We start from the raw sequence: 143655 nt of genomic DNA, 5'->3' as shown, positions 1-143655 counted from the left end.
AGGACTTTTAAAACTTGCTAACTTTATTCAAAAGTGGGTGGACTTTGCAGGAATTCCCGGAGGTCAGAGTGGAATTCCGTTTGCTGATGCTTGATGTTTGTTTAATGTGTTACAGCAACGTGCTGCATTTCAAGACTGTCCAGACAGGAGCAGAGCACTTGGAAATTGTCTGGTGGAGAGGAAAAAAAACTATTAAGACATTTTATTTTTAATTGTGAACTCTAATTTACTATGATTATTTGTTTCTTAATAAATTGTGTAGTTCATCTCAACATCAAAAGCCATTAAGCCTGTTGTTCTGATGCCTGTTGTATAGAATAATTTAATTCATCTTTGGAAGGGAGTTTATGACCAGATGCATGAGATCCGGCTCAAAAGTGTCTCAGCTTGTTCTTACTGTCTCGACGTAGCCGGAAGGTCAAACTCTGCTCGTTTGTGTCTCCCCAATTTCACTGAGGTCGAGAGCTCTGTAGGTGTAAATGAGAGGATACTTGACCTCATGAGCATATGCTTGGCTGTCAAACAGCTTAAAGATCAAGTAAAGGTGGGTAGATAAGATGTTATTTTATTTTATTTTTTTTAGTAATTTGCAGAAATCTGGGACGGAAGCTCAGTCTGATAGTTTTGTTTTCTTAAATACAATCTAAAACAGTTGGCAACATCTCATGTAGTGAAAGAAACCACACAAGCTCCTATTGAAGCCAATATGAAACATGCAACTGATGCTAGTTGAAATGTAAATCTTGACTTCATTGCCAAATAACTTCATAATTATTGTTTTCCAAAGACAACGTGTTTGTTAATGCTCTCCTTGCTGTGGATTTTGTGCTGTGACAGAAGTGCTCCTTCAAGCTCTAAACGGTAACTTCTGTTCCTTGCTTCCCACTAATGGTGATTTAGTTGCCTACATAAAAATTGTAACTTGAGACAAAGTGAATGCATCCAGTTTCCAAGATAAAATGAAACATGCGATTAAGCAGTAGTCTAACATGGTACAAAACGATTATTTTTAGAAAATTGTGTTTCAAATTAAACCGTCACCTCCACGAAGATTTATTATTTAATTAAAAAAGATGCACAGAAATGAGATGTTGGAGATGCTAACCCGCTTCCTTATATAAATAATACAGTGCACACGCAGCTTCCCGCTGCCTGCAAAAAGCCCTTGAGTGATGTGAGTGCTGGTGTGCAGATAGGCCGGCCCCAGCGCGTCGTGCCAGGGCTGCAGAGCTTCAGCTGGAGTGGCCATGCCTTAGCTAATGGAATTAAAATAGTCATTGAAATTGAAATAGCATTAAAGTACAGAGTAGTGACTGCTGACACTGTTTAACTGGGGATATTAATAACATGAATGCTTATTAATTAGTGAATGAACAAAGCTTATTAGCAAGCGGCAGCGTGACGTTGTTCTGGGGACGGGTGTGTGCTTTGTCATCGGAACCGCTTGGAAAGCAGAGCCGTAGCCTGTAGCCGAACGCGACTCCGGGTCACGCTCCCACAGTTGGTCTCCGTGTCCTTCTGTCTCTTTTTGCTCATCTTTTCCAGTTGCAGTAGGACAGTTTGCCTGGCCCGGGGTTGGTGGTGGCCGTGGGGCAGGACAGTGTCCTGCGTGTCCGGTGCCAGCACGGCCCTCTCTGCGCGTTGGGCGCTCCCGCGGGCACCGTTTGCCGCGGGGCCGTCACCGTCGCGGCTGTGGCGGGGGCAGAGCGGCGCCGTGGGGCTGTCGCGGGCCGTGCGGTGTCACTGCCGTGTGCCCGGGGACCCGCTGCCCGCCGGGGCGTCCCGCGGCGCGTGGGAAAGGCCACGGCCTTCCCGTGATCAACTTTGGAATGTTTTGGTGTCATAGGTACTTGCAATGATGTATTTGTCCCAGATCAGCCAAAGCCGTGCTTATCTGTAGTGGTGTGGAGTGCTGCTGTAGGGATGTGTCTGTGCTGAAGTGTCACAGAGCCAGCTCTGCCCTGGCTTGTGGCATTATATGGGGGTCAGGCAGATGGGCGAAATAGCTTCTACAGACCCCGTACTGCATGGGGTGTTACTGACTAGTTTATTCCTGCATCCTGTACTTGGCCTTGCTGCATTCAGTGCACTGAAGGGTTGCGAGCCCTTGCGTTTACCTGCCCTTTCCCTAGCGTAAAGCCCATTAGTTCTCTGGAATCACTGCTCAACTGCTGCTGTGTGATCCATGGCAAAGCAAGGCATATGGGGACACATTGCCATTGCTCTAGGTGCACAGAGTACTCGGCTGTCTGCTTGAGGTTTGCATAGATTCGTTTGTTGATGCTACGCTTACAGAAGAGATCTAAAAGCTTCGTAATTGGAGTTTTGTGATCTCTAAATAACACCAGTTCTCTCATGCACAACATAAGGATCAGCGCTGATCAAATGTAATGATCACATGCAGGTAGTAAAACGTCTTCAAGCACTTCAGTGGGGCCTGCTGCTGCTCCGGTGCGACGTGCTCGGTCCATCGCTCGTGTTTGCGTGTGGCTTCAGAAATGGATTTGCTTGGCTGCTGCTGCTGCATACCCAGGCTTTTGCAGAGGAAAGAATACCCTGAGATCTTTAGGGATATTAAAGATATTTTCAGCTGTCATCCTGAACTCCAAAGCTGCAGGCTGTGCTTTCTGTGCGCCCAGCAGTGTGCTGGAGCAGCGTGTGCATCACGGGGCCAGACGTGGTTTTGCTGTGCTCCTTCTGTGCCCAGGCGGTCTAAGAGCACAGGCAGAGCTCTGTGAACAGGCAGCTTTGCAGCAGTTGTGCAAAAAGAGAACAATTTGCTCCTCACTTCACAGCGGATACAGCAATAGTTGTGAGACTCACCTTGTAGCAAGGAAAACTCAGCAAGTTAGGCATGAGAAACACGTCCTTGGTAAGGGCAGAAAATCACCGGGGAATATTGCCTTGCAGATACCCCATGGCCTGAGGTCTCTGCTGGGCTGGCTTTTGTTGGAGATGTGGCATACGAATGTGTGTTAAGACACGGGGCAGGCTACAGGACACCTTTTTATTCCTCTTTGTTGTGGTCTGTGAAGCGCAGTTTGGCTTTTTCCAGTCTCCTTGCAGAATGGTCAGTGACTGATAGCGCCGCGGCTGGAGAAATGGGGCTGGGAAAGGCAGTCCCTGGCCTGGACAGACGCGCTGCAGGAGCGCAGCCTTTATTTGATTTTACTGCAGTGTGCTGGTTGCAGCTCTGCATCAGGAATAATTGACTGGTGCTGCTGTGTCAGGTGGAACCGTAAAAGAATTTGCATTCGGACTGCTTGTTTTCTTAACTTACAACCTGCAATACTCACTCTTGGAAATGATGTCTTCTATCATATGCCTGAAGGTGAATTTGTTTTGTTTCAGTAAAGTATCTTAAAGTTGTTTTTTATTATTATTGTGAGAGGGACAATCATTGTAACTATATCTTTTGCCAGAAGATTTGCAGCAACAGCGTCTGAGTTAGATGCCTCAGTCAGGATATTAGCTTTAATAAAATGGTCCCACTGGTCCTGGTTAGCTGTGCTCAGCCTCACAGCCCGAGGTTCTCTCTCTGAAACTTCAAAGTCAATGTAAAAAAATCTTGTAATTTTCTTTTTATGAAAGTAAAAATGTAAAACAAAAAAAGACTCGAATGCAATTAACATTTGCAGGCCAAACAAAAATAACATTAGAGTTAATTTTAGCACTGCACACTCTAATTAGACTCTTGCAGGGTGACCCATGCTGCGTTCTGGAATTAGAGGCAACAGTCTTGTGCTGCCTTGTAGCACGGCCCAGCCTACCAGAAACCTGTGCTGGGAAAACAGAGCAGGTATAGGGCACACTTGCCATCATGAAGAATGGTCTTAATTAAAACACACACAAGTTGAAAAGCCTTATTTCAGGTAAAAGTTCATATAAGTTGGTAGTTTGCTCGCATAATTTTAGTGCATGGCAAATTGTAAGTGCCCGTTTATAAGGGAATGTCTCGATGAGACCCTGCGAAACGCCGCTGCCCTGCGGAGACAACAACCGCTCGTGGCCATGAGCCTGTCTCCATAAGGTGACCCGTCTCTGTCTCTGCATTTCAGTGCTAATTATGAGCCAAATTGTTCACTGAGGATTCCAGCCAGTTCCCTCTTCAGGCCTAATAAGAGCCAGACACTTAGGGAGGTTCATGCTGCTCTAATTTGCGGCTTCATTTCATCTGGGATGGTGCCGAGATCAACCGGAGGCTGCTTCCCAGGGCAGCGGAGACTGAGAGAGGAGGGAGTCAGTTACTTATGGGAATAATTAAATAAAAGCGGCAGGCCTAGGCCAAGAGAGCAGCGTTATCATGTGATAATGACAAATTTTTCTTCTTCCATGTGGGCAAATACTGATTTTACAATTTCCATCACTCATGATGTCATCGCTAGTGCCTCCCGAGCCCTCCGGTGTTGCACCCTCAGCTTGCTATTTGCTGCTTTTTACTGTGCGAATAAAACTGCTTTGGGATTTCTTCTGAAACACTGGCAAATTAAGGATAACATTAGTTTAGACACCAGTGACATTTAAGAAAATAAGGGCCCTTGCCTTGGTATTTCCCTATGGGTAGCAGCAGCATTAAAACACGAAGTGAACCCCAGAGCCCAAGTTCAGCTCTATGGGCAAGTCCCCTTCCTGCGAAACGGGCCAGGGTGATTTGGGGTGCTAATCGCTGGGCTGGCTGGTTTTTTAAATGTTTTTGGTGCGTGTCTGTGCTCAGAGTGGGCAATGCCTGGTCTTGTTTCCTTTGAGGAAGAGAGAGATAGGAAAAACTAGCAGGGTGCCTGGAAAGACTGTCAGCTCTTATGGAATAAAGCTGTGAAGTGACAGTTATCATCTCAGCTCTGGAGTTGAGCCATGGTATTCATTTCCTTGACCTTTTATTTCTACCTTCTTTAAGAGTAAAGTGCTTTTAGCCACAAGAAAACCTATAGTTTGGGAAAACACTTGAAGCTTTTCCGTGGAATTGTAGGAGGGGATAGCTGTATGTTTTTAAATATTGCATTTGCTTCTTGATTAGTGATTGAGAGCTGTACTCCAGGGTCGCTCATCCTGATACATCCTCATTTACGTGGTTTCTAGATGAGCTCTCTTGTCCGTGGCATCAGAGTTGCTTGTGCAGAAACCTAGGACACGTTTTCAAAAGTGTCTGGAGCTGCTGTTTGGGTAAGAGCTTGTTAGAAAGCGGGGAGGGCAGCGACGGGACGTCGGGCGCGCGAGCCCGTCCCTGGCAGCCGAGCAGCTCCGCCGGCTCCCGTTGGCAACGGCGGGTGCTTTCCAGGGCAGTTCCTCTGGATTCCTTCCTTCAGCTGGAACCCTTCCGGCTTAGTGTAAGAGGCGCTTTTGGATCAAGAAGAGGATGGGAGTTCTGTAGCAGATGTCTCAAGCTCAGCCATCCCCTGTGGGAATGGTGAGAGGAGGTCACTCCTGTGCTGACCTTCCCAGGAGAGGCCGTGCCACGAGGCTGCATCCAAATGGTGTTTGCCTGAACCGAGGGTTGGGTGTAATTCCACAGCAGGAAGAGCCAGGTGGGTCATTCCGGACGGAGGAGGTTCGGGACCATCCTTTGTGCAGAAACCTCCCCTTGAAGCTCCAGCGCAGTGGGCACGGCGCTGCCGGCCGCGGCTCTGTCAGCACCCGCATGGGAAGGGTCTCTCCCGTCCCCTGCGAGCGAGGGGATAGACTCGGGGTTGGCCGGGATGCTTCCCAGGCTGGCCCGTCTCCCGTTACTGAGTTTGGCAGCCAGCTGCAGTTGGAAGAGCTGCCCTTCCCGGCCATTGCTGAAAGTGAGAAAATTACCTGGCCTGTTGGGCATTTTTATGCCACAGGATGCAACTTCTTACAGCAGTTTACCAAATCTGAGGCCTTTCACCTGTTACACTTAGAGCAGCTGTGCCAGCAATTAAACTTTCCGTTCACACAGACAGGGCTTGTTTTAGCTAATGAATCTCTAAGACAGAAGTTGGAGATGTGTCAGTATCTCCTCTGGCTCTGTGAAAGAAAACAACATATAGTTAAAGACTTGCAGAAGGGAGGACATTAAAAGCTGTGTTCTTTATCCTTCTGGAGAATAAAAAAGCATATTAAAAAGGAAACTGTTCTTTAGGGACAGGGCTGTGATAATCAGCCCGGGGATGATCTTTAAGCTTCCTTGAATGTTCATGTTCACCCTCCTCTCAAGCTAAGTGGATGTGTCTTATCTGCCATATAGTCGCATTTAATGAAAAATCTGTGCCCTGTTCTACACATCTGAGCATTCTTCATTGCTTTTAATTGACTTATCCAGCATATAGTGTGACTCGATGGACTTGGATGGTTTTCCTTTAGTCTCTGCCTTTTGAACATTTCTTTTCCTGCTAATGTCTCTCATTTGAGGTTTAATCTTTTGGAGCTTTACTTGGAAGAAATGAGCTCCTACAAGGACTGAGCCATGGCAGGCGGGTGTTTGCGCCTTGGCCTGATTCCAGGGCTGGTGCGACGCTGCTTTGGAGCGTGGGGTGTTTTGCACAGCGTGGGCAGTCCGGCTCACCAGAGCCTCCAGGGACGCATTGCAGGAACGCAGGCGCATGGGCTGATGGCTCGGCTCTTGTTTTCACTCTATCCTTACTCCAGGGTTCTAATGCCCCACATGTCAGTGTTGCTACGTGCCGTCCCGGGGTCGTGCTGCAGCCCCAGGCCTCCCTCTGGTACCCGTTACCTTGAGGTACCTCAGCCATGGTGACCTGGCAGCTTCCCCGGCCTCCAGCATCGCCGCCTCCAGCTCCACAGGCCTAATCCCTTTACTCACTGTTTCACCCGTGGCTGCTGAATAGACAGAAGAGCCTTTTACTACTGATCTTCAGTTGCATATAAAATTTGATCAAGTCTCTCCAGACTTCTTGTTGATAAGATAAAGATTGATCTTTGTTAATAGGAAGATTATTTTCCAGTCCCTTGATTAGTCTCCTTTCACCTCTCCGACCTGTGTTCATCTTTTCCCGATGCTTTTCTTCAGCTGTGGACGTGGCAGCTGTGCCCAGCGCTCGGACGCGGGGTCGAGAGCCCCTCTCCCTGCCCCCAGGCCCGCGCGGGGCTTTCTGCAGCTCTCCCCAGCAATCCCCGAGGGTTTTGCAGGCCCTGCCGCTCCGCGTGCCGGGCGCCGTTGCTCTGAAGGCCACCTTCATGCCAGCGTTTTTCTTCCCACTGAGCGGACAGTGTTTGGCCACGCTGTCACAGGCACCGTTTGCTTGTTCCCTCCATTTCCAGGAGGGTGGCCGCCCATTCTCTTCGTTATTTTCGACTCGGCTATGGTTTAATTCCTTTGCACAATAATGATTTCGTGCAATCTTACCCGCCATTGGTGAAGATCTGAAGTAGCAAAAGGCCAAAGGCTGGGACCTGGATTACAACCTGTCCTCCTGGGGTGCTCTCTGTTCAGAGGGCTCTTTTAGGCTTCTCCCTGGGAGTCTCAAGTCTATTCACTGTTAAGTTATTGATTTTTATTATGTTCCAATTGCTCAGTCAAAAGTGGTGCAGTAGTAGATGAAATGCCTGTTCAATTCTGTTGCATCGACACTGCTACTTTTATTGGCTGTATCCTTCATCTCATCAAAAATGTACTAGGCTAGTTTGTCGTTGTGTTTTTCATAAACATACGCACTAGGGTTTATTTTAGTAAACTCTTTTAATTCTTTGTAAGGGACTGTGTGTGTCTCTGCTCATGGCAGCGTGCAGGCTCGGTGCCGGTGATGGGCGAGCTGTTACTCGTGTCACCTCCTGCCCCCTACCAAGTGTCTGATTTAGCAGCAGCTGCCTGGCGCAGGCTATTCTCATCATCAGATCACTGTGTGTCACAAATATTACTATTATAATGACACTGGCGACCTGCCTGTTGGTGGTCTTAGGGCAGAAGTCAAAGACACCACGTACACGTGCAGAGATGACGTCTCTGAGGATATGGCCATTAGAAAAGGAGGGCAAGGCACGAGGCAAGGCGGATGTGTGCCAAGATCCCTCTGCTCTATCCTGCTGGTCACGGTGAGATAACTCGGAGGGTTGTGCCCAGTGGCCTGCGGAGCTGTCGCTGTACTCGCTGTCCTGGTGATGACTGCGTTGCACTTTTACACTCCTTCCTCACACACTGACAGTGAGAATAAGGGCAGCTGCTTGGCCTGAGCGCTTTGGAATCCTATTTGGAGCACAAGCTGTTTTTTGGCGGGGATGGAGAAATGCAGGTATCCAGGCGTGCCAGCGTGGCAGGATATCTCCTGTCGGAGGTGCTGGAAGCAGGTCCAGGCTTGAGCTGTCTGCTCCGTGCAGCCTGGCCATCATTCACTGCTGCAGCTGAAATTTCACTGCACAAGGTTGCTTCTCTTAGAATGATTTAACACACCACGGATCGCTTGCAATATATCCCTATCAGCAATAGAAGGGGACAGTATCTCATGGGAACATATAAAAAATGTAATTTTATTTATAAATTTAGAGCGGCAATGTCATTCTGCTTGCAAGAGAAGTGATTCATCAGAACTCAGCAGCAAAGGAGGGGATAATAGGTATTGAGCTACCCTCTCTTCAAATGCCCTGCTCCTGCAGACGGAGCCGCGGAAGGTGGCAGGCGCTGGCGGGACTGGGAATACAGCTGGGAAAGGGGATGTGGGGAAATGCCTTGCAGAATCCCAGATTCCCCTCCCCTCCGAATTCCGGAGCTGCGGATCACCGGGGCCATCTCTTTGAAGGACTGGAGATTAAGAGTTTATTAAACTGCCTCTCAGTAGCTTCTTCTCATGGCATATTATTTCTGTAGTGCTCTGAGAGTCATGAAGTGCTGAGGGGGGCAAAAAGACCATTTAAGCCATGACAAAAATGCTAATTAAACAGTGTGATAGGAACACAATCTCGGAGAAGCCCTAGGGAAAGGGAAAAGTGTTCTTTGTTACCTTTGTGTTTTCCAGCTGTACCGAGAGCAAGGGAAGGGGAGGGAAGGAACTCAATCTCAGGCAGTACACAGGAGACAAACAGTTATTAGCATGATGTTTGCAGTGAGGCTCATTGCTGCCATTTCGGCAAGATAAAAACAGAGGAGATTTCTAGGGGAAGCAAAGTAAGAGCAAAAGGAAAGATATTTCCCTGTACAAAAAGATGTGTAACCTTGGAATGCCCCTCCAAGTTAGAATCCCCTAGGAAGTGACTGGGCCTTGGTGTCTAGGCCCCCAGTGGGTAACTGATAAATGGTAATAATAAAGAAAATTATTTTGATTAAGTATATCTACATGAACACTTTGCTTAGCCTGTTTTTATCCTTTTATGCTTTGTTTCAAGTTTTGCTGTAGAAATTTGTTCCAATAAACACTGTTCAACCTTCACATGTGGACTACATCTAAAATGAAATTCTGATGTAGCAAAGAAATCCACGGTATTTCTTCTCCTGGATGCTGAAAGTTCAGGTGAAATGCCATTGCTGTATCCTGAATCCCTACTTGTTTTCTTAAGGAGTAGAGGAAAGGAGGCTTTAGCAAACGTTTCCAGTTTTGCTAAGGACAGTGACTTGTTTTTTTTTCTTCATTTTGTGTGCCATGTAAGGGAACCGTGTCTTTTCCATGGATAAAATAGGGCTTGGCTGTACGCCTTATTGGAGCTGGTTACTCAGGACAGCCCTGGGAGTCTAAGGAGCTGAGATCCGTTTATCACCAAGCCAAACAAGTCTATTAGTAAGACTATTGGTATTAGAGAATATTAGCAAGTCCAAGGGAGAAATGTGGCAAAGGCAGGTGAGCCCAGCAGGACGGGGACAGTGACAGGGAGGTGGCCTGTGGCCTCCTGCTGCCCCCAGTGGGACTGGGGCAATTTGCACCAGCGTCTTGGTCAGTTAAGGACTGTCAGCGCGTCCTTGCTGCCAGCATTTGTCCTGCAGTGGGTAGGATGCTTGTTCTCAGATAGGCCTGAGAAATATCTCAAGCTACCTTAGCAGTTTTCTTGTTTTGAAATACGCAGGTTTGTACATATTTCTGTGTATCTTAATGTGGGAATGTTGTCCAGGCTATCATCCGATGAGAGAAATTAATCAGAAGCTGTTAACAATTTGGGGTTTTAAGCATGAGAAAACCAACATGTTTTCTATGAAGAAACAGTAGCAATCAATGACTAGTTAAGAGTACAATTCTCAGTGGGGACCTAAAGGATAAAGGATAGAGAAATGTAATTTTGTAGCATAAAGCTTTAAAATTTATTGCTGGCTGTTAAAATAAGGCCAGTCTGTTTCTTTCTGTGCCCGTATTTACAGTGTAGTAATGACAAACAGAAGTTGCCACACTTGTTTGTGCACGTGAAGAATCGTCATCCTCGTGCAGCGGGTCGGGGCGGGCGGCCCGACGCGACGCGTGACCATCGGTTCCGTTCCGCAGCTCCTGCCCCACGTGCCCACCGGAGCCAGAGCCCCTGTTTGTACTCACTTGTGCTAGCGGGAGACGGTTAATAATTTTTTTCTATAGGCAGGATGTATCAATGTTGGTTTTTCAACTAGAAGACCAGTTTTTGAATAGGCCTAAATGCCTTTAGTTGCATGTTCTGTGTATGATTGTCCTGTGACAAGATGAGCTGTGTTTTTTTTTCCCCTAGTATTTCAGCCATCTCCTGTCTTAGCAATATTTGTTGTAGAAATCATCTGTTACTAAGTAGCCTAACACTTTTTTTATCCAGAAGGAAAAATACTTTTTCCTTGGACATTAACAGAATCGGCAAGTTGTAGGCACATTTCTATTATGTTTATGGCAGTGTGCTATGTACTTTGGAACTTAATTTATTGTCTCTTTTTTATTTTTGATTTTGCTGTTTGGGCAATAACTTCCTTTACCTCAGTTGGTGCTGATGAGTTCAAGGCTCTTTGAATGGCATACTAAATCACGTAGGGGGTGTTTCATCTTTGAATTGCTTATGAATTGAAGCATACGTCTGATGAAATTATACTTGTTTTAAGCTAAAAATGTACGTCTGGACAGGTAATATTTTCTGCTGCACCACTGATCAGTTACGAGGAGCAAAGAGCATCGTCCATCGGCTGCAGTGCCCATGATCCGGGTGTGGGCTGGAAGGAGGGAGTTTGTTTTGTTTTTTCCTTCAATCCTAGTGGTGTAAGCCTCAAACTTCAAAAGTCCAGTAGCTGCCACGTCCGCACTGGTATTTACCTGGGTATTAGCCAGCAAAAAATGAGCTCCCAAAAGTCAGCGTGTATGTTACAGTGTAGAAATGCTTTCACGCTGCAGAGAAGGCCCAGGGTAGCCCAGGGAGGAGGATAATTTGGATGCGGTGTCCAAAGCGCACCCGTGCGACGCCGGCACGGCAGCAGCGCCCGGGCAGCACGGCCCGCGCCAGCGCCACGCGGGCGCTCTGCTCTCCAGGAAACGCAGACGAGGCCGGCGCGGAGCGCTTTCCAAGGATTCCTGCTTTCCAAGGATTCCTGCTTTCCAAGGATTCCTGCTTCCCGAGGCTGGCCGAGGACAGCCAGCCCCAGCTGCTCGCCTGCGCCATTCCCCTCTCTCTTCATGCCCTTCCTCCTCCTGCAGCACGGAAACATCCTTCACTGAAGCACCCAGGGTTTAATTGCTGCCAGGCCTGCTGAAAAACCTTAGAAAGCCTGTGTGTACGAGACCTCACAAACCTGAATGCCAAAGTAATTTTGTTTTCTTTGGATCGGACCCAAAAATTCTAGTTGGTGCCATGTAATGTACAGGAATACAAAAATGTTGGAGCAAAATCACTTGTGACAGATCCACATGCATAGTCACAGCCTTAGCATATTTAAAATTATAGATGGCTTAGAGTTTTGTACTGCTGCTTTTTAGCTGTCTGTAGCAGACACAAAATGCATCATTAATACTAAGCATACCCCCAACCTTTCTTTCATTTTTTATCGTCTGCTGGAATTAAAAAAAATCCAGTTACATTTTTATAGCCAGTTGGGGAATACTGGATAGTGCTTCTGTAATAAAGAAAGAATAATTGCAATTGTTAATTCAGTTTTATAAACTGCTGTTGGGATGGAAGAAGAAAAGATTCTAAGCTGAACAATTGTAACATAAACTTGTCCTTGTTTCCTATCTGACAGTGGAGCAGGGATGGAGTGAAACCGCTGGACAGCAGCAGGGAGGTAGATGTGTGTAGCCATAGGCGGCTGTTGATGTTTGGTTGGTATTTTGTGTCACTGTGTAAAAGCGGACTGAGCAGATTTAATATAATAGTAACTATCATTAGAAATATGGAGTATATGAAAGTATGCATAAAATATACATACTGCATGGTGGCTTGGGAATAACATTTGTTGAGGGCGACTCCCTGTTCAGTAAGTTGAATTGATTAACCATGCATCTTGCTCATGTAAAAGCTTGCTATAAATAGAGTGAAGGAAAGAAAATAAGAGCTGACAGTGCCACTCATTAGAGGGAAGCTGAGGACGTGCTTCATCATTCCGAGGACCAAAGCTACAGCGATGAGTGCTGATCAGGGCATACACTCATAATGCAATTTAAATAGGTGACAAGTAAATTGCATACTGAATTGGTTCAGTGTTGCTCATGTTGCCTGTGATGTAACGATTAAAAGGTAGTTAAGTTAAAGTCAGTATTATGTTATCAGAATTTTTCCGGGTTTTCTGTAAGCATACAAGAAAGTCAATATCCTGCAAACAGACTAAAAGAAAAAGGTAGCACTGTACAGATTTTTGGTAATAATCTGTGTGTGATAAACTGGAGTGCTATCAGGCTGCCTTATTTATTTTGCGTTGATTCTAACTGATATACCAAAAACGTACAGCTTTAATGTTGAAGGGAGAGTGATAAAACCTGATGGAAGTAGCCTAATGTAAAGCAGCTGCTATGACTCAGAGTAGCGGTACAAGTTGAAGGAGTAACCTCACGCAACTAAAGATAATTTTTTGACCTTTAACATGAAAGATTGTCTCCTGTGACATCAAACTTTGCTTTCTCTGCATTTTGCAAAATATAGGTCTCCTTTTTACTGTGAGAGCAATTGTCCTCAGGTATGACCAGGGGCTAAAACCCACTGAGTAACCCTGTGCAGAAAATCTCGCTGTCAGGAACTGAATGTCCAAAAAGGAGACAGACTAAAACTTTACTCAAATAAAGGGACAGTCCTCCGGGCATATCCCTGCAGGATATGCTCTCAAATGGCTGGAGGACGCAGCCCCCTTTTATCCTAATTTCCCAACCGAGGAAATTTTCCCCATTAGCCAAGGGACGTGGGAGTTACAGCCTTCCTGGCCTGCCTGCCCTGAACTCCTGCCTTCTTCGTCTGCTCTCACCCGACTCCTTCGTCCCCTCTGCCAAAGGGGGGCAATTTCCTTCTCGGCATCTGCTCTCTCCTCCCGCTCGCTCCTGGCCCCGCTCAGTCTCCCCCCGCATGGATTCCTGTGTCCCGCTCCCCAGCCAAAGGATGTGCGGGAAGCCCCTTATGTGGAAAGGCACAAACTGGTGTGTCCCGCTCCACCCCAGGGGCTTCACAGCTGAAAGGTCCATTCTGCCCTTTTACAAAGGGCTTCTATAATTCCTATTACTGTTAGTTACAGCTATTTATAGAGCATGCCAAGGGAAAATATAAAGTAGTATTTTAAGTATAAAAATTAATACAAAATTATAATAATACTTCCTAAGGAACAAATACTGAATGTTTTGAGTTACAAAACCCACTATTTTTACCAAATGTTTCACTAATTACATTCCTTTATATGCATATTCCTGTAAACATATTTTATATATAAATGATTTTTTAAGATAAATTTTGGTGTATCCTGCAATTTCTCATATTTGACCTCTGCCCTTATAAAGGGCTTATAAAAGTACACAATGAACTGTTTTCCTCACAGTATTTCTGAACTGTGTAATTCTTGCCTTAGAAGATCCATACACAAATATATACACATGCATGATAGGCACAGTTGCAGTACAAAGCGTGTCTTTTGCTTGTGTTCTGTATTTGCTTGTATTCTCTTTTTGAGTACATATCATAGAATCACAGAATGGTGAAGGTTGGAAGGGGCCTCTAGGGATCATCCAGTCCAACCCCTCCACACGCAGGGTCACCTGGAGCACGTGGCACAGGGCTGCGTCCAAGTGAGTTTGGAAGATCTCCAGAGAAGGAGACTCCACAACCTCTCTGGGCAGCCTGTTCCAGGGCTCTGGCACCCTCACTGGGAAGAAATTTTTCCTTAAGTTCCTGGGGAACTTTTTGGTGTTTCAGTTTCCGGCCGTTTCCTCTAGTTCTGTCAGCGGCCACCACTGAAAAGAGGCCAGCACCATCCTCCTCACTGCCTCCCTTGAGGTATTTATACACACCGATCAGGTCCCCTCTTGGCCTAGTACCTAGTTTCCGGTATTTTGATCCTAGTTTTTCTCTCTTCACACAGATACAATAGTTTAAAGCAGCCGCTGCCGTTGGCGGCGCAGAGCCCCTTTCCGCGGTGCCGCCCGCCCCCGGACAGCCGCGGCCCTGAGGTGCCCGAGGCGCCATGCCCGGTGCGACACGTGCGAGATGCCGCATCTCCCGCAGCCCCTTTAGCGAACCGGCGGGCTCTGAGCTGCACCGCGGGCTCTTCCCGGCCTCTCTGGCCAGCGCGGGCTTTCTGCTGGGCGCCTTGAAGTCGCTGGGTTTGATATTTAATTTTTCATGGTGTTTCCTGACGTCGCCAGCGCCTCCCGGCCGGCCGCGTTTGGGCGGGAAGGGGCGGCCGGCGCCGGCCGGAACCGGTTCCGAGCGGCGCGGGGCGGCCGCGGCGCCTGTGGCGAGGCGCTGCCGCCGCTGCTGGCGGTCAGAGCTCGGTGTCGTGGGACCGCAGCGCTGCAGCGCCAGCCCGAGTGTCGTCCTGGAGAGCAGCGGCTCTGCACGGGAGCCCTGCGGCGGCGGGATGGGCGCCGGCCGGCCGAGGTGAGGGAGCGGCGCGGCGGGAGCGCGGGGACCTTCCCCTTCCCCAGCCTGTCCCCTCGTGAGGCCACGCGGCAGCGCCTCGCCTGTGCTTCCTTGTGGGCATTCCCTGGCAGAGCAGCGCCTCTCCCGCCACGAGTGGGTGGAAATGTGGGAAATACCCGCGCCCGGGGTTGTAAGGTCAAGCTGCTGTATTTCCTTAAAGTAAATTTACAGTCTTTAGGAGTGAAAGGGAAGGCTTAGAATGATCCTTAAGGTCTCAAATGCCAAAATAGAATGAAAAGGAATGCAAAATTTATTTCTTCTATATATTTTTAACATATTTCTTAAATGTGTGTTTTGGAAATCTTTTTTTTTTTTGATTCATTTCCTTATCTTTCTTATCTTCCACTTTACCAGCTAGATTGACTGCCTAAAAATTATTATTTGGAGGTTATTAAAATCTAAGTCACTGTTAAGGTGAATAAGACTTCTATTTACTCTATGCTCTGATGGGTGAGCAGTGCTGCTAAAATACTGCAACTGTCGTGTGGTATTTAGGAACAGAGTTTGTCCTCCTCAGATTTCAAACCTGCAGGGTTTTTTTTTCAGTTATTTACAAGAGGTTTCTGTAAATCTAGGTAGGGTTAAGGATTGGTGAAGGAAGCTGTATTTTTGTGCAACTTACAAGTTATTTGCAATTTCGTATCTTGGTGTGGTTACAATTGCATATAACAACAAAAAAAACCTTTCAAAGCTAGATTACAGTTTTATTAAGAATACTTGTGTCTGATAGATTTTTCAGTCATACTGGTGTGTCTGGCTGCTATTTGCAGCACCAGAAATTAGTTCAAATTGTTTGGAATCTAGATGCTTCTGTGCAGAGTCTGAAAAGGGTATTTCCATTGCTCATAGAACGCTTTGCTCCGTCCTCTGTGGGAAGGATGAGTCCTGCAGGTCAGTGCTCGAGAGGTAACAGTTACCTTCAGGGTCCAACCAGTACCTCTCTCAAGACTTGCCTGGCTTGGAGTTTCTTGTTTTCTGTGCCCATTTATAATATTGCTCTAACATAGGAGTTATTCCTGCCTTCCGTGTGCAATGCCCAATTAATTTCAGCTAAATGAATTCACCTAATACATCTGCAAAACTCGCCACAAGGTTAGGGGGAATATTTAACTAGACTCTATGTTCAGTTTCATGTGCCTGCAGCGCAGCCACGGCAGTACAGTGAAGCTGCCCGTGTGTATTTATAGGAGAGGATAATTTACAGCCAGAGGGGTGAATGTGTAGCAGGTTTCCCCTAAAGCTGTGTGGAAGGTGGCAGCTTGCACATGGAGCTCTGTGTTGAGAGGAGTCTGTAGTCTGTGCCTAAGTAAAACTCAGCACAGCTGTTTGCAGCCCGGTTGTTAGGAGCGCGTGGTCTGCGACGCGCGTCCTCGCGCAGAGCTGCTGTGGGTGCCGGCGGGGAGGAGCGCCCGCTGTGTGCCGTGACTAAGGGACTGCTGAGTGTTGGGGACGTCCCTCATGGCTTGGATGTCTTCTTGAGTCTTTATGCGATCCCCAAAAGCAGTAAGAGATCAAAATGGCATCTTTCCAAATGCCACATACCACACAAAATACGAAATAAATACATATCAGATTAATTAGTGGTACAGTTGTAGTACAAGCAGTTGAATTTAATCATGGATGAGCCTGGCTCTCTGCTCCCATCCTTGTTGTTCTGATGTGAGCTAAAGGCAAAGGCTTGAGAATCAAACCCAGACTTATTTGCTTCACTAACTTTCTGTAGTCAGACTGTCATATGATCTTAGCCCAGCCAAGAACTAACGAGATTTTGAGTAATTAAGGCAATGATAGGGATCACATCAGATGCTGAACTGATACAGAAAGAGAGGCATTAGGAAAGAGAAGCTCTGTCTGGATAATGTGAACGAGGTGTCCCGGGAGGCCGGTTCTTAGGGGGAATTGGTTGCCCTGTGTAGCATGTGGCAGAGCCAAAAAATGATGCAGATCTCCACAGTCCTAGCTAGATGCTTTAGCCATGAGACAGCAACTCTTCTCCTAATCCAATATAAAACTATTCAGGTGTGTTTTGCTTCAATAAATAACCTCTTAATTTAAAAGGATTGCTATTTTGTTACTGTGCCAGAGAGGAAAAGGGCCAGAGGAAAATTCTATAAAATACTTCAGGGGAAGAAAAAAGAAAAAAGAATGCAAGGCTATTTACATGATTGTAAAGCTAGCTGGCTAACTTTGTGAAAAATGAAGTACTTCTGATAAAAACTAACATATTAAAAGATTATTTACTCAGTTACTAGCAGAAATTTAATCTGATAGCTCATCCTGCAGATAAACTACATTCATCTGCTGACATGCTGATATCAGCTGTCAGGCAGCCCACCCAAAACTTTAGGATGAATTTGCTGGTGTTCGGATGGATGAAACTGGGGAAGCTGGTGAGTGCTTTATGGCAGAAATCCTTTTACTGTGAAGGCACCACTGCTGCCAAGATACAGTGCTGAGGCAGCTGTGTAGCAGCAGCTTTTACAACCCCTTTCATCTTCTAGCATATTCGCGTCGATGAGGAAAGAGTGAGGTGCAGGAATGCAGCCCCGTAAGCATTGGTGTCTCAGGAAGTGTATTTGCGTAAAGAGAGATACCGCATAGAAGTATGAGCCTGTATTGTTGCAGAATGCTCGTGAATGAACTGGATTTACTCGTCAGTGAAGGCAGGAGGATGTGCACATTTTGGGGAGGAAAATACCGGAGTCAAAATCTAATGGGCAAATCTGGAAGAATAAATCTGTACTTGGTGTGCTTCTAGCACAAAAACCCACCGGACTTTGAATGTGTGAAAATGCCTGCCTGAACATGTCTGCTTGTGTGCCTGTATTTTTGTTCTAAAATGTTGTTGCATTTAAAGGAGAGAGAGAGGGAGCATCTGGTGGATCAGAAAGGGAGTGCTGTGGAGGGCTGTGGTGCTGTAGGCTGGGAAGGGGTGGACTGTGTGTTGAGAGAGTGGGTTGGGTGCCTTTCTGTAGGAGCCCACAGGTTCTCCCTCATGGCTGGGAACTCCGAGTTGCAGATCCATGATTGCATCTTCCTACCCGCCAGGACTAATGGTGGACGCTGGAATAAAAGTTAGAAGTGGTCTCAGAAGTAGCTTCTTTAAAGGAAAAAATTGTTTTTTTATTGTATTTTTAGGCAGTACTGTGCAAAGTTGAGGGTTAAAACAGGAATCCTTACTATTTTTGATGCACCTGAACCATTTATAAATCCCATTCAGCCTCGTAACTCTCATTTTTGGAGTGTGCTAGACACTCAGGTTTTATTAAATGTCTTTGTTTTGGACTTCTCTTTAAACTTAAGCTGCAAGTTTCAGCTATATACACAAATGGTTTCATAAGGTTTCATAATCACATAGGAGGGTTTGATGGCAGAAACTGTGAATGCAGAACTGTTAATCTCAGAGTGATGTATTGCCCTTGTCACTATGAACATCTGTACAGTGGGAAAAAATACATGCACTTTGGAAACGAAAGCTAATGAAATGAAATTACCAAGATGAAACATGAGGACTTCCCTTGAATTCCAGCAAGAGCCGTATGAAGCTGTGCAGTGCTGAATGCAGCCCCTGAGGTTAGAGCAGCGAACGTGGAGCAGCAGCAGCGTGTCGCTTGCTGCTGGCACCGAGGCGTGCGGCGCTGGAGAGCCGCCGAGCTGCTGCCTTTGGAGCAGCACGAATCCGGAACGAAGGAAACCTGCGTCCAGCAGGCGGGCGCGTTTCCTGGTTAGCTGTGTGCCTTCCCCTGCTTTCTAGAAACAGGGAAAAAAAGAAAAAGAGTAACTATCCAGTAATGCAGTCTTTATTTTTCCCTTTCTTTTACTTTGCAGTATTTGATAAGTTACGGTTTTATATGGTTTTCTTTTACATTTTTTCAAGTAAATTGCTTAACACAAAGTCCTAATCCCCTGAGAGTATCCTGAGGTGAAGATAAGAGAAATGTGACATTTAGACTTGCGATACTACAAGCTAGATGATACCAATACTTCTGCTCAAAACTTGGAGTAAAAGTAGACGACTTTTTCAAGAAAATCAAACTATGAAGTACAATGGATATAAGGAAGACTTAAATATTGTTAATTCTGTCAGTATCTTCTTTTTAATGCAGAGAGTCTCTCAGAGAGTTCAGCTTGGCCTTGTTAGTCCAGTTTTAGTCTAGTGACTTTGGTACATCTTTTGCTTTATTCTCCCAGAGTACAGTGGTTACTGTTTTGGTTTGCAGACTGCTATAGGAAGCACTTAGAATATTTTTGGAGTATTTCCTGTTATCACATTGTCTTTACATCATCGTCTTTTTCTTCCCATCATGAAATTAAAACATGTTTTCCAATTGTAGTGTGCCAAACAGTGCCTGGATATGTCCTTCTCAGTTCTTATAAAGCTTTATAGGAAAGGAGATTTCATCTTCTGCATTATTTCTTTTTGGAAAACATGCCAGTGTAACTTTCTGTGATTCCCCCAAGTTCTCAAATTTATTCATTAAAGTTTTGTGAATGTGACAAGATGACTTGATTATTTTTGGCAATAATCACAAAATGCTGTCTTTTGTTTTTGTGCCTTTTTGTTAATCAGCAGTCAGATTTGCAGTCATAACAAATTATGCCTTCATTCATGCTTCTTTCCTTTTTCTCATGCTTTTTTTTTTGTGTGTGTGTACATCTTTTATCATCATGCTATTAGGAATCATCTACCATTTAGAAAATTTTGCTGATTAATATTTCTCACATATATTTCTCTAAGTTCTGAAATTTCTCAGGATAAGAGTCTTTCTTAGAGAGTAGCTTGTTTTTGCCCCTGCATCTCTCCTCTTTCCATTTAATGTGGAATGGATCATTATTGCATATAATACTTTTCATCTCTCAGTAATTTTCTCTCACATTACACTTGTGCTGAACTGCTAATTTTTTGAGGAAGCTTTTTTCTTTTTTTTTTTCCCTTCCATCTCAGCTTTCCCTCATGACCACTGAAGGAAAACGTAATGTTCCATCTCACTTTTATCATTCTTGAGTTGCTTTCTCCCTTTCCTTTTATGTCCTCCATGAATATTTCTCAGCTCTTTCAGAGACAGCTTTTGCTACTGCTGTCTTTCTGCAAGCTGATGAGAAGTGAAGGAGAAAAAGCAAAGCCTTGGCTCTCTTGGTGCATTCAGTCCCGGCAGTGGAGGAGCTTGCACATGTATGCAGAACGGCGTTTGCACTGAATATATTTTGCAAAAAGTTTATTTCCTCCTCATATGAGCAAAGAGGCTGGAATAGATCCTGAGCTGTACCATTAAAGTCTCCACAGTTGGTTGCTTCAGAGGCAGCAGAGAAAGCTGCCTTCCCTTGGTGTCAATGCAAATAATTTATTTCATGACATCGCTGATCTCCATACTCTCCAGGTACTTAGCTCTCTCTCATTGCTTTCACCTGCATGGTAGGCAGTTGTTCTCACTGTCACTTTTAGCTGTGCTTTGCTGTCACATGCATTTCAGCTTTATTTCATAGAACTTTTTTTTTCTTTTTATAATCTTAAAAATTTGGGAAACTAGCACCCTTTTCCAGTTGAACTTCGTGTTTTCCTAATCAGTTAACTTTTGTAAGTAGATTTTTTTTTTTAACATTTGTATGCTAAGTCAGGAATAATTTGTCTTCTCTCATGTCTGATTTACCTTTGTCCTATCCATGCAGTACCACAAAGGAAATAAGATATTATTTTGTAGCTTATATAAGTATATATATTTTAAAGGGTATTTTACTAGCCTTGCTGTAGTACCGCTTTCTCTTCTTATTCATCTGTAGTCTCTGAGGATCTAAGGCTGGGTAAGTGTTACCTAGAGGCTGTTCTTTCGGCCATTTGCACTTTGCACTTTCGCTTTTGTACCTTTTTTGTGTGTTTGTTTCTTTTCAGATAGCCTGTAGAAGGTGTTTGGAGTTCTGGACTCTAGTCACTTAGTGCTAAAAGGAGCTTCTTGCACTTTTTATGAGCAGACCTCAGTACCTGCACAAAATTCCATTGGTTTCTGTGGAACTCCGGTATTTCTCATAAACAAGAAAACAACCTGTAGCTAAATTTAATGTTAGGCAAAGATCACTAGCTAAACCAGAACATCTTTTTTTGCAAGAGCATGCAGATATCAAATATAGGCAAATATGCATATGTCTGTTCTTGAACGGGGCTGCTACTGCTCCAATAAATGGCTGCATCTGTGGCCACCCAGATAGGAGACAGGGTGTTGTGAGCGCAGTGGAAGAACGTGCAGGGAAGGGAGCAGCACAAGGCTCTGTCAGCTCAGGTATTTTACCATGACTCTCAGGAAAGCTTTACTTGTCTGGGCTCACAAACAGTATCAGTACATCATAAATCATTTTTGTGCTGTGACTTTTCTTACAGGTTTACCCTTTCCTGTCCTCTGTGTGTGGATTTTTTTTTTTAAGATGTGTGATGTTTTTTCCCCTATTCTTCATGTTTCTCTTTTTCCTATATGTGTTTGAAGGCATTTTTTAATCTTTTTGTAGTTTCAACTTACTGTTCTCTACAACTACCATCCTGTTGCAAAGAGTTAATGGAAAATTACTCATCCCGGTTTCTTTGCCATGCAGCCCTTAAGCACAAGATAAAATCAGTGTTATCATTGTGTAATTTTTGAACACTTGGCATTTGCTATGCTGAAAAATTATTTTGGAACTAGTGTCCAAGTTACAGAAATTGCACTTGGTGACACTTGGACTAATACTTATTATTAAAGATGTAGCTACTGTAACCTTTAAATTTTATTATTAATCATATAACTAACTTTCTTAAAGCTCTGAAAGTAGTACATCATCCAGAATTGGTGGTTAAAATATAATTGAGTCTCATGGAGACATTCTCCGAATGTTCCAGCAAACATCCTTTGACTAACTATGCCAATGAACTATGTGATGTAAACATCCTTTTCCAGATTTCTTCTGGAAAGGTCCCCCCCCCCCCCCCCCCCCCCCACCCCCCCCCCCCCCCCCCCCCCCCACAAGTAATTAAGAATGTTGAAGAGTAGAGTTGCCTTTAGACTTATTAAAATCTTTCTGAATGAAATGGAAATAGTTTTGTTCTTACTTTACAATGTACATAAATTTGCCCTTGATACTAGTAGCCATTCCAGGATGTCATTAGCCCTGGTTGCTGTGGCGCAGTGCTCCTTGCCGTGCTCTGGCTGAACTGCCCGGGTGTGCTGGAGCTCCTGGCAGGTGCAGAGGTGTGAGGCACCTCGCTGCGCGCATCGTCTGGGGGAGTCTCTCGCATCGCGGAGGTAGGCAGGGTAGGTATGTATGTGCCCTTTCTCATTAGCACCTAGGTAGGTAGTGAATGGACACCTAGGGATATATTTCTAAGCTGGGCTTTAACCTTTGTCTATTAAATAAAACTTTACTTCTACTGAAAGACATTTTTGTGTGCAAGTTGGATAATTAGGAATTTAAGTACACTTTTCAAATGAAGATAGTGTTTTCTAGGCAGAAACAGAAGCAAAGTTTACAGGCTTGGTGTTAGAGAACTATTTGCAAGCTTGGCGTAGAGACATAGAAGTGAGTGCCTTAAAAATAACTAGATAGTAAATCCTATGAAAATTGCATTTTAGCAAATATTCAGAAAAGAATGAGCCAAGCCAGAGCAAACTATTGAGCTAGAGAGATGACCTTGTTTTGTCAAGTAGCATACAAAAGTGTCTAGCACTCAGTAGGCATGCTCCAGCTAATCCAACTGGGGAAATGATGAGCTCTTCTTAAGCTCCCAAAAGTGTTATTGACTGATGTATGTTTTTGGAAATATTGGAATAAAGTTTCTGTTTTCTAACCTTTTTAATGGAAGACTCATGCAGATTCCAGGACTTGGACAGCCGGGTAGGTTTCTTTACTAGAGAGCAACGTAGTTTCTCTGTGGTTGGTGCTGGAGTTACAGATGACACTGATTCATGTTGACTCATAATTCATTGCTTCCATTTGAGGGCATGTGGGACTTCAAAATTCTTGAAAGCTTTGGCTGAAAAGTGCCAGTATTTATTTGTTTATGTCTGTACACAGATTTCTACTGAGCTGGTACTCATACAAGAGCAGTCTAAATAAAAGCAGCTTTGTCTTAATCGTTGCAAGAAATGCATTGCTCTCAAGTGGAGAGTGGCAGAAAGATATCTAGCATAAGAAGTCAGAGGTACCAGCCTCTAAGAGGAAAGATTCCTCTTTCTGGTTCCCATTCATATTCCTTGCAAAGGTTTTTTTTGACAACCAAGGACAATGAGAGAGACTTTATTTTCATCTAAAATTTATTTCAGCCCTGGGATATATATTGATTCTACTTCTTTGTGCTCCTGGCAGTTTCCCTAGGCCATAAATGTGTCATTAAGCTCACCTGACCGATGATTTTACATCTAGCCTCTCTCAAAGAGAGTGACTCCTGCACATAAGGAAACCTTTCTTCTTTTGTCTCCATAATGCTAATGTTGGAAGCCAGATGAAATAATGGAACATGTGTTGCTAAGGGAGAAATATTTTCCGGGTAGTTTCCTCGTTGAAAATAAAGGCTGCAAGAGTCAGTTTAGTTGTCTTTAGAGCTGATGATCTGCAGTGTCGTGGATGACAGAATATAGCCAAGAACTATGAATGTATCATTCATGTTGCGTCCATTTTCTTTCAAACCAACTAACATGAATTCAAAAGATGATGGATATTAACATGAGCTTATATAACTCAGACTTCTGTGAGAATTAAATTGGTTATCACACACTGACATTGTAGACCGCTGGATGTTCGTGTTTATTTTAACTATGTTGGTGGCTGTATGTAAGTTGGCAAAACAGTGCTGTTAAATTTTATTCCATATATTTGCTAATGTTGCTAGTTATATCATTTGCTAAAATTAATAAGAATCCATCTTTTAATGAATTATCACATTTCTATGTTTGTTTTTTGTTTGTTTTATAAATACTACCATTGGATGACAAAAGCTGCCCAAAGCATGGCATAGGCAAGGTGTGTAACAGCTGGAAAATACGTGATGCTTTTTGTTAGGGTTGCTGTTTCGGTGAAGTGCACGGTGAGCGAATATTACACAAGTTTCTGTTCCAGTTTTTTCCTTAGGAAGATTAAATGAGACTGGCTAAATCTGTTGGATTCTTGCTTTCTCTTTTAAATATTCATGAAATTGGTTTTACTGATTTATTTGTTATTTGACTATTTTCAGGTAAGTTCCATTCTGGATTGTGGCATAATTGTTTCAAAGCTGAATTTTTACAGATTTTAAATAAAACTTCTGTTAATGGAAGCTAGCACTTTCCAGTTTTCAGAAATAAACTAGGTTTTCTACCCTGATTAGAGTTCTCAGTAGGATACTCTAGAGTAGAGAGTGCTTCTGATCTTTCATCTTTTGAGATTAAACGATACAACAAGCACATACCTTCTTGCCTGTACAGAATGATATTGTTTAGTACTATTTCATTCTGTATTTACATTTTCCATGATTATCAGAGATTTTAGTGCTTTGTTACAGTTCTTCAGATTTTCCCAGTAGATTTTGGTACTTTTGTGTCTGAAATGAAGTCTCATGCACCCGTTTTGGGAATAGCCAGTTTGTGTCTGGTGCACTACTAAACCCAAAGCTTAGCAGTATCAGACTGCTTTTTGAAATATATTGTGTAATTTTCAGTCTCCTGTTGGAATGTCGTGATACCTAAACTAGAACACATGTCTTACTGAAACTGGTTGGAATATTTTTCAGTTCCTCCTTCCTTGTGATGGACCACACTTTATAAAGTTTATTTCCTAAAACAAAAATGACTTAATGAAAAAAAAGCTACTTTCTAAAACAATATTCATCTTTCCTTTCTTTCTGAAAATGTAAGAAAAAGACAATATAATAGTTGTAATGTATTAGTAAATACGAATCCCAGATTCCAGGAGATAATTGTAAAAATTAAATTTTCTGTAACAGGAAATACGTTGGAGAAAGAGAAGAGCAGAGTCAATAGCAAAAAAGTCCAAGGAGAAAGAATATAGTATTATAAACTGTATGTGGAAGTCACATCCTCACCTAATTTAAGACGGCTGGAGTCCACAGAACTCCAGTATCTGAGCATAAGTGCATATTCAGATTTTCTAAAAGAGTATTTTGACAGTTATACCAATAATTAGAGGTAATACTGTTACAGTATGAATTGAATTCTCTTCTCTTGTACACAAGTGAGTTCCTAGCAGGTCGTTAGGTCCTAGGTACGGAAGTTAATCAGGACTCCTCCTCTTTGCTGCTTGCCCATTATGTGCTGGGCGTATATTGGAAAACAGGATTAGCTGAAGCTCTTCTGGTCAGTCTCCTCAGATCCTAGAGCTCATGAAAAGCTACATGCCACAGATAGTACAGTGGATACTTACTGCAACAGTCTTTACTTTTGTTTCTTACTGTGTCACTTTTTTGTGGGGAAGAAAGATCTACAGATTGTGATCTGTGCTATCAGGAGTCAAGAAAGATAGCTTCACAGTTATCCATAATACAATTTTGTAATGAATACTTGATTTCTGAAGAGCGAGACCAGGCCAATTAAAAAATCTTACGGAATTTATGATGCTATGAAGTGATAGGCGTCTTATTTACCAATTTCTATAGTAGCATCTCTTATTTTCAAAGCACAAATGGTTTTATAATCTGTATTTTCATTCTTGCCAGGAATGTACAAACAAGGATGTTCCTATTACATTCCCTTCAGAAAGGGCACAGCATCACAGGAAGATAATTACTGTCGTGCTCATAGCCTGGCTCTCTTCTCTGTTTTAAAGGCTCTAAATCAATGCTAGTCATTAAGAAGTAATCAATTAATTGTGGAGGAGAACTGATTTCAAGCGGTTGATAAGAATTTGACCCTTTGTAACTTCTATTAAAATATATTCATTTTGCAAGAAATTGATTGTAGAAGAACAGTAGTTAGGCACACTTCTGGGTTGTATAAGTCTTCAGATATTACATTTTCTAAAGCAAAAAAAAAAAATATTATGATAGCATTTGGATTATTTTCCCTAAATGTTATGCAATTAGGATTCCCAGTGCCTGGACTCTATCTAAATAAGAGAGGACTAGATCAGCTTAATACCAAGTTTTTAACTGGAAATCAGTAGATTGTTTTTGTTAGTCACAGAATGGACTGGAAAAGAAGAATAAAAAACACATATTTAGAAATGAGCACTGATGTGTCGTGGACATACTCATGCATATTTTTAGCTGAGTCTAGTTACAAATCAGCCTTTAGTATTTTAAAATATTGTTGCTACATACAGAAACAGGTTTGAACATTATCCAAGGGTATTATGCTATACCGAATAGGTGGGCAAATCTGCATATTTTTTAGATTTACCATCCTTTTCTCATTTAAAATTTAAACCAAGAAAAAGTGAAAGCAATCTACCGTTATATTGGAACCAGAATGTACTTGTCTGAGGCTGAACTTCCAAAGCTGTATCTGACTTACAGGCAGAACATTATCAATATGTATAATTAATCAGGCTGAATAATTCTTACGATAGGTGTCTAGTTTTAGTTATTGATAATTTAGTCAAATGTTTAATCGATAATTTCCAGACTTAGTTTTTGGCTAAAATTTTTCTTGACGTCTTTTTTTGTTGTTGTTGTTAAATTTTAATAATCATCCCAGCTGCTTTCAAAGGAACACTGAAAAATAAGTTATTAATATTGTAAAAAGTTATGCTAGTTCTTAACATTCTGGTTCTTCAGGTATCTGGTGCAGAATGTAGAAATCTGGCAATCGAAATTTCTGAAATGAAAGCTGTTCCTCTTTCTGTGCTCATAAAAGGCAATTCATAATTGCCTATGGTGAACAGTGAGGAAATTGCCATTTATGCATCCTTGGTAGACTGAATGCACATTCACTTTTATTTTCAGAATACTTCAGCCTCATATGCTATAAAGAGCCTAGACCAAACTGGTGATAGTAGATGATTAGAGACTGGATCATGTCATAGGTATAAAAGTGGTAAAATTCAGGTTTTAAGGGCAGCCTATTTTAGGCATTTCTTAACTTTGAAATGCCTGATTTTTTTTTAGCCTCTTTTCAAGTAGTTTTTTATGTGGGATCTGATGAAAGTACAATTACACGCTGCCATTTTGTTGGGGACAGTGGAAAAATAATAAAGGAGACTAACCAAGAGCAATGGGGCTGGCTTTTCAAAGGCTTTCAATATTCCTGTTATAGGTCCTATAAATACTGTTTAAAAGCCATTGTAAAAGCAATTTTCCCCTCGAGCTGCTGTAGAAAGCAACAGTATTCTGCAGTAGAATGTAGACATCCTTAATACAAGGCTTTTAAGCATTGTTACTTTTCATCCTGTCTTTTTTCTAAAGACATTGAATTAAGAACATTTTTGATGCGTGTGTTACTTTCTCCTCTGAGATCTTTTCTTGTCCTGGGTCATGTCCAAGGGAGATGTGAGTGACTGTTACTGGCTGTTCGTGTGTCATGCTGCTGTCCACTGATAAAATTAAATCGTGCAGGAGAATAAAGGCACAGGCTTCGGTAGGTAGTTAGTGGCTGAGTTTGGTGGGATGATTTTTATATTTTTCTTTTGATGCCATCCATAATTGCAGCATCACTGTTGTCCAGACTGCCCCTGCAGCTGCTGGGGTCTCTTCATTTCCACATATTCCTCCCTTTCTCCAGGTGTGCGTGGGAACTCGTCACAAATACCACTGCGAATGCCTTGGTCTTTGGGAAAGTTACACTAAATCACAGCGCGCTCAAACACTTTTTTACAGTTTTTGTTCGGAAGACTATGCTCTCATATGAACACGTTTCTATGGCAAATACCGTTTGGGGCAAAATATGCTTTCCAACAGGAAAATGTTCAGCTGGAGAGTTTTGAGGAATATTCTAGTTGTTTCTCCATGGCAAACTTTCGGTTTTCTCTTGATGCTTAAGTCAGCCCAGTGACTTTTTAGACCTGACCCATTATTTTTTCACTTTATGCTCGTTACCATATTTTTCTTGGTTTTTTTTTTTTTTTTTTTAATGTCACAAAGTGGAGAACTCTCCTTGATTATTTATGGATATTCCAGGTGATTTGTGATGCAGATGCTGGCAGGTGCAGTGACCCTTGCAGTGACACAGCGGAAGAATGTAGCACCAAACAGACTGCCAGGTCGGCTTGGGAGACCTTACTGTTCCCTTTGCAAGCTGCCGTGTTTCTCCCCAGCTTTTAAAGGCTGCTCACAAGTTTGCGCACAGCTACAATATTTTCAATCTGGTGATACGTACAGATTATAGTTACATACTAGTGCATTTGACAGCAGTAATATTAGGGGCCTTTATGTAGCGGTCTGCTTAGTTTACACCAAAATCCGTACAGTGGGGCCAGTTTTTGCCAGTTGAGAGCTCGGTCATTTTTACTGCACAGCCACTGGATGGGCGTAGATGCCTCTCTCGTTTTTTTTCCTCTTTTTCATTTAGCTATGAATAGGGGAATGACATTTTTATTTTCTTAGGTTAAAACGTGTATGAAAATAACTTGTAGCCAGAAGGCATGAAATCACTAAGGAATAAGATAATATTCTGACATGAGCCTGCAGTGGTGATTTTCAATCTAAAGGCTTCTGTTCGTGTCAGTTTGAAACTAAGTCTAAAGGTATTGAGGAGCTCCTGGCATTTTTGAGCTAACCTTATCAGCTCTTCTTGTCTAGATTTCTCCATGCCGGATGTAAAAAGAACAGGGAGAAGTTCCTTTAGACAAAAACCTTCTCTATTTAAATGTTAGGAGATTAGTCACAGATATCACTTATAATTTTGATGTAGATTATTACCAGTCTCCATACTACTGGTAATGCCTGTAGTGACATTAATTGGCCAAGTGATTTGGGGATGTTTTCTCTCTCTAGAGAGCATTGGCTATGTCCTGTAACATATGAAGAGAAAAAACATTAAAATGTATCGTGTGTTTGATGTACAACAGTGCTGGAAAACTAAAAGCCCCAGTGTTTGTTGCCTTTTTGAAAACCAGAGCGTTTTGGATTGAATTCAGGGCTGTGTGCTCCCATTGCTGGCAGCCTGAACTATCCCTGGTAGAAGGTCCTCAGTTCGGGTGCGGGCTTCCTGCCCCGTGTGGTTGCTGGGTTGTTGTGACAAGGACACTGCAGGAGGCCCCTCACCCGGCTCCTGCTGCACCTCACGTCGCCGTGCCCCGCTGGAGGGGAGTTGCTGGCCCTGGTACCTGCTGCTTCAGCTTGGAGATACAGAAACGCGTATCTCCGCGGTGGAGATAACAGAAACAAGAGGGTTCTTGCAAAAACAAGAGGGTTCTCCCGTGTCCAACAAAGACGCTCAGGATTGTGAAAGCCTGGATCTGCACTAGTGAAAAACACTCATGGTTTTTGGAAAGTGCAGGTGATTTTAGTTTAGTTAAAGAATTAATAGGAGCTTTTCAACCACGTGGAAATAAATCAAGCAAAACCCATTTTACTGCCTCATAAATGGTTGCGCTCTGGCACCTTTCTGACAAGGATCTTTCAGTTTTCTTCAGGGAGAAGAGTTTTTGAGGAAATTCTTGGAAGCAGTTAAAATTTAAAGTTGGATAACTAATTACCAAAGGTGTTTTACCTAAGTTATTTTGAAAACATGGAATTTAAGCTTTTGTTTTGAAGTATATTTTTTCAGTTACTTAATAAGTTGTTGCTAAGTATTCATAATAACAGCTAATGTAATCTGAGATGATTTGACACAGCCTATAGATGCCATGTATATGAAAGTCAAGTATTTTATTTGAAACTAGTACAGGCAAATTGATTTTTTTTGTCTTATTTTCTGGGTCAAAGTTTGTCCTGTTTGTGTTGTAATAAACCATCCTGACAACTTGAATCAGAAAATATTAGACACCTTGTGTGTAAATTGGACGAGCAGCTATTTGCAGTAATCTAGAAATATTATCACAGGCTAACACATCGGTATTAAAAGCAGCTGCTCCTGTAATTAGTTCACTGAATATTTCATTTTTCTGCATGACTTGAAATGATACAACATGCTGGATTGTGCAGTTACTTCTGATACAATATGAAATAATATAAAAAGTACTAAACCCCTTTTTAAACAAAGACTTGATTTTGAAAATTATTTTGGAACTTTGCATTTCTTAGTTTGAAAGTGCTGAGTTTCAGTGACTTCATTCAGTGCCTCCTAAGAATTCTAGCAAGATTTTCCAACTCAGGATAATAAAATAAATGTGTTGAGCATCATGAAAGCGGTGGCATCTGACATCGTAATGCTTAACCTGATTTTTTTTTTGGTGTAGGTATTTATCATATTTGTCTGTACGTGGTGGAGACACCCATACGTACCACAGATTATGAAATATTTAGATCATCAGTGGAATATTAATCAAAATTTCAAATTTGAGCGTGTGAACCGTTGATACCCTTATGGCCAACTACTACTAACTGTAAATGGGACCAGCAGTGACTCTCTTAACATTCTTTTTTTTTTTTTTAAAAAAAAAAAAACAACCTTCATGGAAGAAGGACTCTTTTAAATGATTCACATCTATTTCTTTATAGGTGAGGGAGCTTCTGAGTGTCCTGACATTGGAAATTCGTATGTAAAATATTTTGACTAGAAAAAATGGCACTGGTGGAATGGTGCGGCAGGGACCTGTAGAGGTGGCCGTGCTCAGCCCCGTGCCCCGGCAGCGTCACCCCGAGCAGGCTGCCAGGATGGGTCCCGCTGCGGTGAGTGTCCGCACCCCTGTGAGGCGGCTGTGCCGGGGTGCGCCCGCCCCGCCGGACTCCCTTTTTCAGTAGGTTCGTCAAACCGATAGCGAGTGTGAGTGTGTTAAGGAATTAGCACATTAGTTACCACGCTTCAGAAGACCTTGGAGCAGCTTCTCAGGTTTCGGATATGTGTTTGCTAACTGATAGGGTTTTTCAAAGAATATATATACACCCTTAAAAGAAGAAGGAAAAAGAAAAACAAAAAGAAACTCAAGAAAATTTCGAGAAACAGTTTGTTCTAAACTGCTAAGAACTTTTCTTCATCAGACTGACATCTATTATAATCATGTTCTAAATCCAGAAGACAAGTTCTTTGTGTGCTAAATAGTATCTTTTTTATTCTATCATAGAAAGTGACATACTGAAATGCTTTTATTATAACTCTGTTACAGATTGGTGTTCACAAATCTCAGAATGCCAGTTGAACAGCTTTCTTCCTGATTTCTCTAGAAATTCTCAAACTTAACTTTTTGTGCGTGTGCTTACGTGTATATGTCCTTCCTGGAGCTTGCGTCTCATCTGAGCTAGGTGCAAGCGGTAAAGCCCAAGTGGAAATGGGCAGCTCTGGGCTTGGCCTTGGTGCTGCTCTAGCCCCTGCGCCGCGCAGCTTCCGTCAGCTCTGCGGCGCGGGACGAGAGCGCTCGGGTTCGTCTGCTCGCAGAGCTGCTGCCTCCAACGTGTGACTGCCTGGGGAGAAAGGGCTTAAAATACCATTGTCACAGCCACAATCGTTCCAATGAAGACACTTGCTTTTTGGAAAGCTCTCGGTTTCTGCAGCAAGCTAATTCAGGATTTTTTTTTTTTTTTTTTTTTGTGGTAACTAAAGAAGAAACAGTTGGATGAACAGAAATATCCATTTTGTTAAATGCAGTGAAAGATTTCACACTATTAGAACAAACATACTTATGCTTGCTCTTTCCTTGTACCAGTGCCAGTTTAAGGTGATCCCATAGATTTCATTGAACTCGTTCCTTTAATATAACAAACAGACTTTTAAGTGGCCAAGATACCGAGAGATAGCAAAGGAAAAGATCTGTTAGATCTTTATCTCCGATATCCCTTGCCAGGACCGCAGACCTGTTACCCTTTTTTACATAGCTGTGCTCCCTTGCTGCAAAGATCAGATGTTCTCTGAAGTTGTGAACAAGTGATGTTAATAGTTTAATGCCATTTCAAGGAAAACTGATTAAAAACCACAAATATGTGTTTATGTAATATACTGTATTAGAATTCTAACAGATGTTTAGATGAATATGTGCAAAAATAATAATTCAGTTAAATATATATTTCCACTTAGGTACATTCATTTTATGTCTCTTTTCCATTGAAAACTTCTGGTCACTTTAAAGTTTACTTGCAGAACCAATTGTAAATTACAATCAGTAACCACGTTGAAAATTTTATTATAAAAAAATGGAAAAACATGTTAGAAATTACTCTGAGCGGAAGGAAAGAACATTTTTAATTAGCAGTTTTTGTCTAGTTTACATTTTTATGTAAATGTAACTAATGTAGTGACTTTCATCAAACATCTTCCTCTTGATGAGAAGAAATGGTTACACTGAAAAGTAGAAAGCAGGAGGTGCTCTTAAACACATTATTATTTAGGATAAATGGTATTTGCTGAAGACATTTAAGGAAAGGGAATGTCATTAAATGTGTTGGAGAGACTCATGGTTCAGATCTGTAATCCCTTAGTAAACACTTCCTGGGAATTTTTTGTGCCTGTAGAATATCACCAGACTTACCAAGTATGTCCTCTGTTTAGAAGATTTTTTCAAACTTAGTTTAAAAATAAGAGCAATTTCAGACTGATTTTGGCAGCTGTTAATAATGAAAAGCTGAAATCCCAAAATACCATGTAAAAAACCTGTCCAATGAGCAGGCAGAAAGTTGCGACATCTAAACCATGTAAAAGGACAGATTATTTTACGTCTAAATTCAAAACTAGAAGGGAAATAAAAATTATGTGTACAGTTTTACCTTTTTTGTGATTGTTATTTTAATATTTTAAATGGGCTCATAAAGACAGTAACTACATAATACACTGTAAATAACTGTTGACAACTGTAATGCTTCACATGGCCTGTTCCAGACCACAGGTGATCCTGGCTGGCTCCACGGGCTCTCTGCACTGTGTCAATGCCTCACTTGTGCAGGGAACCCACAAATGCTGCGTATTGGTAGCTAGTACTGATAGGATGTGACAATTTGCTGAAGAGGAGCCATTTCATGTTGCACATTTTATTCCTGAAAAAATATATTAGTTGAAATGGCAGTATCTTTTATTCCATTTTGTTTATACCTTAGATAGCCAGATACAATCAGTAAGGTTTCTACCAAGGTGAGTCTGGTTTTGATGATTTTGAGATTTTCTATTCCTGTATTTGTTCCTTCTGTTAGACTTATGTGTATTCTGTGAATAAGTGAGAATCTTAGCACAGGAATAAATAAGTGGCCTCGGAGTTAATCTTGGCCTTTTATTAATAGTGGTATGAAACTCAGAAAAAATAGTTTCTTGAGCAGGTTCCAATATGACTAGCCAGGACCAAATAGCAGGATGGGCTGGAATCCATTAATTTGGAACGGAGTCTGAAGATTTTAAGAGGTTACATGACGTGATTGTAAGATATAGCAGGACATGGGCCAGAAAAACGTCTTTTGGCCCCGTTTTTTGTTCTTTAAGAACAGTGGTGTGGATTGCTAGGATGTTGTTCATCTTCCTGATGCCATCTGTTTTCCTTGGTGGGAGGGAGGAACGGGATTCATTCCAAGCTGTTCTGAATGTTTTTCCTCATTCATGCTGAAATTCAGATGTTCGTGTTCAGTTGCTAATGCGGTTCAGTGGCACTTACAGTACTGTACTTTGGGCAGCTCTGATCCATATGTCACTTAAACCAGAAGAACTGTAATCACCTCTTTTTCTCTGTGGGTCTGCGGCAGTTGTGTGCAATGAAAGCAGAGAGGCTCCTCGCTGCAGCAGGCTGTGTGTTCCTCTGCTGGGTTTGCTGCGTGCTCTTTCTTGGGTATTGATTGAGTGCTTTCCTTCAAGCAAATGTTCTGCTTCAGTTTCCTGCTGCCTCTACCTGTTCCTGCATGACTTCCCTCCAGTCATCTTGACTCCTGAATGAGTCTTCATGCATTGTTTTCCAACCATGATTCTACGATGCTGTGATGCTAGTTTTCAGATTTGTCTCATTCAACATTTTCTTACATTCCTGTGCATTGAACTAATTGGTAGTGTCCTGGTTTTGTTCTTGTAGGCAATCTTGCCAGGTCCGCTTATTTTCAAGAGAGTGTTACATTTCTGTTTGTTTCTTTTTCCCCCCAAGTGGAGTTCCAAGTCGGAGCTCAGCGACCCGCTTTCTATGGTTCCAGTCTGTGGTGACACTCAAAGCAGAGCCCCTCGGAAGAGGCTGAGGAAGCAGCTCTGAAGCTTTAGCCTGACAAGTGCTCACAGTATTTTCTGATGCCTTTTGCAGTGTCTTCTGTGAAAGAGTTTTCTGCAAGTCTGCCTCGTTCATAACAACTCTATACACACCTATCAAATAGGCAATGTATAGATGAGAGCTAGAAACTAGTAAATACACTGAAAGTCTTTGCAGTAATTACAGAAACGCGATTCTTGGTGTGTATCCACTTAAGCTATAAGTAATAATTCTGTTAATGAGCTTCCTTTTCCCTCACATCATCTGGCAACAGTTTAAAGGTAACTGTGCTCTGCAGCGTATAGAGGGAATTAAATTGTTGTAAAAATTATTTCTCTTAGAATGATCCTGTCCTAGTAGGATGTTTTTTGCCTGTTTTTTAGACTATGGAGGGATTGCATTTTTTTAATGTGGTTGTTCACATCATATAGCAGTCATTTCCAGTGTCTTCTGTGTCTTATAAAGAGAATCCATGTGGAAGGCGAAATGTGACAGAGCATCGTTCCGGTGTTTCCAGTTTATAGGTGTTAACCAAGTATTTCTGGAGTGTAATTCAGAATGGTAGTTACAGTTAAAACGTGTGCAGAGGACAGGTTTGCAGTTGGTAACTTTTGTTTAGTGAATGAGACTTAAGTTCATGGATTACTTAATTGGACTGAGGTCGTCAGGCTGCAAATTCCCATTGGCGTAAAGAGGTGTATTGCAGCTCTCTCCTTTCAAACCCGCTTTAAAAACGCCACATTTTGTGTAAACAAATAGGTCTTCGGGCGGCTCTAGATGTGTCAGAGGTCCTACGGCTGGGACACTTGTTCAAATCAATTCTATAACAGTCCTTTCAAATGTGTATATATTTTTAATCTTCATGGCTTTCCAAAAATATTTTTTTGGAAATTCTTAATGGCAAAATATACTTTTAAAATGCTTTTGTTATAGTAGCTGGTCGTGAACTGATGCTTACTTTTAATAAAGCATTAAGAAACCCCAGTGTAGTTCTGCAGACGCAGGGTTGTTTGGAGGACGAGTAGCAGCTCCGCTGGTGACGCTGCGCTGAGCACGGCAGAGCCGCCCTCCTCAGCCCTTGGTGGGGACAGCTCAGGCTGGCCTGGAAACTTCATGGACCTTCTGCTGTTATCTGGTACGCCAGTGTAGAACGACCTGTGCCCACCTGGCAGCCAGCGTGGGGCGTTTCATTCCAAAACCTGTGATACCATAAATGTGCCTTATGGTTCGTGAGTTTGAAGTAGTTAATTAAATCCCAGGAGTTTCAGTAGGAGTTAAATAAATACATAAATGTAAATAAGCATTAGTGTGCTATGGGTTTGAGGCGATACCAAGACGAAAATGACAAATACAGAAGAACACTTGAGCAGCTATTATATGGACTGTGTTTTGCCATGTTGCACAGGTTGAGCCATTCATTAAGATACATTTTTCTCTTAATTTGAGAAATATTGCCAGAATTACTTGAAAAATGAGTGAAAAGTGAGGAAATCGCAAACTTTCTAGACTTTATGAACTTCTCAGGGACTTTCCTGAGTGTTTTACTTATGCTGCAAGACTGACAAATAGACATTATTGAGTTTCATTAGTGCATGTTGATGCACTAGTAACAGAACTGGTTACATCTTAATAAAATGCATCAGTTTAAATGTTATCTTCTGAAGCACGTGGCATAATATCTTGACTGTTCCTATAAGAATGGAGCTGAACAGTTCAAAATGGGATTAGCAATGTGTTTTAACACCAGTACAATATTGTTGCAAATAATATGGCATAGCTGTAATTTAGTCAATTGGAACATATCTTTTCAATTTTGTTCTTCAGTAATATAATACCTACGTCAGTTGGCTTCTTCCTTTGGCTTGTAATTGTCCAAATAATATAATTGTTGATATGTAGTTGAGAAAACATTTTCATAAAAATAGCATCGTTTTTCTAATTTAAGCAAAGACAGTAAATTCTCTATTTCATTTTGCTCTTGTTTGCAGCTATGCCCCCAGGCCAAGCTGTTTAGACTTTTTGTCACTGGAGCAGATTGCACAATATTGGAGGCTGTGTGTGTGTTTGATTTGTTGCCAAAAGGTTATAAATGTTTTTGTACAGCTAAGACTTAATTTACCAGGTGGGTGATGCTGCTTTCTTTCTTGGTGCTTTGCCCCCGTTTTTTTTCTTGTCTTGGTTCAAGCCGTGAGGAGTTGCTTGGAGCCCTCAGCAGCTGCTGTGCTTGCTCAGAGGTGGTGTCTCAGTCTCACGGCCTTGCCTTTGAAGAGCTCCTGCCTGGTCAGCTGAGACCAGCAGAGACCTGATATTTCGTAAGAGCAAGTAATTTATCAGTTCAGTTAGGAGCTAAACCAAAACAGGAATAATGAAGGGGAGTGCTACAAAACAAAGGAAGTCAGTGTTGCTGAATGGAGAGACCGTACTGAAGTGCCTGAAGTTCTCTGTGTGATATACACACACCTGCAATTTCTCATCCCTTGATGATCCTCTCCGCTGTTAAGAATCACGGCTTTGTCATCGTTGAGTGGTACGGTTGCATTCAGCGCTGGTGAGTAATCCTGGTTGCCAATGAAAGAATAACATTCTCTATAGAGAGTTATTGCTAAGATTGCATAATTGGGTATTGAAGTTCTGATTATACTTTACAATCTCCAGGACTGCTGGAAACCTGACATTCCAATGTAGCGAATTCAGTGTTTGACAGCTCGGCTGGGCGAAGGTTTTTTTTTTTTTTAGAGAGAACATTTGTACCATAAGAACAGCATGTTAATTGACTAAAAAAAACTGGGACAGATTAATCATGGGAGGGAACGTAATGCCTAAGAGAATGTTGTGCTAGAGCCCTCTGCTGATGAAAGCCATCAGAACTGCAGTTCTTTTTCAGTGCTCTGCTTTGCAAGGACTGGGTTGTTTTTCCCGTCTATTTCAGACTCTTAATTTATCTATTGCAGACACTTAATTTGAGGTGGAGTGAGTTGCAAGCTAAGATATATTTCTGCTGCTCACCAGGAAGGGAGTCTGGAAACCTTCTTCCCTGAAGTGCTTTTTGCAGCTGTATGGGAAGATGGAACAGGCTGCACAGAGACCTTTGCTTTCCAGGGTACCCCTGAGTAGATTTGTTATTCCTTATTTGTTTGGAACCATTTGAAGTAAAAGGAGGTCTGGTCTTCCCCCCACACACCCAGCTAAAGGCAAGGTCTACTGACCTATTAACTCCTTGGAAAAGGGCATAGCGGCCGTGTGGCTCTCGCTGGCGTGTGGCAGCGGCTGTGCACGGGCCCGGGCACAACGTGGCCGGGCTGCAGGTCCCCGCGGCTCTGCGGCTGCTCCCTGGCCGCAGGGTTGCAGAGAGCCCCTTCCCCAGCCGCGCTCCCTGCAAGAGAAGGGCACGGCGTGCTCAGTGGGTCCCTCCTCAGCTTGCCTCAAGGTGACGAGGGGGTTGATAGTGGCAAAACCTGTTTAAACAGCAAATGGAGAAAACTGCAGGAGGCAGCTCGGCAGGAAAAGCAGGGGTACTGATGGAAGCACGACGATGCCGCCCACCAGTTTTCATAGGAGGATGGAAGTGGATTGTAGGAAAACGTTTAGCAGTCAGGTATATGATAATGTTGAATTTTTTGTTTTATTTATTTGGTTGTGCTTTCTGATGACCAGCTGGAGATCTCCCTTCTCTAGTTACTTGTAGTATCCTTTCGTAGTCTTCAGTATTCTTTGTATGTATTTAACAAACTGAGATAATTTACTCATGAAAAAAGTGGTTAATTTGTGAAGATGATTGTCATAGCAAAATCAGCTTTTTTTGAGTCATGCATCATTTTTGCATTGATTTGTGTTTTCTTTTATGCTCTTTCTTGTTTTGGCCTCCCTTTAGGGTAGCTTCTTCCCCACTGTGGAATTTGTAACTTTATAGATTTTAAAGAGAGATCGATGTACCTGGAGAAAAAGAGAATGCTCTTTGCAGATGATTCCTGTGAATTCATATTAAAGATTCCTAGTTCTGTAATTATCTAACGTAGTCCTCACTGTGAAATGAAGGGAGCTTTTCACTGGTATAAATATCCTTCAATCTGTGAAGATGAAATAAGCAATTCCTCTGAGGCCTGGAGGGTTTTAGTCCAGGATGCCAGTGTGCTTGGCCGTGTGCTACACAACTCCAGGCTCATGAAGGACTAGCTGACTAGTTTGATTGAAAACTCAGGAGGAGCATCGGGAATGGGAAAGGAGGCGCCCGTCGCAACCAGTGCCGTGGTGGCCTGGGAAGCTCGTGGGCTCCGGTGAGCGGCGCTGCGCGGGCGAAGGGGCCTGCCTTGCTGCGGCGGGGTCACTTTATAACGTGTACTGATCTTCACCAGTTCTCTCTGGCCCGTGTGCCCTAGTTTTCTTTTGATGAAGGCAAGGAAGCAGCAGGTGGAGCGGGGAGGGTCATAGATTTCATTCTGGTATGAAAGTGGGGCAAAGTCTATGTCCCGAAGTGCAGGCACGCTTTGGTGGACCATGGTTTATAGAGCAGCGAATGAAGATAAACCAAGGAATATTAGCAATATTGGTTAAGTTAAGGGATAGAAAGTGTCTAAAGATGGAATTTCCCGGATAGATAAGGCTGGCAAAAAGCTAGGGTAGCTTTTTGGCAAGCAGAATGTATTTTTCCTATGATGAACAAGATCATATTTTTGAAAAATGAAAAAGCTTCTTGAAAAGGGAAAAAAGATTGAAAAACGTTGGTGATGATGTAAAGTTTTACTGTGGTGAGCTTGTAACATGACAGTTTTTAAGCATTTTATCATATGTACTTCAAATGTAACCATGCTTGGGGACTATGGCTGTATAAATAAATGTTACAACATGTGGAAAATCCACTTAATCTCCCCCTAGTTTGGAGTTCAGTAATATCTGCCTCAAAATATTTAGACAGCAGAAACAGCTGCAGTGAGCGTATCACACACGTGCTGTGCAAGGTAGTGCTAGCAGGAAGGAGGAGGAAGGGCAGGGCTTTCTGGATGCTTGTAGAAGCTGGCTTTTCACTGTAAGTCATGGTTTTCACTAGCAATTCAATGACTTGTAATTAAAACTGTATTTTCTAACTGCAGTTTGGAGTCACAGATATAATTCTCTGGAACTTTCATTCTGCTACCTCAGCAATAATGAATACTCTTTTCCTTTAGTAAGCTCCTGCTAAGCTGATTAATCTGTCAGGAATAATGCAGAAGGATGGAGATGTAAACCACTGAAAAATAATTGGGTGTTCTAGAAGACCTTTTTCCTTGAAGAGGAAGAAATTCAGATTAAGTGGAAATTATATAGCTCTTACTCAGCTTGCTTAGTTAATATGTTTAGCAGGTAAATTGTACTTTCTATATTATTCTTTGGATATCAGTTCGGGCTGTCATATGGGCAACAAATCCATTTGTCCCTATTTCCTGCCATAGGGCAAGAAATAAAGCATATTCTTTACTAAATCTCATGCCACATAATCTTAGAAACTAAAGGATAACTTCAAGTAAAAACTGAAATGCATCAAAGATCAAAAGAAGAGGACACGTTCTGAGGAAGGCTCTATCTCTTTGCAGTTTTCTGCAATCCTCTGCTACTTAGATGTCTGCACAGTGGGCCATGAAAATGATTGTAATTTCTAGCAATTAAGAGCATAATTATTAATTTTAAGAATGGGCTAAGTAGAGCTGCTAATATTCAGCTAATTACTGAAATTTTGTCCCGTCTTGTATAAAAGGAATCTGAGCAAATCCAGAATTTTCGATAAGGTTGCACAAAAATAATCTTTAGGGAAAACAGGCTGTAAGAACCCTTTTTTGCTGTTGCAGAACTGTCTTTGTTTCTGGTCTCATCAGCATCTAAAATAAAGACCAAAGACATTTCCTCAGAAGCTTCCTCTTAGAAATTTCAAGGCAAGACCAACAATAAACTTGAATTGAAATCAATGAAAATCTTTGTAGAAAAATAAAGGATGCAGTCCTTTATTCTAAGACATTTAAGATACAAGCATTCAAAAATGACCGACACTTTGTAATAGTAATTCTGCCCCCAGATTTTACTATCTCATTTGTAAATTTCCCAGATTTTGTGATGGTCAAGTCTTAAATAAAATCACAGATCTTTTAGCAAAGATAGAGAAAATTAATTTCATAATAATTGCGTGCAGCTTCCTGACCTGAATATTCTTCAGGAGGGTAAGGGAAGGCTTGAAATCTGATTATTTGTACTTGGTTGTCTGTTATGTTATAGGATTAGCAAAATCTAAATGCCAACTTGAATAGAGAATATTGTACTGAAAATATAGTGAAGGAATTAGTCACATGCATCAGATCCCATTTCTGGTTAAGGATATGCTGGTTATTGTGGCACCCTTCCTTTCAATGAGACGGATTCACCTTTGGAAGTGTTCTTGTAAGTCTGCTATTGTAAAATATTAGGTACAGATTACATAATTTGAATATTTAAAAACTAAATTTGAGTTAGTGATCAAGATGTAAAAGAAATGTGCATTTTTACTCTGCTTCACCTGGCTCAAAGTGAAATTTCAGTAATTTTATATTTTTTTCATCTAAACATAATATGTAAAACTGTAGCTTAAAAAGACTTCTGATGGAAAAAGCGAGATACAAAGGAGAGACATCTATCTGAAACCACAGAGAGCATTTTCTGTTCTTTAAAGTTAACTAATATGAACCTAGCAGATAATTTGACCTTTGTTGGAAAGAGCTGAAATTCTGATGCTGGGATTGATTTGTGCCTGGCTAAACAGTCAGCGGAACATCTGCGGTATGGGGCCTTGCTCTGGCGTTTCCTCACGTGTGCCCTCCAAGCCTTTCTTCTAGCTATTTCTCCATGTGCATCTTCTAATATTTTACCTGTTTTTCCTTCCCTTCATGTTCATGACTATAGAAATGATTTATTACAATGAATACTATTTTTTTTCTACATTAAAAATGTACTTTCAGTCTGCAGTGTCATTTACACTAGTGGAAATGTTAGAAAAGCACGCAGTGCTATGGCATAATGCAGGGATCATACACAGTCATAAACAAGCCAGTCTTGTTTAAACATACCCAGGATATTTTACCTTGGTTTGTCATTGGAAGGAAGGTTGCAAGACCCTCTTTGCCTTGGCTTTCCGAGTCTTGCAGGGCCGTCCTTCCCGGGCAGTTCGCACACACTAGCTCTTGCGCGGGCGCCCGTGTGGGCTGCCGCGGCTCTGCCTTGCTGCGGTGTTGGCGGAGCGCTCCGTGCCCTTCCCTCGGCAGCGCTCCGTGCCCTTCCCTCGGGAGCGCTCCGTGCCCTTCCCTCGGGAGCGCTCCGTGCCCTTCCCTCGGCAGCGCGGGGAGGCCGAGCAGTGCGGAGCTCTGTGCAGTGCTCTGAGCCGGCGCCGCCGCGTGGCCGTGGCGCTGTGCGGAGGTCCCCTCGCTGTTACGCGCGGCCCCGCGGGGCGGTTGTGCACAACGCGCCGGGCAAACGCGCTCGTCGCCCCTCCAGCCAGCGTTCTAGCCCGCCCTCGCGCCTCTGCCACGTTAAGGTGCTTTTTCCTGGACGTTCGTTAACAAAACTGTATATTTGGTTTCAGCGGGTCTTGTTATATCTTGTGTAAAGGCATTAGTACTTCCGCCCCGCTTGGATATCTCCAGGGAGGGGAAGAAACAGATCAATTTAAGCAGAAGAGAGATGCTGATTTTCAGGCAAGCAGTAAGCTCATTTAATTGCATCAGAACTACTTACCTGTATTGGAAACCCGGGAGAAGATGAAAAATAACAGTGACTAGTGGTATAAGATATTTTATTTTTCTGTAACTAATGTCAATGTGGGGTAGTACAGATGTGGGCAAAAACCTTGGCTGAGTTAAAAAAAAAAAAAAAAAAAAAACAAGAGAAGGGAGGTGTTCACTGGCTAGAGTTGTACGTGTGACGGAGATGAGTAAGAGCTCAAGCAGATATTCGTGTAAGACGTTGCTAAACTGATTCCCCCAAAGATGTAAATAATAATAAGGGGACAACAAAAACCAGATGAAAAAGTCAGAGCTCGCATATGCATATATGATCTTTAATTTTGCTAATATTTAAGGTTTTTTTTAAGAATAGTTATATAGAAGATTAAGATGACTCTGAGGGCTTAAGAATTCCCTAGTTGTTTCAGTGACCCAGACTGAAAATGGACAGCAGGTAAATCATTAGAACAGCACACAAAATTAATTGAAATGTATGAGAGACAACAGAGGTGCATGTTTCGATCCATGGGTAGGAGAATACCAACGAGGAAGGATCTTCCAACTAAATGAAATTAGAAGAGGGTTTTTTTTTTTTTTTTTTTTTTAAATTTCGACCCTGTACTAAAGCTTTGCTCCACTTCATATTCTGATCCTTATCAAATATTTTCAGCATAAAATGCCACGTGAAATTCTGCCCTATGGGAACAAATGGGAAAGCTCTGGCTGCCTTCAGAAAGTCAGAAGGGTGTCCCTTGTGTCCCGAGCAGTTGTGGAAACGCACATCCTGCTGGATGCTTCAGAAAAGGTGTGTGTTTCACAAAAGAGATGTTTTATGGAATCTCAAGAATGAAATAGTCCAGCCTTCAACAAGATACAGTTTTTAAAGAGGATGTGATCTCAGGAAAGTAAATATTAGCTGGGATGCTTGGTTTCCCACTCGTGCCCTTGCGCTCAGTCCCCTCTGCTGTGCACGGGCTGGGCCGGGCTGCAGCAGCGATCGTAGCCGCTCGGATGGGAGTTGCTGCCCGTCCTCGGCGGTGGTGGGTGTCTGCGGCGGCTGCCCCGGGCGCTGGGGGTTCTCCTGAGGGTGACAGGGCTGCAGTCCGGCTTGGAGCTTAGGAAAGCAAAGCGGTGATGGGGGGTCGGATGAAGTGACTGATACGTTTATAATTTCTGAGATTGAAAGATAGCTCACTGAACTGGTGTATTAACATGAACTGGGCAAGAAAAAAAGAAGGAACAGAAAAATCATCATCTGTCTGTGATGTATGAGGAGGAATTCAGTGAAGCAGATTGTCTGCTGCTTTGAATGCACTTACTCTTTTCTGAATGCCCTGGCAAGTGTTACCATTATTATTCATCTTGTAATGCTGTCATTGCAGACTTCGGTGTTCTTAGTGTCTCTCAACACCTTTCTGGCGCCTCCGGATCATTTAACCTTTACAATTTCTTGAAAAGATTTTCTGAATGAGATTTCAAGGAAATGGATAATTTTATGGTCTATATCTTGTCAGAAACATAGGCTGGTTCTGTGATTTTTTTGGATTTTTTTTTGTTTCTTTTCAGGGTAGATAGTGTTGAGTTTGATCTAGACTATATAGAGTCTGGCAGGGCACTGGCCAGCCAAGACTTCCCTGAAACAGATTAGAAAAGACCTGAAGGAAGAGGAGAGTGGCCCTGAAAACTTCTTTGCTGGTAAAATGAAATCTCTAATTAATGTGCTTTGAGAAACAGAAGGCAAAAAGCCAGCTTATGCTACCGATTATACAGAGACAAACCAAGGGTTTTTTTACAGTAGCATTTTAACTTCAGCCTTTTCCCTGTAGCAGCGCATGCTGCTTCACACTTTGAAATCCAGGCATCAAAAATTATCGTTTCCTTCTAAGAATTAAAATTAATTTCAATACTTCAAAACTAGTTATATTTTAACTGATTTTTTCTGAAGACTTTCAAAGGCTTCAAAAATGCCGAATACAGATTGAATATCTTGGACACGTGCTCTGTGATCCTAGTTGTGTTGACACACGGGAGTCTGCGGAACTTGCTATAGAAGAGTAGGTGTAAGGGCGTCCGCGAGCGGGCATGGTCGTGTAGCACACCGAAGGCGTTGGAGCAGCCGGAAGGATGGAGCAATTCCTCTTGGAAGCCGTTGACACACACCCCAAGGACAAAAAGGTGCCTGGGAGCAGTCAGTGTGGGTTTTGGAGGGGGAATTGTGCTTACCCAACCTGAGGAGGCTCCCGCGAGGAGAAGGCGGCTGGGAGGAGGTGAGAGCTGCAGGGCTCTGCAGCTGCTGGAGCCAGGCCTCCCCGAGCAGCTGGTGGGCACTGGGCTGGGCTCAGCCCTGGCGGAGCTGCCAGCGGGGTAAAGGCTCCTCATCACTTCTGTGTTGGTTTCAGAATGCCTCGTGCTTGTCCAGCTGCTTAGTTCCATCCTTAGATCAAAGTCCTGAGAGCTGAACTGCAATTTCTTTGTCTCCGGGTTTAATTAGGTAAGGAGAAGATCTTCTCCCATGATTGCTGAGAAACGGGACTTAGTGGTTTTACGGAACAAAAGATCTGTAATTGAGAAGAGATGAGATTTTATTTAAATTATTTCCCTTAAAACTACTGTTGTTTAGATTAAGGCTTTGGCTCCCAAGAGAACAAATTGCTCATAATGATAATGAGATGTTGGTTTGAAGCTAATAAATAGAAGTTTATATTTATGCTTCTGTCATATATTGTTTAATCTAATTCAAGAAAGACTTTTTTTTCTAAGGCATTTACAATACAGGTTATAACATAATTTTAAATCTTACTTGGGAAAAATATGTCTACTTTTCATTTTGATATGCTGACTTTTTGAGTAATGGTACATGAAACTTAGTTATGAATGCAGTTATATAGAATTACTATTAATTATTAGTTAAGAAGACAATGAATTTCCTTAAGCAGAATCCCAGAGAAAAATGATTTTACATTTCATCGTAATTCAATTGCAGTTGAGGAAGAAGAAAAGGGGAAGAAGAAAAAAAAAAACAACTCTTCCCAATGGCTTTCCAGGTTGCTGAGTGTGTCTGCACGTGGCGTGAGGAATATTGTCGAAATTTTAGTGATGTTGCCTGTGGAAGTGAATAGACAGCTTTAGGCTCCTTCCTTTTCACATGGGGATGTAAATCCTTTTCAGTGTGTGTGCCGTTTGGTCCAGGACATGTGGCCGTGGGTGCGCAGTGACCTCCCATGTTCAGCTCTTTCCAGGGGTGTGTATTTGGCTGTGTGAGTTTAAACAAGGAAAAGGTTTAAGTGTTAATCTTTGTAGGAGGAGGGCACCTGTGTCACCTGCAGCACTAAGGACTTCTGAAAGCGTCCGTGGGTTTGTACTGTGGTCCGGCCTCCCTAAGCCAGTTATTGGTTCAGTTTCTGTTGGCTTCGTTTGCCTGAGACCTCCTTTGGAATAACCTCAGGTAGCAATTCTCTGGCCCTTGGTAACTGTCCGAACAGAAGCAAAGCTTTATGAAAATTACGAAAGAATAAAAAGTAGGTAAGAAAAGTGTAATTACCCAAACTGGAGTTAGTCCAGGCTGGAATTAATAATACTGGAATTAATTAAGAGTTTAATTACCGTTAGTCCAGAGGCCATGAAATGTTATTCCTTTCAGTAACATCACAGCTCCTTTACACCGTATTGATGCTTTCCAAAAGGAATGCACCAAACTGTAAAAACTCCAGATGATTTTAAAAGTGTTTTTTCTGGGTTTTTATTAGCTTGCTTTGTTTTTAATTACACAAAGTAAATACTGAGAGAACACTGTGAACATGCGTACGAACACTTCAGTTGATGCTTTCTCATGCCCTTCCTTCCAGAAGTGTTTTATAGGTAGGAGTGTCTGCAGTGGACTTGCTGCTTCTCCCAAAACCTCACAGGTTCACCAAAATTCAGCTTCAAATGCTTTTCTCATTCCAGCATTGCTCTTCTCGATACAGATTGCCAGTCTATGCAAATTGCTTTTTTTTTTTTTTTCCTCAAGACAGTCTTCTAATAAATCACCAATTAATCCCACAGAGTTAATTTTATTTATCATGACAGCGAGGCTTTATCTCTTGAAGCAGGTAAAGTAATTAAACCGTTGCTGTTTATCCTCTGCATTTTTTCTTTCAAAATTTCAAAAATAATTTTCTATTGAATAAGAAAGGATAGATTTTTTTTTACAAGCAGCCACCTGCAATAGTGGAAGTAGTTTTGTTTGCATAAGCAAAATAGAATCAGTGCTATTTTTAGTACAGCTTTATCACTTCATTATTGCTTGTACCTAGTCTGCTATTCTGGTATCCCATTGTTCTGATTTTCTATTAAAATGGATTGTTTGGTTTTGTTTTATGTGTGTATCTGTTTTATGTGTGCTCTGTAGTGCCTTTGGGACGGATGCTTTCTGAGTAGTTCTTCAAGTACCTGCAGTGTTCCACTGTTTGCGATATTCAAATGTCTTGAAAAGCTGGAGGTAATGGGACATTCCAAGGACATTTATTTGTACTGTGTCAAGGTTTGAAACAGGCTGTTGTGAATGCTGCTTCCTGCACTTGAATCCAGAGCGGCTTGGCATCCTGGCAACCGATTCCGTTTTTCTCATGAAATGTCTGCTGTGATCAGGGCTTGTGCAGTCTTCAGCGTTGAGGCTTCGGCCCCTGCATCCCTTCCCTCTGGCCCCTGCTCAGCCCTGCTGCTCTTGGCAGGTCTCTGCCTCTCCCGACCTTGCTCTGCCTCTGCCCTCGCTGCTTCCCAGCCCTGGGGGACGGCTGGAGCCAGCAGCTCCCGCAGCTGAGGGATCCGGGGGGTGTCTGGGAAGTGGTGCAGGCTGAGGAGCGGTAGGCAGGGGTGCCCTATGGTGGGTAGAGGCGCCGTGCTGGCAGGAAGGCTGGCTGTGTGGGACGCGCTCTTGTGGTGGCAGAGGACACCCGCTGGGGTGGGAGAACTGCGCAAGGTGCAAATTCCAGAGGTGAAATTCCCTCCTCCTGAGGGGCGGGAGGAGGGGGTGCACAGCAGCTCGACTGCACCGGGCAGCGTGCCTGGGCACGGCACTGCGTCCCAAGCACGGTGCTGCACACCAGGCATGGAGCTGTGCCCTGGGCACGGTGCTGCACACCGGGCACGGCGCTGCGTCCCAAGCACGGAGCTGCACACCAGGCATGGAGCTGTGCCCTGGGCACGGTGCTGCACACCGGGCTCTGCGCCCCGGGCACGGAGCTGCACACCAGGCATGGAGCTGTGCCCTGGGCACGGTGCTGCACACTGGGCACGGCTCTGCGCCCCGGGCACGGTGCTGCACACCGGGCACGGAGCTGTGCCCTGGGCACGGTGCTGCACACTGGGCACGGAGCTGCACACCAGGCATGGAGCTGTGCCCTGGGCACGGTGCTGCACACCAGGCATGGAGCTGTGCCCTGGGCACGGTGCTGCACACCGGGCACAGCTCTGCGCCCTGGGCACGGTGCCGCCCGACCGCCCGGCCTGGCTCGGGGCAGGGCTTCGCTGCCTGCCACCTCGTTTCAGAAGTGGTCCGTACCAGCTTCTGTAAAAGTGTCTGACCAAGTTATTTTCTGCCAAATTTGAGACTGGTCAAAACGTTTTGAAGTTTTCCGGGGAGGTGCAGAGTGAATCGTAAAAATGTTATTTCCAGGGGGAGGAGAAGGGAAATAACTTCTATCACAGGAAATCTGAGCATTGATCAAGAAGCCAGACTGAGCCTCAGTGCTCTGTGTAAGCTTGGAGGTATTTTTCCTAGTGTAAGAAATTTAAAGAATAATAAACTTGAAGTTTACCCATCAGCAGGGTATGTGTGAGTGGCACATTGCATGCTCAGAATTTCGCTGGGTGATTAGTTGTATTTCTCTGTTCCACAGTGAACAGTTAAAAATTATTGTTAACCGTTGTTAAAACTTAGATTTTGTGACTTACTAGCAGGTAAATGAATTGTGCCATTTTTCATACCTATTAGTGTTGTGATTTCTGTTTTTTTGCAAGTTTATGTACACCACATTGTGAAAATGTTTTCATAGCATCCGCTGACTTTAATTAAGATACGGCCTTCATATTAAATCCACAAACCTGGCATCTGGGCAAGCTGAATTACAAAAGTACCTCTTATTCTGCTTAGGTTTTACCCTTAAGCCAAAATCAGTCAACAGGAAGACCGTCATTGGCGCTGCCAAATGAAAAACCAGCTGCACTGGGGTTTCACTGATGTTCATTTCAGCTTCTTGCTATTCTTCGTATTTTGAGTGCATGAAAAATGAAAACCTTTATTTGTTCCGACAGTATTGATATGTTAATCTCATTGGGATTGCCAGAGGCAAGTGCTAATAAAACTTAAACAAGGAAATATAATATTTGAATGTTTTATTTTCCTCTAAAATATCAACTGATTCCCTAGGACAAAAATCATAGAGAATGTGAAGCAGGGCATGATTTAACCAATCAAAAATATTCTACATAACATTTACATTTGAACATTTACATTTCAGTCAGACGATGAATGAATGGGTTCCGCAGCGTGCCTGGTCTCCACTCGCTCACACAGGCATCACGTAGCTCACTGCATAGGGAGGTGCCCGGCATCAGAAATTGCTTGTTTCTCTTCATTATACTTTGTAAAAGTGGATTTCTTGCATTTGAGACTGTGGTTGCTGTTAGTTGGCCTGAATAGAAAGGGAAAGCACAGTTTGGTCCTAAGAACTGTAAATGGTGGTGTTTTATTAAGGAAAGTGACTTTTTTTCTCTCCACCGATACTTTGTATGAATACATAGTTGCTTTTTCACTGGTATTCTCTGAAAGAGGATCCTACTGAGCCTCGCTTTACTAATTTCGTGCGTTTTCTCATCAGTGTAACTCATAAAACCTTATATATGATTTAGAAATTGGAAGATGAAGATTCAGCCCTTCCTGGCTTTGGTAATATGTTTCACAATAGCTTGATTTATCTGTGATGAGGGTAACATAGCTTCTAAAAATGTCAGTATTGTTGCAGATTTGGATGCTGCTTAACATGTATAAAATCTGCTTAATGAGTCTTCTCATTAAGTAGTTAGTTCAGTGGTTTTATTGCCATGAAAAAGGGTAAGACACAACTACATAAACTGTTACTAATATGAATTAAACGTACTTGTGCTCATTGTGTTTGCAAGGCAGATTGTAGAACTCGACACCTACAATAGAAGGTAGGGAACAGGTGGTGGTGTAATTTGCCCCTTTTTTTTGTTACAGAAAACCTTCTGCAAGATCCCTTACATTGCTTTGCTCTGTTGAAAGTCAGATAAGCAGGAGTGATGGGTAAACTGTCCAGTTTTGAGTTTCTTTCTAGTTTTGGACCCCTAGTTTACTTCTTCTGTGCTTATTTGGTCCAAAGGCAGAAAATACATCCTAGCAATAACTGTGGAAGGAGCTCTGATTCCAGACAGAATAGTCAGATTTCGCCGTGCGTTTGTCAGGGAGCAGCAGCGCTTATGGGGCTGCCCTGCAGCTGGTGGCAGCACGAGGAAAGCAGCGGCTGCGTATCTGTGCCAGGGCGGCGGGCAGAACGGGTAACGGGTTGAGATCTCTTCTGGTAAACTCCCGCTTTGTCTCGTTTGTGTAAGAGTCGATCGGGACACACAGAATGCGATTTACAGATACCGTCAGAAAAACTGTATCGAATGAATTACAATCTTGATAATAATTCTAAATGAATAGTTACATCCCTATTGATAGTTTCAGAAACCTTTTTTTTCTTTTTTTTTTCCCACTTCTTCAGTGCGCTGTCTGGAGATGACAACCAAAAGGAAGATTATTGGCCGCCTGGTGCCATGCCGATGTTTTCGTGGTGAGGAGGAAATCGTCTCCGTGTTAGATTACTCTCACTGTGGCCTACAGCAGGTGCCAAAAGAAGTTTTTAATTTTGAACGGACGTTAGAGGAGCTTTATCTAGATGCCAATCAAATTGAAGAGCTACCTAAGGTAATTACTGTTCTTCCTGTAGTGCCAAAGTGGGAGCTGTGTTCTCAAGTGTATGTGCGATGTGTCCTTTCACAAGGAAGTCAGACTTACTCTTGCACGGGTGGCCTGCTTGCTGTGGGCCATCAGAGTTGTGGCTTTTGGCTCTAGAAGCTACATTTCTCCTCTTATTTTCTGCAGTCTCTGGAGAAGTCAAACAGCAGAGACGCTGTTCGTACAGGTTTGCTGCAAGGGGAGCAGTAGGGCCCTGTGCTGCTCCTTGCTCCATAGCACAAGAACCCAGGACACTGACCAAAGTCCTTGTTGAAAGAAAGGTTTACACAGGAAGCAGTTAGTGATGATCTGTACATGGAGTGATCCAGAGGACGCTATGGGGCAAATTATCTCAAATTTGGATCCTCTGTAGTGATGCTTTTGAAAGCAAACTCTGTCCACGTAAGCTGTATATCCTTACAGGAGAAATGCCAGTAGTACTTGACTAATATTTGCTTAATGCTAAGTGTTTTCCCGTGTTGTTGAAGTCTTGCAGTGAGGCCACTGTAGTTAGGCTTCCTGTGTATAATGCTCTGCCGAGAATCTTCGGATTTGGTCTTCTAGTGTAAGAAATGAAAAATTTCTGTATGCTCACGTGCTGTAGAATCAAGAGGGCAATGTAGAGGAAGAAAAAATTAACAGTATGTGCCAGCTACAATACATAATTAAGCATGATGTAATCCTTTTCTTAATTTATTTTTTCTTAATGGTAGTGGAAGATGCTTACAAGTCTTTTAATTGAACATCCTTCTACTGTAATCTATTCTTTCTCATCTCCCAATTCATTTATTTGCATTGCACAGAAATTTTACACAAATTCTGTTTGCAAGTATAGAAAGTGTGCTTTTTTCCTTACATGATGTTCCTGTAGTCAGATCTGATGGTTCATTGCTAAAGATTGTAACCCCATCAGGAATTTTTCTTACAGCAGAGAAGACAGTATAGTTGTCAGGTCTTCAGGGGTCAAAGAAAATGATACAGAAAAGTGTCAGATTTCTCCTAGTTCTGGAAAAGACAGAAGAGGAATGTGGAGTTGGTTTAGCCTTGATCTGAAGGCTAATGAATGCCTTCAGGACTATTTTGCTTTTAATTATAATATAAGGTTAACTTTGCATATTTTAATTATGCTGCTGCAGAATGCTACAGAAGGATATGTGAGTCTCCAGTTTAGCTGAAGGATTCTGTTACATTTATCTCAAATTTCTTGAAAGTATGTACCGTTGTGATATTTAGAATTATTTGTATTGCATACTCTCAGACAAGTATATCAAACCTCAGGATGGAGAAGCATTCCGCAATTCCATGTGAAAACCAGGGTGCAAGGTAAAGAGGCTGATGGCATAAAGTTGGGATAAGCAATAGTTACCCCTGCCAAGGTCAAGCTCAGTGTGGGTGAAAGCTTCACACTGTGTTGTGATATTGTGTGTGTTGTGTAGGTTACTTTGAAAGGAAGCAACAAATTAAAAAATCCTTTGGAGAGATTGAAGTAGATTGGATTATTTTTACACTTTCATCTCATTTTTCATTGTTTAGAAATACTAATTTGAAGCTAATACTACGTATTGAAAAAATCCTTTAAATCAGTCTACGATTATGTAAATAATGTTGTTTTACATGGTCTCGTTGTATAAGAAAAGCTTAATGGGAGACTTAAATTTGCTTCCTTTATACAGTTTGTAATTTTTTAATATCTTAAGCCTATTTTCCCTTATTAATCACTACCTTAAAGGCAACAATCCAAATGATTTCATTCTCAAATTTTCTGCTTCAAATATTTTTTTGCTACCTGTCTGTAGACTGCCTTTTTTCTGCTATTTAATTAATATTCTAGGTGGGAGAATGCCATAATTTATTAAAATGGTATTATAATCCCTAACATTATCTCTTTATTTCGCATAGCAATCTACCTTAAGCAGAGCTTTTCTCTATATGTGAGCTCAAATAATTGCTTCTGGAGAAAATGTGTCTATGCCAAGTTGTATTTCATATTTTACAAATATTATCTCTGAAATTACCCATAATGTATTGTAGTATTAATTGCTGCCTGATACTCTTGAATTGAGTAAGTTATTTTGCAGGTCTGATGCTTCTGATGTATTAACTAATTCTGCCTATTGTTTTTTGAATCTACACCTTACATTTTGTGCCCTGTGATTTATATATTTTTTTTGCTGTCTCATTGGAGCAGTATTTCTAGGTCCTAACTTCCAATTCTTTGCATTTTTTAGAGGTTTAGAATTGTTCTGTAATTGTATATTTTCACTTAAACATAGCCAAGACTCTTCTTTCGTTGGCTTTTGACTTCGTTCTAATGAGCTGCTGCAGCAAGCACATCCCTCTATGTATGAGTCCAATGAGTGTCATTGGCTTAAAAAAAAAAAGTTTATAGTGTAGTAATTGGTGAGCAGGAATGAAATATGTATAACACATCTAACGTGTATAACGTGCAATTTATATTGCATAAATGAAAGTTCTTCCCAGCAGAAGAATACTTCCCTTATAAATGTTAAGTAAAATCTGCACTTGGACAAAATTAATTTACTTGTTAATGACTTGGGGAAGATCCATCTCTCTAATGATAAATTCTGGAAATAGAATTTCCACCTATTTTTTGCTGTTGGGCGAGTAGGGGTAATGGGTATCAGTGATGCTAAATGTGCTCCTCATCGGAGAGAGGGCAACCTGGTGCTTGATGTCCTCGCTGCAAACAGGCCGTACGGGCAGCGTGCAGCACTGCCGAGGCGAGCGCGAGCGAAGAGCTCGCCTACATCACTCTGCAGGTGTTTAAATCAGCTCTTACATTCTTTTGTCTGTTCTAGTAATATTTTCTAATGGCCCTGGAATCAGTCAGCCTCTATTTGTACGTGCCCACGCACTTGAGACATGTACAGTAGTAGTCCATTGTTATAACTTAAATCACAGCATCGTTAGTTCCACTTGGTCCCCAGGCGAATAGGAATAAAAGTGTTTGAATATACAGTATATTGATTGCATGAAAATCCTGATGGCACAGCCATAAAGCACTAGAAATTGAGAAAGATACCTTTGAAAATCCACTAACTAAAAAAATATGAACGGTTTTGGGTGTATATAACTGTATTGCTGCTCTTCTATTATTGCTGATAAAACAGTACATCACAAAATTACTCCAGAAGGAGTATTTTTTCTCCAAGAGAATAAGTTCTTATTGTCTGTCTGTCTTCGCCGGTTCTGCAGTCCCTCTTGAGAGTTTTCTCTAAGTTATCGTTGTCCTTGAGCGGGGGAGTTTGGCCTTGCAGGGTGTGCGGGGCCTCTGCGTGTTCCTGTTCCCGAGCAGGAGCTGCAGACCCCCCTGGAAGTTGTTCTCTGTCACATTTCTGAGGTGGTCACCTGCTGCGCGAGAAAGTGTAGTGCAGACTTGGCATTTGTACACCATTTGTGTATTAATTTTTGTAGATACTTAGCGGATTTCTTTATTTCCTTCAGCAGGCGATCGAATGATAAAAAATCATTAAATATCCTGCCAGGGAGTATAGAGACTTTGTTCTACTAGAGAAGTCTGAATGAACATGAGCAACAAAGTCTGCCCTAACAGAGCGCTAATGCTTGGGAGCACCTTTTGGGGGCCTGCAAGGGGAAATGGTTCTTCCCGGGGGCCCCCCGAGCTGTTTGGGGCCCGTGCGTGGGTTGCGTTTGAATTAGAAGGAGACGGAATTGGAAATTCTTGAAAATGTGAATTAGAATAAAACACTGGAATCGAAACTCCAGAATTTTGGTAGGATGTAGAGAATGTCTTATTTCAATAATGTCATAATACTTTGTTTCTTGATGGTAGCAAATTTTATCTGCACAGAATCAGGAAATCCTAAAATCTAATGAACAATTAGATTAATTTATGCAAACAAATATTTTACCTTACCACAAACCACTAAAAATTCTTTTTTTATATGGGACATTTCATGAAATAGCATGTTCCTACAAAATGCTAGGTACATTATGTATGCAACTTTTAACAGAAAATTCCAGTTTCTGAACTGTTCAACAACCAATCACCTGTGCTAGTTATTCTTGTAGTTTGTGTTATTCCTGTTTAAAATACTGTTCAACCTTTTAGAAAATCTTTCTCAAATAGTCTCATTAATTTTTTTCTTTTTGATTGTTGGATTTTTGTGTAGTGAAGATAATTTTGTGTTATTGATTGCCTTTGTGTATAAATAATGAATCTAACTTTTTTCTGGAAATGCTATGAAGTTTTTTTTTTTGTATTACAGCAACTGTTCAACTGTCAAGCTTTACGCAAGCTGAGTATACCTGACAATGACCTTTCGAGTCTGCCAACCACTATTGCTAGCTTAGTTAATCTCAGAGAACTCGATATCAGTAAAAATGGTAAGAGATCACAAGTATACATGTTCTAAAGAATTGCAATGGCTGCAATAAACTGCAGTAACTTCTGCTCTGCAAAAGTCTGTATTTTTTGGCTCAATGCAATGCTTTGCTGTGTGGCCCTTGCGAGCAGGCTGGGTAGGTCCCTCCCGTGTGCGCGTGTGTGTGCGGTTCCCAGGGCGCTGGGAGGAACCGCTCCGCTTGCTGGAATGGCTCAGGGGGCTCTCGGATGCATTCATGTTCCTCAGCACATAGAGCTGCAGGTGAGCAGCTACCCGCATTGACATTGCTAGTGACTAACCTGATGTGTCATCAGGGTTACAGTTACGTAACCACGTGCCCAGCAGTGCTTGCATGTCTGTGCTCAAGTGCCTGCCTTTTGAAACTGCAACCTGGGCACTCTGGGCAGGGTTGTTACCAGTGTAAACCTAGAGACTTTCTGGATTATATGTATGGACTCCAGAGAAGAAAGGGAGACTAAGAACGGACAGGTGGGCAGATCAGAAGAGGCACAACTGCTAGTTAGTGCAAGTGAAGTCTGTAACTCTATGCTATAACTGTATCAGATGATCATATATATCATTAAAGCAGGATTTTTTATTTCAAGATATATTATCTGTTGTGATATATTTATTTGATGCTTAAGTATTATCTGTAGACTGTAATATTGCAAATACATATTTTAAAATTTTATTGCTGAATTCTGAGTAGAATTTATAGTTGCATCCTGCATTAGCAGTAAAAAATATCAAATGAACTAATTATGAAGAAAACACGCTGTTCTTTTTTTTCATGTTTGTGTAATGCTTCTTTCAATATATTTTCAGGAATTCAAGATTTTCCAGAAAATATTAAATGTTGTAAGTGTTTAACAGTTGTTGAAGCCAGTGTCAATCCAGTCTCTAAGTGAGTATTGATAGCTTGTGCTTGTATAAAATTTATGCAAAGTAAACTAACATGTAAGGGCACAATATCAAGTTCATTTGCAAGGTTAATTCAGATTAATTTTTGGTTGTTTCAAATTCAGAAGTAAGGATGACATTTTTCTAGGTTGATGTTGCTATAAAAAGGTCCCTTACTACGCAACAGATGTAGTGTCTCTCCACACAGCAGAGGAAACTTTGGCAAAGCAGTCTATATACTGCAGGCTTTTAAACACAGAGGGTGGACACTTCATGTGCAGGGGAAATGGGCCATGCTGTGTCCTCATTTATCCTGGTCAGGATCTTGACAATCATTTTTCCTGCCCGAATCTTGAAACAATAGCCACAGAAAATCTGTGTTGTAATGAAGGCATTGGAAGGATTAAAAAAAAACCAACAAAACCAAAAGAAAACCAATAAAATGGAAGCCTCCTAAACTTGGAGCGGGGAAAAGGCTGATGTAGCTTAAATATACCAGGAGTTTGAACTTCATCAGGTGATGGCAAAAGAAGAAAACAGGCAAAAAAATCGCCTGTCAGTAAATTCCTGAGTAACTGGGTAGAAAAACAAGGTGAGAAAGAGAGAGAGTGTGTGTGTATGTCATCTTTCTTTTTATAAACATGCATTGTTATTATTTCCATAGCAACTTGAGCACCAGGATTAAGCTTTTAACTATTTTTTAGGCTACCAGATGGCTTCACGCAACTTGTAAACTTGACCCAGCTCTATCTAAACGATGCCTTTCTGGAGTTTCTTCCAGCTAACTTTGGAAGGTAAGAATTAGTCTAAAAAAACCTTGCCATTTCAAGTAAACCCAGTTTAGTTTTAAAGGACTGTTTAAAAGCTGTATTTATTTAAAAGAAAATACAGGAAGATACAGGTTTTGCCTCCTCAGCCCTATTTTGATGAATGATTGTTGTTAGGGAGAATTTTATGTCAGCAAGAATTTTATGATGAAGTGATGCAATTTGGTGGTTTAGGAAGAAGGTATGGGAAGAAATAGAAAATGAAGAAGAGTCCTGTCCTTGATCAAATGTGCTATTACATTGTGGGAAGGACAGAAAATAACAATATGGTCTATATCTATTGAAAAATGAACTGAAACAAAACGCACTGTGAGTCCGACAGGAGGACAGAAAAGACTTAGCATGGTTGAGTAACCAAAGCAAAAATAAGGAAGCAAGAACAGGAGAGATTTGCAAAAGACAGTAGAGCAGACAGATGTAGATGAGATTAAAAATAAATGCAGTAGAAACTGAGCCAAAAAGATAGGTAAGCATAAACCAGAAGGAGCCCTCCACTGCAGAATTGGCACAATTTGCTTTGATCATTTAAAAGAGCGGTAGGAGCCATGTGTGAGTTCAGCAGAAACAGCAGTTTCCTTCTCACTCCATTCCACTGGGAAGGGAATGAGCAGCGTTTCCACCCTCCTTCATGCAGCTACTCAAAATTCAGTTGTGGTTTAAGTCATGCTGCCAGGTAGTGTTTGCACAATGGTTCTGAAATGTGAGTACTGCTGTACGCAGGTTCTGGTTCCTACTAGTTCAAGCATTTAAGCATATGTTTGACTTCTGCTTAAAATACATTAAATTGGATGGAGATCCTTGGAGCAAAGGTATCTCTGCCCCTGTGGAGCTGCAGAGGTCCACACTGTAACAGCGCCAGAGGAAGTGGTGAGCTGTGCAACGGTTGCTTTTTACCCTGCAATAGATCTGGAAACATTTGAGATAAATTAACTTATGGTGTTTGCCTTGTTTGAGTGGACCAAATAATAACTTATTTTGGACAACTGATTCACGTAATTGTTCTTCAGAGGAGTCCAGAGAAGGAAATAAAAACAGCATAATGCAAACGTGGTTCTGAATCAATTTCGTATTATATTCAAAGCAACAATATCTGGGCATTTCATTATTAAACATTAAGTAGGCTCTCTTTTGTATTTCTGTCCGTTGAAATAAGTAGTTTAAAATGTTTCCTATAAATTCTTGAATGAATTCTTTGATGGAGCTAATTATATTTTTTTTAATATCACTATTTCTAGACTTGTCAAGTTGAGAATTTTGGAGCTAAGAGAGAATCACTTGAAAACTCTACCAAAGTAAGTGATGGAATATTTTAATAACTCCCTTCTCCAGAAGTGCAAAGTATTCTTATTGATAGCAGTGCCTTTGTGTCAGATTTGTTAAGAGTTACTTTTTCAAGTGTTTAAAGAAATTTTAGTGAGAAGGGATAAATATAAAATAAGAAGGGAGGTGGATATTGGTAAGCAACTGGTTATAACAACATCCAAAATCTATAATGTAACATTTGATAAAAGGACATACAAACAAACTATGAGGTATCTCTGGTTAGTGGTGATGTAACAGTATTTTTCTCTTCCAGAAGCAGTTAATTTGTTTAAAATGTAGTAATTGTGACCTTAGTAGAACTATCTCACTGTGATCTGCACAGATGTCAATAGTGTATTTTTTTCACAGTACAGTTTAGATGTTTGCGTTGTCAGAATATTGAAGAAATATCCAGTTTGATATTATTTCTTGGTACTATTTACAGAAAAAAATAGTATTTCTGAAGGATTTCTGAGTTGACCTGCACTTGGAATTGTGGGGGGTGTGTGTCCACGTTATAAGGGAGATTTATTATGGTGACACTAGACTGTGTGTGAGAGCTTGCTGATGCTCAGAGGTGTTTTACTCAGCTCATTTTCAAAAGGGCACCTAAGCATGTGTTTATCAAAATGCCATGTGTAGGCGCTTTGCCTTTGATACAAGGACGTATTCACAATTTTCTGTGGGCATCTGCCTAAAGGCAAAACTTTTTTAAAGTTACTTGCCATGCAGTATTCTTAGTATCAGTGGAACATGCGCCTTTTTTGTACGAGCTTAGCATTTTCCCTGTTTTGAATTACGTTTACTTTTTAGAAAAGCAGAAATGAACTGTGATGGTTCTGGCCGGCTCCCAAGGCCCGTAGGTGCGTGCAGGGGGCAGCCGCCCTCCGTGTCGTGGCGGGACTCCGGCTGCGCTGCCTGGGCAGCCCCCGGAGCGCGGCGCTTCCCGGCGGCGCGGAGCCGCTCTGCTCATGGGGGCGACCGGCCCGGCACGGGCGTAATCCCTCGTCCTCGTGTTCTTAGTACCATGGCAAGCCCAAGCAGCTTCAAGCAGTTCCCGCTGTGCTATAGAATATCAACATCGTTTCCTGTTCCTCATCGCAGATTCTGGTGACATAATTCACACAGTTCTGAACGCGGAAACGCGCTGTCTGGTTTTTGTGCACAGAAGGTGCTTGTCAGAGTCCACGGGAGATGGGTGCTGGGTTTGAGGTTGCAGTTTCCACAGGGGAGCTGGGTCCTACACCGTGTTTGTGTCTTTCTGGCCTGATTCTAGTGTGGTTTAAGGTGGTAAGTGCTTAATTTGCTTCAGTGGCAGCAGCCTGGGGCAGGCTTGTTGGACATTGTCGCTAATGGAAATCACCTGGTTTTTGTTTCTGTTTTTGTTTCTGTTTTTGTTTTTTTGCCTGCTGTGATCCTGTATTTACCAAGTGTCCAAGTGCTTTTGTTTTGATGGTTGCTGAACAGCAAATGGGGTTTGTCAGGTAACTTCTGTCCTTTCAGGTTTAGCAAAAGTTTGGAAGATGTCAACTGGAGGAGAGTAGCTTTTGTTCTCAATAGCATTATATTTGATAAAGTGATTGTCTGATTTTTTCCCGCTGTATGATTTTTAAAGTGAGGAAATTCTTTCATTTCTCTAACCAAGGGAAGCGTTTTTCAAGGTTATGTTTGTTGACAGTTCTGCGCTATGGCAGAAGGTTTTGTTAGATACTGAGATGAATTGGAAATGGAAGTTTTTGTTTGTGCAAGTGCTCTGAAAAATGATAGATAAAAAGCACAGCTGCATTCTGGAATAAAGTAGAGGTGCAAGGAAGTTGACATTTTTGTATCAAGTGGGACAAAACGGGATATCTGTGCTTTCTTGGGCCCCTTTTATGGCATTGAGCAGTTTTCTTGGCAGACGAAACCCAAAATGCACAGGGCAGTGCAATCTAGCTGAAAAAAGGTGCTGCAGCTCTTTCAGATACTCGCTTAAAGCTTTCCTTCTTGGCCTCCAATTTGTTTCCTGTAGCATAAGTAAATCAGATAACCTGATTATGTTGGTACTCTGTCCAGTAGTTCTACTGTAAGCAAAAACACGTGAAGAAAAGCAAATGATTTTGTTTTAATAATACAAGTGATTTTTATATGCTAACTTCTGCTAACTCAGTGCTACTACCATACTAGGTGCAATTTCAAAGTTGTTCACAGGGCAGTTATTAAAACTAATATCCTATTCTACCATCTGCTCTCTGCATATATACATCTATATGTGCATTTTTCTTAACAGAAACTGTGCAGTATTTTGGCATGAACATGTATTAAATGTGTTTCGTATGTACCGTAGCTCTCTGTTTGCTCTGTATATCAACAGTAGCTGAAAGGCAAGGCTTCTAAAGCTACTGACAAAAGGACCAAGGTAAATAGATCTAACAATAGTTTGCTGAAACGCGGCTTTCTAACCAGAGCATGGATCTCCAGAGTGTACCTATTTAGCACATGTTACATTAAAAAGTAAGAGCTTTTGGACTTCTAAATTTGTCTTTTTAGATAATTTTATCTAAAACATGACGTGGCCAAAATATTGTTGTATAGGCAGGTGCTTCCCTGATAGAAAGTTAGTAATTCATTGTTCATAAAATGTTTTGAAATTTTTCATGTTTTTTTTTTCTGACAAGCATACCAAACATTTAAAATAACTCTGTCTTGCTGTATCATATGTTATTTTTCAAATGACAATGATGTGGGATGTTCCTATTTTCTGTATGCAATACTTTCTCTTCAGAAAATTACTAGTAGTCTGGCTGTTATTTTTAATAATTGCTTATATTGACAATGTATATTTAGTTGACAGTTTCTTACAATATTTTATGTAATGACTTATTTTCTGTTTCACACAATTTGATTAAATATTATTCAGATCTGTTGCCATGAGCTTTTGAGCATTCAGGGATATTTCAAATCTTTGGACAATATTTCAAATAATTTCAAATATTGTATTAATGTGTTAATTTATGTGACTAAAATAGAAAAAATTCTGTTAGAAGTTTTAGAGGCTTTTTGAGAAGCTGCCATACTTCACGTTTGAACAGTGCTACCTGCTGGGTCGCAGGGCTGCCTTTGGCTTGCCGAGCAAAAGGAGGTAACGTCACACGTTTTTACAGGCGTGGATTGGCCTTCCCGCTCTCTAGCAGGGTGGTGTGTCAGCGTGTGGCGTCCGGGACGGCAGTGCAGGGAGCTCAGCTCCTTGCAGCTCTGCCAAATGGCCCTTCTCAGTAGGTGTGTGCAGCTGGCGGGGAGGCCCTCTCATCGTCCGGGGTGTTTTTGGGCATTTCGTGATTAAAATGAGGGGGGAACTTCCTGTTAGCTCCCGTTGGCTTTGGATGGGACTGTGCTTCGGGGTTGAGTTATTCTGTGTTGACGTGTCCGAGTTTCTCAGAATTGTCCGTCTCTGCTCCGAGCTTTCCATCTCGCCAGTTGGTGATGTAGTTGAATCTGGATGCAGCGATGTGGGAAAACAGGCCGCCTTGGTAGGAACAAACCCAGAATTGCTGTGGAGGATGTCAGGAGTCCTGCAGGACAGCAAAAGCCCTCGGGCCCGTTTGCAGCCATGACTTGGCGAGGTCAGAAGAAGCTGGTGTCTGTCAACGTCTGCTCCGTTGGCACCCTTGTCCGGGGTCCTTCACAAGCCCAGCAGCGCGTGTCCCACCGCGCGGAGCACATCTCTGCTGGCTGCTCCTGCACGTACCGAGTGGAAAGGGAGAGCTCTCCCATCACTAACTCATGTTGGTTTATCCATGTGGGGACCTTCGCTCCTCGCATGGGTGCTTAGTTTCAGAGCTTCAAGTGAAGGATCTTTTCACTCCGCTTTTGGAAATCAGAGTGCCTTTTATTGTTTTGGTCTCTTGACTTTTTAGGAAATGTCAATAGACATTTGAGCAATCACTTCCCTGAGAAGAAATTTGGTCGGATTTTCCCATTGTGTCATATTTGTCCACATAACCACTTGTTCTGATGTCTGGAAGTGATTCTCTTGATTGACCTGGTGCAGATGCCCAGCTCAGTGGTCTGTAGTCACATTCAAGTTTCATTCTTTCCACCTTTCATTGATTCCCCTGCACATTCTCCAGGACAAGGCTTTCAGCATGGTAGCCTTCCCAAACTCAGAACACAGAAGCAGAAATTGAATTTTCCTGCTGTGACCTTCCTTTCTCTGAGCATCCCTTTTAGTCCTTTTCCGCAGACTCTGGCAGGCTTCCTGCTCCGGAGGTGCCTGACGAAAGTTTTATTATTTTTTTTTATGCTTTTTATCAAACATTTTGAAAGAAATTTTCTGGCATTTTATGTTTAATCGTTTTTTGTCCTGATTTGGACACATTTTCATCTTTTTGTAGGGTTTCTTCTAAATCTCTTCTGTTCTTCAGCCATGTTTTCCTTTTGACTTTCTCAGGCCCCCTTGACAGGTGGTATTTCATAGCTTTCAGCCTGCATATGCTCTTCAGTTTTCTCCCAGCAGAGATTTAGCTTGCTTATCTGGTAGAGAGGACATGTCTCTGTGGCTGTTTTCCCCTTGAAGTCCCCAGAGTGTTCCTGAGAAAGGCCGGAGCTGCTCGTTGTTCCTGACCGCCGCCGCGCGCTGTGTGTCCGATGCTCACTGTTCAGTGCAGGAAGGGATGCCCTGGCAGAGCAATTTCCACAGCACGTTACAGTCCTGGGAGTGCTTGTCCATGTCATGGAATCATGATGGTTGGAAAGGACCTTCAAGGTCATTGAGTCCATCCATAAACCCTTTGACACCATCCTGCTAACCATGCCCCTAAACGCTGCACGTTTCTGAGCACGGCCAGGGAGGGTGACTCCGCACTTCCCTGCGCAGCCTGGTCCAGTGTTTCACCGCTCTTTCCGTGTAGCAGTTCCTCCTAACCCGAACCACCCCTGAACTAGCTACGAGTTGTTCCCTGTAGCCCTTCTTTTGGCCCATATGGCTCTTCAGTACTGCTCCCTCTCAGGCTCCAGCAGTTCAGTGAAAGCTCGTGAGCGTAACTGCATTATGGAACAAATCTTGCATGTATTTGCCATGCTGCCTAATGAAATAAAGCTATAATAGCTCCCTCATAGCTGAAAAAGAAAATGGCCCTGCTTGACCCTTCAGTTATTTATTTCTGTTTTTTCCCAAGCTGTACGTCCTAGGCCTGCGGTGGCCTCGTCCTTGGCACTTGTCCCCAGAGCATGAAGTGTGTTGGTGAGGTTGATTTGCCTTTGATGTTTACCTTATCCAAGATGACGAGCAAGTACTGCAGCCCCAACAATTCCTAGTAGGATAGTAAAGCAACAAACATATTCGAAATATAAATATTACAGTCATTTTACTTAAGTTTAATTAAAAAAAGGCCAAAATAATTAAACTACTATGTTTTGCACTGTTAAATTTTATTTTTGTCCAATAGACCATTCATCAGATACTCCCTCTCTTAAGCAGAACCAGTGAGGTGGCTTTGTTGCATTGACGGTCAGTTTAGCTCTGTTTCAGTGTTTTGGATTTAGGTCCTGCAGGGAGTCCTTGCTTCATAACTCTTAGGGAGAGTATGTTCTTCACAGAATATGGAGAGATTTCTGTGGAAATAATGTCACCCGTGTTACATATATGTGAAGGTGATAGTTGCCTCCTTGACTAAATGGGGCCTCGTCTGGCAGGATCATGGCTCTCAGCAGAGCTATGTCTTATTTCACTTGATATGAACTGAGCACCAAGATTTAGTGACTGTCAGGATGTGTTGACCCCATGGTTCCGATGCATCAAAGTAATTTTGTTCATGGAATATTAGTTTTGAAATTCACTGGCAAAAAATACGTGTTTTTTTGTATTTTGAATGTTTGTATTCATCCATACTTACAGGTTTTGCAAAACATAATTTCGTATGTTCAAGTTCTTTGTTGAAACTAGTATTCAAAGATCGGGATGGGGTTCAGGGACTGACGTTACCCCTTGGAAAGGGGCAGTAGGATATCTGTGGCCGTTTAATCAGTAAGTGGGTGCAGGTTTGCTTTATGTCCTGGAGGGCATTCCTCTGGGTTCGTAATAAATGGAGAATATGAAACAAAGAGTACCAAATGTTAAGAGAGAATTTTTGATTTCTGTATCAAAGATTTCTTCAAGTAGGTAAAAATGATGTGTTGGTAACTACTGAGGGATTTGTGACTGCAGCATTCAGAAAAAAATGACTGTCAGATGCTGTGCGGATGAGCTGCCGGTGGAAGTGCAGCCCCTGGGAATAGCTCTGTAAATAGCTGTAGAGCAGGGTGTGCTCATCAGTGGACATGGGAATACGGGCGAACGATGAGCTTGAGTGAGCTGGAGCTTTAACGTTGATGGAGACACATCCAGTGGTTTCCGCAAGAAACTTGGACGTTGCCAATATTCTGCTCACGCCACAAAGGGCCTTTGCTGCAGCGAGGGCTCGCTCATGCATTAAGATACAGAGGAAAACTAATTTCTTCATTTCACAGGAAATATGACACAGGTGCAAATATGCTAGTAAGATGAAAAGTGGCTTTAGCAGCCAGGAGTCCACCTGTACTCCTGTTCGTATTACATTGTGATGGAACAGCCTGATGGAATCAGAAGAAACTGGAAATTGCAGCTGCTTTGTAACTTTGACTGCAAGGGTAGTTACCCTGGGGGAAGAGGGCTGTCAGGTGACTTTCTGGCCTGTTTTAGCCACTATTTGTAGCAGCTGGGGGCTTGAAGTACAACCTGCATCGTTTGTAGTGACACACCTACCGCCGTCACCGCCGATCCTCTTGCTGTTCAGCGGACGAGTTGGTTCCTTCTGCGGAGGCCTCTTGGTCGCGCCGCCGTGGCGGGCCGGGCCGGGCGCTGCGCGGAGCCGCGGGGCTGCGCAGGCAACGGGGCGCCTCCCGGGTGCACAGTCCGGAACGGGGAAACGTTTGGGAAACCGGCTTTTGTAGCGAAGGAAGAAGTGGAGGGATCCAGAAAGGAGATGGAAACTAAGGAGGCTAAATATATACATATATATGTGTGTGTGTGTGCGTATGTAAGTACACAATTTTATTCTTCATATTGTCAGGTGCTTTACGCTGTATAATGAAATGTACTGTGAGCTTTATTTATGCATATAATTGGTTAAGCAGAAATTTCACAATTTGCATTTGTGACTTTTTCACCTTTCTGTACGCGGTTGTGCAAACCTGTCCGGTTACAGGGCCAGCTGGCTCCCCTGGAGTCAGAGAACACTTGCAGAGATCTCATCTGTCTCTGCCACAAACATCACTGATGGGAACTTGGGATCATATATTGAAGACAGTATTTTAAGTCAGTGTTGTTTTCTTGAAATCCTTACGTTTTTTCTGTGAACATTTTTTCCTGAAATGGAGTGTCCATGTGTTTTTATTCTGACTGAATCATGGAAAGATCTTCTAGTTTCTGTACTCAGGGCTCGGTGTCTCTATGGTGCTTTGAATTTTAACCCCTGGATAAAGGATTAGATAAAATTACACAAGACTTCAGTGCCATAGGTGAATTGGTTGTGCTTAGACACCTTCTGCAGCAGCAGTTCCATCTTTTGGGCATTGAAATTGGTTTTTCTCATCTTAGCACTGGAAGATGAAGAGTGTGCTCTTGCCCATCGCCTGAGTGTGCAGTGGCACCAACGGCAGAGGATGTGGAGTCCGCAGGTTTTCGGGCACCAGAAATGGCAGCATCAGGAGCATCAGCACGAGTAGACCGTGTTGACGTAGTCCTCTCAGACGATGCTACGACAGCGAGCAGCTGTGATGCACAGAGGCTGCTGGGCACTTTGCTGAATGCCGGTTAATGAGGGGCTGCCGCGGCCCCTCTGCGCTGCCGCAGCCCCCGTCCGTCCCGGCCTCGGGAAGGTGGCGAGCAGCCCGCAGCGCGTCGAGGGGCCGCAGCATGACGAGGGGCCGCAGCGCGTCGAGGGGCTGCAGCTGCGCGTCATGCTCATGCTGCACACTGCAACAGCCCAACTTCGTTGTGTTGGAAGGCGAAATCAGCATTCTTTATATAGTCAAGGTGGAAATATGTTGTTCTTATTGATACTATTATAAATAGTTTATCTGTTACGTATTTCAGTCCATGTGTAACAATATCTTGTATCCCCCGAATTAATTTTAATTACACATATTCTGTTATTTTGAAGCTTTGTTAAAATATAGATTCAGTAGTTCATGAAAGATGAATTTATTCTTGCAGTCCATTGTTTTATACAGCATATGTATCAAATTATATATATTGTATAAAATGCATATAAATATGCACAATGTATATATACATGCACGATGCAACATGCATAATATATATAAACATGCACATTGTCTTGAGTTTCATTGAAAACTGCTAGTTGAGAGGTTTTTGTGCAACTCTAAGTGATGTGTGGATAAACAGCTCTGTGGTTGTAGCATGTAATGCTTTAACCATGGTTAAAACTTAATTACTCTGAAACAGGTAAATTATTAAGTAGTAACTTTACAATGTAACCTCTACACTGATGCAGGAAAAAAACTGAAGTTACATTGTAAGGTTTAAAATAGTAGAGTTGGAACAACCTCCTGAGTGTCACGTTATCAATCACTTCAAAATAAAGGTTACTGTGTGCAATGAAAGGGTAAGAAAATATTATTTTGAATTAATACAGAAGATATTTCCCAAACCAGCAATATAACTGCTTTTAGTTGCTTTTATTTTTTTTCAGAAAATAGTAGTGTCTATTTATCGTAAACTAATATGGAAATATGATTCTCTATTTGCGGCATAAGAAAACTTATAAGAAGCTTTCTATCTTTCTCCTGTCTTGTAGAAATATAACATGCAAGACATATACACTACTTCTGTAGCAATATTATATTGCATCCATAATTGTATTTATCATTGCGTAAATCTAATGCAATCTAATGTCTCTGCTTTATTGCTTTTTGTTAATGAATTCAGTTGTCAGATATTTTTGTCATTCATAAATACAATACTTAGTATGTGGGAAAAACTCGGCTGTAGTTAGAAGTTTGTGATTGAAGGTTTCAATAAACCTCATAAACACCGTTTCAAATCTGGCATAAATTCAACCAGGATTTTTGTGACAATACCATGATTTCGTCAGAATAATTTGTGTCAGTTGACTCATTCGTTTTTTCCAGAACTGTAAAACCAGGGCATTTTCCTGTTTATTTGAAGTGTTTGCAAAGTGTAGGTATCTCCAGTCTAAAAACAGCAACCAAAGAGGCAACAGCGTGAGAAAGCTACATGAGAGAATATATGTGATTAAATTGTAATTAATATCACTGAAATTATTTATTTTGAAGTATAATTTATGGAATGTTAATACTATTAATGCTACAATGCTGTTATTGTAAATAGTGTTGAGTTTTCACCAACTGTTCAGTAAATGCTCTAAGGTGGTTTAAACACATTTTTCAATTTTTGGGAACCAGTTTCCCTTATTGTGGTGGAAAAACATACATGTATGTGTGTGTGTACATATATATGTGTGTGTGCGTGTGTGTGCGTGTGTCACACACCGCCCCGACTCCGAACCTCCAGGGAAGTCTGTGCAAAAACGCACGTTTACGTCAGGAGCCGGGAATCAAATCTGGGTTTAATTTCTGCAGTTGCATATGAACAAAGAATAGATCCAAATGTCATGTAGATAAAGATTTATTGGAAAGTTTTGGCTGCAAGTTTATTATCACCTTAATTAAATTACATCATTTAAGTAATGAATATTTAACTGGGCATTACTCATAATTGTACCTTTTCTGTTCTACTTTTATACAATGACTTCACTTTAAAAAATAAAATGAATCTTAAGGAAAATATATGTATTTATATGAAAGATAAAAATATCACAAGCTAATAGAAAATACCATATAATATTTCATTGGGTACAATTGGCAGTGTTCTTTATCTTTGGATATAGGAGCAGCTAAATGAAATCAGTCTGCCTCCATGTGCTAGTTTCTGAAACTTTATTTGGCAGCTTTTAGAAATCCTGCAAAGCAATACCATAATGTGCAACAAATCTTTTAGCATAAAAGTTTTGTCCAGAAGTGGATGGAAATGTGAATTAGAGAAGTTTTAGCTTTGTTTTTCCTTTGTTCACAAACTTCATATGTAACTTAAAGTTAACAATCATTTGATCCTTAAAATGTTTCAGTATCATATTGCAAAATATTTATAATCTGTGTGTCTACACAGAAAGTAAATATATATATATATATATATATATATATATATATATATATATATAAACAGTGAAATACCGTTTGGTTTCCAGTTGCAAGTTCACAGGTCATTCTCAGTTCTGAGAGTGTTTTTTGCTATGGGCATGGGAAAATTTAATGCTAGAAGTTTTCAGTAATTTTAATGTAAAAATCTTTGTTCTAGAGCTGTCTTCTAAAAATGGGTTGTGTTCTCTGTTTTTACTTGTGAAGACTTCGTAAGCAAAGATCGTGAGTGTGTGCATAGTTACTATAACTGAAAAAAAAATTAACATTGCAAGTGTAGATGCCTGTGAAGTTGTAATGCTCGATTACTGTGATGAAATACGTTCGCTAGGCTATAAAACCTTTGTATGGTCCTAACGAGCAAAACCTGCAGTCAGGATTTATTAGGAGATCTCTTGTAACGTGTCAAATGCCTTTGACAACCTCCTTGCTCAGGCTGAGAGTGTGTGTACTGCCTGGCTGTTTGGAAAGAGCTGCTAGGCTGCAAATGGCTCAAAGTTACTTATTTTTCAAAAATTATTTATTTATTTATTTTAAGTAAAAGTGTTATGATTTCCAAAACAGCACCTGGTAAGTCCTGGACAAGCAAGTGTAAACATGTCTCAAAACCCAGAGTCCAAACTGGCAAAAACTTCCTCCATGGCTCACGTTCGTGTAAAGAGTTCATATAAGATTAGTGATACTCGGTATGGTAGGGGAGCACTAACTGTCCTTCGTATTCAAGCGTTTGCATTTAAAAGTGTGATGGTGTAATTAGTTACATTCAACTAATTTAAAAATGTGTATAGGGTATTTACAACTTTTGTCTAAATATGCATAAAGTTAAACTAGATTATTAACAAGCAAAACACAGTCGGAAAAGTTTTCAATTAAATAAAAACAATTTATGACTAGGAGGAGCAAATTGCATCAGAAAATCTTTTTGTCCGGGGTGAGAAGGCAACTGCCCCCCCAGCCGCTGGCGTCTCCTGCGCGGGACCAGGGCCAGGGCAGTGGATGAACCCTGTGTCCTGCAGGTGGGCAGCCCTGAGCAGCACCCGCTGCCTCTGCTCCTGCTCCTGCTGGGGCCGTGGCACCGCGGCGCTGCCGTGTCCGGGTGCCGCACACCGTGCGTCCTGCACAGCTAGGAAGGGGGATCCCGCCCTCTTTCCTGCTTCACTAGCTCTGGTTCACGTGACATATTACTGAAGGGTAAAAGTTTGCTTTCTGGGAACATGAAGAATCATCTAAACGGCTTTTTGCTTTTCTAGTGAATACCAATGACAGGGCATTATCTAAGCTGTGTTCAGTCTCAGTAAGACAAAAGCATTCAGCTTCAATAATTCAGCTCAAAACCATATTACAAATGTGGGAACAGAAGTTTAAAAAATTTAAGATGAAATTTGAGATTATTTTGAATACATGCAATAGCTCAAGTTCTGCCAAGTGTGACTAAGTGTGAATACAGCAGACATCCGTAGTTTGCGGCAGATAGACGTGTTGGGATCACAGCCTCTTCGTTAACATGCACCACAGGCAAATACCATTTCACTTTGATTGATAAAAAACTCTGAAGTCCAGACTTTGCAAAGCATAATGCAAAAATGCCATCTGTGAGTGCTGTGTTTGTTGTCTGCGCTGGCTTCTGTATCGAACGTGCTCTTTGTTCAGTCAAACCCTGTTTTTCTGTATGTGAATCCTACTGAGTCACTCAGCAGCAGCAGAAATGGATCATTTCTGAGCAAATTTCCAACTCCATTACTTTGTGCAGTGCAAACAACTTTAATGCTTATTTGGGTATAGTTGATATATTGGATGGAATAGTAGTAATGCACAACAGAAAATGCAAGCAGTTGTCTATTCAGAAGTGTTAAGGAACAGTACAGGCTGTGCTTCCCGGTGTGACAGTGATACTCCTTTCTGGTGGATAGGGAGCAGGTGTGTTGGGAGCCAGTTACGAGTTGTGTTGATTTTTGGATGAGGATCTGCATTGAATACCTCAGCAGGCTTCTGAAACGGCTGTTGCAGTAATAAGATATTCTTTCCTCTCGCCACCTCCTCCGTGTGACATGTTGCAGTCCTACCTGCCCTTTAGTGTGTTCGGGCTGCTCAGCAATTTCTCCTCTTTTTTGAAAGTACCTTTGTTGCTCTGATATTGCGCTGATGTCCTGTGTTCTCAGCATAGCCTTTTAAAACTTCTGTGTACCTTTTAAGAGTTTGCCTATATTCACAATTAGTAGATTGTAAATGCTATAACAGTCCACACGTGGTACGATACGTGCTGTTAGCGGTTAAAGCTGTAATTGAGATAAATCTCTCAGGTTTATCTCAAATTTTGTGCCGTGAGAAAAACTGGTTATCTCATTGATTTCACTAAATCTAGAATTTCTTCAAGTCTTTTCAGTCATTTTGTTACTTTTCCTCTCTTTCACAGCTTGAGTCAGGCGAGTGTCTTTTTTGCCCTTGTGTAGTCCCCAGGCACAGGTGTAAGTCCAGGTTATTCCTCATTCGCAGCGTGGTTGGCGTCGGCAGCTTCGGGCTCCTTCTCGTGTGCTGCTCCTGCGTGCCCCTGCCTGCCCTAACGCTCTGAGGCAGGATAAGGCGCTTTGGTCCCCTTTGCCGGGCCGTTCGCACGGCCTCGTGCAGCAGGAGGCCGTGGGAGGGCCGGTTCCCCCAGAGGAGCCGCTGCCTCGGGGGCCTCCTGCCCTCTATCTGCTCACAGGGATCCACTTTTCCGAGGCTTTGGACAGGCTGCAAGCGGCAACGGGAAGCACAGACCGCTGCTGCTTCCCAGTCAACTATTGCCAGTGAAATAGGGATGGTTTTCAGGTGGCCTGTCCTGCAACCGAGTAACGGGATAGTCACCCTGCTGTGCTCACTGCATCCTCGCAGAACTGACTCCTCTACCCAACAGCCGTCGCCCGCCTGCTCTGCGCAGGGTGCACTGATCCCCCGAGGCCCCTTCCAACCCCTGCCATCCTGGGATTCTGGGGTGTGCACGGAAATGTTTTGCCTCAGAACTGATGTTTTAGGAAGGTAACAACCACAGTTGGTAATTCTGCTATAAAGAACCAGACGTGTTTTAAAACAAAGATGTGAAAATATGTGCTTATAACTGTAACCTGTGCTATTTTTCTTGAAGCGCTATGCTAAACCATACTAAGATGCTAAAATAATTGTCACTAACTTTTTTAATTCCAGAATTTCATGTCTTAAAGATGAAATACATTGTGTTTAGTTAAATCAGTGTGAAACCGATAGGATTAGTTTTATAGTAACAGCATTATCTGAGCTTTGTTCTTATGTGAGAGAAAAATCTGACCTGCAGTTTGCAAGTAGAAATTTTAATCTTGTGTATTGTCCTCATCTGTTACAGGTCAATGCACAAACTGACTCAACTGGAGAGGCTTGATTTGGGCAATAACGAATTTTCTGAACTGGTAAGAAATGCACCGTTTTTAGTAGCAAGCTGGTGTGTTTGCGCCCTTTACCAGCGAGGGATTACACTTTTACTTAAAAGGCACCATGCTCGTGTGGCTGCATGTTGCGATCCTGCTTGTTGAGTAAAAGATTTCTAGGTTATAATCCCTAACCAGAAAGTGGTACTGTAACCTTTGTCTGCACCAAGCATCTACATTGCAGACCGACATCGCAGCAACATTCCCTCTAGATCACTATTTCATTAGGGTGATGTTTTTTGTAACTTTAGTTTAAATTAAGATAATCTCAGTTAAATAAATTCTGAAAAGTCTTCCCACAGCACTAGGAAAGCTTAGGCAAAAGAGTCTTCATCTGGACATTAGTGCTGTGTTTTCTACCGTTATGGTTATAACCCTAATAACGTTTAGGAATTCATAGTGTTACCTAGGAGAAAATACTTTTTTTTCAGTCAGAGTTTCATTAAAAGTAGCAATATTTTTATTATTTTGCACAGAATAGAATTTTTCAGAAGTTCTGTGGGATTTTGATCAACAGAACGTTGCAGGTTTCTCAAGTTCAGAGTGTGGTTTTTGTGGGAGCTGGTTTTGTAGCCTTTGCTTCATGTTAATTCCGCATCATTGTCCGTTTTTCCCGTTGTTTCTTATGAAGCCCAAGGCAGGAGTCCAGCAGCCCTGTGCTATGTTAGGGCCAGAGCCCTCGTGCGAACGGCTCTTCGGGAAGCTGCTCCAGAAATGTGGGAAGGAGGAAACGCCAGGTCTGAAACGGGCCAGCGGGCAGGGCCCGTTGGCACAGGGGTGTCATGGTGGCATCTAGTCACACTGGGTTAAATGAAGATCATCTGGGAAAAGGCCTTTGAGGGGTCCGTTCTCACATCTTCTGAAAATCTGATTTAGTTTCTACTAAAAAAATCCCTCCTATGGTAGTCAAATGCTACGCAGGATTGTGTTGTTGTGGAGGAGATGGATTTTTTTCTTTGAAAATCCATCCCAGCAGTGTGCTGGGAGGCCCTGTGCTCTTCATACAGACCATCTTGTGCAGTAGATTAAAGATATTTGCAAAAATGAAGTAATTCTGTTCATTAATTTTCAGCAAACACGTTTATTGGATCATGTGATAGATATGTGGGTTTGAAATAGAAATTGGCACATCCTAAACAGCAGCCATATTCAAGTGACTTAATATAATCAAGGAAGGGAGTCTGTTTTCTGTGACGTGAGTTTCAGGGAGAAACAAAGCATTGGATAACAATTTATGGGGCAAGTTAACCACATTATGGGGCAAGAATTTTGAGTCATCCAAGTTATTTAAGTGGCAAAAAATGGCACCAGCCAAATGATAAGTAGCACCTGCAGTGCCTGCGCCTGGAAGGAAGGGGAGACCTGGGGTAGTTATTTCAGAGTTTATGAGTCTGGGCTCAGTAGCAGAAAAGGCTTCAGAAGTTTTGAAATAGATAGTCAAAGGCATGGAGAAAAGGAAAAGAAAAGAGGGTAAAATGTAATATGCCTTTATCAAAGATTGATGTCAATCTTTAACTGTAGCGATTTATGATGAAAATGGAAATATTTTCCAAAAATGCACTAGCAGAAGCTAGTATATTCTAACAGGGATAAACAGCTTCAGCACCACTTATGAAGACCCTGATGAGATGTCATCTGGATTATGGTATACGAAAATCCAAACTCAAGAAATACAAGATCAAATGCTATCTAATTTGATAGGAAACTAAAAAAGTGTTTTTCTAATGATGAGAAAGAAAATTGTCATTCAGTAAACATTCCGGAGGAAAAAAAAACCACTGATCATCACAACACAAAGCTTAAGTATAGAAAAAACCTAATAGATTTATCCTAGAAATTAAACTTATTTTAGCCATGAAAGGACAACAATTTCAGGAGGGATAGCTGAGGCAAAGTAAGTCATCTTCAGAGTAGCGATGAATCATTTCTAAATAGAACCGTGTTGTGTGACTGTATGTGAAGCTGCAGGTTAGCAGGTACCCTCCAACGGGAGCATCTCCCATAACGTACCATGTGACATCATACGCAGGAAAACCAGCTTTATTTGGGGAATTAGAGTATTCCAAGCTAGTTTGGTCGCAGGAGGTAATTAGAGGTCTCCCTTAAGGTGCAGTGCTATTAGGCAGACATATTTTTATCAGCTGTGTTGAAACAATTTTAGTGAAATAGTACTCCAGGCTTCAGAAATGCTGCAGGCTGATTCAGCGTGATCCCAATGAAATACTTCATTGCTGTTTCTACCGACACTTGAAAAAAACTCTTCTAAAGATTGCTCGTAGAAGTAAGGCAAACTGAAAGTGTGCTTTACATGTGAAAGTAGTTCCATGAAAAACAGAAATACTGCTCTGCTTGAAACATCAAAGTGTTTGCAGCATGATAATTCTTGATTTTCAGAGCTGTAAGGAATTTATAAAAAGAAAAAAAAGATTTTTGGAATTGCTTTTTTTCAGTGTGTCTCACTAAGGTCCTCTGTTAATGAAAAAATAGAACACCCTAGATTAAAGCTTAATATTATTGTGATTTTCAGGCTTGATCATTACATGCTTCTATTTTGCACTATTGAACATGATAATTGCAGCCAGTAAATTGTACTATGAGCTATATCCTGGAAAGCATTCAATAACCTGCTCTTGCTAAGCTGTTTTTGAGACAATAAATTATGCAAAAGACAGACTTCAGCATGTGCTGTAGGATGAGATTTGTCTGTCTTTTCTGTGGAGCTCCCCAGTTTTCACTTCTCTTATTTGCGTTGTTCATAAACTGCATGTTACTAATAACGAACTGTTTGGAAACAAAATAACTTCTAAGGACTTGGCATTCGTTCTCATTCCAGATACTTCTAAAGTTTCTTGTAGGGTTTGAAAAAGGGCCGTCGGTAACGCATGGAAGTTAACGTGGTGGCTGTTCCTGTCGTTGCGTTTCTGTGTGATGTGGGGCAGAGAAGAGAAGCGGGGCCGGGAGTTACGTAGCTCTCACGTGCTGTCTGTTCTTTCCTCAGCCTGAGGTTCTGGAGCAAATACAGAATCTAAAGGAACTATGGATGGATAATAACTCTTTGCAAATACTACCTGGGGTATGAACATTTACTTTATGTAATCAAATTCTTGTGTGAAATAATGACATACATACTCGAGTTTCTCGGTTGTTGTTATCCCACACTAGAACTCTGATTTTCGTTTTTTATTGGCATAATTATTTGAGATTTATCAGTTTGAAATGCCTACAATGATAATGACAGTGAAGGGGAACCCTTTGTCATTAGAATTCTACCACACAGGCCACTGGTTTTATGTTGCACACAATAATGGTTTCATAGGTGCAGGGAAAATTTAGCACTAAAGCTTCATATCATAAATGTGCTCAGGTACACTGTAAGAAAAATGCTTGACCTTGAAGATTTATTAATGAAAATTCACCTTTTTGAGTTGTCTGATGTTTTCATCTTAAGTAAGTTGTTTTGTGTTCATTTCTGGTTTCTGTTGAGCAGAATGCTTGCACAGAAAATGGTAATTTTCACTTACTGTCCAGATACCCCATTTTTGAACGCTTTGTTAGTGAAAAACAAGCTGAAGTTGAAAGCTGGTACCAGAACCAGCTGGAGACCAAGAACAGGCTTTGTGATCAGTATTTCTTTTCAGTTTCACAAGGAAGTTGTTTGGTAAATGAGTTCCAAAACCGCTCCTGCTGAGCGAGTGCTTTCCTAGGGAAGGTGCTCCCTAGTCCTGCCACTGTCAGTTCCAAAGAATTGAATTGTTTTCTGGGAATAAGTTATGTTTGAACCAAGAGTTTAAAAAAGCGAATCTTGTTTCAAAATTTTTACCTTTAAAGATAGAAAAAAAATACAGACTGAAAATTAATCTTAACATCTAGAGATGTGCCAGGTGTCCAGGGCTGATCAATGGGCTAAAATATCTCTGGTACCAGGAATAAACCAAAAATCGTGTTCAGGTGTTAGTAGGGGTGGAATGGTGAAGCTGGAGACGAAAGGGAGGTTTTCCCTTTTTTAGCCCCAGACCTGGTGGAGGATGGTGTGGTGTTGCCTCCTTAGAAGCAGAGACTAGATGTCCCTCCCAGCTGGGAGAGCCAAGTGACGTTCGTGCTGTCCTGCGAGCGCGTGGAGACGGGGACAGGGAGCTGTCTGAAGGAGCTTGCCCTTGGCATGTGCACTAGGCAAATACCCAGAGAAACTTCATGTCGAGAATGAAGCGACAGCCTTGTAATAACTGATCAAGAAGCAGATTGCTTCTCCGGGCAGAGATATGGACAGTCCTAGTTCAAATTATTGCTTCAAAGCTCAGTGATCCCCAGTAATTTATTAAAAATAAATCTTGTCGGGCTTCAGATTCTTAAAAGCTAAATAGTTTTTAAGAGAAATCAAAGAAGAATTCCTGTCATAAACATGTTTCTCACTGAAGTTACCTGCAGCTCAAACACTGCACTCTTGAAGGGGACTAGTAGTGTTGAGCTCTCAGAATTGAACTGCATATTTGAAGTCTAGTTTTAGATTTACAAAATTCAGAAAAGGCGTTTGATACACAAAGTTTACATACACGTCTAGCTTCTGTGACATTGAGGACTGCCATTATGAGCTGAATTGTGAGTACATTTCTCTTGGATCTGTGTCCAGAGGAAATAATACATTTCCTTTATGACTTTGAGAAATCAAATTTTCAGCAGATCTAATGAATCTGGAACACGTGAATTAGTTTGGTATGTGTCATTTAGTTTGCTATAACTGACTTGTAGAATTAAAGGCTAGAGTGTAATGAACAGCATTTTAATAGTCCATTGTCTTTTTAAACCACACGGAGAAACTCTTTCAGCTCTGCCCCATCCTTCAGCCTTTCATTTTCCGTTACCTGAATAGGAATCTTATTAGACCGTTATTGGTCTAATAAGTTCTTTGGTCGAGTGACTCTCATGAAAAGCATGCTGAGATAAGTATAAACCTGTATTACTATTGTCTTTTGTTAATCTTAGAAAGTGGCCTGCAGTGTATGTCTGTACAATAAAACTTTTGTATTATGCTATTAAGTCTATAGGGAAGTTAAAGCAGCTGGTGTATCTGGATATGTCAAAAAACAGGATAGAAACTGTCGATCTGGACATCTCGGGTTGTGAAGGACTTGAAGATCTCTTATTGTCATCCAATATGTTGCAGCAACTGCCAGACTCCATAGGTGAGAAAAGCTCATGCTGTCTTATGATGTTTTACAATCAAGGATTTCATTTATATCTTTTCAGTAGTGATGAGGTTTTATTATAAACCTGGAAGAAGCAATAGTATTAAATTCCAAAGGAGCCTGAAACATCTGATGCCTGGACCGTCATAAAGAGCATTTGGTAAAGTCAAAATAAAGATCTGGTGTAGCCATGGGTATGATTTCATCTAATTTTAAAAGTGTGTATAATAGTATAATACTGATTATTTTAACAGTTAAAATCTGCCTTATCAGACATTATCACTCTGGGTTACAAAAGTGTAATTCCATATGGGAGCATTTAGCAAAGACATAGATCATACTTCATTTCTGTTTTGACAATCTTATAGATACACAGAATCTCTGTAGAAAGTATAGAATTTGTGGAAGGTAAATGGTCGTGTGTGTATCCCGCTGTACGACTGGCTATGTCATTGCAGTCCTCATTCCTTCACAGACATTGAGACCGTTGCCCCCTTCTGTTGCTTCCAGTAAATGAACCCTCTAGATCATGATCATCACTTCATTTTTCCTAGGTGCATCCCTTTATATATGAAACTGTTAGAGCCCGGAATTTAACTGACTCAGAATTCCAGTACTACTAACTGGCAGTGTCACACCAGGTAGTGCTGCTTCCCAGTAGTGTTGCATGAGTGCTGCTAGATGTAGTTCACAGCCGTTTTCTATTTCAGTGCTTTGTAATGCCTTAGTGTAAACATGCCAGTTTTTGCATTCTGTAATCTTCAGATGTACATATGCAGGTTGATTTTGAAGTGTATTCAGCTTCAGTACAAAAGAAATGGCTTCATTATGAAATGTACTTTCTAGCAATGACATATATTAAGTTCTTTTTTCCAAATTCTAATTACTGGGTGGTAAGCAGATTTAACTGAAGTAAGAAAGTAAAGAAGATTGATGCAAAATATTTTTGTGTTACTTCTTTTTGATGTATATATGTCACTAAAAAAAAATCTACTCTGTTTTGCAGGACTATTGAAAAGGCTAACAACTTTAAAAGTTGATGACAATCAGCTTACAATTCTGCCAAATGCAATTGGAAAGTGAGTATAAGTCTCGAGATTTCCAACACTAAGAAAAATACATTTTCTGCTTGCACTTTTTTTTTCTGAAATAAAAAATGAGAAGAAACAATTATAAAATAATTTCAAAATGTATGCCTAATAAGCAGCTTAAAACAATTTAAATTTAGAGCAGCATCATTACTTCCATGTGCGTAGCCTGGCATAAGTGCAGGAAGATGAAATGTATCATAATTTCCAAAACAAAGAACAAAGAGGTGTTTTCTCTATGAATCACTTGCAATTTAGATGATTAGAGCAACCAAAGTAGAAGAAATTTAAGTATTTGGGGAGTGTGTCTGTTTCCATAGCAACAGCAAGTATTTGATGAAAAGAAAAAGGCTGTAAACCTCATATGTATGAGAATTTCTAAGGCTACTGAGGTAAGTGAGAAAGTCATGACAATTTTCATAGGTGTATACATTAAAATGTGAAAGAGTGATGTAAGTGATCCTATTACAATATGCTCTAATGAGGCCCTTTAGCTCTCGTTTTGTCAGATGTTACATGATCCCTGGTGCCAAGTTCTGTCGTGTACTCCTGTGTGTAGAGCTTCTCTCCACAGACCCGAACTTATTGCTAAATTAAATCTGTAATTTATTGTAGAATTCAAGACAGATTCAAGTCTGTTTCTGAAACAATATGTAGAATTGCCAGCCTCCAAGTGTGTGATTCCTAGACAAATCCTTTCCTGGCAGAAAGCATCTGTAACATTGGCATCTGTAAGATGCCAGGTGCTCTACATATGTTACTTCAGAAATGCAATCCCCGCTGGCATCCAGGACCTGCTTAGGGTGCTCCCCAGCACACGGGGCACAGAGCGTGGTGCCTTTTGGCCCCCCAGCCTGCTCCTCCTGTCCCTAACACAAAAGCTGCTCTCCCTCAGCAAGCTCTGCCTCAACAAGCCGTCCTTCAGTAGAGGGAGTTTGCTTAAGCCAGGACTTTCCTGAGTTAAGTTCCAAAGCTAAAGCCCTGAAGGCTTCGGCAGGACTTGTCCAGCATTACCATGGTAGTCACTAATTACAGGGAGGTCTGTAGAACAGCAATAATAGTCAGCACTTTATTACTCCTGCACCAATTTTTTAGTGTTTTTTTCCAGTAGTAAATTAACTTTTGATGCAAGATTTAGAAAACAAAATGAATTAGTGAGCTATTAGCTTTGTAGCAACCGAAAACTCAATTTTGGCTTGTTGTGCTAATATTGCTATGTCTTTAGATACGTGTATTTTTCATATAAGAAGTAAAGGAAATGGCTGTATGAGTCACAAAAGGGAAGAATCTTACAAACAGTCCATGTAGCAATACCTTCTTGCAGGCAGGAAAAGCTCGTAACACTCTAAAGTGTAGTGAGCATCATCCAGAATGATTGATATTATTACCAGTATTATCTTTAATATGGGGGGAGTGTCAATTTTTAAAATCCTGCCATGAAGATAGTGTCTTACTGAGTCGTTCAAATTAAAAGGGAGGGATCCCTCCTCTTTTTTGCCTAGCATCTGCTCTGCATTACTTGGTGTGGAACCTTTATTAGGTTTCAGGGGTGGACACTTCTGCTCTAAGAAGGGTATTTGCAGAACAGTGGGCTCGTCACCTAATATGACCACACTAGTTTTACGTGATGGGTTGTGCTTGTGACTGAATTTTTGCTACATCAGCCTGATCAGAGTTCTAGTTGTTACTGTCAACTTATTCTTCATCCACAATCCATCATCACTGAAAAACCAGTTTATGAAGTACACAGTTATTTAACCCTGGTAGCTACAGACGTAAAATCCCCAGGGGATTTGTTGGTTTTTGCCATGACCATTTCCACTCACCTGCTGCTGATGGCACCAAGAAGGAAGGAACCTGGGAATGTATAAACCAGGCAAGGTCTTTTCATTAAATTCTGTTCTGTTTAAAGCCAAGCCACAAAGACTTCCAGTTATGGTTCAGAGCATCACATTTTCAGATTTCATTGGAAGCCTACTTACTGTAAGGTAGCTTATCTATTTTCCAGCTTTTGGTGATTGTGTTATCATCAGCTAAAGAAAGAATCTGTGCATCTTGCACCTTAATAAGCTTTCAGGCTGAACTTCCCTCTGTCGAGGTCTCTTCCTCTTTTCATCAGCACATACTTTGTACAAGGTAGATAAACATGTCTGAGTTTTGCTCTTAATAAAATTATTTTCCATGTGCTTTGAAATAAATTGTGGTAAGGACAAAGATGATATTAAAAAACCTGGCAAAGCTTTTGACCCGTTTCCAGGCACCTCTGTCATTGATCACAGTGCGAGTCACTTCTCGGCCTGTTGAAATACAACAGTTATGGGAAAGGTCTGAGAATGTCACATTATGAGGACTTATTTCTGGCATCACATTCCATAGACCTCGAAGGCTTGAAAGACCTTTTTAATTAAGAAACTGGAGCAAAAATAGTTAAGCAAGTTAAGTATCTAATGAAGGTCCATTCCCGCAGCTGTGGCCTACATAAGTGGTGAGGAGCAAGGTTTGTAGGAGAGATACTGCCTTTTACTGGATGAACCAACACATCTGTTAAAAATGAAGCTTTGGGCAGACAGTCCCTTCATCAGTGGGGCAGGATGATGACACCCGTGGAAGAAATAATTGCTGGTCACTTAGCTTTGTTAGTTACCACACTTGAGATAAAAAGGTGGGAGATGTGGAGCAAAACATGAGCAGCTCTAGCAGGGAATGATGCAGTTAAACCTTTTGATTCGTGCTATGGAGAAGTAGCACAGTGTTAATTCTACTGTTATTTTTTTTCATATCCAGACACATTTTAAAGTATTCAGCAGCTGTCAGGATGAGGAGATGGCCTCCTTTCACTGCAGAACGTTCTCTTGCTCAGAACTGCTGTCCACCACAGCCTGTCGCTGTGCAGTGCCTGGGTGATTTCACCCCTGCCTTCCTGCCGGACAGGCGTGAAGTGAAACGTGCTCTCCTGTAGGCTGAATGTATTTGCAATATGTGCGTTAAAATTGCTCTGGTAAAAGGAATAGATAAAGGATAAGTGTCCACTCCCTAATGCAGTGGTGCACACCAGGTTACTGTGCACAGTGCCACTCAGCAAGCTCAGCATTTGGTGAGCCCAGTGCTGTGATCAAATGCTGGGAGGGTGATGTATTTCTGTTTGCTCTGTTTTGGTCTTTGCCATACAGATGCCATTTCAAGGCTGATTTTTTTGGCTGGTTCTTAGTGTGAAAAATAGCACATTACAAGAAACAGGTCTTCTGGTTTGTTAGCTGCCAGCAGCAGGCTGATGGACTGTGCTGAGTTTGGGTGCAAGTCTCGTGTTTCACTTCTGATCTTTGTAGAAGTTATGTTGACTACATCAACTCAAATATGCCTTGCACATTTTCTGCTTTTATTTTCTTTTGTCATCTGTCTTTGTATGCTAAGATTGTGTATTTTCTGGAATGGGGACTGTGTTGTTTGGTTCTGTATGAATTGCCCGGCTCACTATTTTCTTGGGATACTTTCTCATAATAACTAATACAAATGGTAACATGGGAAATTAGCTGCCTTGATCTTTCCTAAACTGCCTTGCCAGCTAATATTGACCAACTGTGTTCCTTATAGTTACTGAAATAGTTACTGAGAGCAGATTGTTATTGACATCCCTTGTGGGGTGTTCCTTCTTCAGGGCACAATGTTTGGAGTAATGGGATACTTTAAAACTGAAAAATTTTAGCTTGTTTATTATCTAACCTTTGTATGTCTAACCTTTGTATTTACAATTTCAGTTTATCCCTATTAGAAGAATTTGACTGCAGCTGCAATGAATTAGAGTCCTTACCTTCTACCATTGGCTACCTTCATAACCTGAGGACATTGGCTGTGGATGAGAATTTCCTTCCTGAATTGCCCAGAGAAGTGAGAAGCTGATTCTGTTTCTAAAGATACTTCTTCCCTACTGAGACAAAATATCTGATAAAGCAATTATTTCTGCCCAATGTGCAAGGCCAAATCTTTCCTGTGTATTTGGTCACCTCATTTAGAGGTGATAGTATCACTGAGAAGAGTGGTGCAGGAAACCCATTAAGATCATTTCCCTGATCTTAATGACAAGGGCTCTTTTTCTGACTTGGGATTCTGTACTTTCTTCTCTTCATTATTTAAAGTAGAGACACAATTTATCCACCTTCTGACATAAAACGTTAGTGATGAGAATCTTTATCAAGTAAGTATCCTAAAGTATCTTTGTTTCTTTTCATTCCCTCAGATTGGAAGCTGTAAAAACGTAACAGTTATGTCTCTGCGCTCTAACAAGCTAGAATTTCTTCCTGATGAAATTGGTCAGATGCAGAAGCTGAGGGTGTTAAATCTGAGTGATAACAGGTATAGTTATGTAATTTTCCTAATCTGCATTAGAAGAATTTGTTTATAAAATAGCTAAACTATTTTGTTTAGATGTATGTAGAATATATTTATGTAAAATATATTTATATAAAGTATATAATCCATAATAATATTTAAACTATGTAGAAAAAATCCTAAACTTTTTTAATCTTTATGATTGGGCCTTGGTTCTGCTAAAGTTGAGGCCAAGATTTGGGTCTCAGTATATTTTCATGAATGAAAACCTGTTTGCCTCGCATCTCCTGCCGTTTCCATGTGAAAGTATCACTGATATACATAAACACTTAGCCCTAAAAATTGTACGTAACTTCATAATACGTTGTGTCCTCATCAAAAGATAGTGACATGCTGCTTTATTGATCATCATTAAATGTGAAAAAATAGAAAATAGAAAAAAAATCTATTTCATCGGTCAGCACCAAGATTTCGTGAAAATACCAAATTCTTCTGTTCTTATGCATATGACTCTTCCTCTGAGAAGTGCTGGCACACTTAAAATGAGCCTCTCATGATACCCATCGCTTGTTCCCATAGGCATCAGAAAAGACTGTTTTATTTTTGAAATAGATACAAATATTCCAGGATTATATTAATTTTAAGTAGAACGCAGAAATCCAAGTTTGGTCAAAAGTAGACAGATGGTAGTTGAATACCAATTTCTTCAGTCATCTTGTGCAATCAGTAAAAATTTGGAAAAGGAGTTTGCAGATCTGTACCTGATTTCCTATGCACAGTTTAATTGTTGAAATGAAAGTTAACCATAAAATACACAATGCAGAAAGGTAGAAATGGCTGTAATATATTTGTTTAAAATCATTTACTTAATTCTTGTAGATCATTTTCCTCGCTGAAGTTGTGTATTACAAAATACATTAAGAGTGGACCAAAATGTGAGGTTAATCAGTTTGCGCAGGAGCTGTCCAAGTCCCAGACTCAAACGGTGCGTCTGTTGGCTCTGGGTTTTGGATTTCTCGAGGTCACCAGTGTGTCCCCGTGGTAGGGTACATTTTGGCTGTGCAGCTGGAGCCCGAGCCCGTAGCCTGGTGCTCTTGCCTGCGAGGCCTCCTGCCCTCGCTGCGCCCGCGCTCCCGTGCCCCGTCCTGCCCCGGGATCCGCGCTGGGAGAGCGGCGCAGCCCGGCGGGAGCGCAGTGAGTTCCACAGGACGGTTCTGCTGAGGGGGGCCTTGCTGCTGCCCAGCGAGCTGCCGTGGGGACAAGGGGACACGGGGCAGAGCGAGAGGGGAGTGGGGCGGCCGCGGGATGGCGCCGGCCTGCAGCTTCTCAGGGGTTGAGACCTTGTGGTCCCTGCTGCATTAAACCCATCTGAACTGGGTCACTGTGAGGCCTGTAATCATGCCATGAGTGTACTGAGGAAGCAAAAAATATTAGTCTTTTCATTTTTTTTCCGCTAAGTTAGTTTTCTGCCAGATCAGCCGTTGATTTCTTGCACGTGGTGCCATGAGCAGTCCTGGTTATGTGAACGGGTGGGTACCCCTGTTCTGACCAAGCTCACGGGAGGGACCGCTGCCACCAAAACAGCAGGCCTACCCCACCCTCCTCTCTCCTCTGTTACTCAACTGAAGAGAAAATTGGGATTTCCATTTTGGTAGATGTTGACTACGGCACCCCCTCCCCATGCTGTGATCCCTGGGGAGGAGCTGGCCACCGTCCCCTCCTGCTCCCCTCTTGGGGCTGGCTGGTAGTCCTGCATCTTCCCTTGCGCTACCTCAGGTGCTCCCTAGACAAGTCTCTGGACTGATTTAACTCGCTGAAATGGCAAGAAGTGATTTTTTTGTTGTGTTACGTTCCTGCCACTCTCCACGTGTTGGGTTGCTGTTGGTGCCCTGTGCTTGGTCACATGTTACAGGGATTAGCGATTTAACTAGGGTGCACCATATAAAGAGGAGAATAGGAGGACTTCCTCACTCATGGGAGGTTTGGTCTTAGTTCTCAGGATGGAGGCAAACCTGGCATGGGCTGCTTTGCTGCTTGAGCTCAAAGCAGGGTTGGTTTTTGGAGTCACTCTGGGGTGTGTTTTTAATGCTATGGTTTCAGTTACTGCAGTCTTTTCCCTCTTGCTCCTTTTCTTTTGGAGGTCTTCAGCCCTGTAAAACGGACCTTTCTGATCCTGATGAACTTGGCATGACAGAGTCTGTTTTGGCTTTAGGATTTTCTCCAAATGCTCATGTTAGAATTCTGTTTTAAGCAGGGCATTAGAGTCCTGTTTTTCTTTCCCATGCCTGCACTCTAGGACTTCATCTGTACCTCTCATCTCTGGTGCTGGGAGTCCTCTCTCCTTTTATCTTTGCAGGTCCAAACCTTTTCAGCCCTGTTAGAGGTTCTTCAGCCCTGGGAGTGCAGTATTCAGTTGTCTCTACACAGTCAAAGGCAGTGGTGGGCTGACTTGCTCTCAGGTGGCCAAGGTGGAGTCTCCTGTGATAGTAGGTGTCTGACCAGAGCTTAGGCGACTTCGCCTTGTGTACTGGAAAGTTTCCATTCCAGATACCTGCAGTGCAGCACCCGGGAGCTTCATCCTTGCCCTCAGCAGGCATGGCACTATATGAAGTTCTTCAAGAACCACTGCAGTATTTGATAAAGTACTGCTGCTTGCACAAAGATGCCAAGGCCTCCCCCACATAACAGGTTACTGGGGGGAGCTGCCTGGAGTCACCTGGTGTTAGAGTGCACGTGGGATTCATTCAGAGAAAAAAGATGTCTTGCCAGTAACCGATGTTCTTCAAAATGTGTAGTCCACATATACATTTGTCTCCATCTGCTTCTCCTCTCTCCTCAGAGTCCTTCCAGGTATGAGTCCTGTGATTGAGAGGTAGAATTGTTAGAATGTACATTTGGGCTACACTTCTCAAAGAGCATCGGTTACTGGTAAGTAACCTTTTTTTAGTTCTAGTTGTTCTTAAGGAAGCTGTTCTTAGGACCATCACCCCTCTTTAGTTTGTCTGCTTCTGCAAAGCATCTGAAGTATTTGGCATCAAAAATACTATCCTTTTAGAGAACTAGTTAATGATGTTTACTGTATTGCTAACTCTGTGAGCGGTGTAGGACACCCTCTGAGGTAACCTGGTGGCCAATTCTAAACCAACCAAATGCAAATCTCACCCATAGAGATTAGATGAAAAAAGCACTAAGATTATATGATCCATTAAAAAAAAAAAGACTGTCCATTGGCATATATTTTCTTTTTCTGTTTAGCTGTTTAGTTACACAGTATTGCTCATTGTCAAAGAGTAAATGACTTCTGGCTGTTTATATCCAAGTGTGTTTGTACTGCAGTACAGGGATGGGGTAATACTGAGGATTAAACTTTCCCACTGAAAACCCAGTAGGGTTTAATCGATATTGCTTAAATTTACCTTGGAGAATTGCCATAAATAGTAACAGTCTGTGGGCTTGACTTGGTGCCAGTTCGCCTTGTTACGAGTGACTTTTGGTGGTTACATGTTGCCTCGGTTTAGAGTGTCGGTGTTCTTTCTGAATCTCACTAACGTATAATATATGTCTAAATGAAGCTAGAAAGTATGCTCAGGTGTTTAGTAAGCTCCTCTCTTACATTATGTTACTGCATTTAACATGGCAACTCTTGCCATACTCTGAGGTTGCTTACCTAGAACATAACAAAAACAAAATTTCGTGCTTAGCACAAGTCTGTAGTGGTTTATTTTACAAAACTATGAGAAAAAGCAGTTAGTAGCAAGAAGGAGAAGTTGAAATTTTGTCTGTTAGACTTAAAATAGAAGCAAAGGCCTCCTTAAACTTGTAAGACACTTTTACGTATCCATGTTTGATTTTTTTATATTTAAATACGATCAGTCGTAATTATTTGCTTTTCTTATTTTTCAAGAATAAGACTGAGTCACTTGCTGTTAGAGTACGTAGCCTTTTAAGAACTTAAATTATGTGAAAGATTTAACCTAGGATAAATGATAGAACAAATTATTTTTAAGTCTTCATTCCAGAAAGACATAACCTTCTGACATCTAACTTCTTTGATGCTGTGCTCTCATGCAGTCCTAACAGATTAGGGGTTAGGGATGTCGTTTCAAAAAGTGCGCTTAAAAGTGTTTAAGAGATTAAAGGGGCTGCAAATAGTAGTTGTTAGTGATAAAAAAATTGCACATGAATCGAACTGTTGCTCGTGCCAAATGTGCAACAGCCGCCTGCAGGCGCGGGGAGCTGTGGCTCCGAGGTGTCCCTGCCCCACAGAAGTGCCCAGTCTTGGTGGCCGTTCGGCTGCCGCCCGGGAGCGCAGCGGGGAGCTGCAGCCTGCGCAGGGAGACCTGCTCCTGCAAAGGGCTCTTGTTCAATGAGGAGAATACCAAGCACAGGAACAACGGTTTGGTACAGCATCGTGTTCTTTGAATTGTAAGGTAATTTAATTTGACCATCTTTTCGATTAACTGTCTTTGGAGTGATTCAGGTTTCCTCTGGTATTGTTAATACATTTGCCATTACGTTTGTGAAAACACTTATGCATATATTTTGCCAAACTGACTAATGAGATATTTCAGAATTTAAGCCTAAAAGAAAAGCTCATTGTTGAGTAGCATATTCTTAAACTTCACATTTCTTTCTACTGATTTCTGTTTATAATAATAAATTACATAAATGGAAGCAGTGCAGATTAATCACTTCTATTATGGAGGAGCAGGATATATACTTTCTGTTTTCTGCTCAGAGGAAGGGGACCAAATCCTGAACATTAGTAAAATAACTCTTAGTTTTCTGAAATGCTCAGAGCTGCCAATTGATAGTGAAAGGCTCCCCTCTGTAATCTGCAGAAAATATCAGCTTATATCTATACTTAACTAATCTCTTTATATGTTATAGCTAATATCTATATTGAAATTTATGAGTTCCTGGGTAGCTGTGGTTTACCTGTACTTTGCCGAAGCTAGAATTATTTTTATGTATTTATCTCTCACAGTAATGCGCTATATGTGAGAGATATCATGGGACTTGTTTTGAAAATGGGGATAATGCAGAATAGCTTGCTGGAACTCAGTTGCTTCAGGGAAGCGTGCACGTGTGCACTGACTGCAGGCAGCAAATTGTGTGCTTGGGAAGGAGCGTGGCGCAGCGCGCGGCGCTGGGGGTGCGGTGTGCTGCCAGCGGCACGTGGCTCCTTGCGAGGGCTTCAGCGAGCCCGAGTTGACAACCCCTGCAGCCGCTGCTGCAAGCTGGGAACTCCTTGGGACAACCAGTGTTTGCTCCAGCAAGAAGGGAAAGGTGACACTGGGGGAGCTTGGCACAAATCTCTACGGCTCTGCTTCCTTCTTAGTGCCACAAAGCTTGCCTGCAGGTCTAGTTCATTACCTGCAGTCCGCAGGAGAAGGATGAAAGCTCTGATTAAATTCATTAAATTCATTGCTGACTTGAATCACAGCTGGGGCAGGTGTGTGAAAAGTCTGGAAAAAATAAGGATTTAATTCTGTTAGAAACTCTCGTCCTTCAAGGGTACCCCCTCATCCACACAACCAAACTCTGCACCCCGAGTTCACCATCCTTCAGGCTGCCGGCTGGGGAAATGCTGGAATGGAGCTATCCGCTTCCTTTCATGAAGCCAGGAATGTGATTGCTGCAGCAGCTGTTACTGCAGCCTCTGCATTTTTTCACCTTCACCCTCTGCAGACAAAGCTTTCCCGTTTTGAAAACTGCAGCTCCCGAATCCAGAAGTGTAAAGAAATAAAGGGGTCTCTCGAAGAGCAAAAATTCTCTTTTTTCTGCAGATAGAAAGCTCTGAAAAGAACATTTGAGATAAACGTTATTTAAGGATCCTTATGTTAACTATTAAAGCTTAGATCGGTCACTTTAAATTTTGAAGAATAAGTCACAAACGGCACTATTCCAGAGACAAGTACTAATTTAAGTTATAAAAAAAAGTTGTAGTATCTATTTTATGGTAATTTAGTAATGACAACTAAACTTCAGCTATTTGGGCATGCAATTCTTTCCTGTGGTGTTAATTTTAGGTTTAAGCACCTGCACGCACACACATATAAAAATGTTCTCATCTATACAGGCATATGGACATATGTGGAAACAGTAAAATACTGTTAAGCCTCAGATTTTTATAATACAACCAAGTCGAAGCATCAATAGCTTATTTGCATCCTTAGGGAATTATGTGAGTATTTTTAGATTCCAAATGTCACTCTTAATGGAGAAACAATTTAAAGGAATGCCATTAAAAAAACACTATTTTTTAATAAAAAGTGGGAGAAAATAAAAATGAAAAAGGATGCCAGTTTGAACAGAATCAAATTAAAATATGCTGCTTACAAATCTTTAAAAGAAACTACTGTGGAAAGATTCACGTTGTGCCAATTCTATTGTTTACAGATTGAAGAATTTGCCCTTCACTTTTACTAAACTTAAAGAACTTGCAGCTTTGTGGCTTTCTGACAACCAGGTAATGACTTTTTAATACTCGTATTTTTTTAACGCTCAATTTGCAGAGTGTTCGAGGTGTTCAGTGTACCTAACACCTCTTAATCATCTCAGTAAAATGCCGTGGTCTCGTCTTTCTCACCTTGCTGCAGTGCCCCCCTGCAGGTATTAGCTGTCTTCCATTGAAGCCGGTCAGTGTCGTTCTCTAGGGCCCCATTCCCGGGTCGGTGCCGGTGAATCCATCCTTTATCCGGCGGGAAGGCCGTGGAGGCTCAGCCCCTCCGCGTGCCGGGGACAGCCCGGAGCAGCCGCTGCCCCGCGGGGACGCGCGTTTACACGTGTCCACGTGTGTGCCGTGGTGAGGGTGCTAAAACCGCTCGAGCCAGAACAAAGCCAAGGGTAACTTGCCCAACAGGTCTACGTCGATACCGTACTCGTTGCACTTCGCCTTCTTAATTTCTACTTGCATAGTTAAGAAAATGTTTTTAAAGCTGGATGGAGGGAAAATAATATAGGAGGATTAATGCAAAATGAGTATTTTTTAATGTGTTAAATTAAGATTCTGTCCTTTTTCACTCTTATTTCCAATAAAAGACTGAAATTACATAAAGCCTAAGCCCAACTGCAGAATGTAACACTTTCTTTTAAATATTCAGTATTTATTCAGCATTCTGACTTGCCTACAGTTGGTGTAGATAAAATTTGGTTTTGTGAACCATGGCAGTCACTCCTGGATGCTGCATCAGAGCAAAGCAATAATCAATAGAACTAAAACATAGCAGTTCCATGGGGATAGCAGGGCCTCGGTGCACCTTCTCCTGGAGCTTGCAGCAGCATTATTGTAAGAGGAGCTAATGGCTGGCGTGAACTTGCTCCTCATTAACCCTCGCTTAAAATAAACCACAGCTGGAACAAGGTGCTTTCACTGCGCTGGTGCAGGGCCTGTTCAGCTGATCCTCTGGCCTTCCTCCTGGTGTGATTCTTACTGTGCAGTAGGGATTTCTGCCGTTTAGATTTCTCCTATTGCTCTAGGAGGAACTACAAACACATCAGAATTGAGGAATGGGAGAAACACATTTAGATGAGCTTAATACTTGTTTTAGTCCACAAAGATAGGATTATTTTTGTACATAATTTTAGCTGTTTGTGTATTTTCCCTTTGTCAAGTGCTAACATTCCGTGTCACTATCGTACACGCTTCGGGTGAACCGTCCTTGTTTTTCCTTTCTTACGCAGTCCAAGGCTCTCATTCCGCTGCAAACCGAAGCTCACCCAGAAACAAAGCAGAGAGTACTGACTAACTACATGTTTCCCCAGCAACCCCGCAGCGACGAAGGTAAAACGCCCTCCCTGCTCCCTGCGCAGGCAGGGATGTGGTGCAGTGCTTGTTCACGTGATGGAGGTAAAACCAGAGGGGTGTAGAAGTGCAGCAGTGCATACGCAGCAGCTCCTGTCTGTCATACACACAGGACACATTCCATTTTCAGATCACTTCGTCGTGGTCAGTGTTGTGTTCTCTTGAGCACTCTCTGTTGTGAGGAGCATGGCCTCAGGGAGGTGTTGGAGCCTGTCCTTCAGTTCCTGGGAGGCAGGAGTTGCAGCATGTACCTTGCTGCTGCCGCCGGAGAGCCCAGTGCGCAGCAATTGTCTGCAATTATTTGTGTATGTCTTGTGTATTAATCCCCTCATTACTTCCCTTCAGGAGTTTTAAGACAACAACCCAAGATCACAGGTTCCTCTAAAAACTAGTCTTTTTAGATCATTCCCAGTCTTTGGCTAGGTGTACTAATTACATGTTCTGTTGGATTGCTGTTTGCAATTAAACTGTAGATTTCCCGTCAGACAGTGACAGTTTTAACCCTACCTTGTGGGAAGAGCAGAGACAGCAACGTATGACGGTTGCCTTTGAGTTTGAAGAAAAAAAGGAAGAAGAGGAAAATCCAGGGAAGGTTAAGGTAAGTTCTAAATTTCGTCTAATTTACACTGGTGCTTAGAAAATACGGGCAGTGTCCGGCAGACAGATCTTGTGTTGAAGTATTTTTGTGTTTTAAATGTGTAGATAATACTTTAGGCTGTAATTCAAGTGTAACAGCTGAGAACAGCATATCTCTTCTCCCTAAAGTCTGCATTAATAATTTCTGCGTTTGCTATTGTTGATTAGATAGCAAAAGTTTTTTTCCTAACTCTTCTAAGGCCCACAGCCCTAATGTTTGCTTCCTAGTGTGACCGGTGTTTTATACTTAAGACAACACACAATGTACTGAGGCAGAGAATCATTTAGTACTTTAATACTTTGAATACTGTTCGGTAATTTAATGCTTTAAAAATATGTAGATTGGATGGGTGATTTCACTCGAAGTGAAAGCAGATGAAGACTCTGCAACTCGAGGGCATTAGGTGTGAGCATGCACAGCAGGAGAGGATGGAGAACAGAAAGCATCACTCCTTAAACTTGTAGCCTGCCTGAAAGCAAGGATGATTATTTGAACAGAAATATCCTCCCCCACTCATCTGCAATTAAATCAGAGCTTTCAGCTTAGTCATTAGTGGCTTGTCCTGCTAGAGGGATATTGTCAGGTCCTTCTGGTTTTAGCCTGGCATGAAAATTTCTGCTTCTTGTGTGACATCAAGGAATCATCCTAGATCACACACCTTAACACTGCAAAGTTTTACCTGATGTATGATAGCCAATGTAGAAAGTGTAATTGAAGACAACATCATATGAGATGAAAACTGTATTTAAATTTAAAAAATAACAGAAAAATATATTTATTTATAGCCATTTAATTAGCATTCCACTTACCTTGGAAAACTTTGATTTTCCTTTTTAATGATTTCTAATTTTTTCTGGTTAAGAGTTTTCATCTAATTGCTTGTCATTAGAGTTAATGGACTCTTACTGTTTTAACTGAGCAGAAATGAGTCCAGGTAAGGAGAAAAATAAAAATAAATAAATAATATTAAATAAATAAAACTATAACAAATAAATTTGTTTCACAACAAATAGATCAGCCTGGAATTTTATCCTGGATGAACTGCCAATGTATGGCCCATGTATGGAAAATAGAGCATCTGAAAGAATTTTATGTTCTTTCCCCACTTATAGCCGAAGTTTTAACTGTGAGCAATATCTCCAAATGTCAAAAGCAGTTTAAATATTAACAGAAAAATAAGAATTTCCAAGGTGATGGAATGTTTTAGTGGTATGCTGTTTGCAAGTACTATTCCTAGTATTCAGTGTTGTTGTATCAAATCCCCTGTATTAAAGCGAGGGTATTTCAGAACACTATAAATGACCGAAAACGTGTCCTAGAGAGAATTGTTCTTGTGCAGGAAACAAGTCCTCCACGTGCTGCCATCAGCTGCGCTCAGCGCAGAGGGGCGGACGTAGAGGCGCCCACACAAAGTGCCGCGGTTCTGTGTTCCTTGACCCGGCCCCCGGCCGTGGCAGCCCGTACGGAGGCTCCCCGCGGTCCCGCCGGGCCGGCCCGCGGCCTTTGGGGCCTCCTCTGCTCTGCCCTTGGGGATTTGGCCACGAGTGCAGCCCGCGGAGCCGATCGTGCAGCGCCGCGGTGGCACGTTGGGTCGGGCCGCCCCGGCTCCGCGGCCGTGGGGAGGCAGCCTGGCTTCGGCGGAGCCATCGGCAGCTGCGCAGTCCCTACCCTTCATGTCACCACGTCTTGTGACAAGAGTGGGTATGAACAGTGTTGTAGAACACGAGTCTGCATCTGCACGGCATTGTGCTATCCCCTCTGCAGTCCTGCCTTCCTCTCCTCCACAGGGATTGTAACATCGCTTCATTGCAACAAAACCAACAAATCTTACCATGTATTTCACAAAAGTTCTGTAGCCAATGCTATTTAATGCTATACTATTATATATAATGCTACATGCATTACTTACACAAAGAAAAATTATTAAATGACCTTAGATTTCCTGCAATTTGCGTGCCTCCAAGGGAGCATCTCCCCTCTGTCCTGTCTCAGTGAATACACCCCAAATACCTATAAATACCTGGAGCTGGTAAAAACTGGAAGTGGGGAAATAACATGTTCAATCCGGTATTGCCAATATCTTTTATTTTCTTTTTCCCTATCAGAAAAAATACTCTTTTTACCCAAACCATGAAGAAATAAGCTCAAATTAAATCCTAACAGGACAGAAACATCTATTTCCATTCTCTGCTATTTCTGTGCTTTTTCCCAGCACGGCTAATCATCTCAAATGTTAAAAAGAGTTGCTTGACCAGCCTGTTCAGCAGCCTGTGTTTAAGCTGCAGGAACATGGGCTCCAATCTGCCTTCTGGAACACTTTGTTAACTTGGTGCTCGCCGCTCTGCGTGGTGGGATAGGTCTTGGGGAGGTTTTACCACGTGCAGGCCTGTACAGGGTAACCTTGGAGGTTGTCTTAAATCATCTACAGGAGGCGACAAGCGCCCATGATGGTAGCTCCTTGTAAAAGCATACCAGGTTTCGCTTCATGTCTTTCATAGTTAAAATTGACTCTCAGCCAGCTGTACTTTAAAATAGATTTGCCAGTCGATTTCTTCCATCAAGAATTTTTCACTGAGCAAATTCTCTTTTCTGGGTCATGATACTTTTGCAGTAACATTTGAATCTGCCAGAATTTTCTAATTGGGGAATAAGGTTTGGTGTGCAGTGGTAATTGGCAGTGCTTTGGGCTCCGTCCTGCGTTGCAGCGGCCGGGCCGCGTGGAGCCGCAGCCTTTGCTCCGTGCTGCTGCCCGTCCCAGCGGCAGGTGAGCCCGGCTGGAGCCCGCCTGTGAGCTGGCTCCCGGCAGGGTCTGAATGCTGCCTTCACCCTGGAATCATGGCGCAGGTTTGGCAGAAGAGCATTGGCCTCATTAGGCCACATCTGAATAGGATTTCTTTCAACCTAAATCGCTTAATACATTTTTGTTGTTGAAATTGTTTATTAGCATATGACATTTTAGCCATACATTTTAACATTTTATGTTAAAATTGTGTCAGAATCTCTTAATCTGGAGTATTATTCTATGGTGCTTCAGAATTATATACCAGTATTTAATTTAGTTTTAATTTGCAACTCGTCATGTTTTGCATCTAAGACATTCGCATCCAGAGCCCATACCCATTTGAATGCGAGACTTCTGTTTCCTGTGGTGTGATAAAGGCAGTTGCTGCGAGGGCCGGCTCCCTGGGCTCCGCGCGGCGAGGCGGGCGCTGCGTCGCGCTGCGTCGCGCTGCGTCTGCCGCGTCCCCCCGTCCCGCTCCCGCGCGCTCCCCGCTGGGGAGCTGGACGCCTCCCGGCCGCTCCTCCCTCAGCTCAGCCCTGCACTTTGGGAGAGTTCTCTTAAATCCAGGACTGCCTTGGGCTTGGCACATGCAGTGTTTTGCACCTCTGGGTGACAAGAGTTACAAACGTGAGTGTGAAGTACTGCAGGAGACAGTAGGTGTTTCAGTCGACTAGAGTGCTTTTCAGTGTGCCCCGGGGTGCCCTTGCTGTAGTGGATTGAGTCTGTTTTCCTCCATTTTCTGTGTCCATAAGAGTCAGATTCATACACTTGAGTGCACGTACACACATTATCCATCTCAAAGAGCAGATCAGTCCCAGTAGATCACATTCTGTTCTCATTTGTTATAGATAACTCAGATTGAATGAGTACACTGAACATAGATAAATTAATTCTGCATTTACACCAGTATTGTTATGAAAAAGTGTAATTTAATATGTTAGTACTCTCAAGTCAAGTGTAGAATTAAGCACAGTACTCTCACAGGGTGGAAGAGCTTTACAGGGAAACATTCTCATTCATTCTTTTGTGTCACTGGAGCTCCATGATAGATTAGGAGCAAATTTCAGTCCAAAGACTTAAAAAAAAAAACCCAAAAAACAAAAAAACTCTGAAGATAAATATATGGATTGCATTACCCCAAATAGATTAGTTCAAAAACTGAGGGCTTTGCACCTAATCAAAGTACTATAACCATAGTTTTAGTTTGCATGTCGTTTTCATTTTGTCTTTGTGTTTTAATTCTTTTTATGAATGTTCAGGTTGAAATAAATCTAAAACGTTATCCTACTCCATACCCGGAGGATTTAAAGAATATGGTAAAATCGGTTCAAAATCTGGTGGGCAAAACAAGCCATGGAGTACGGCCTGAGAACTCAACACCAACTGTGAACAGTGAACAAACTGTGAAAGAGACATATGAGCACAAGTGGCCCATGACACCAAAGGAGATTTCAGTGGAGGTAACGTAACAGGATCCTTGTTCCGTTCAAGAGTTCAACATGGGGTTTTAGTCTTTAGACTCCATCACATGGCACTCTGCATCTCTTGTGAACTACATACCTCGTAGTTTCTAGTTTCATTCATAAAAGTTAATTTAGATTTATGTTGAGTCTGCTGTTTTTCCCAATGCTATGGAGACTATCAGTCTTCAGGAAGTGTATTTCTGGGTCAAATACGTAAATGGCAAACGAGTATGTTCGCCTGATGGTAGGTTCTGCCACTTCTATTCACATGAAACTTAATACATGGTGAATAAACCTGAAGTCAGTGGGAATGCTTCCTTCACTGCAGATAGCTTTAGGTGAGGCCCCCTGGACCTGGGGCTTACAGTAAGTTACAGAATCTAGACTGTATTATCTTTCATCTCCTCTTTAATTTAAACATTATGATGCACTTACTATGCTTGAAATATCAATGTCTGTGGCTAGAGGTAGATGCATGAATTTTTCCTCACCAGTTTTCCATATGCAACACAGAGGAGGCTTTTATATATATATATAAAACAGTCTCTGCAACTGCTCTGTCAGTTCTCTGTGTTTCAGTCATGGTTAAACATTTCTGTTTCTTTAAAAAAAAATCTAAATATGGATTAGTATTTCAAACTAGCATAGATAAATTAAATTAATGTTTTTATCTAAACCTGAATCTTAACTTCCACCATTATTCCTTTTTGCCCGTTAAGTTCTTTCTACCAGTGTACATTTCTACCAGTGAATAATGTAAGTATAATTACATTATTCAATGATAAATTATGGGGCAGATGTTTCTACAAATTTTTGTTTGCACTGTTTATACCAAAAAGTAGTTAATGGAACCTAAACCTCTCAAAATAGGAGCGCAAGTTGCCATCTTCTGAGTAAAAACAAGTAGAATCTAAAGTACAGTATTTTATGTTTTAATAATGCATTTTATTTTCACTTCAAATTCACTTCAAATTTCACTACGTTTACTGGAGCACTTTTATCGACAAAATGTCCGGGTTCAGGGAGATCCTCCTAGGGTGTCCATTAGTGCAAGGTCCCTCCTAAATATTTCTTTCAACCATTTCCTAACATTTTTATGGCAAATTTCTTACTTTCTCCTAATATCTCTCCAAAAACCCTCTCTTTTGGTGGATGCTCTTTGCCCGGATTTGCACCCCCTTTCCAAAAGCACAGCTTGTCCTGCGGCTCCCAGGACTGTGCAGGTTTCCCTTAGCCTTCCCCGCTTTGCTGTGGCACCTTGTCCCTTTCCATGCGTGTCCTTTGTGTCACTTGAGCCCTTTGTGCTCGCGCTTCTTCCCACAACGTGGGGCTCCCGTGTTGCTCGTTTTCCAGCTCCCTTTCCCCAAGCCGCTGCAAGGGGGGATTCCTGCATCCTTCCTTCAGGTTGGGTCTTCCCACTCCGCCAAGGTGCCCTCTCCAGCTCTGGCATCTTTCTCATTTCTGAACTTTTTTCCAGGGATGGGTTAAGAAATGGCCCTGAGATCCTGCTTGGGTCTTCATTCCCTTCTTCTGGCTAAGCCTAATTTAAATGACCTAATTTAAGTGACCTAATTTAAAATCCCTCTTCCTAAGGCCGCCGTGTGATTTTCTTTTCACTTCTTGACTCGCAGTATTTATAGCACGTGTCCTGCTGCTGGCTGGTCAGGAAAGCTGGTGTGCAGAACAGCTTTGAAGGTTAACGTCTGCTGAGCTCTCCATGAGAAGTCCATGAAATCAGAATCATTTTAAGCTAGAAAAAAAATTCTTTAGAGATGAATTAATTTGGATTTAATGTAGTTTTAGGAACAGTTGAATAAGTGGAAGAGCTTTTGCCATGAATAAATGAATGAGGAATTCTCAGTCTTGAAAAAATAAGAAATGGTTATTGTATATTATTGACAGCTTGCAGCTTTGTGACTTTTTTAATTCAAAATATTTATGTGGCCTTGACCCTTCCTAAAAGTTCCATCTGTTTTGCTCACATTTTCCAAACAAACACATCACAGTTACATAACAAGTAATTGCTGTAGAAGAAAGTAGCATTTTCAGCTGTCAGATCAGTAAGATCGGACACGCTGCCCCTGTGGTGTTCGGTGTGTTCTGCCTTGGTTAAATAGAAGGCTACGAAATGTTTGTTTGCTGCAGCTTGAAGTGAGTTCCGTTTCCTGTGTTTATTCTACATTATTATATTCCTCAGGATGCCTATGGACATCCTGCCAGTGAGATGAGGATAGGGGAGCTTCGTCCTTCCATGCCGGAGACGCCGCTGTACACACCTAAACTCGTTCTTCTGGGTAAAGAGAAGAAAGGTACTACCTTGACTTACAGTGAATTCCTAGATGAAAGCGTATGTAATGTACACAGATAGATAAGATTTAAGGGGTAATTCTTAAGGTATTTTATACTTCACTCTGATTTTAAACTATTTTAGAGGCATATGTGTGCACATATGTATTTCTACATTCATACTATGATTTTAAAAATTTTTCTGAAGTTCATTTTCCAAATACTACCTCCTGAAAATGTTTGCTGTGCTTTGTTTCAGAATCGACAGATGAATCTGAAGCAGATAAGATGCACTGTCTGAATAACAGCGTTTCCTCAGGCACTTACTCAGACTATTCCCCTTCCCAGGCTTCCTCAGGGTCCTCCAATGCACGTGTTAAAATGGGGTCCTTGCAGACAACGGCTAAAGAAGCAGTGAATAATTCTTTGTGGGGGAACAGGTGTGATCATGTTTCTTAAACAGCTTCTTGTTGCCCTTTGACTTTTATATTCATAAGAATTTAGGCAAAGTGATGGTGTGCTATCTATAAAGGCATTCAAATCAAAACATTTTAGCCCAGTTTTATAGCAGCATACAGAGGTATAGTCAATCAGGCTATAGAGAAGAAGCCCCCTATTCATATTGTAAAAATACCAGTAAATCTACAGCTGTTTTTTGGACCATGTGGGACAACCATGCATTAAAAGCACCTAACAGTTGAGCTAGAATTACTGTGTTCTGTGTGATCCTGAGCTGCAGATAGCCATTTTTAGCACATTCAACAGAGTTTGTGATTCCTATTCAGTTCTGTCCTGAGCCTTAGTTTTCCCTGGACATCTGAGCATAGTACAGGTCCTTGGAAGTTGTTGTGGTTTGCACTGGCTATCAGTAATGTTAAAACGCTCATGCACTGTAAAACGAACACCCTGTTATTATCTGTTCCAGCTATAGGTTGCCTAAACGTAGTTCTGTCTTAAGAAATCCACAAGCTTCTCATCATTAAACACAAAGGCTGGAGCCTACTCACTGGAGATGCATAAAAACTGGGTGGTGAGAGCAGGCACAGATGGAATCTGTATTTTTGTTGCTTTTTGTTTTGTTCTGTTTTTGTTAAAGCAGATGTAAAAAAGCATCCCCTGCATTTACAAAAGATTCTTTTTAATAAGTTAGGTTTAGCTGCATTTACATGAACAGAAAGCATTGAGCCAGTTAGGACTTTGGACTCACTCTGTTTTTTCTCCATGTATATATTTACAGCTTCTGTACTGCAGTGCAAAAACTGTTGCAGACATTCATGCCAAATCAGTGGCATCCAGAGCCCATCTCAGTATGATCCGGAAGTCTAAGTATAGATGGGAGAATAATAAAGTGCTTTATACGCGTGTCTGTCTGATGATTGCTTTTTTTTTTTTTTTTTTTATAGAGGATACTTTATCTTCCTTTGTTTTGCTCTATTTTTGCAGGCTGGTGCAGTCATTTCCTCAGCCCCTCGAAACAAAGCCATTACTGAGCCAGCGGGAATCTGCTCCAGCAGGAAACCTGCCGCAGCGCAACGACAGGCGCCCCATGAGCGACACCTTCGCTGACAGCTGGAACGATGGTTCGCACTACGATAACACAGGGTTTGTTGCAGAGGAGAGCACAGTGGAAAATCCCAGTGCTAACCCTCTCTTAAGCACTAAATCTAGAAGCACATCTGCACATGGACGCAGGCCGTTAATTAGACAAGACAGGATAGTTGGCATTCCCCTGGAGCTTGAGCAGCCTACACTCAGAAACACACATGAATCTGAAGTGCCTCCTTCCAATCCTTGGCAAAATTGGACCAGAACTCCTAGTCCTTTTGAAGACAGGACAGCTTTTCCTTCCAAACTGGAAAATACCCCCACCACCAGCCCTTTGCCTGAGCGGAAAGATCATGTCAAAGAGTCTCCGGAAATAGCTAGCACTTACACTCCAGGAATAGCATGGGAATATCATGATTCAAATGCTAACAGAAGTCTCACGAACGTCTTTTCGCATATTCACTGTCGCCCAGAACCTCCTAAAAGTGTTATTTCAATCAGCAAGAGTACAGAAAGGCTTTCTCCGATGATGAGAGATTTAAAAACTAATAAATTTAAGAAATCACAGAGTATCGATGAAATCGACATTGGTACATACAAAGTTTATAACATACCTTTAGAAAACTATGCATCCGGTAACGATACCGTAGGAACCCACGAGAGAGTAGATAAGCTGCTAGGACAGGAGCACGGGCTGCTGAGCATGTCTCGCAGCCAGTCCGTGCCCATGCTGGACGATGAGCTGCTCACCTATGGCAGCGTCAAGGTGCAGCAGCAGCAGCCAAAGCCGCCCGTGACCAAGAAAGTCTACCAGTTTGACCAAAGCTTCAATCCGCAGGGCGCCGTGGAAGTCACGGCAGAGAAGAGGCTACCGCCACCTTTCCAACACAATCCCGAGTACGTTCCCCAGCAGAGTAAAAACCTGCCCCAGGAGCTGGTCAGCCCGAGGGCCTACCATGGTTACCCTCCCATGGAGCACATGTTCTCCTTCTCTCAGCCTTCGGTGAACGAGGAGGCCGTCAGTGTCCCCTTCGTGAGCCAGGGCTCGAGGCCGGGTTTTCTGAGAAGAGCAGATTCGTTGGTGAGCTCCACTGAAATGTCAATGTTCAGAAGAGTGAGCGAGCCCCATGAACTGCCTCCAAGCGAGAGGTATGGCAGGCCTCCGTATCGAGGAGCTGTGGAGCGCCAAAGCAGTATCTCAGTGTCTGAATCTCAGTTCCTCAAAAGGAATGGCAGGTATGAAGATGAACATCCTTCATATCAAGAAGTGAAAGCCCAGACTGGCAGCTTTCCAGTTAAAAACCTTACCCAAAGGAGGCCATTGTCTGCGAGAAGCTACAGTACAGAGAGTTATGGTACATCCCAAACCAGGCCAGTTTCAGCTAGGCCTACAATGGCAGCTCTGCTGGAAAAGATACCGTCAGACTATAACTTGGGTAACTATGGTGACAAGCCTTCAGATAACAGTGATATAAAGACAAGGCCTGCCCCTGTGAAGGGAAATGAGAGCTGTGCTAAAATGCCCGCTGACTGGAGACAACAGCTACTTAGACATATAGAAGCTAGAAGGTTAGACAGGGTATGTTTGGCATTTCTCTGCAATTAATGCCTTTAGTTGTGTGTTTTGATATTTCCAACTATTTGCACGTAGAGTGGTAAACATCAGAATTCCCACTAATGAGATTCCTGCATTTTGTGGTAGAGGAACTGGCCTGTACAGTTTTCTGTCAACATGTAAAATCAGCTGGAGGTAGGGATTCTTGGGTAAATGGATTATAAAGAGTATCTTTAAAAGTAATTTACCACAGTGCACATGACTAATTTAGTAACTGCTGTAGCACTGTCTGAAATACTGAAGAAAATCTCTTCTTATTAACAGATGTGAATATGTTGCTGGTAATGATTTGGGAGCTTTAAAACATGTGGGATACACTTTGGCAATAAAAGAAAATTTGAAAAATCACAGATAAAAAGTAAAAATATATATATATATATTTGAACTATTCATGTCACTGTTAGTGGAGGGGATTTAAAGCTATATTTAACTTTGAACAAATGTCACGGAGTATGCACTGCCTCTGTTTTTAACAAGAAATACTGTTATTACTCCTTTTAGCAATAGAAAGTTATGCTTATTTACCTTCTATACAAAGTGTTGCAGAAACACTGCTGCATGATTTCTCCAGTGGTTTTGACTACTCAATGACCTGCTTCGTGAATCTGGGTTTGCTGCATAAACTGATGTGAAAAAAATTACTATGGCCTAATGCATAAATTAGCTTCAGTATGTGTCCATATATATACTTTTTACTAGGTATTTGTGAGTCTGGTATTAACTTACTCATTACCTTTTGGGTCTCGGATGTGATGCATGTTAAAATATCATTAAGGATCAAATGCTTAAACTTCAAAAATCAGCTCGAAGGCTGAAGCTCTTCCCTGAGTTCAGCTGTTTTCCCTGTGTTGTGTAAAACTGATGGCAGAATAGTGCAGGCAAAGCAGGGCAGGCTGAGTATGGAGCTTGTGGTGGAAATCCGTGTTTCCCACATGTGGTGCTGTAAGGAATCCCCTTGGGCAGCGCGCAGGGTTGGCCGTGCTCTCGCCTGGGCTTTTCCTGCGCTGCCTTTGACTCCCTCCTCTGCTAGATTTATGCTTCTGGCCCGTCCATGGTTGTGCAGACATACCAAAATTTGGCCATATTTGCAAAATAAAGACTTGTACCATGTTGTATACTGCGAATTTCAGATTACAGATAACGACATAATTCATTTGCTGTCAGCGTTGAAGTCTTTTTTATGGTATCCATTCTATGTATAAGTAGCAATGTATTTGCTTCCGTCTGACTCAGTGCATGCCTCAAAAAGCTATTTATTTCTTGGTACTGTTTGTTTGCTTAAACTAAAACTTTGTGAACTTAACCATGTATGTGTGATACTTGATTCAATGAGCATGTGTGTTCATATCCTGTCACGTGGTTGTTTCCTCTACTCAGACCGCTGCTTACAAACACAACACAGTTAGCCTTGGCATGCTGCACTCTGGAGGGTTTTCAGCAATGCATGCCGGCAGAAGCATGACTTTAAACTTGCAGACTAAATCTAAATTTGAAAACCAAATGCTTCAAGAGCTACCTCCACCGAAAGTAAGTATGGGATGGACAGCATATACCAGCCTTACAAAATAAATTAATGTTTGCTTTTTCCTGGTTTAGCTTTGCCTATTCTTCATGCTTATACTATACTCAGTCCCAAAAGCAAAGTTGATGATAGCATAGTTTGCTCAGTCAATAACCTTGCTTTTTGGACTAAGTAGCTTCTTACATGGCTGTCATTACTGCTTTCTGCTCTTGTGTTATAGACAGACTGATGTGATGGTTATATTTCTTGATGTAATAATCTGTGTATGGAACTGGAGAACATATTTTCTGTGTTGATGACTTTTTAATCTTAAAAAAAAAATGTAGAAATGTTTAAGATGCATTTGAATAGGCTCCAAGAGACAGGGATTTACACATCTGAACAGTAATTTGGGTATGCTGTTATTCTGATAAGTGTGGGGATTTGCCTGCTATGCCTAGAATAATTCTCAGTTTTTGCTCCGAGTACTGCATACAGATTTTTTTTTTCATTTTTTATTGTTCGTTTCACAGCTATTCATGATATGTTGTTGACAAATACATAAGTATAGAGTTATTTAAATAAATTTTGAGCAGCCGGGCGCTCCCGGGGCGCTGGCGTCTCCGAGGGGCCGCAGGCCGCGTCACACCACGCGCTGCCGCCGCGGCCCTCCCGCTGCAACCTGCTGTCCCCGCTGCAGCCACAGCCCCCGGACCAGCGCATGCAGCTCCTGGCGCCTCGAGGGCTGCGCGGGGGCTGCGGGGCACAGGCAGCCTTCCCGTGTGGATCGTGCTGCGTTTTCTCTCCAGGAATGCTTGTCTGTTCGTACATGTGATAGTTCTTGTCACAAGTCCTTGCAAGGTGTCTGTTTGACCCTACCTCGAGCGCACGTTTAGCAATGAGGTATTGCATACCATTGCAAAAAGTCAGGGACGAGTGGCGATGGGGTCTAGACACGTGGGATGTCTGCGGATGTGCTCAGGATGACGTGTTTTTGGCTCTGGTCTCCTGTGAACTACTCTGCTTTACATTTCACCAGTGTTTCATTGCTACAGACCCACGTAAAATCTGATGTTAAAATGCATGAAAATGGTGTAATTCTTGTATGGTTTGGAAAGCAAGAAAAAAGTTACTGTTGATGAAATAATTTGAATGTGAAGAATTGCTTAATTTTAGTGTCGATGGAATAATTCAAATGTATAGGATTGCTTAATTTTTTCCTTCGCATGGTCTAGAAGATTTTGCATTTCCCGATGAATCCAGGCTCCTGCAATTTATTATGTATTTCCCTTGCTCTTACCATGACCTAGAATCAGGTGGGCAGTGAGCGAGTCTGGTGGTCTGGCAGCTCAGAAACCACCTGTAACAATTCCTGGTGCTGGGAGATGGTGACGCTGGGTCTGCTCCACCTGTAGCCTGCTGTGACTGCTGCCTTGCAGTTCTTTACCCAGATGTAGTACATAGGTATTTTTTACTGCTCTGCAGCCTGTCCAAGCTCTGCAAACGCATAATACTGCGAGCAGACTAATGCATTTTCCTGCAGAAAGAGAGAAGTCCTCCTGCCCTCGCAGGGTTTCCCATTTCATCAGCAAGCAGTGAGCGCTCCGTGCGCCTCCTTTTTCCATGTGTGGGCAGGGACCGCGGTGCTCTCCGGAGGGCGGCGGTTGGTTTGGATGGGTGTCAGGATTCCTTTAGATCCGCAGGGATTGGTGAGCATGGGCTGCACAGGGGCAGCACTGTCTTGCTTTGCCAGCAGCGCTTCCCAAGACGTGTCCCGGCCTCCTCCGCGTTCTCCCTACGGATGGCTGGGAGCACACGCTGTGTGTTATAAACCCGTGGCTCTCGGAGCACACGGTGTGTGTTATAAACCCGTGGCTCTCGGAGCACACGGTGTGTGTTATAAATCCTCCCCCCGGGAGGGCACAGATCTCTGCGCAGCCTCGGGCACCTCGGGCTGTGGGCAGCTGGAAGGTGACCCTCAGCACAGGGAGCCAGACTTGCCCTTTCCTTTGATTATTCTCCTCCCGGGAAGGAATTTGGCAGTGGAACAGTTTTGGGGTCCGTTACTGCGTGATCCCAGATGACGCACCCCGGCTCGGAGCAGGACACGTGAGCGCCGCAGGCAGCAAACGGGATAAATGGTGATGGGGGCGTCTGCCAGGCAGGAGGTCCCGCTGGCCCCAGTGCTAGTGCAGCGCCCGTCCTTGTCCCCCTGGCCCCGGTGCCAGCGCGGCACCCACGGGACATCCCGTCCTGCTGGCCCCGGTGCCAGCGCGGTGCCCGCAGGACACCCCATCCCGCCGGGACAGCAGGGCCTGGCGCCGCCAGCACACGTGCGGCCGGGCCGGCCGGGGCGACCTGCGTAGCGTGAGGAAGAGCACATCTCTGCTCACCTCGTTCTGAGGGATGAGAGAATTAGAATGACGCCTCTCTTAGACTGCAAACAATTAGGGGTGGAAATTTTTACTTAACCGCTGAGGAATTGGGTTTAAATCATGGTACTTAGTTTAAAGCATTTTTAAACTTGTTTAAAAAAGTCCTTGACCAGTTTTCAGCTTTAATATTTCAAAAGTGACACACAGTTCTGTGTGTTCTTCAGTCATCTGAGGAAGTGTTTCATGCCTTTTTTTCCTAAGTTGAAGAGGATACTGAATGATGGGGGAAAAATAGACACTTTTTTCTTGGTAGGCCACCATTTATTAAACCTAAATAAGCACTTCCTAGTGCTAAGTGCTGATAGCAGTGTTATAAAATTGGTCCTTTGAAAGGGCTGGCACATAAAGTGATACCTGCACGAGCAAAATTTCCACCTAAATTAAAGAAATACAAATAATAGAAAATCCATTTAGGACAAAAAAATGGACACATGGCCTCGACACTCCTGGAAATAACACGTGAAATACTAGGTGAAAAATCTGACAGAGAAGAATTTTGTCCAAAAGTAGAAAAAATTGGAAAAGAGTAACAAAAGTAAAATTCTCATTCAGGAAACATTAAATGTGCGTTATGTCCTTTCATACCCAGGAAAGCCTTTAATTACTGGTTAATCTTACAGATATGATATCCTGGTAACTTGAGCAAGAACAGCCATAGCCTACAGAGGTGCATAGCAGTGTATGGAACAGGGTAATATGGAGCCCAGCTCGAGGCATGATAGTCAAGGCTTCAGTACTGTCCTTAAGGAACATTTTGTAAAGAAAATACAAGTATGTAATTCAATATTGATGGCAAATACTTAGTAATTTTTTTGGTATTTGAATGAGCAGTAAAAAAAAATTCTGTTTCAAGTGATCAGTGATAAACTGTGTAGTTAAATGTGACTTGGCTAAGACTTGTTCTGAAAATAAGGGTCCGTTTTAAATTAATTTTCTCTTTTCTCTCATCATTCATTCTTCTCATCATTCCTCTGAAGACCTGTTATTTGCGGAGCCTCGTGGCAGCGGGATTACATGCTAACAAAATGCCCTAGAAGTGGGGATGCTGCGCGGTGTGGCAGTAGCGTGTAGCCCGTGTCGGGGTTGTTGCTAGCGTAGATGTGCAGAGCTTTCCGTGGCCGCTGGCTCCTCACTAAAGGCTGCCGTCCCCTCTCGCGCAGAGCCCGTCGCAGCAGAGCAGCCTGCTAGACAACGGGCAGGAGGAGGTGGCGGCCGGCAGCCCGTGGAACCCCTACCCGCTGGGGCGGCGCGACGTGCCCCCGGACACCAGCACCAAGAAGGTAAGCGGCCACGTGGGCCGGCTCGCTGGCTTCCCTTCCAGCACCGGGGACGGAGGGGAGCAGGCTGCTGCGGCCTGGTTTGGGAGAAGGTACTTTCAGTTCTGAGTTTAACGCAGCAGTCGCTGTGGTTTGCAGACCGGCTTGTCATGTCTCATACCCGTTCTTGTGTTCGTGTGCACAGATGCCAGTTGTCTGTCACACGCAGGATGGGCACAAGGGCCTCAGCAGCTGTGCTCTCACCCATGCCGGAGAGCTGTCAGCTTCCTTCTAGCCTGAAAATCCTTCATTTAATGTCTTCATTTTGCTTTAATGGTGTAATAACCTAATGGCAAAAATAAATGTGTTCAGATGGAGAGCAGCTCAATGTGTGGACGGCCACAGACGTGTTGTCAGACACATCCTAGGCAGCACATCCTTGCTGATCCACTCTCCAGCAAGTTGGAGAAGCATTTTCTCCAATAAGAGGTCAGCAAGTCTACTTTCTAGTACCTCGTGGCAGAATACGAAATTACAGTTCTTGCATCTGGCCTGTTCTTGTCCAGACCCTGGCTGCTCTCATCTGGCCCCTGGCTTGGCTATGAGAAACCAGCCAGTTTCATGTGTTCTAGTCCCAAAACTGAAGGGTGTTAACAAGCTAAACTGCATTTGCACTCAACTTAAGAGGGTGGAGCTGCACACGTAGCAGTGGTAATTACATTGCTTGTTGATCTGCATGGAGACTGGTCTTGCTTATTCCTGCAGTAAAGTCATAAAAGTGAGTAAACAGGTGGGAAAATCATAATGTGCATAGGGAGTAACTGGAGTAGCTCGAATGGTCCCCAGTACTGATGAAGCACATTTCCTACTGACTGCTGTTCTTTTATTGAAGGTGGTTTTAATAACAGCAGCCCTTGCCTTTACCAAAAAAAAAATAGTAGTGAAAAGAGATAGTTCACACATGTGTAAGAGAATTGTTGGAGACAGGAGTCATTGCACTTGGAGCAGCACAGAGGCTTCTCCGGAGGCAAAGGACAGTGAAGAGGAGGGAGAGCAGCCTTGTGTCATTGGATGGGGTTGGCTTTGAGAGGAAGGTTACTCAAAGACTTTCTTTATCCTCTGATGCACAAGAAACCATCAGGAAATTCAGTTTCATTCTGAGCATTTCTGCCTGCTCAGATGTTGTCGGTACTGACATGGCGTAACCATACTGAATCTGCTTACCTCACTGGAGCAATCTGTTGTTCCATTTGTTGTCAGCTGCTTTAATTACATGATAAATATTAGACACTGAGCTAAAAATAATTAACTTTTGTAGTGGATGTAAATAATGTACAGAATGCAAATGAAATTAGGGGAACAGTCTGCATAGAAAAGATGATTTTTTTTTTGCAGAATAGGTAAATCCTGTTTCTAAGAAAAGGATTTGTTCTCAGCTTATCCACATCCAGCAAGAGCCACAGTGTGAATACACAAGAAGCGTGATATGATCTCCTCAAAGAAAGCCTATTAGCAGGAGTGATAAAATGAATTGTGAGCGTTACTTACCTGCCATTCTCAGCAGGGGGTTTGCAGGGTGCTTTTATGACAGTGCTAATCTCTTTTCTACTGAAAGTAACATCAAGTGTTGGTTTTCCGCCGTTTGGAGATGAAAATACAGTGAGTATTTGAAGTCAGACTCAGGAAATCTTCTGTAGAAATGAAGTCCAACAAATGCTATAAACATAAACTGATGTATGCATTGTGGTTTCCACTGACATACTTGTGCTAGCTTTAATGGGCAGGTGCTGGATAGGCAGAGTCAGCACATGGCAGAGCTTCACTTGGAAATCGCCGAGGAAGAGTCCGGCCTTCCTCGTCCCAGGGACGAGCACGGCAGCAGGCTCTGCAGACCGTGTCTAGGGCGAGATGAAGGGGTGCCTAAAGATCCAGAAACTGCTGTACATAGAGCCGTGCCTGTTTGGGTCTGGTACGCAGGGTGGGAAGGCTGCCCGGTAATTGCAACGTAACTACATGGTGTAGGAATGGTTGGAGCTGTCCTGTTGACTCTTGAGAATACAGATTTGATGGCAACGTAAATTAAAGTGTGCTCCGTGTGTGCGTGGGCCGCGGGGCCCCGGGGCGACGCTCCCTGCGTGTGGGCCGCGGGGACAGCCGTTGCGTGGCCGCCCCGTGACCACCCCATGGCCGCTGTGGCCTGTGCAGCCCTGGGCCAGGCCTGTTCCGGGCGCTGCCGGGGGCTCTGAGCAGGAGCCCGGGTGCTGCGGCACAGCTGGAGCAGCCCCCGCCTGCAAAGAGGGGCCTTCAGCTCCCCGTTTCTCCTCCCTTCTGAGCTGTTTTTCTGTGAGAGGCTGGAGGCTCTTTGTGCTTCATTTCCAGAATTCGCTCTTTAATTCCGAACCCATTCTTCAGTAAAGAATCCCAGTCTTTTTGCATTTAAATTGACTCTTTCCTCTGCAGCATGCAGTGCTCCTGCCATGGGCTCCTCCGGGCACGGGTAGTGGTTGTATCTGGGGCAGGTTGTGCAGTTGGAGAGGTTCTGCCTTTTCCAGGTCTCCTATGATGAGTGCTTGACACAACGTAAAGTACAGACCCATGCTGCACGCTGGTACCTGCTTGGCTCGGAGCTCAGCAGTGCGGGGTGACCTGGTTCAGTAATGGCTGAGGACGTGGCTCTGTGCCCCCAGGGAGCTGGGAATATGTTAAAGTTCTGTCTTGGGCTTTTTCCTTCTGATTTCAGGTGAACAGAGGATCTTTCTGAACTCTAAAGTGGAATATTAATAGTACAAACTTCACAGGACAAATTATTGTCTTGAAAAGCACTTTCACATCCACAGATGAGTTGTTATCTAAAGAGTGATTGAGAATTTGGACATAAGAAATAGAGATTCCTCAGTCGTTACCCACTTTGAGAATATCAGAGGAGAAGTTGTATCTGAATGTGTCTGAGCTGGTCCTGTTGTCCAAGTGGAGTGAGCAAAAAGGACGGAGCAGATGAGCTTTCCTAGCCGTCGCTGTGAGCATTGCTGGGGTTTATGTTCAGTGGCACAAGTAGCTCCAGCTGCCTCTGTGCAAGTGCTGTATTCTGCAGAAAAACCTCGACAGTCCATTAACGCGGGTTTTTCCTGTGGCAACACGCAGTTAATTCTAGCAGCGCGTTCAATTCTGTAACTTCTGCGGCCAAGTGTTTGGCCAGCAGGTAAGAAACATTTTGATCCTTTGGTAATGTTACGTTGTCCAGAAAAGGCCGCCGCAGTTGGTGACGCTTCGCTGGGACCCGGAGCGTGCAGCAGTGCTGGGTTAGGGGAACACGGCCGGCCAACACGGGGCCACGGGCTGGAGGGGGCTTAGGACGAAGCCAGGGAGACGGGTGGGCAGCAAGTGTTTCCTAGGGGCAGGAATATCTCATCGCAGAGCAGACTGAATTTGGGTCTTTTTTAGTGCCAAGTTGTGTGCTGTTATGTATAAGCAATAGCAGCTCAGTCCTGTAAACAAAAAACCACAGAATGCCCTTGCCTGCATTTTTTTTTTTGCAGTGATTTGCCTCAAATGTTTATGTAGTGTCTGTGGCTGGACTGAGACTATGCAGCTTCACCCTGTCAAGAAGAGGGTAAAACCTGAGTATTGGGTGCTGTTGTGGGCTTCCCAGTACAGGAAGGACATTGAGAGGGTCCAATGTATCTATTGTATGAGGAAAGGCTAAGCGAGCTGGGCCTGTTCAGTCTGGAGAAGAGAAGGCTGAGAGGGGATCTATCAACATGTTCAAGTACCTGAGGGGAGAGTGTAGGGAGGACAGGGCCAGGCTCTTCTCCGTGGTGGCCAGTGACAGGACAAGGGGTAACGGGCACAAGCTGAACCCCAGGCAGCTCCATGTCCATGTGAGAAATAACTTCTTTGGTGTGAGGGTGCCAGGGCCCTGGCACAGGCTGCCCAGAGAGGCTGTGGAGGCTCCTGCTCTGGAGATCTCCAACCCGCCTGGATGCCGCCCTGTGCCCCTGCTCTGGGTGTCCCTGCTGGAGCAGGGGTTGGACTGGGTGATCCCTAGAGGTCCCTGCCAGCCCCAACCCTTCTGGGATTTTGTGTAAAACAGAAAGCAAATCTTGCCTGTTTTTGAAAAGACTGACTTATCAGTCATCCATTTTCTTCTGAAAATATGACCCCCACCAATGTAAATTTGATATTTTACTTATGTATGAAAAATATATGAAAATATATGAAAATATATAACCATATTTTCATATGATGTATTTTCATATTATATATGAAAATTCAAATTGCAAGAAATTAGCATAGAAATTTGGTAATGTGACTATTTGCATATTATGAAATGTAAGATTTGATAAAAGACACATTTTTCTAGAACAGGCAGTGATACCGAATTTAATCAACTCTGTGTGCAAGGCACAGTGGTGGTCAATATTTATATTTGTGACACTTGTCTTATTCCAGACCATTCTCAGAAAAAAATATTCCAATACTGAACAATTAACCTTCAGAGTGTGCTGTGATGAGCAGTCAGCTGTATTTTATTACATGTTTTCAGTTCATGGGTTTTTGAGCAGAAGAGTGAAATTAGGAATATTTTCCATTTGTAAGAAGTGTGGTGTGATAATCTTCCTTAAACCTCCTAGGATCACTGGATGCAATGGACAGATCCTTGCAGCTTTTAATCGCAGTTGTTTCCAATTGTGATCAAAAGGCAAACCTCTGATAAGGTTTAAGAGGTTTGCTTTTGCTTGACTCTATAAGTTGCAATAATTGCTTCGTTTCAGCTTCCTGAGTTTGTGGCCTAACGGGTTCCGTTACCCACAGGCAGGTAGCCATATCCAGACTCTAATGGGCTCCCAAAGCCTCCAGCACCGGAGCCGCGAGCAGCAGTACGAAGGGAACATGAACAAGGTGACGATCCAGCAGTTCCAGCCGCCGCTGCCCATCCAGATCCCGTCCTCGCAGGGCTCGCGCGCGCCGCCGCCGGGGCGCTGCCTCATCCAGACCAAGGGGCAGAGGAGCACGGACGCCTACCAGGAGCAGGTGAGACCGCGGCGCCGCAGGGCGCTCCCGCGGAAACCAAGGCTCTCCCCTTCCTTGCTGCAGAGGGGGCCATGGCAAGGGGCAGGTACTCGGCTGTGGGGGACGTAGGCTGCCTTGGTAACAGGTCTGCTCCCTTTCCCCAGCCCAGGGACTCGTTCCACCTTTTCTTGGATTGAGCAGGCCGTTCGGTTCGGCACTGAAGTTCCTGGGCAGAGCTGGCGTCCCCTGGTCCCAGTGAATTAACCAGCAATCCCTGCGGATTCCCTAGGAGCTCTCTGGGGGCTGGCACGGCCGTGCATGGGCAGGTGCTGAGGTGTGTGGGCTGCTAGGAAGGGCCTCCAGCAGCTGCAGTGCCCCACGACCAGGAGAGCGGGCGCTCGTGAGCTCCTTCGTTAAGCAGTCCCTTCCCCAGGGTGTTTGGCCTGCAGATTTTCAGTAACGGAGTCACCTGGCTGGAGGACGAGGGTTCAGAATCATCAGCAAACCCTTCTCCTGTGGGAAGTGTTGCACAACCGATATGAGTAGCTGTATTAAGTGCCTGAGTACAGAACTAAGCTGCAGGAGCAATGTCTGGTGTGGCTCACGGTGCTTGCTCAGAGCAGCTCAGTAAGAGGCATTAAGCTGCACTGAAGTCATTTCAATTTTCTGTTCAATTACCCAGTACCATTTACGGTCACCCTGGCTAAAGGGCAGTCGTCAGCACTCGGTGCTGCAGAAGGGATTGGTGCTCAGTGCTAACAGCTTCTAGGGCTGCGGCCCTGCTGCAGATCCCTGCGCTGGAGCTTGCTCGTTCTTGGGCCTCTCATGAGTGTGGCACCGCGGATGCTGCGGCTGTGACACGTGCTCGGGAGGGCATGGACTGGGAGCTTCCACTGCAGAGCGCCGCGTCGCCTCCCGGCTGCACTGAGGAGGTCTGCTGTCCTCCCACAGTGTCTTTGATTGCAAAGCTGTGGAAGTTTTTATTTAGTTTCTCAGACCGTGCCGTACATATTCTTGTACACAGTTCTTGAATTGGGACTAAAGTTACTTGGTCTACTTATCCCCTCAGTTTTTGTTTTATAGTTTCAAAGAATTGTGTTTGTAAGGGAGCTGGGAAACTCTCTAGCCAAACAACCTGCCTCGAATCAGGGCTAACTTCAAAGTTAGAGCGGGTTGCTCAGGGCTGTGTCCAGCTGACATCTGCGAATGTCCAAGGCTGGAGACCCTACAGGCTCTCCGGGCCTGTTCCCGTGTCTGATCTCCACCATTTCCTTATGTCCAGTTGGAGTGTGTCTGCTTCAGCACGACAGACCGTGGACACAGACTGAAACACAGGAAATTCCACTGGGACGTAAGTGAGAGGTGCTTGGACACTGGACCGGGTGGCCCTGAGAGGCTGTGGAGGCTCCGTCCTGGGAAGCGCTCGGACACGGTCCTTGTGGGAGGGCCAGCTCATCTGGAATAGCTGGAAAGATGCTATCGTGTATGGAATTGCCTTTAATCTTGTCACCGACTTACCTTTCCCTATTTTCCATTTTAACTTAGTTCTGTGTGAGAATAGAGAAGAATCCTGGCCTCGGTTTTAGTATCAGTGGTGGAATCAGTGGACAAGGAAATCCGTTCAAACCTTCTGACAAGGTAAGTTCCGAATTTTTCCCTAAATGGTCTTTTTTGACAATGCCACATAGTGGTGATGGAGGATATAATGAATGACATTTTTAACCACTTCTGTTGTGATAATAGAAAGAACTTGTTCCCATGCTCGGCTCTTTTTCTTAAAGGAGTGGTTGCATCCTTATTAAGGCCCCCAGGGCAGGCGGCTCCGCCGGCCGTGGCAGCTCCCACGTTCCTGGGGGTCTCCCGCAGGCCCTGGCACTACGGCCTCCCCGCAGCGCTGAGGCCCAGGCCCAGTAAATACCTTACAAACAAGAGCAGGAAGGCAGCTTTGCAGAACTTAGGCTTTTTTCTAGGGGAAGTAACAAAGGGAATTGCATAGATCCTGGCAGGATTACTGTAAATGGATAATGCTTGCCCCATTTTCATTTGCCTCCTGATAACTGTGTTTCTCTTGCCTCGTTTCTAGTTGCACTGTTGTTTTGTGGGGTTCCCTCTTAGTTCAAATGAACCACAATTGTCTTTTTATCAGGAGACACCTAGCTAAGGTCCTGGAGAGCTACCACAAACTGGTACTGCTGTTTGACTGCTTATGGATTTAAAAAATCGAGTGTTTAGAGCATTACCAGATAGAAAGCCTCCAGACCAATAAGTAGGGAGACACCTGTATTTTGGGAAGTAGTTCTTGGTGATAGCATCCTAACCTCTGTTACTTCTGACTTATAGGGTATCTTTGTTACTAGGGTTCAGCCTGACGGACCAGCATCCAGCCTGCTGCAGCCTGGCGATAAGATTCTCAAGGTAGGGATCAGTTAGCTGCTTTTTCACTGAATAGACTCATAGAGCAGATTTTTGCACCTTGCAAGTAGAGTGATACTGTTGTCAGTTCAAGCTAACTGCTCTTTCTATTATTATGCTGCTTGATTTTGGTACTGATTTAAAACCGTGTTTTAGATGTGGTACTTCTGAAAGCTCCGAAGGGGGGAATAAAGCTGTTGGAAAACCAAAGGGGAGCGTGTGGGGAAGGGACACGGGGCTGTGCTGGCAGACACAGCGGCTGGAGGCTGGATTAGACCCATGAACGTGCTAAGAACAGGGCACGCAGTCCAAGCAGGAGCCCGCCTATCCCAGGCGTGGCCAGGTGACACAGCCCTAAATGAAAGTGTCTTTTGTATCATCTCCATCTTTTTGGCACCAACAGCACAAGAAAAAACAGGGAGAATAGAGTTTTCCAAACAGTTTCACAGGCCTAAGTGCATGACAAGGCAAGACGTGTTTCTAATTTTCACCTTTGCAGCTGAGGTGGCACCAGGGTAAGGAACTGTGTTCACAGAGAAACGTGACTTAATTATTTTTGCCTCTCCTTCATTGCCTGTTTTTGTATGCTCTCACGTGAAAATATATCCCTTCTACTGGAGAACGGAAGCACTCAACTCACTGCAAAATCTCAGCTTTTGTTTTCTTTTACATTTCTGAAGCAAATATTTATTGTAGTCAAATGACATTTTAAATAGAAGTCGTGGGTTCTGATCCAGAGAGAAGACAGAGAAGCTGCTCCTGAACAGGAGGAATTCAGAAATTCCCCCTCCACAGCACGTCCCGGCTGTCTGGACAAGGGAGGTGCTCAGCCCCCTGCGAGGGCCTTTACAAGAGGAGACTCCCTAGAGGCGTCCAGGGGGCTCAGAGCAGTGTTTAAAGCCCCGCAGGCTGCTCCGGGGCTGCGGGATAACCTACCCAAGCGAACCAAGGAGATGAGCCCAGCCAGGGCCCTAGCAAATGCCTGCAGCAGCTCCTGCTCCCTCTGCTCCCGTCTGTGCTCCCGCCTCTCCCAGGCCTCAGTGGTTTTAGTCTCTCTCCCACCAGCAAATACCCTGTTGGGCTCCTTTGTTCTGGGCCCTCATTTCTTCTACTTTGGTGGCACAAAGATGTTTCTCTGTGAAATTATTTTATCCTCTCTGAAATCTACAATAGGCAGCTACTGTTCAGGTGCTGACCTGTTGCAAACACAGTGAAACAGAGAAAATAGCCAGGCTAACTGAAGTACAAAGGTGGCTAGAGATGATTAAAGTGTGATATTGAAAACTGGGTTTAGTAACAGAAACAAAAGTAGAAAATGGCCAAATATGCTATAAAAACAAAAAATATGATCAGCATGTTGTCTGCAGTGACAGGCAATGGACATAAACTGCCAGGATATTCCTAATGGAATGAATTGGTTTGTATAGTTCCAAATAGGCAGAGACTGTTCTGCGGCCGTTGTGTGTGGCTGCTTTTTAAATCCTGAACAAGTAGATAAATGGGGATGGAAAGGGATACAAGCTGCAGAACAGGATGCAAAACATTTGCACAACGAGGCATGGTTTCCATGTCAGATTATTTTGACTTTTTCTATTTGCCTCTTTTTCAGTCCTTCTTTTGCTCAGTATGAACCATGGATAAAATGGAGTGCAGGGAAGCCAGCAGGTGTTCACCCAGTATAGAACACAGTTAATTCCGGGTTTACCGGCGGGTTTTGGGGCTGCGTTGCTCTCCAGTGCCACCCCTGCTGCTGCTGGGGGCATGGGGAGGGCTCCCAGCCAGGCAGGGAGCAGCGTCTGCCTTGGTGCAGAGCAAAGAGCCTCCCTGGGCTCATCAGGGAGGGGAAAGGTGCCCTGCCTTCAGTATGTGCGAATCAGTAAATGCAGTAAATCCATTGCTTTGCTTCAAACCCTGCTTGACCCGGCTGGGGAGTTCAGAAGTAACTGAGCAGCTGAAAGGTGCCCGGTGGCTTGCGACCGTGTGAGGCTGCTCCTCTGTCACCGAGATGTCTCGGTCTCGGGCCTGCCTTCGGGTTAGTCCCAGTTCATCGTTTCCTTGGCTGGGAGTGTGAAGGATGTTCTCCTCCGTTGGGAGAACGTTCCTCAAGGAAAAGTTTCCCCGCGTCCCGCTGCTGGGAGGGCTACGGTGGCTTCATCAGCTCCGGCTTTCCGATCGCAGCAGACATCAGATCTGGCAGCATCTGCAGCCTTTTCCATGAGTTTCATTGCTCGATTGCAACCATTAGTGTAGACAGAAATTGGTTGATTTTTATCAGAAATAGACTTCATACTATACCATCTGCTAAAAGGTTATTAAAATGGGCTTACACCAGGGATGCTAAATGGTCCTTCATTTGCCTTGCAGTGCAAAATGCCTTAATCAAAATACCATACAAAGTAATTTAAAGGAATAGAATCTATGACTTCAGAATTTCCCAAAATTGAAATGAGTTTAATATATGTAGCCTTCTGATAGGAAATTTTAGTTATGCAAATTTGTAATGAGTCAGAAAACGAGGAAGAAAATAATGCACTGTTTACCTTGCAAATTAATGCAAAGCAATTCAGGCAACCCACTTAGATGCTCCTAAATTTGTGCTACTTAGTAACAGTGTTTTCAGAATCACATTTATTTTCTGACTTAAACACCTCTTCAGCAGGTTACAGTATGGAACAAAAACGGCCTTAACAATGTATCACTCATTTTCTTTCATACTATGTTTGCCCTTGATGAGCTTTACATTTAAGAGGCTCCTTTATAGAGAGCGCAGGGCCGAAAGGCAGTGACGCCGCGAGGGCAGCGCGCAGGGCCCCTGCCCCTGCCCTGGTGCTGCTGAGCAGCTCGGCCCCACGAGACGGTTGTTCCCTGGGGTCGGGAACCTCCTCGTGGGCAGAGCGGGTCTGGGCTCGGCCGGCAGGAGGCGACGCTCCGGCAGGGACGTTCCTGTGTGCCGGGGTGGAGGAAAGAGGGAAAGGACAATCCGGAGCAGGGACGTTGCAGCAGCTTAGCCAGGAGCTAAACAACCAAACCAAAGCCTTCGATCCTGGGTGGCAGCCATGAGACAGACCCGTGGTGAGTCTTTTGGGTGGTTATTCTTGGTCAGGACTTTTCTGTCCAAAATAAGCTTAAAAGCAACAAAAAGATGTCCGAAATGCATTCTAATTGCAGATAACAGTGAATGTGTGCAGAGAGAAAACGATCGGCTGATGCTGTTTCAGAAACACCGCTCTGCTCTGTAGACACGTTACCCAGAAACCGGCCGGCTGTTCGTGGCCCCGGACTGGGGACTGTGGCCTGCGCTGGCGCGGTCGGCCAGCCTGGCCCGCGGTAAACACGGGGGGCTTCAGGTTGACGAACGCCGGGAGCTCCCCGTGCCCGGGCTCTCCCCGCCGGGCCCAGCGTGGCCAGCGGGGCAGGCGGTGCCATTGCGGGAGCCCCTGAAGTGGGGATTGCTCCTCCTCTTCTCTCTGGATCACAGCAGGCCTCAGAGCGGCCTCCTGGTGCTGGCACATGGATGAAACCTTCCCGTGCCTGCACTTCGTGGTCCCGTTTCTCCGAGCACAAGCGCTTGGCCGGCCGGGGGCCGCGGGACAGGGCAGCGCCTCGGCGCGACGCGGGGGCTCCCCACGGCGGCTCCCGGGCTCTGGTGTCCCTGGCGTCCCTCGGTGTCCCCGCAGCGCCCGCTCTGCGTCCTGCGCTGCGGCTCATGGCTCCACCGCCGGCCCGGGCCAGCGGCCACGGAGCAGCCGCTCCGTCCGGATCCGCTCTGGCCCTCACGATTCCCCAACCTCCCTCTGCGTATGTCACCTACTGCTGTCCCCACATGAAGGTACTAATTAGAGTCTCCGCTGATTGTTCTTCTTTGTTTGTGTTTCAGGCAAACGGGCACAGTTTTGTACATCTGGAACATGAGAAAGCTGTACTGCTACTGAAGAGTTTCCAGAATACAGTAGACCTAGTTATTCAGCGTGAGCTTACTGTCTAAATATTTTTTTATAAATAGTAAATACGTCTAGGCCAGATCTAATGCTCAAACAGATTTATACATAGGAAACAAATTTTTGCCAATTGCTGGACCAATGGCAAACAGTAGTGCCAAATGTATAATACTCTATGTTAGTACTGATCATCTTGAAAAAAAAAATATTAACTATATAAATATATTGTTCATGTGGCTATGTATTAGTTTTAATCGTCAGCCTCTGGCTGTGCATTGGTGCGTTTTTTTAATCAAGTTACTTCTTAAAGTCAATTTCATATAATTTCGAAACACAGAAGCACATACAAATTCTTTAGGAATTCTGCTGTCCATCAGAAACACTGCCTCAAAGTTGTATATGCCTTTATAAAGATAAAATATATTAAGCTGTAATTCCCATGAAATATTTCTATCATGTCACATACAAAAATATAGAGAAAAATATTTTCATAAACACCTCAAAGAAAGTATATATTAAATTAAATTTAATGATGTTAATTTATTTTCAATGCAAAGATATTATATGCCTTATGAAAATAACTGTACATATGCAGTGTGTATAGCTGGTTCCATACTAATTAGTTAAAATGTCACTATACAGGGTGAGATACTTAATAAATTAAACTGTCAACTCTGGGACCTAAATGTAAACAACCTCTACAAAAAGTCATCAACTTCCTGTTGTCTGATATTCTAGTGGATTCCACGTGAATATGAAGTGCAGCCAGTGAGTTTAGATGCGGTTCATAAATGGAAGTCTGTGATGGGTGGCAGGAAGACTTCGTTCATTCTTGCGGATTCCTTTTATTTTTCCCATTTTTGGTCCACGTTACGGGCACTCTGCCTGCACCCGCAGCCTCCCTTGTTGCTGCTCCAGGCTGTTGGCCCCGGTCTCTGCAGTCGCTGCCAGGGAGGCCGGAGTGCTCCTGGCAGCCGCTCAGCCGAGGGACGGGCTCTGACAGGGGCAGGAACGGATTTAACGTGAGGTCCCCAAGGGCGCGGAAGGACGCGGAGCGTGGGCAAGGCTTCCCCACGCAGCTGGGGCGGCCCTGCTGGTCCTCGGCGCGGAGAACGCTGTACAAAACCCCACTGAAGTCCCCGTTGCAGTAATGCAGGTGGCTCCCGTGGCAGTGGGAAGGAGACCGTGAGACAGGAAAGTCCCGTTGGCGCCGCGGGCCGGGGCAGCGCGCGGCAGGGAACGGCTCACGCGGGGCTGCCGGTGCCCCACGGCCGTGCGACTTGTCGGCTTGCAGGAGCCTCTAGGAGAAGGGAACCCAGGCCCGCCTCCCCATCAAGGGTCCTGACTGAGGTAGTTGTACTTCAAATTCAGCCAGTATTATTTCAAAATGAAATAGTGCGCTGTCTGTCGTGGCTGCCCGCTGCACAGACCTGTGCTATGAAGGACCCGTGGTGGAGTTTGGCTGCAGCCCTGTTTGCAGGAGGGCAAGGAGAGGAGCTGCAGAAGATGCTGCCGGGGGTGAAGCACAGAGTGCACCGAGGTGCACCGGGCTCAGCGCCCCGCGGGCCTTGGCCACGCTCAGGAAGCGGCGCTTCAGTGTGGGTGCAGGTTCCCTCCTCTGCGCTTGTTCAGCTCTCCCGTAATCCTCAATCCACACGAATGATGATGTTTATTAGTATGTTTCTGTTTGTTTAGCAGAGTTATTAGTATGTTTAAGTTCACTAGTGTTATTTATGAAACACAAACTGCAAGCTGGCTGAGCAGGGTCTCCCGTAATGTGAATTTTTACTTTGTACGTGCAAGTGGTGGTTCTGCAAGTGCTTCTGTACCATCCGAGTGGCAAAACAGCCCAAGTTAGCCAGTACCAGTGCAAAACGTACCGAGATTTGATAATATCTAGAAAATAAATTCAAATAATGAATAGATTCCAGTAAATTAAAAACTTGGTGATACTCCAAGCTGTGAAGGCTTGGTAGAGTCCTGTGGTTTGCTTTAGGATCGTGATTTGCCTGCTTTGGGCTGTGTAAGGCTCTAGTTTCACAGTGCCCCTTCAAGGCCTCCAAGCCTGGAGTTTCTGGCAAACTTCTCTGCCGTGGTTTGAACATGGAGGCATTTCAGAGGCCACAATTTCCATTGCTAAGTCACTCCTCACTGCCCTTTGAATTTATTCAACATCTTGTTAAAAAATAAAAGGAATTTCCAAGGCATTTCAGATGCCTACCCCGTTTTCAGTTAACTGTGTTAGATAGATAGGAATTAGGATCCCTTACGAGGCCTTGGTGCCCGACGCCGTCCCGGGAGGAGCTCCGTGTCCCGGAGCAGGAGCAGCCCCGTGCACGGGGCTCTGCGTTCCAGCACAGACCGTGTCGCGGAGCTCGCGCCGCCGCGTGCGGGGCCCTGGTGCAGGAAGGAGCCGCGTGTCCGGGGGCTGCCGCGGGGCCCTTAGCCAGGACGCAGCACTGAGGTAGGAACTGGCAACTGAACGGAGCAGAGATCTCCAGAGCTTTTGAGCAGAGAGGTTTGTGTTTCTGCATGCTGCCCCCATCACCTGCAAGGGCGTTGGGAGTTGTGGCTGCGTGCGGACGTGTGCTTCGTGGTCGCTTGCTTTGATTAACGGCTCCTAGGGGAAAGGGAATTGGAGTAAAGTGGAGTTGGTGCAGGGGAATGTCCCGTTACAGCCCTTAGGCTGGGCCCTCCCCCAGGCGGGGAGTAAACAGGGTTAAACCCCAACCTTAAACAGCAGCAAAGCTTTCCCATCACCACCGCTGTCCAGTCACACCCGGTGTTCTCCCATGTGAACTGTTTCCTTTAAGCCGCTGACGGGTAGTTCAGCAGGGACCGGACCGGGCGGTTGGAGCAGTGCGAGGGGGCAGCAGGACCCGGAGGCTTCTCGCCAGCCTAGGCCAGGGCAGGCAGGGAAGGCTGCTCTGGAAACGCCCCTTTGGAGAGGCCTCGTCAGGGATCGCGCGGTGGCTGCCGGCGCCCCGGTCCTGCTGCGCAGCCAGTGCCAGGGGGCCTCAAGCACCTGCAGGGGCGGCTGCAGCAGAACCCCCTGCGGCCTGGGCTGTGCGTGCGGGGCCAGAGCCCGAGGAGCCGCCCCATGGGGCAGGTGGTTGTAATAAAAAATAATGGACTGCTATGAGGAAAATGTTAGGACCACGGGAGAGCTACAGGGCCTTCTAGCCGCAGAAACTTAATTATTTTCCCATTCCAAAACCGCAGACTTGAACAGGGTGTTACTAAATCTTGATTTTAAAAGACAGCTGTTTCTAACCACTTCATGTTTGCTCTGATGTGTTCCAGTATGTTTTTAACATGTCCATATCTGTGCGTAAGTGGCTCTTGGCAGCGTCTCAGCACAGCCCCCCGGCAAGGACAGGACTGTCCTGACCCAGTGCTGAGTGTCCCTGGGGACACCCAGTGCCCCCATTGCCAGCAGGTTATTGGGTGAACGCTGTGCTAAGGACTAAAGAGGTTTTTAAAAGATTTTTTTTTTTTTTAGCATGAATGAAAAGATCTTGGAAAAGTTGTTCTAATAGCTATGTAATTATGTTTACCAAAAAAGGGTATTATTACACCTGAAAAGTTAAATCACTCCTGCTACAGAAAAACACTAATCTCCATTACCCCAAAATACAAACCCCAAAAAACAAACAGCCTATGAAATAGCCAGGAAATCGCTTTGCTATCGCTAGTAGAAGGTAGATCACAGGCACTTTGAACATAAAGTCCGTCCTCTTGATTAAACCCCTCTGGCTTGTAATTATCTTATGCAATCAAAAATATACATATTTATACATATGTGTATATATATATTTATAAATATATATATATGTATATCTCATAAACGCAACAGTAAATGCAAAGCACTAAATGACGCCCCACGCCGTGTGACGTGTCCGTGCGCAGGACGCGGTCTCCCGCGCGGGGCCCAGCCCAGGCCCTGCCGCTCGCCGTGACCGCGGCGGCCCCGCGGGCCGGACCCGGCTCAGCCAGGAGGTCACTGACCGCATGGGCCTTCCCTTGTAGTTCCAAATGAAAGCAAAAATGTTGGCTAAGGTTTGAGCGCATCCCCAGGGGCGGCTGCGTGCCCTGCTCCTCCTCCTGCTTCAGTGTTCTGCTCCCTGTCTTGGCCTTCAGCATTTAATTTTTAAGCACATATAAAAAGCTGTGATTTTATTTTCAGCCAATCATCAAATTTCAGGATTTACGTCACTGTCTCATTAGTATGAGTGAAATACAAAAGTAACGATACAACTTTCAGGCGAGTAGTTTGGATAGGATACGGATTACTGGACGGTTTTGTTTTCCTCGTTCTCGATGGCGCGAAGCCACCTGTGTGCAGCACAGCTGTGACACCCAGAGGCCAGCCAGGAAACCAGCGCTCCTGCCCACAGCACCCTCTGAATTCGATCGGCTAAGGGAATTTTCATTGCCGAAGCAGATTGCAGACGCAGTTGCTACTCATAAAATTTGAATAGTTTCCACTTAGGGGAAAAAAAGAAAAGTCTTTGGAAACCCTCTTACTGGACCATTCCAGCAGATCCTGCAGAGCTGCCCCTGCGGCGCGTGGCTGTGTCAGCCCTGGGACAGCGCCCGGTCCTGCGGCCGAGAGGCTCCGGCTCCGCGCGGGGCCGGCGCCACCCGCTCCCGCCCAACGCTCCTAGCGGTTGTTTTCTACTTGTGAGTACTGTAGCCAGGTCAAAACCAACAGCTTACTTTATGAAAAATTTTACCATTTTATAAAAGACATGTTTAATTATGATGGAGATGGCTGTATTGTAATTAATATTTTGAGATAATTGTGATTTTGAGCTTAAATTATATACAGAAAATGGTCATTTTTGTATGTGTTAAAAGATTGCTATATTACAAATGACTAACTGTACTTTTCAGTTTAATTACAGTATTAATGTAAATAAAGCTGAATGAAGAAATATTTACTACTTTATTAACATAGATTGTGAATGTACTTAATGTTTTTTTGCAGTATAAGGACTTACTGAACTTGAAAGCTGCTTCATTTTATGTGCAAAAAGGTACTTCAAATTCTATTTTAAATCTATTGATTCAGTGAAATCAATTATATTGTTAGTTAATTTGCACATGCAGGTTGTATCCTTCCAGTTTTATTTCATGTATGACACTAAGCCGTAAGGTGCATATTGTGTTTAGAATGCATTTTGCAGATGCTTCTGTACAGAAAACAAATACAGGGACTAAAACGATGCTGTGCAGTGTATAGCAGAGCCATTTTTCGGCTTTGGTGTACCCAACTTTTTCAGTATTTAAAAAGTGTTTTGAATAACATTAAAAAGTCTCTTTATTGTATAAATAATAAAATGTCACCTTATTGTAATTAACTTTGTCATCTTTTGCTGCTGGAAAGGATCTGAGTTTTCTAAAAACTCTGTCCTCTGATTTATGGAAAAGAAGATGTTGTTTCTCTCTCCCGCTTGGCCCGCGCCGTTGCTGCCGTCCGCGGCGGCTCTGAGCCCCCAGCCGCGGCTCGCGCCCTGCAGCGCGGGGCTCGGGGACGGCCGTGGCTCAGCGCGGGGCTCGGGGACGGCCATCGCTCAGTGCGGAGCTCGGGGACGGCCGTGGCTCAGCGCGGGGCTCGGGGACGGCCATCGCTCAGCGGGGCAGCTCGTCCCGCGCGGCTGCAGCCCCCGGTGCGACGCGGCCGCCCGCGCGCCGGGGACTGGGGTAGCTCCAGGCTGGAGGGGAGGGCGCGGGGAGCAAAGCAGCAGCCCTTCAGTGAACCCAGCGACTCCAGAACATCTTGGGACTGCTTCTTAATCCCAAGAGGGACAAGTTCTGTTTCTGTCACTCGTTCTGCACGAGTATGTCATTAATTATGTGTGACGGGAAGGCCTCAGCACCTCCCCTCCCCGCACTCTCCCGCTCGCTGGAGCCTGTTCCGTAGGTACCAGGCTCCTGCGAGGGAAGCGGAGGAGCTGCCTCGCGCTGCCCGGGCGCTCCCCAAAGCTGAGGGTCCTGGGGAGGAGGGAGGGTGTTTTGATGTTAATCCTAGCCATAGTCAAAACCCTGGAAATTTTAAGGTCGAACCGTACGGAATTTTTGCCCTGATAGAGAAGGGCTGGGCAAAGGCAGACAAAAATGCTTTCATGCCACCTTCTTGACCTTTGGAATCCGTGCCAGGGCCTGGAGACCCCACGGGAGGGCAGCCTGGCTGTTTTCATGTGGAAGTGGCAGTCAGACACTATTGCTGCTCTGAAAGCTAAACAGGGAGGTCATGTAGGTCAACGTGTCCCGGTTTGGTGTTTTTCAATAGGTGATGAGAGAAGAAAACAGCAGCGGGGGCAGCACCAAGGCCTTGGCTGCTGGCGACCCTGGTGGTGCTGAGCGCTCATGCAGCAGCCCCCAACCAGCAGCGCCCCCGGCCAGCCCCCCTGTCCCTGCCGCCCCCCGTCCCTGCATGGCCCTTGCGCCAGAGCCGCCTACAGCTGACAGGGAGAGGGGGGGAATGGAAACCATGCTGGAATGGGCGGCAGTTTTGGCTCTAACGGTCTGAACAAGGATGCTACACCCCTGCAGTCACATCGCAGGTAACACCAAGCTGCTTCTCCTTCTAAATTACTCATATCCATGAAACATTACCACTAGTAATAAGCGCTCACCTCTAGGCTGTGGAAGTGTTTTTAAATACAAAATAAAACGTGTCTACATTCAGAACTATGCACATGAAACCAAAACCACCCATCCACCAGGAAACATTTATTATTTCAGTGGTGCACACACCAACCACATGTGCGTTGCTCTCCGCGCACCGCGCGCAGCACCTGCCTCCTGCAGCCGCGCCGTAACGAGCAGGTCAGGGTTGAGCTAACGTGTTACCACCCTGACCAATAACCAAGGGCTTGAGGCAACAGCCAAGAGACCAAAATTTTATAGAAGACAACGTAGCAAATGTTTATAAAACAAGCATCCAAAAGGAAAAGGCGGAAAAAGTTAATGTATGCCTTATTTATGCTCAAATACTTTTGGGGTTTGAATTTTTTTTTAAAATAAATTGTAGAAAAACATTGCCGTTATTACTGAAGCTAGCCTTCAGCATAATAACCTCCTTAAAAAAAAAAAAATGTGCCAACAAAACTATTGTGGCGTTTTTAAAATTTAAAACATGCAACCTTGGTGGGAGAAAATATTTCATGAGCAACTTCTTCCTTGACAGCTTTATCGTGGCTAAGGAAGGAGGGAGGCAGTTGAGTATTCGACGGGTGGTCAGAGAGGAGCAGGATCCCCCAGGCCAACAGGGAAACAACCTCTGGCACTAAGCAGGAATTCGGCTCCTGAGGTATTCCAGCACTGCGGCTGTTCCCTTTGCCAGAACGGCTGCTCGGGGCGTACGGAAGGGATTTCCTTCTAGCAGGAGTGTCCTGGAAAATCAGAGATGTTGAAGGCATTTTTATAAAGGGTTACCCAAAACAGCCATTACACCATGCATCACTTCATGAACCACCTGGGATTCCTGTGCTGAAACACAACTGGCACAAACCACGTTTGTGTAAACTACATTATACTGAAACCGTCCGTGCAGCTGCTGACCCACTCTTCTTGGGTCTGCACAGATCTCGGGGGGCGAGAGGAATCTGTGAGTGGTTTTGTGTTTTCTCTTTTCTTTTTTCCTTCAAGTCCCTAAAACTTAGATTCCCAGTCACCTATAATATTTTTGGTTTGAACTAATGCAACCTTTGTATCAAGCCCAAAGGTGCGAAAGCCCCTTTTTAGCAATGCAGGCGCTGGAGCGAGCTCTGTTGAGCACACACACACACACACCCGCCGGGGCAGGGCCCTTGTGCCCCGACGCGTCGGGAGCCCAGGCCGCGCGCCGCAGGGAGGGCGCAGGGCTGCTCCCCGAGCAGCGGCCTCGCTCCCGGCCCTCCTGCCCTGAACGGCCCCGCAGAGACGCCCACGGGCCGCCCTCGCAGCGGGTGCGCTGCCCGCACTCGCAGCCGCACGGGAGCTCCGCGCGGCTGCCAGGGTCTGTGCTCCTCCAGCGGCGCCAGCAGGACGGACAGACGCACAGAAACACACTCAAACAAGACCACTTCTGTTTACAAATCCTTCTAACGGTAATGCAGGCGCACAGCGGCCTGGCTGAGCCCACACTGGTGAAGGTCTCTCTGGGTTTCACTTGGCACGCGGTAGCAGGAACGCTGCCGCGAGCACAGAGCTGCCCGGGCAGGCGAGGGGCCCAACCACGGAGCCCCCAGCCATCACTGCAGCCAGTCTGACGGATGCTCCCGACGCAGGTTACTGCAGGTACCGCGTGCTTCCACCAACCCTGTCTTCCCGCGAGAAAGATTTTTGCCTCATTTTGTTAGACTCCAGGTTCCCCATGACCTCCCAGTCTCTGTTCATGAAAACAAACAGCAGTGTCATCTTCAAATTTTACCACTTTTTGACTCTTCCCTTTCTCCTCAGCTTTAACACAGCCAACTGCAGTGCAAAATCTTAAAAAACTCAGGACCTTCAGTTGCTAACGTTCTAACAAACCAGCTCTGGCAAAGAACTGGAAGCAAAGGCCAACCAAAGAGGCAGATACTCTTAATACCAAGGCTCCATATCCTATGAAACAACTCCTACAGTAAAGAGCACAAAGCAAACTGAGAGGAAGCTAAATTAGGAACCTCACAGCTCTCAAATATTCAAACTTAAAGCTGTTTGCAAAATTTGACCCTTACAGTTAAATTAAACTCTGCTTTGCAGACTGCTTACTTATGTAAGCAGTCAGGCATCCAGCCTGCAAAGTCCATTTTTAATATTAATCCATATTTACAGAGTAAATTTTCACAAAATCATGAAACAACTTTGCCAATTGTCTAAAAATCTTAAGAAGCTCTGCAAGAAATCGCATGGTTTTACAAATGATGAAGACCTACTCAGCTTTCTATTTGGACCTACAAACATCCATGCTGCCAACTTGAAATTTTCCCTCTGACAAAATAGACCTTGAAAAAAAAAAAGTGCAACACCCTGCACCTGGGGAAGAATAACCCCAGACACCAGTACAGGCTGGGGACCGACCTTGTGGAGAGCAGCTCTGCAGAGAAAGACCTGGGTGTCATGGTGGATGACAAGTTGACCATGAGGCAGCAGTGTGGCCTCGTGGCCAAGAAGGCCAATGGGATCCTGGGGTGCGTTAAGAAGAGCGTCTCCAGCAGGACCAGGGAGGGGATCCTGCCCCTCTACTCAGCCCTGGTGAGGCCACATCTGGAGTATTGTGTCCAGTTCTGGGCCCCACAGGACAAGAGGGATGTGGAGCTGCTGGAGAGAGTCCAGCGCAGGGCTACGAGGATGATCAGGGGCCTGGAACATCTGCCCTATGAGGAGAGGCTGAGGGAGCTGGGCCTGTTCAGCTGGAGAAGAGAAGGCTGAGAGGGGATCTGAGCAGTGTCTAGAAGTACCTCAAGGGAGGCAGTGAGGAGGATGGGGCTGGCCTCTTTTCAGTGGTGGCCACCAACAGAACTAGAGGAAACGGCCGGAAACTGAAGCATCAGAAGTTCCACAGGAACTTAAGGAAAAATTTCTTACCAGTGAGGGTGCCAGAGCACTGGAACAGGCTGCCCAGAGAGGTTGTGGAGTCTCCTTCTCTGGAGATCTTCAAACCCGCTTGGACGCAGTCCTGTGCCACGTGCTCTAGGTGACCCTGCGTGTGCAGGGGGGGTTGGACTAGATGATCTCTAGAGGTCCCTTCCAACCTTCAGCATTCTATGATTCTATGATTTTATATATTTTATCCAACAGGCCCCAGCTTACAATACACACCTCAGCGTGTCACAGTTGCCCAGCTCTGGGGGCACCTGGAGGAGGTCGTTGTTCTGAAGGTCCAGGGTCCCCAGCTTGTCCATCTTCTGCAGCCGCAGAGCGTCGATGGACCCCACCTGGTTGTTACTGAGCAGGATGGTCTCCAGGGCCAGCAGGCGATAAAGGACACTGGGAAATACTTTAAACCTGAAACAAGAGAGGCCCATATGTGACACACAAAAAAACCAGCCATCAAAACAAAAGAGGTTTTTAGAGTTGTTGATTTAAATTCTTCTTTGTTTAAGTAAGCCACTCTGAAAGGAGAAAGTACTATTTTACCTTGCACACAGTGAAAAAGCTGGACAGAATTCGTATAGTGGCAACTCAGCACCTATAACAGAGACCTATAGTCCAGCAGCATCATTTACAAAACTATAACAACAAAAAATATTTTTTTCAGTACATTTAATTGCCCAGCATTATGTGTTCTTTAAGGTAAAAGCCAAATACTGCAGCTCAGAGCCTTAACTACAAATGTGTTGTACCTCATATTACTCCAAAAATTCCAGAAACATTCATTTGCAAACAATATACAGGTTCTCCTATGTCTCCATAACATAACATATAGTCATATATTCACAATTTGGGAAAAATACAGAAATCACCACTGAAGTTCTGTCCTAATTAAAGAAAATAACTTGACTATTTTTGTAAATATTTTCTCTTTAAAAATTAATACATGAATGACCTTCAACACTGCACTTGTTTTCTGTACAGTAAACTGAACAGACTTCTGAAAGGCTACCCCTGCCTTAAGCTTTTCCTAGCAGGAGTAAGAACAAACTAAACCTAGAAAATGAGCTGTAACTAATACAGGTGGGAGCTATAAAGTCACTGTTGGTAGATAATAACTGGAAAAACTTATGCCCAGGCACAACTGAAAGGGTATCACTGGAATTTAAGTTAGTGGCAAAGCTTCTACTGTCTTCCTCAAGTATGGGGTTTTACAAAAGGCTTTGATGAAGGAAATGGGGTAAGTGGAGACAAAAGATTCAGTCTCTGCAATATACTCAAAAACACAATAGATCCTCTAAAACCACAGTCACAAGGTATTAGTTTGAGGAAACCTTATTCCCTCCGACATAAATTCCAGTCCTCCACCATAAATGACAGTAGCAGACACAGGGGTGTAAAGAAGATAGAATAAGGGGCAAAAGTTTTTCTGTGCACGTAGGAAAAGGCCTCCTGAGTCAAACCAAGGGTCCTTCAGCCCAGAGCTGCGTCTCACCCTGGGAAGCAATAAAAGCAGTATGAGATGCTATTCAGGGAGGCTACTCAAGCCTCACCACTTACCACACTCCACTGCCCTTGTATTTTTCCAGCACCCAGACCTGCCTTACTGTAGCGTTAACGGGTCCAGCCCTGAGCATTGCTGCTGGAAGCCACCTCTGGACACACTGCTCTTGCACTGCTCAGTGTCGCGCTGGACCGGCTGCTCCTCTCTCCTCCTTCCATCTCTTCTTGGGATCGCAGGCTCCCCAAATACACCACACATCGTGCAAAGAGGAACACGCTCTCCATCTCATCACACATCTCATCACAGGAATATCGCACTGAATTTGGCCCAGTCCTTTCTTTATTATAAAAACTCTACAAGTATGACTTACCTATTAAAGGAAAGATTTACTACTTGCAGTCTTGTCAGTGCCTCCATTTCCTCAGGTAAAGATGCCAAAAAATTATTTCTGTGTACCAAATGAAGACAAAAAATAATTATTAACTTCAGCAAGTATTAAGAATTCTCAGTGAAAGAATATGCATATTTACCACTACTAAAATGCTATCTTAAATCAGCAAGCTGCTTCATAAGCAGACCAAGACCATGCTCAAGTAAAGATGCTTGCTGATGCAAGTATTCTGATTTTTGCCAGTAACTTGCAAACATGACATTTGAGTGTGACGTATAAAGGAGCTGCTACAGGAAAATGAATTCCACTCTCTAAAGAAGACATGGACTTCAACTCCTGCGCACTCCGAGATAGTCACCTTATTCTCTCACCATCCTCACCAATGTTTCTGCAGTCTTCAGCCCGATTCTGCCATCAGCAGCACAGATGTTACAGGCCATTTAATCTAAACCAAGCCAAAGCAAAAAATTCTCCTTGCAACTGGGCTTTGCTGCTTTTCATTCTGTGATGCACTCAGAGAATGACTAGCAGTGACCTAATCCCAATGGCCAAACAAATGCATGTTTTTCACAAATTAGAGAAAGTAGAATTACAGTAAGGAACTTAACAGAGAAGGAGCTGTAGGCAGCTCCAGCTTCATACAGCACACCAAGGCTGCTCTCGTTGGTTCCCCTTCCCAGATACCCTCCAGGTTTGCTTTCCTTACACTCACTTAACATCTCTGAGAACCCTTCTATGACAGGGGCAAGACCCTTCATCAGAGCAAGACTCAGAGCTTGCCCACCCCACCTTTTCTGTTTTTTTTTTTTTTTTTATTAAACCAATGCCTATATCTAGGTCATTTGCCATTTCAGATCTGCCAGTCATTCAACTGTCATGGAGGCATTTACAGAAATGAAAAATTATTTCAGCACTGCCATACTGCAGGAACAGATGGCTGGTTTAAAAAGGCATGGAAATAAATTACTCAGAAAGGAAGTCCAACACACGGCACAAACCTGATATCCAAATGTGTCAATTTATGAAGCATGCAAAACTCCAGGGAAATAGATGAGAGCTTATTGAAGCCAAGATTGACATCATCAACTGAGTCTTTCAGCTCGACAATTCTGCAACATGGAAAAAATATACTTTTATTACGTAAGCAGATGTGCATTATATTTTCTACATTATTGCAAAAAACCTTTACTTTAGAAAGTCTCAAACCAAGGACATTCTGTTTAGATGTTTCTGAAGTGATTTTGATGCTTGGTGCAAAGATAAAGCTCAGAGCCCCTTTTCTGAAGTTGCTGACACAGAATAAGCTTTATTATGAAACCCAGTTTACTTAAGTGCTGTTAAGAGGTATGTCAGAAACTGTGGCACAAATGATCATCACTCATTTCCTGCCCTGTACGTTTAACAAAAGACTCCATTCATGTGATTCCATGTGATTCTTCAATAGTCACAATGAACATAAATAGTTTATTATATTTCCTTTTTCATTTCTGTTCCCCTGTTCTGCTATTACAGATTGCAGATTTGCCGTTTGTAAACTGCATTTGCTGTTTCTCATGAAATACTGAGATGCTTCAGTATAAAGTGCTTAGAAGCTCAGAAGGTTTAACTGTTGAATCCCTACGACAGAATCTTCATTTTAACTTTGCAGAGGTAAGTAAATGAGCTAAATACTAAGCTCTCCTTCCTGGATTCCCACTGAATTCTCCTGCACCTAGCAGCTGGGCATCTACACCTTCCTCCCCGCTGAATGCTACAGCCTTCAATCCATGCAAAAGCATGGAAGGCACAAGCATTATCTCAACAAACTCATCTTCTGTGAATGTTCTGAAAAGAATTTTTTTCCATGGGAAAAAGAGAGCCCTTCCTCTTCAAGCCCTATACACTAAAGGTATATAATGCTTAGCACTTTTGGGTTCCAGGACGGACACAAGTGGGCACCACAATAATGCAGACAAATCCATACTGAACACCGAATCCTACCTTTCACCATTATCTGCTTACACAGACATAAATGATTTAGATATGTTGATTCCAAGTGAGCATTATAAGAACATGCAGACGTGGCTACTGCTCACAAGAGCTAAAACAGCTCAGAGTTCAAGCACACAGCTTCAACTCAGGCTAGATTCCCAAATTAAAGCACTGTGAGGGTCTGTGTGAATAATAACTGCCAAGCCTGGAGGTACCAGGCTGCTGTCCTAGGAAAGAGAATTCCCAGGAAATCTTTCCCATATCAAGCAGAGCATCCTCATCACTTGAAGCTCTTCTTCTCTCAGGATCCATAAATACCAAGTCATGTGGTATTCTCTGTGGTGCACATTCAGACTGTCAACTCCCCACTGCCTGAACCCTCTCCACCCCTTCTTACAAGAACTCTCAAAGGTATTTAGGTATGTTAAACATGAATTTATGAATGGCTTCTAAGCATGATAGTTTTTTTTTCCTCCAGTGTATGTTGTCATACAAAAATATTGTTTCCTTAAAAATCAGTTTCAATCACTTTCTTAAGCTATTGGAGATTCAATAACACTCCTCATTACACAAAAGACTTTATTTTCACTCAAGTTTTTCCTTGAGTGTAGAAGAACAACCACATACAATAATATCAAATGCTACTTGATGGTACACCAAATGTTTTAAGAAAATGGTTCAGGCTTTTTTTTTTTTTTTTTAAAAAAAAAAAAGGTACCTGGAGAAAGTGAATTTAAGCAAGGTTTTGACTTGACTACAATACAGAGTTATCATCTAGCAAAGTACTGAATACACATAGATTATCCTCATATGGGAAAAGAACCCCATTGTAGAGAAAATAACAAACAATGCCACATTGTATTTAAGTACCACACTTCATTACTATGTGTGGTCACACTAGACTTATTTGTTTCAATGCTGTTTAGCAAAGCAAGATGAAAAACAACATGTAATGAAAGCTCCACACCGTCCAGATGAGCTTCCTTTAACTAAAACCTCCATGTTACAATCAATGGACCCATCTGCATGCTCTTGATACCAGAAGTGCAACTTTTATGTTTTACTCAGCATCTTGATTTTATTTTCGTTTTATCTCCTTCCCTAAAGTACATATGCATATATGTATTTTAGAGAAGATGTAATGTATATACACACACGTATAAATGCATACACACATATAAAATACTACACAAATATAGAATACATACACACATATACCTGAATATATTAAAGTGTAAATATGCATGATTAGAAAAACCAAAGATACTGAAGGACAAAAGCAGAAAATGTAACAGGTAAAGACTGATGTTTATTATGGAATACCTCCTACCTGGCAGGAATTTCACTGAGCTGGTTTTTGCTGAAGTTGACAGTGGTGACAGGATAGCTTCTGACTGCAGTAAACATTTCATCAGGAATCGCAGCTGCCTGTTTCTCACTAAACAGTGAAAAGCATTTAGCATTTAGCATAGTAATATGAGCAAGTTGTTAGTTACAACCTGAAATCCTTGAACAATCACTAATCAGAAAGCTACGAAACACTGTGCCATGCTGCGCAATGGGGGGAATAACACCACTTCATGCCAGCAACCTATTTTGTCGTGTAACTAAACAAAAAACAGTAAAAAGCTGAATTACCATTTCAGCAAATGCTAAATTCTATATGGGCCAGTACATGTTGCAAGATTGTCATTAAACAAATTTTATCCCCTTAAATGAGAAAACATCCCCAGCATAACAACATGTTTTCACTGAGCAACTGAGATGTTCTGAGACTTAACAATAATTTATGAAGACATCTAAGATATAATAAAAGCACCTGAAATAATAAGTATTTCGGCAAGTTAAAAGGAATAGTACTGTGGAATAGCTGATAAGAAACAGAAATGAAAATCCAGGAGAAAAACCTGCACATTCCTAAGCACACAAGTTAGAGTAAAAAACATGCAAGTGTAGCCAGATTTGCAGTTCATATGCATCATGAAGTCAAAAATAAGAAGACTACAGCATTAGAAACAGGTACATACGTGTATTCCAGTAATTTTAGTGTAGTTATGGCATGCATGTTTATCCTTGACTCGCTTGGAAGAGTCATGGCTGTCGCAGGAGGCTCTTCATTTGGGCTAGTTACATCATCTAGAGATAATATACATAATATAGTCACAGCTAGAGGCTACAACCAGAAATGATATTCCTAATAATCTAGGTTGACAGCCTTATTGTCCCTAAACATTTGCCATCATCCTTTTTAGCTGCTTATGTATTCTGGTTTGACTGCATGGTTCTGATTAACTTAAACAAAATTTTAGTAAGGGGGTTTGTAGTTAGATTTTGGGTTTTTTTTTTTTTTAACTTAGATCATTTTGACAAAATAGGTCAGGAAATGATCCTAGTGTTATGCTAGCAGAGATGTGGAGAGCACTAGCCTCTGATGGGTAGGCAGACAGAAACTGAAAAGAACAGGGATAAATTGAAAAGAGCACAACTGACCACAACTATACTTAAATCATTAAAATATGTTGTAATTAATGTAACACTCTTTTCTATAGGGTCCCTTTTGATTATTATCCACAGTTTTTATGAAGAATCTCGTGGGCTTAAAGGACTACTATGCAGGACTCCTATATTATGCAGTGATGCAATATTGCCATCTTCTGGTGTAAGCAGCTAAAATCTATTTACAGAAGGAAGAGATGTCATAGAATCATAGAATCATAGAATGCTTAGGGTTGGAAGGGACCTCTAGAGATCATCTAGTCCAACCCCTGCACACGCAGGGTCACCTAGAGCACGTGGCACAGGACTGCGTCCAAGCGGGTTTGAAGATCTCCAGAGAAGGAGACTCCACAACCTCTCTGGGCAGCCTGTTCCAGTGCTTTGGCACCCTCACTGGTAAGAAATTGTTCCTTAAGTTCCTATGGAATTTTTGGTGCTTCAGTTTCTGGCCATTTCCTCTAGTCCTATCAGTGGCCACCACTGAAAAGAGACCAGCACCATCCTCTGCACTCCCTCCCTTGAGGTACTTCTAGACACTGCTCAGGTCCCCTCTCAGCCTTCTCTTCTCCAGCTGAACAGGCCCAGCTCCCTCAGCCTCTCCTCATAGGGCAGATGTTCCAGGCCCCTGATCATCCTCGTAGCCCTGCGCTGGACTCTCTCCAGCAGCTCCACATCCCTCTTGTACTGTGGAGCCCAGAACTGGACACAATACTGCAGATGTGGCCTCACCAGGGCTGAGTAGAGGGGCAGGATCACCTCCCTCGACCTGCTAGAGATGCTCTTCTTAATGCACCCCAGGATCCCATTGGCCTTCTCGGCCACGAGGGCACCTGCTGCCTAATGGTCAACTTATCATCCACCATGACACCCAGGTCTTTCTCTGCAGAGCTGCTCTCCAGAAGGTCAGTCCCCAGCCTGTACTGGTGTACAGGGATTATTCCTCCCCAGGTGCAGGACCTTGCACTTGGCCTTGTTGAATTGCATGAGGTTTTTCACTGCCCAGTTGTCCAGTCTGTCCAGGTCCCTCTGAATGGCAGCACAGCCCTCTGGGGTATCAGCTACTCCTCCCAGTTTGGTATCATCAGCAAACTTGCTGAGGGAGCATCTGTGCCTTCAATTTATTCATCAATGACCTGGATGAACAGGACTGGACCAAGGACTGACCCCTGGGGGACCCCACTAGCTACAGGCCTCCAACTAGACTCTGCACCGCTGATAACCACTCTCTGGGCCCTGCCATCCAGCCAGTTCCTAATCCACCTCACAAATGAGCATGTCACACATGTTCAATGAAAGCTGCCTACATGTATTATCAAGGCCTCTTCCAAATTAAGAGGTTAAACATTTTTCAGCATAAGTGCAGCATAATCATTCCCATATTATATTTAATGATTAGCGACTTCAGTCATTCTACCTACTTTATACTTCTCAGAAGTTAACAGAGATAATTATTTCTAAAGCTGATAAACTGCTCTCAAGTCCTGCTCTCAAATGATTAAGGCTCCTCAACATGCAAGTTACTCAAAGATTCTGACAGCCTGTTTCCTATACAAGTAGAAAATACAAAGTCTGACCACCATCACTTTGTTTAGAAAACGCACAACAAAATGAAAAACACCTACCAAAATATCTCAGTTAATTACAAGCCCAAGTATCAATATGGAGAGTGACTTGGGTGCAAAAATCAACTCGCAACTTTTTATATCTTTGTAAAATGAATTGATAATATTAAAAAGTAGTGTATTCTGTTACAAAATAAAAAGAATGATGCACAATTATCTAGGTGTTTTTCTGTGCGCACACACACAAAGCTAAGAGTCCAAAAGAGGTTTCTGAAAAAGCATAAAACAGTTGTCCAGAGGAGTGATCTTTGTGCAACACTTCTCCTGATTTTCTTCTTTAAGACTTTTAAATTATTTCTATAAGGAAGGTTTGGACAGATATTATTAAATAGTAGAAACAGCATTTTTAATAGGCCATGATTAGGTTTTAGATAATTGGTTATAATTGGCTTTCTCCTGAAAGACTTTTTATATTCTTAAGTCTGCTTAGAAGCAGACTTCCTGACTTTACTAAGACTTTAAGGCAGACTTTTTCACATATAGTCATTAGGAAGCATGGGTCTGTAGTGCCTATGTTATTACATGAATGAATAATACATAACACCTCTGCAGAATCTCATCTATTTTTCCATACTGTGACCAAGGCAGAAGACAGTAGGCAAGCTTAAAAGGAACAACTTACATGGGTTTCTCACTAGGTCCAGTAGGGGGAAAACAAAATGGAAGCTATCTCAATCCATCATGCAAAATGTATAAAGGATTAGAGGAAAATAAACAAGGTTATCTTTTCAAACATTATGTCTCCACGTTCGTTATTTGGTATCATCTAAGAAAACAAGGAAGGGAAACTGCACTAAAATGTAAGAGCAAACTGTTGAGTGAAGAACACATTATTAATTGCAGGAAAACTAGGGGAAAAATAATTTAAAAAACAGCTACCCTGGCTAAGATCTAGCTTATATTAATCTCATAAAAGGTCCTCTTAAAAATGCAATAAAATATAGGAATATACCTTGAATTTTGCTTCTTAGATATTTCAGAAGTTCTTGGGTTCCTTTCTTAAAAAAAGAAAAAAAAAGGAAAAAAAGAAAAAAAAAGAAAAAAAGAAAAGGGGGTGAAACAAGCATTTCCAAGTTCATGTTTCTATACAGCTGTTTTAGAAAGGAAGAATGACAAACATCAGTTGCATAGGTGGAATTCATAGCACTGCTGACTATAAAAGCTACCCCAACACATCCTGCAGAAAAATCCTCTTTGCAGTATTTACTTCTGTGCCATTTTATCTACTAATTGCAGGTGAAATTTTCAAGGCCCTGCCAGACACCAGGAACCACCTTAGGCTCCACATTATTAATCCTTTATCTAAAATTTCATCCAGTTCCAAGAACATGGAAAAATGATCAAACTAAATGATTTTTGTTTTTCTTTAAAAAATATCTAACACAATTGTGCTCTGGAGAAGGAAGTTCATATTTTCAGAGTGACTGTTCATAATTTCAATAACTTTACACACAAGTTGGGTCAAATTATAAGATCTGGGAAAAACTGCTGTTTACAGCATATTTTTTTTAAGTTGAATTTATTCAGAGATTTGATTTTCAGTCCTCTCACTGCAACTCATATTAGTCAAACAACAGTTACCATCTGCATAATCTGTGAATAATCAAGCATAATCTCATCCACCCCAGTTGTTTTGGAAGCTAGACTTTCCTTAAGATTTCATGTGCTTCTCCTTGCTGTAACACCATGGACTGAGCTGGCACACTGAATACGTGTTACTGTTTTGCATTCTAACTGATGTCGATCTTACAAACAAGACTAATTGATCTGAATTCTGAGGGGAGAAAGAAAATGTGGAAGTGAGAAAGGAACAAACTAACAAGGAATCTAGTGAGACTAGACAGCAGAAACCACAGACCAAATCCTGAGAAAGAAAGGTTGGAGGAAACTGGGATTGGCAGGCACAGGGAGGGCTGGCAAGTGTCCAGAGGACTTACAAGATTTGTCAATTACTCCATTAAATCAAGAGGAAAAAACACAGATGGTGCACACAAACTGTCCATTCTGCAGCTTTCTAGTGTTGGTAATGAGCAAGAATAAAATGTTGTAACAGAAATCCCATACCTCTGGTTTGCTATAAAATATGTAAGAAATATTTGCAATAAATTACACACATACATGCTCGTACGCTTGAAAGAAAATCTTCACGAGTCAGAGAATACCATCACTTAAGTAATGAGGCAATCCTAGCTCAGTCTCCTTTGCACGTACGTATATATATTGAGGCACAGCTTTGAACCCCATGAGCACATGTAACTTCCACTCACTGAACCCCTCTCCATTAACTTAGGGCAATCAGTGCTCACTTAATTACGATCAGGTCTTCAGTTTCTTATTTTTGAAGAATTCGAGTATTTCAGAAGCATTTGTTTTACAGCACTGGCAAAAGCTCAAAAAGAAAGAAGTAATCTATACCATCAATGAAAGAGGCCTGCTGGGAGGTAGAAGGAAAATGAATTCTGTAGCAGCAGTAGCTTCAACACCCCTGTCTCCCTGATGTCCTAAGTACTTCTTTTCTCAAAGATAATCTGTACCTTCACTTTGCAAATTATATTAAGAGAGAACAGAGATAATCTGAGGTGTAGGTTATCCATAAGAAAATGTAGTACATCGTATTGTCTGTCATTCCTCAAAACACATCTACCATCAAATACTCTCTGGAAATTGAATCCTAGATCCTTAATTCATACAGGAAGGAAATGAAAAACAGAAATCCATGCTTGTCTAGGAAAAACTCAATTTAAAGTACTTGTCTAACATCCCAATCGACTGTAACTGCAACAGGGTTATAACCCAGTTTCCCAAGGCAGCAGCCAGCTGTCTTGCCCTTTATTCTTCAGACATTCCTTGCTTCATTTGCAATATAGATTACAACATCTGTAGCAAATCAGGAAGAGGCTCCATAAGCAATCACCCCCTTTATTGCACACCCTCATCATTTTATACATGGCATCACACTCGGGTGGAAAGAGTCACAACACTCAGGAGACAGATTAAAGTTGCACAGGGCACCTAAAATCTAGATATTTGCTATTTTTTTAAATATTTGGCTTCACAATTGGGGTAATGCAAATTTACAACAAAGCGGAACTTTACATATTGTCCAAATGTGCTTACTTGCAGAAGGTCTCTTCGAATGGTTCTCAGAGGATTTCCCTCTAATGCCAGGAATTTCAGCTGAGGAAGATTCCCCAATGTATACGGCAATCTGCAGATGGAAACAGCACATTTCAGTGCAACTTCAAAACAAATTCTAAAGAATGAACAATGTTTTTCAGTTGATCTGGTATTCTAAAGCTCACATTCATATCAAAAGATACAGAATATATTGTGTTTTAAAAAGGCACAGCTGGATCGTAGCACTTAGATAAAACAGAAAGGCCTTTTTTTTTTTATCCCCGAGTCATTTTTAATAACATTTTAGAAATTTCAATACATCGGGTGTAGAATTACTAGTGAATCAATACTTTGTTTTAAGCAAATATGGATGTCAAGAGCTATGCCTCAACACAGACATACACAGTTTTTAATATTACCTACTGATATCATTGTTGGCTAGATCAAGACGTTCCAAATTCTGAAGCACAGTAATTTCATCAGGAACAGATTTTATCTTGTTATCTCTAAGTTCCAATACAGAGAGAGAATTCAGGTGCTTAAGATTCTCAGCATTTAAAATTTCAATTTGATTTTCACCAGCATGTAATTCCTACGAAAACAAAGATTACCCACAATTATTTTGGCAAAATCACTCTATAATTTATTAATCTCCTGAATCATGACACTGGCAAAAACATATGATGGAGAAAATACAGAATTTGATTCCCTCTCATCTACATATGAAAAAAACAAAGCCTCTGAAGACTTGAATCTGAACCTAGCTTTCCTGGAGCCATCACAGAATGCATAGCTTTGAGTTCAAAGCCCAAAGCTGGAATCACTCTGCTGCTCATCTTCCTTTCCTCAGGTATGTTTCGTAAGCTCCAAGCTACAGCAAGTTGAGAGGGCAGCTCTTTGAAATGCCTCTCTTACAATGGAAGCAGGGAGTGGCTCCCTGGAGCAGGAGGAGCACACACATGCTGCTGGAATGCTAGGACACAGGACTTGACATGCGCTGCAGACAGTATGACATCCAGTCACTTCTCAGCGCCTTTTTTTTTTTAACATTCTTTTTTATTCCCCAGTTCTGAAGAGTAAGCAATGCCACAAGTTTGACTTCCAAATGACATCAAACTTGACAAGTCAGAATAGCAACATAACTGCAGATAAATTATAATAAATGTAATTCTGCACACAGAATTATTAACTACTGATGACAGCAATTCAAAATATCTTGTGTTTAAAGTAACAAACATAATCATAAAAAAAAATAGTGCAGATGTATTTAGACCATTTTGTTTTCTCTCTCCCTTGTAATTTCAAGTATCTCCTATTTATGCATAATTTTCCACTCAAGATAGGCACTGAAGAAAATAATCTGTTAAACTGCTCATTGCACATTCTTAAGGCTACTGATTTCTGAACAGAAAAAACAAATACTAATCCTTACATTTCTCCAGTTACTTTTGGGCACCATTTACCTATAAGTACCAACACACTATTTCAAACCTTACCTTCAGTAATTTGCATGAAGGAAATTCTGGCAAGTGACGTAATTTATTTTTCCTCAGATAAAGTTGTTCCAAAGACATCATACCTGCCAATTCAGAAGGTACAGTTTCCAGGTAGTTTTTAGTACAATCGAGTTGTCTTAACCCTATTGAAATAAATATTCCAAGTGAGAAGAGGAATAAACAAAAAATGTTTCTACAGAATCTTTTGTGAAAGCCAGACATCTGCTTAGGCTTTTCATTTGTGCTTCTTCTGGAATGCCTTCGACAACACTGCCTGGCACCAGTCCTTTGAAACACGGGAATGAACAGGAAAGGACTATCACAGGCCTACTGTCATGGACCATTGCAGAAATTTCTGCAGATAATTCACCACTGTAAAAAGCCAGCAGTCTATCTGTTCTTGTAGATCAACCACAGCAATTAAAATGTGTTTCATTTAAGCAGTAATAATCTTGATACTCGGTATTATTCAAATCTTAAAAGCAAACTTATTTCTTCACCATTTTACATTTATTCTCTCCCCAGTAACTTCAGGTATCTAATTATGCACACTTTTGCACTTGAAAATGCAGTTTTAAGGCTACTGATTTCTAAGCAAAACAATATTAATGCTTAATTTTCTCCAATTATTTTTTCTGCCCAATTTATGCAGAAATACCAAACTCAAAAGGATTCACATTTGATACACAGTGGCTAATAGCTGTGTTTTATTATTTCTATTCATTCTGGAGCGGTATTTCTGAAAATTTATAAACTCTTTAAGAACACGTTTTCTTAATGCTGAATAATATGCAACATGTCTCTGATCACAATGACAGAATTAACCACATGACATTCTACAAACTGAGGAAAGTAATTTACTTTTCATCGCACTAATATCTGCAGGCAGGCTCCTGAGTTGATTATAAGCCACATTGAGTCGCACTAAATTAATGAGCAAAGCAAAACTTGTTGGAATGTCTGTAAGATGATTGTTGGAAAGATCCTGGAAAAAAAAAAAGACAGAAACAGAAAAAATAGGTTAGAAATAGAGATGTTTAAAATATCCCATGAGTACTGCTACTGCAAAGTTAATTAGTGGCAGAACATTAAAATTAGATTACTGGTTGACATCCCCAGGATCTTTCCTCTTAGAAATATGAATGGAAGAGGGAAATCTCCCATGACTTATAGATCACTAGGGATTTATTTTTTCTTCAAATATCTAGCAAACTAAAACTTAGTTTCAAACAAAAAAAGGGAATATCTGATAAGCTACGTAAATCACTAGAATATTTATAAAGTTCTGCAATTTAAGCTATACTTTTTACTACTAGTAGCAAGACACTGAAAAATCAGTCTTTTTTAACAAATAAATATTTTAAAGAATTGTAATTTACTAATTCTTCTAAATTGACAAGTTGTCCAAATCCATCTGGCAGATAACTGAGCTCATTGTGATGAAGAAGAAGGCTCTTCAAATTTGTCAACTTCATCAATTCCTCTGGGATAGTTTTCAGCTTGTTGTGGCTAGTATTAAAGCACAGAATAACAAAAGGAAAATCAATTCAGCAATTTTACAAACTCAACCTGCACATAAAACATTTCTGTTACGTGTTATGCTATTCTAACTAGGACTATGATGCTAGTAACCAGCAGGGCTATCTTTGCCATGCGTGACCCCTTGAAACCCACGCTCTACACACCCTAGGGTAAGTATAGAGAACATCCAGCATCAAATACATTGGATATTTTGTGTCGGTAGAGAGCAAGTAACAATTATATCAGCAGTGGAACAAGCTCCCATGAAACATTTTTCACATTGTATCATCCATATAGTCACAAAAATCAAGAATTTCAGACAAAATTCAAGAATTTCAGAGTAAGAAAATATTCCCTAGTTAAAAACAATCTGAAAATACATTTTCTGAAAGACAAATTTAAAACATTTCAATTGCAGATCCATATCTTCAAAGTCACTGCAGTATTTCCCAAGTTTTCATTTTGTAAAATGTACTTACCTGACATCAAGTTTCTGAAGATTTTCTAAATGTCCTAAAGCAGCAGGAAGAGATGTCAGCTGATTATCATGCACCTAAAAAACAAATTTTTAAAAACAGTTACTAATTCGTACCTTGTAGTGGTTTTCTGTCCCACTCAAGAAGCAAATCAAGTTAAACTGACACACAGAAGAATTTTGTACACAGGTGACAGCTGTACACTTGCCTTTGCAATTATTAATAGCAGCACTGCAATTGTCAATCTGGCAAAAGTTCAGTTAATAATAGTAAATAGTAAGTGCTGAGAGATGAGGTAAGAAATGAATGGTGGGCAGAAAAAAAGGTGCAGGCAAGGAGGCTGTTTCCTGTGATAGCTGTCCTTTCAGGATCCATGCCAAAAACTCCTGCAACTTTCTACAAAACAAAACTCACCATCAGCATAAAAACTGATTAGAGTGCTCTGTAAAAAATCCTAGTTTATGCTGAAAATGCACCAGTGCCATTTCTACACATTCGGAAGCCCAGGGAAAGGAAAGGGAAGCTTTGAGAACCACTGAGGCGGGTTTTCCCACCTTCCCCAGGGACAGCACAGTCCTCCAGTAACAAGCTCATTGCACTTACATCCAGTACAGTGAGAGCAGGCAGAAGTTTGACATCCTCTGAAAGGCACTGAAGCTTGTTCGAGGCCAAAATCAGCTTAGTCAGATCTACTTGCTCCCACCAGCGATCCGCAGCACCAAAAGAGAGATTTTGATGAGCCTCCTCCGGGGTATCCAAATTTATCCGCCATACGTGTTGAGGCACTACGTGCACAAGCATACACAAGTCAATTAGATATTCCTCATATTTACTGCTGATGTGCCCCTTTCTTACTGCTTTTAACACATATGCATATATAGTCAACTATTCTTCCTAGAGACAATTTTCTCACGTCTATCAATTACAAACTGATAGAAAATTTGCCACTAGCAGTGAAGCATAAGTGGAGATGTAAGCAGATGGCAAAAAACATTCATCACTATTGTGCTTGGTGTATATATATTTGTGTATATATATGAAAGTTTGTTATTTATTTTTGTCCTAACCGGCTCAGAACCACTGCATACCCAACACAGCCGGCCTGCTGCACTGGTCAAGCACCACCACGCGCAGTGTCTCCTCTGTTAAGCAATGGGATTTTTAGGGTAACTGTCGCGTAGCTCCCGCTACAGCCCAGTGAAGCGACGGGCGGGTTCATGTGGCTCCCGCGCCAGCCCGACATCTCTTTCCCTCGGCACCTCACCCGCCGCGGAGGCTGCCGGGGAAGGCCGCGCCGCACCGGGAGGTCCGGCGGCCCCACGAGCAGCCCGCGCGGCCTCCCTCGCCACGGCGCCGCGGAGCGGGGCGGCTCCCGCCTCTCACCCTCGCCGAGGCTCCGGCCCGCCAGGTTCAGCTGGCCGCTCTTGCGGGCCGCGCGGAGCAGCCCCTGCGGCACGGCGGGGCCCGGCTCCGGCCGCGCGAAGCCGGCGCGGGGGTCCCCGGCCCGCGCCCTCCGCGCCGCCGCCATCCCGCGCCGCCGCCGCCGCCGCCCGAGCAGGCACCGCCCCCTGCGCCGCGAGGCGGCACCGGCGGGAGGCGCCGCCATTTCCCGCCCGCTCCCGCGGGCCGCCAGCGAAATGGCCCCGGCCCGGAGCCCCCTCCTTGCCCGCAGGAGCCTCCTCCGCCGGCCCTGCAAGGGGGCAGCCACTCCCGGGTGCGTTTCGCCTCAGCAACTTTTTTTTTTTTTTCTTTAAATTCAACCTGTAACTTCTTCTGAGGCATGGAAAGATAAAGGGAAATCTTATACAGCGAGCCCGCGTTTTCCCTGAGGAGCACATGGGGTAATGGCTGAATTAATACGTGCGGGTCTTGACTTACGGCACCCTGCGAACACAAGATTAGAAGTTGTATTTCACAACGGAAAACATAAAGTTACTCATAATTACTGTGGCAGCATAGTCAGCCACGGCTGAGGTGCTGCTGCGTGTGGCGTTACTCAGAGCTCCTCTCCCTCCCTCTGCCCCACTTCTTTTTACTACAGCCCTTGCTGTGTCATAAAGGGCTCGAGGTTATCTTCACTTAAATGCTTGACATCTTCTCCATTTGAATGCAGGGCAAATAACCTGGGAAAAATATTTTAAACGTACCAGGTCTGACAAAATGGCGCTTTTATTGAAGCTCACTCTTTGTTTTCCCCCATTGCTTTAGGGTTTGCAAACCAAATCAAAACACTCCAGAATGAAAAATTAAAGCTCCCTTCCCAGGCTTAAGTAGGACAGAACCCAGGCGCTGTTTCTGCTCTGTGTCGGATCAGTATCTGCCTAATCATACCAGTAGTTCCTTTAAAGAAGTAAAACGAGTAAGTTATGAAAAAAAAGTGCATTTCTCCGTCAGTTATTCTTACCATATTTGTAGCTCTTATAGCTTTTTTCATTTTCATGTACTGGTTTTGTGTTTCAAACACTGTTTTATGAAAAAAAAAACACTTCTATTAAGAGTTTTTTCAACTTAAAGTCAGATGAGGATCAAACACCAGGTTAGATAAATAAGCATGCAACCCAGAAGCAGTCATTCAGCCACTACCTCTAGTCTAAGGTTTTCCTTTTTTTTCCTTCGACCCCCTCTTTTCTGTTTCCTTTTGGGAATCACCAGACAGCACTCCACAGGAGAAGGGGAAAAGAAAAAAAAAAAAGCTGTTTCTCTAAAGAACATAAAAAAGATCTATTTTGAAAATGAGTAGTTAAGCAAAGTGAAGGTAGTGAAGGTTTGTATCACTCAGAAAGCATTACAACCACTGGGAAAGGTTGGGGGAAGGGTATCTCACTAAATGATTCATATCCATTACTTAAAAATAGTTTTAGACACTTCAGTAATTGTTACTCCAGTGTAGAAGCCTTGCTTTAGGGTTTCAAAATGACTGCTTTACTTGCAGATTGATGCTGAGAGTGATATTGCAGAAAACATGATACTACATCCCTCTAAAACACATTTCTCATAGAACACAATTACTGGCCTTGCCTTCGCATCCATACAATCAAGTCTGTGCTAACCTAGCTCAAGCATCAAAACTTGTGTCAACTTAAATTTACAGTCTCATTGACAGAGTCCTATCCCCACACCTGCTCGAGGCATCCTGACCAAGGCATTATTTAGCACCGTTCTAGCTGGGAATTGGCTGTGGCCATTGAAAGTTGCTCTTTTAACGGCTGGGGTACATATTTAAGGACTGCCTTAGACTATCCGTGAGCCCAAACCCGCGCAAAGGGTATTTTAGGCTCCCTGTTTTCTGCATT

At 43.0% G+C, this 143655-nt stretch overlaps 2 protein-coding genes across 6 annotated transcripts; one reads left to right on the top strand and one right to left on the bottom strand.

The window, feature by feature from the left end:
* Positions 1-49592: 49592 nt before the first annotated feature.
* LRRC7 (leucine rich repeat containing 7) lies at positions 49593-116728 on the top strand. 5 transcript variants are annotated; one of them, XM_088531946.1, is made up of 24 exons: positions 49593-49821; positions 54102-54219; positions 55044-55122; positions 55823-55912; positions 57181-57237; positions 70839-70902; positions 73919-73993; positions 75956-76100; positions 77110-77182; positions 80947-81076; positions 81426-81541; positions 87920-87989; positions 89204-89303; positions 89798-89922; positions 94003-94203; positions 96404-96515; positions 96752-96932; positions 97936-99616; positions 101030-101179; positions 104749-104868; positions 109657-109875; positions 111400-111492; positions 112195-112269; positions 116144-116728. In XM_088531946.1, the coding sequence occupies exons 1-24, from the start codon at positions 49633-49635 to the stop codon at positions 116249-116251; spliced, it is 4371 nt and encodes a 1456-aa protein (XP_088388072.1). In that variant the 5' UTR covers positions 49593-49632; the 3' UTR covers positions 116252-116728. The 5 variants fall into 5 exon arrangements, with proteins under 5 accessions (XP_088388072.1, XP_088388069.1, XP_088388068.1 ...); XM_088531943.1 differs by lacking the exon at positions 101030-101179 and having other exon boundaries at positions 89810-89922; XM_088531942.1 differs by lacking the exon at positions 101030-101179.
* Positions 116729-123495: 6767 nt separating this feature from the next.
* LRRC40 (leucine rich repeat containing 40) lies at positions 123496-141890 on the bottom strand. Its single transcript, XM_088531941.1, has 15 exons — positions 141746-141890; positions 140966-141147; positions 140366-140439; positions 139745-139874; positions 139227-139350; positions 138366-138508; positions 137289-137461; positions 136870-136960; positions 134705-134750; positions 131662-131770; positions 130965-131072; positions 128662-128772; positions 127643-127720; positions 125997-126182; positions 123496-123604 (listed from the first exon to the last, which is right to left on the bottom strand). Exons 1-15 carry the CDS (start codon positions 141888-141890, stop codon positions 123499-123501), a joined length of 1806 nt encoding a protein of 601 aa, XP_088388067.1. The 3' UTR covers positions 123496-123498.
* Positions 141891-143655: the final 1765 nt, after the last annotated feature.

The sequence above is a fragment of the Tinamus guttatus genome, unplaced genomic scaffold (assembly GCF_059628265.1).
Source record: "Tinamus guttatus ecotype Peru unplaced genomic scaffold, ASM5962826v1 Tinamus_guttatus_pri_ptg000441l, whole genome shotgun sequence".
Classification (NCBI taxonomy): domain Eukaryota; kingdom Metazoa; phylum Chordata; class Aves; order Tinamiformes; family Tinamidae; genus Tinamus; species Tinamus guttatus.
Note: the sequence above shows the minus strand (reverse complement) of the source record. Positions and strands in the feature narration are given on the sequence as shown.

What these genes read in the sequence shown, in the direction of transcription:
- LRRC7 (XM_088531946.1), top strand. Translation starts at nt 49,633, where the DNA reads ATGACAACCAAAAGGAAGATTATTGGCCGCCTGGTGCCATGCCGATGT. An exon ending in AAATTGAAGAGCTACCTAAG is followed by an intron (nt 49,822 to 54,101) that starts GTAATTACTGTT and finishes TTTGTATTACAG; the next exon opens with CAACTGTTCAACTGTCAAGC. An exon ending in TCTGGGTAAAGAGAAGAAAG is followed by an intron (nt 96,516 to 96,751) that starts GTACTACCTTGA and finishes GCTTTGTTTCAG; the next exon opens with AATCGACAGATGAATCTGAA.
- LRRC40 (XM_088531941.1), bottom strand. Translation starts at nt 141,890, where the DNA reads ATGGCGGCGGCGCGGAGGGCGCGGGCCGGGGACCCCCGCGCCGGCTTC. An exon ending in GGGCCGGAGCCTCGGCGAGG is followed by an intron (nt 141,148 to 141,745) that starts GTGAGAGGCGGG and finishes TTGTGCACGTAG; the next exon opens with TGCCTCAACACGTATGGCGG. An exon ending in CTCAGTGAAATTCCTGCCAG is followed by an intron (nt 128,773 to 130,964) that starts GTAGGAGGTATT and finishes TCCATGTTGCAG; the next exon opens with AATTGTCGAGCTGAAAGACT.